Here is a 144179-nt window from a genome sequence, read left to right on the forward strand (position 1 = left end):
GCTTCGATACCAATTGACGGATCGAGTTTAACACAAGAGGGGGGGTGAATTGTGTCCCCAAATTCCAATTGGAATCCCTTTTTCAATTTAAACAAATTAATGGCAATTAACAAGTAGCACACAAATTTGGACTCTAATGATTTTCCTAATCAATATTCAATCCAATGCAAGATGTGATACAATATAGTGAATGACCAAATATCAAATAATCAAGAATTGCACAAAACAGATTTTCAAGCAACACACTGCACACAGATTTTTCAACTCAGATTTTACCTATCAAATGATGTCAAAATGCAACGAAATTTTATATGCAATGTCACAACACCTTAATAAACACTATATCAAAATTTCAGATCAAAATTCAAAGTTTAAGGCAGTCTGCTAATCTCGGACAGATTAGGGTTTTGAAAATCCTGCAGTTTGAAACAAGTAGTAAATATAAACAAATAAACAAAGAAATCAACACAGCTATTTATAGTAGTTTGGAGACCCTTCTCCTACGTCTACTACCTAGATTCACCAACCTAGGATTTTCCCAACTCCACTAAGGTGTGGTTTTAAGAGACCCACAAAACTCCTTACACCAAGGGTTTCTAAGAACTCCCTCAAACTTCAATGTTTACAATTTCCCCTAACAAAGGGAATTTCTCAATGGGATTTTCAGCCAAGGTTCTCACAGGTTACCTCAAAGGTATTTGGTATGGAACTCTCAAGATTACAGCAACACTCTCAAAGATAGGATTTTAAGAACAAGAGAGGTTTAGATTGTAAGTAAACAAAGCCTAAAGGATATAGGAACTTCCCTTTTGCAAAAGCAAGAGTAGTGAGAAGTCCTTGATTGTAGAGGCTTGTATTGGAGAAGATTGTTGTAGCAAATAGCAAGAATGCTTGATGATTGATGAACTTGATAGCAAGAGGTTTCTCTCAAGGATAATTTTTCAATTTGCTTCTCCAAGTTGTATGAAAGGGAAGATCTTCTTTTAAAGGCAATTCTCTCCTATGCTTGCAGCCATTGGATCAAATTTCAAGAGTTGATCTCTACCATCCATTGCAGCTCCTAATCTTGGTCATTGATGATTTGAGCAAACAAATCTCCACCATAGAGCATATAGACGTTGCACATGCTCCTTTTTTTAAGTCAAAAATTGCAAGCAAGAAAGTTGTCTTATGCACAACCATTTGATCAATGTATGTCTTCAAATCTTGACCATTCAAACTCTCTTTAATTCTCAGCCATGGATGTAGATTGTACTATGCCATCTTGTCCCTTCATTTTGAATCAAAGACTTCAAAAGTGATCCCATAGTCAAGGATCTTGTTTGATTGCACCAACATAACTTTCTTGGTAGCACATGTCTTGAGTGAAAATGTCAAGGATCTTGTTTGATTGCACCAACCTAACTTTCTTGGTAGCACATGTCTTGAGTGAAAATGTCAAACAAGAATATATCACTAATGATAGAGAGGACAAGGTTTGTCCCACATGTTTGAAAAGAGTTGTATCTCCATGAAGACCACAACCAATAGCCTCAATGTTTGATTCATTCAACTTGATAAAGTGCCTTAGTGGAAAGTTGGCAAATATAGGATTTTTCATAGTTTCCTAGAGCTCCAAGCTCATTCTTAGAAACTGGACTTCGACCACTCTTGAACATACTGAATTCTGAGCCATATGAGACCACAATGATGATTAACCTACAAGGAAATAGGAGGTAGAACTCCCCAATTGCATGTAAGCTCAAAGAGCTTCATATAGAGCGCATAGGTTAATTACATTAGAAAAACAACCCAAAAAATTCATATTACTGCATGATAAATCATTTTATATGTAGTATAATGTCCATGTAAAATTTCATAACAATCGGAAATCGTTTGGTCACTCAACCAAGCAATTTGATCACTAATAGTAAAACCGATAAATTCTAAGTGTAAATTCAAAGTCATTTTGCAAACTCAGTGTAAATGACCTTTTCTCTTGAACTTTACTAAATAAAATATGTTCATAGTGATGAAACTAAGATGCACACGAAATTTCATTTAAATCGGAGTTCATTTGGTTCACCACGTTCACAAAGAACACATATGCACAAAATTAGGTAAAACCTAGTTTTGGCGGAATTTAAGCATATGACCAAATATATATGTGATGCACTTAATTTCTCATGATTATAGTCCTAGAACATATATTAAGCCTTCATGTGCATGTGGTTCAAGTTTCAAGTCATTTCGACCTAAGTTGGTTAAGATATGATAATTGGAAAATTAATGCTCTAACTTAGTTCATGTATGTTTGTTTTCAAAACTTAATTTCCAGCACTATCTCAAAAATATATAGTCATTTAAATTCAATTCATATAAATCAAATATTGCTTTAATGTTTCATTATCATTTATAAATGATTTAATATCATCAAAATTAGACATATAGGACCATAGGTCCAACACCATTCACTATCGAGTGCGATGCTTTCGGCGTTGGCATTGGGGCTGTTCTTACACAACATGGAAGGCCTATCTCCTTTCTTAGCACTGCTTTGTCCGGTAGTAAACTGTCATTATCTACCTATGACAAAGAGTTCTTGGCGCTGGTGATAGCAGTGCAAAAATGGATACCTTATTTGTTGGGCAGCAAGTTCACGATACGTACAGACCATCAAAGTCTTAAGTATCTTCTAGAACAACGCATCGGCACTCCATTCCAGCAAAGGTGGATAACAAAATTGATTGGCTATGACTTTCAGGTTGAATATCGAAGTGGTTCCTCCAATCAAGCTGCAGATGCTTTATCTCGCCTCCCGGAATGTCTCTCTCTCAGCTCAGTCATTCCAACATGGATAGATTCGATCCGAGATAAATATCCTTCTTCTCCAGAAATTCAACAGAAATTGGCTTCCCTTAGTGCTGGTAAACTTTCTCATGCTCAGTATGCCATCAAGAATGGTTTGCTATTTTATAAAGGTCGCATATGTCTTGATCGGACCTCTCCTACTCGCCAATCTATTTTACATGAGCTACATGCAGGGCCTAGTGGAGGCCACTCTGGTTTTCACCAAACCTTGAGACGGATCACTCGAGATTTTTATTGGACCGGTATGACTTCTCAAATTAAGCAATTTGTGCGAGAATGTGATGTTTGTAGTAAGGTGAAGCCCCAAAATTCAGCGCCAAGTGGCCTCTTGCAACCACTTCCAATTCCATCCCAAATTTGGACAGAGATTGCTATGGACTTCATTGAAGGTTTGCCTAAATCTTTGGGTAAAGATGTTATCTTGGTTGTTGTGGGTCGTCTCTCTAAATATGCCCATTTTTTTGCATTATCTCATCCCTATAGTGCAGTTACTGTGGCTCGACTATTTTTTGACAATATTTTTAAGCTTCATGGTTTGCCTAAAACCATTGTCAGTGACAGAGATAAAATATTCTTGAGTGACTTTTGGCGTGAATTGTTTCGTCTTCATGGTACGAACTTGCATTATAGCTCTTCCTACCATCCGCAAACTGACGGGCAATCTGAAGTTACTAACCGGTGTCTTGAGAATTACTTGAGATGTTTTGCTGGGAATAGACCTCAAGATTGGGTTCGTTGGCTTACTTTGGCTGAATGGTGGCATAACACAAATTTTCACACTGCTATTGGAATGTCCCCATTTGAGGCAGTCTATAAGTACCAAGCTCCACGACTTGTTTCTTATGCTGCTGGAACATCCCTAATGGATGAGATTGATCAACCATTGCAACAAAGAGAACAGATTTTGTCGCTCATCAAGGAAAACCTTGCCAATGCCCAACAACGTATGAAACATATGGCTGATCGTCGTAGTACGGAACGCGAATTTCAACCTGGAGAGTAGGTTTATCTTCTGCTGCAGCCTTATCGTTAAACTTCAATAGCCTTTCGCAGATCACTTAAGTTGTCTCCACGATTTTATAGTCCCTACCAAATTCTACAACAGGTTGGTGCAGTTGCATACAAGTTAGACTTACCGTCCTCTTCTCGTATTCATCCAGTCATTCATGCTTCCCAGCTCAAGAAGAAAGTCGGAAATCAAGTAGTTCCCCAAACGATTCTCCCTACCATGTCCAATGCATCAATACCAGACCCTATTCCTCAAGAAGTATTGGATCACCGTATCAGTCGTGTCGGGAGCCGCAAAATTCAAGAAGTTCTAACTCGTTGGGAGGGGCAATCGGTTACTGAAGCTACATGGGAACGTCTCCTTGATATGAAGAGAAGGTATCCTAACCTTGTGGGCAAGGTTTAAGGGAGGGGGATTTGTTATGGGTGCCCTTCGTGAGAGAAGCTGAGAATAAGTCTTTTAGAAGAACCTAGTCTTTAGGAATCATTTGTTATTTCCTATTTTGTTGCTTTCCAATATTTGCAGTTGTAACCAAATCACGTCACCTGATTTGGTGGAAGTAGTTTGTGCTTTCTTGTATTTAAGCTCATGCATTATCAATAAAAGGTTAGCGGATAAAAAAACCTTTATTCAATTATTGCTTTTGGAGTCCCGGTTAAACTCGAATTAACCATTTCCTTATTTTGTCCCTTCCAAATCTTATATCTGGTATCAAAATTCTATCTTGAAAGTGTAGGTTCGTGACAGGGTGTCCGGACAGCTTCAGAAGGTGTATGGACACTTGGTCTTCATCAAGTTCTCTTTGAAGGCTCTATTTCATTGTTCAAAATGAAGAATCCAGAGACCCAAGTTCTCTTTGAAGGCTCTATTTCATTGTTCAAAATGAAGAATCCAGAGACCCCTTAGGTGTCCAAACAGTATCTGTCTGAACACCTTGGGAGGTGTCCAGACACCTCACAGCAAAAATGCCCAAAAAGTGCTTTAACTTGCCTGAACAAGGTCTAATTTATACAAAACCAATGGAAAACACTTGTAAGTGAATAATTAAACTAAAACACACATAATAACATTAACTAAATATTAGAACACCCCAATTAGAGGACATTGGAACCTCAATTTAGAGGTCTAATCACCCATACATTTACATCAATCAAGAGACAAGATTCAAAACTGGGATGACTATGATCTCATTTATAGAGATCCTAGCATTTTTGCGTAAACTTGACTCCATATTCATAGACTAATGGCAGTCTAGTCTTCCTCATACATATCATGCTATTGCTCGACTGGGTCAAACATTATCTCAGTCAAAATAGCACTTGGACCATTGACTTACACTGGAGAAAATTCTACGACTGCTTCTTCCTTATATATCTCTAGGGGATACTAACCAATAGAATTGCAGACTGTAAATACTCATTGTCATTTCTTTCTATTTTTTTTAATAAAAAGATATTCAAGTCCACGTTTTTGAGGGTAACCTTGACTTGAAATCTCTAGGTTGGGGGTAACCTAGAAGCCCTTGTGTAAGTTTGTGTGGCAAGTTTGGTAAAACCACACCTTTAGTGGATTTAAAGTCCTAAGCTAGTGAGCGAGTCACTATAAATCGTTGTTTGCTTTTTCTTCCCCACACTTTTACAGCTTTTATTATTGTTTTGCTTATTTGTTTATCTTGTAAAATTTATCTCGTGTGTTTTGTGTTTTGTGTGACGAATTTATTAAAGAGGTTCCTAATAGGAATTTATGAACACAATTCACCCTCTTCTTGTATGACCTAGTTCCTTCACAAAGGACATCCGCAACCTCATCAAGCACATTTGAGATTGTTGTAATAACTTGTTCCTCTAGTGGTTGAATTTCCATTCCATTCTCATTGATTAATTACATGCAACACTTACTTCAAAGTCCAAAAATTAATGTCATATTCATAGTCAAGTGGCAAGCTTAATACATACGACACCACTTAATTATTAAGTGGGTCAAGCATTACTATCCTACAAAAAATAAAAATAAAAAGACTTACCTCTTGAAGAGTTGCTATAAATACGCACTGATATCCTTGAACAATACTCACAAAAACAGTTTCTATATATCTCTAGATCAATTTCATGGATTGGTAATTAATTCTCTTTATTTTCCTTTTCCCCTTATTTTGGATTGAAGAATTACTCAAAAATAATTTTAGTTTTAAATAAAAGTATTGCAATAATTTTTGAACATTTGTTTTCTTAACAGTTCAACAAGGAAGAAGTGGTTAGTCATGGTGACTGTTTACGGATCAATAATATTTTTTTCTTAGCTCCTTATGGGAATTTATGGAAGTCGAATTTCTGGTTTAGAAGCTCCATACCATGAGAAGAATACACGTCATCGCTACATAGATGCCGTACGTAGCCATAGTCCGCACGCCCCAGGTCATAATTGAAGGTGTAAATGATGCAGATATATGATGCCACCCTCGCAAGAAAAGTGAGATGAGACTTTCTTCATCAAATTTGTTCTTTTTGAGGTTTTTTTTTTTTTTTTTTTATGGACTATCTTTTCTTGTTCCTATTGCTTGTGTTGCTGGTTTGTATGTAGACTCGGGATATTAACTAGAGCGAGAACTTTATATATCCCTAACAATTTCTTCCATAACTAGCCATAACAGTAATACGTATTCTAATTACATTGAATTTCTTTATTACGTTGTCTAATTACATTGAATTTCGTTATTACGTTGTCTAATTGCATGTTATGGTTGATTGTGGCTAAATTTGTTAGGGATGCGTAACGCTCCCATAACTAGAGTTTTTGATTTTGTTTCGTGTGTTTACTTGATCGTCCCCTATACGAGGTGGTATTATCTAATCCGACCCAATTTTGTTTGTATTGGTTCTCAGTTGGTTGAATTCTATCCAACTAGCATCTGTAAGCCTGAAATAATAGTTTCTTAGGAGGGTTTGTTGTATTGTAATTTTACTTAGTTAGAAATTGCCTTAAAGAAAGTGATTTATGCTAAGTACACTATAGGTTTATAACAAATTGATCGTTGGCCCCCAATCAAAAAAAATAAAGATAATTTAATTATAATCATCTTTATTTTTTCCGACTGAATCTATGATTAATAACTTTGATTCCATGATGTGTAGAAAACAAAATAAGAACAAAAAATTAAGAAAAAGTAGAAAACAAAATAAAATAGGCAAAATAAAAAAAAATTGAATAAGGAGTGACTTTTGTTAATCAAAATAGGCAAAATAAAATAGACAAAACTAAGAAACAAAGAATTACGTAAAAATAGAAAACCAAATAAAATAGGCAAAATAAATAACAAAACATGAAGAACAAAAATAATAAGAAAAGTAATATCCTAAAATTTATACTAAAAATGAATTTTAGCCCTGATTTTAGCCTTTCAAACATATTCCTTCAAACATCCCTGATTTCCACCAACTAACTCCTAGATTTCAACTCATATAATGTCAGATTTTCGACAAAATGAACAAACGTTAATTTGAAATATTTTTGCCCTTGTCACGTATCCACTAATGATTGCTTGACCATGGCCAATTACAGACACCATGGTGTCATGTGTCAATAGTTGATTAGAGGTCACTTTTGATATAAATAATATTAAATGTCTTCAACCATAAGTGATAAGTGGATTCATAAATTATTACTAATTTTTTAAACTATAATTATTTAGAATCGCAATCAATGATACATCTCATTAATACACACACATATATATGTATTAAATAATAATGGTAATAATAATAATATCATTAATTTAAAACTTTAGATTAGATTTTACTCTTTTGTAGATTCAAAATTTAAATATGAGAGGTTTTTCTCTTACTCTTTAAGTCTTATCCCCTACCTAGTAATTGAATTGTATGGGCCAAATGAAAGGAGTGGATAATTACAAGATTCAAAAAACTCAAGGGCCTTATCAGACCGGAAGTCCAATAACAAAAAATCAATACAGCAACTGGACCCAATTTATTTTACTTTTTCATGGTGGCCGCCTGTTAACAAGTCACACGACCAAACCTCCTCTCAGTCCTCTCTTTCTGCCTTCCTCCTCACTCAATCCATGGTGTGTCAACTCCCAGCACGCTTTTTGGGCTATAATACTTTTTTCTAGGCAATCAAATTATCTAAATTTAGTCCCAATCGTTGAAGTCGTCGTGTGCTGGTTCTCCCTTTCTTTCGTTGTTGTTTCTATGTCTGTTACTACAATTGTTGAACTTTGATCATCATTGTCATTATCTTCTCATCAATTGCTGCATATACCATTTTGACCCTAAAAGACTGTGACTTGATCATTGGATACCATTACCAACCTTCTTTCTCCAAAAGAGAGTTATGTCTGAGCCCTGGTAATTTTGTGCATCCGAGAATTAATGTGGAATTTGGGATTAACCCATTTCACACATTCCGTTTTTTTTGTTGTGTGAATCTGAAATCGGGAAGACCCTGATTGTAAATCACTCACCCCCAAAAGCCCAAACCCAAATCTCTGAAGAACCCTAATTCTTGAAGCGCAAATCAAGGATTTGGGATCGAACCCTTTTATTGATTTGTTTGTAGTATACAAAAGCCAGTACCAGAGATCACCCAGGTATGTTCAATTCCGAGCTCTTGAATTTCCGGCAAGAGCAGAGGAAATCAGGAATCTGGGGGGCCAAACCCAGATGCGAGAAGACATTGGATTCCCTTTCTATACCCCCCTATTCGTATCGAACCACGGTTTTCATGGAATCACCATCAGCGACATTGTATCTTCTAATACTAGGGCTCGTATTCGTCATCTCTGCTCTTCCTGTTGATTCACAACCACAAAATGAAGCACCACAATCACCACCAAGCGTTACCACGCCACCGCCGTCATCTTCACCACCACCTCCTTTAACGCCGCCACCACCTCCACATCCTTCCATGCCGCCACAACCTTCACCTCCGCCCCCATCTCAGCCGCCGACTTCACCTCCACCACGGCCGCCGCTATCTCCTACTCCACCTCCTCCGCCATCAAAGCATTTGTCATCACCTCCTCCCCTTGGGTATGGGGAGAGAAACAGGAGGAGGAGGTCTCTGCGACCACCACCACCATCCAAAAGCAACAAGCTCAATACAGGGAAGAAAATTGGATTGTTGTTTGCTGGTCTTGCCGGAATCTTGCAGATTGGTGTTGTTGGGTTCTTGGTTTATAAGAGGAGGCAGCTTTTGAAGGTCAGAAATAGATACGAAACTTGCACATGAATATCCTATACCTGTGAGTATTATCATGGATTCTTTGGTCTCGACAGTGAGGATTTTTACTCGGTTAAGATTGGTCGACGGATGCATTAGGCTGGTGGATTTTATTGGTTGTGGAATTGTTTGGTGGAAGGATTGGATTTGGGTCCTGCAGTTCCTCTGTACATGGGAAATGGGTAATTATTGATTGGCATTGTCATATTCTTCTTTCACTGGTGCTTTTTTTTTTTTTTTTTTGTCTTTGATTTAGTTTATCTACACGGTTGATGTTGATAATGCAAATGAGAGCAAATCCTTAATTTTGTTGTGTTAGAGATTATTTAACAATTGAAAGCAATTTTTATGAAGCCTTGACGGATAAATATGGTTATGGTTGTTTTTGTGTCTCTCCGTAATTGTTAATAACTTAATATTTAGTTTGTGTTTGACTCATCAAGGTATAGCTCTGAGAGCTTATAAGATACTATGCTTGGGAAGTTGTATTTACTTTAGTTGGTAGATGTAATTTCTGTTATCTTTGTAGAGTTAGGTTGTAGATTAGATGCTTTGGTGGAGAAGATAAACTATGCTGCCAAGATTTTTTTGTATGATTTTGATTCAGTGGGAAACGATGATCTATTCCATCTTGAACCTCTTTTTCTAGTGTGTCTCATTCTTTGAATGGTAAAGAATTTTATTAGAGGGCTGAGGTGGTGCAAAGTTTACAGCGAAGCCTGGCTGATAGCCCCATAAGATTGGAAGAAAAGAGAGAGAAAGAGAGCGAGATTGGTATAGACGTAGCATCATGTGGCATTTTCTAATTCTCAACTTCTATTTTACATTCTCACAAATATTCATGGAGAATCACTTATGTTGCATTTATTTTATCCACGTATCTCATGCAGCGTGTTATTAGTCAGGAGAAGGTTCATTAGGCTAACAGCTCTGTTTCACATTGCTTATTCGTATAATTCTTCTACTGCAAAACAGCATCAAAATGCATCATTTTGACTTATTAAGGGAAGATTTAGACAGAGTGGCTAGTGTAATAGATCAGGTTGTCTGTAGGCTTATTACTTGTTGAGATGAGATGACTAAATGTTGCCGAATCCCTGTGATTGTTTGTGAATGCTTAGGACATACCAAATACTTCAGATGCTAATTGTCACGGCAGGTCACTTTAACCTGTCTGTGAATCCATATCTGAAGTGGGAGATAAGACATTTAAACTCCATGGGAATAGATTTTTTGATTTCTTTAGTTTCTTCGAATTTATTTTGGATCACTCATCCTAAACTAATTCTAATAAAGCAGTGATGCAAAAATGAGTCAGTCTCTGCTTTTTTTCAGTTCATTCAGTTGAAGTTTTTTCCTGCCTTTAAATGAAATTCTCATGGTGGATATAGCAAGTACCAGAATTTTTAGGCTACTTCAGTGTCTGCCAGTCATGCAGTGGAGAAATATATGTATGAACCATTTTTTTGGCTCATCTAAGCTGTGAATGAACCATTCTTTGTTTAGAGAGTAGGTGTTTCTACTTTTTAACAGATTGAGTTACACCCATCAATAGTGTTTCTGCTGAACTTTTGGATGCTGTTTGTGTGATAGGGGAAAGAATGCATCCACAGCCGAGTAGTGTATAGTTTCCTGCAATGGAGACAAAACAGAAAATAAGGTGACTGTGTTTATGTCGAGTGATGTTTGATAGGTGTTGGGTAAGAGGATGCAATGTTACAGGGAAGCAATACTCTTGTCGAGTGCTAAAACAGGTGACTCTGTGTCTTGACCAAGATCCTGCACTTAACCGCATATTAGTGATTGCTGATTGAGTACAATGGTGTTCGAAATTAATTCAATTCTTTGTTTGCCTAATTTCGGCTTTTAAGCTCATCATGTATGTAACACTTTCTGAGTGGGTTTTTAAATTTGGATTAATATAACTTGTATTCATTGAATAATTGTAGTCATCTAAACTAGTCATCGAATGTCTAAATGTTTCAAGTCGGTAATTTAAAATACAAATATGTTTTATTTTGGTAACTCGGACATATTTTTTTGTTTTCTGTAATAGAAAATAGTAAGACCAAGAGCCTATAGTGGGAAAGTAAAAACTGTGAGCAGGTTATGCCCAAAAACACATAAAGTTCCTTCTCGTCAGATAATCCAAGTCTCCAAATCACAAACATGTTTCCTTGGGAGGAAGAAAATAAAAATACTGCCCAGAAAAAAAACAACAAACAGAAGACAAAAGTCCTCTGGCTCACATTATAGAGTCCACACTTCTTTGACACAGAAAAAAGGTTCCCCCCATGTAAAAGACCAAAAGCTATTTGGTACGCTTTTTTAGCTTCAATGTAAAGGTTTCATTATTGAGGCTTCAACTGGTCTGCACATATAAGAAAACAAAAATGGGTTTAAAGATCTAGTAAGAAACAAAGGGTACCCAAGAACAAATTTGGAGTAGTAACAACAATAAATTACCATTTCCTAGTCTTGAAGAGGTGGATGCAAGATCAAGCCAAGAGTCTGTGCTCTTTGGTGGCCACTCTTCAAAGAAGTGGCGTAGTGGCTTCTGGGTTTCATTTTCTTTCTCGATTTTGATTGACCTGAAATCATTACCCAAAACAAAGAAATGCTGCTGCGGTTTTGTATTATTGTCATCAGTATTTTGAAGCTGTGGTTGACAGTAGTAGCGGCCATGGGAACTATTTGTACAATTGTAGTCTTGTGAGCTTCTTGTAGTCCCAGAAGTTTCAGGGAAGAAAACTCTCTCATCCACTCTCTGCCTAATACTCTGCAAGTACCTGTAACAATCCCACAAAGACAAAAAAATCACAAACCTGTAAACAAAGAAGAAACAGAGTGCTCTGTTTTCACTGAGATTCAAAAAGACTGCACCTTTTATCTGCAGAGGCCAAAAACATGTGATTAGTGGTAGTGTTCTGAGGAAACCATGAACCAGGAGGCCTTGGATTGAAATGGGTAGTGTTCTGGTCAGCTGGGTCGTGGATGGGTGGCGAGCGGGTTGTGAATGGTTTTGTTGTTGTTGTTGATGATGATGATGATGATGATGATGCGGAAGAGAGTTCCACAGGCTTTCTTGAACGGTTTCTGCCTCTGTGCATATGCCTTTCACAGTATTTAGAGTCGGGGTGTGCATCCTTTGAGCATCTCCATTTCTTACCATCTGTTCTTCTGCACCTACCTGGTTCTGGGTCTGTTTTTCTACCAAAACCCACCTGAAAACTGCCCCACCCAACTGGAACCCAAAAGTCACAAATACAAAACCATTAATTTCATTCACGAAAGCAAAAACAAAAGGTAGGAACTGAAGATGGCGTTTTTTAATTACATAGAAGAAAGCAAGCTTACTAGGTTGGTGGGGTAAGAATATGGAAGCCAATGAAGAGTCCAAGCTTCTTTTGACAGAGTAGATAAGCTCAGGTGGGATAGGGACACCTGAGACTATGTATTTGTAAATGAGAGCTTGGTGTTCAAGCTCTTGCCACTGTGTTGCAGTGAAAGGAAGTCTGTTTCTTGCACTTGAACTAGCACTCATCATCTTTAAAGAAAAGAAAAGGGAACAAGTTTGAGAAAAAGGGAGATAAGAGACACGGGGAAACAAGGTTCGTTGTTGTGGTGTTTTTGCAGAAGAGTCAATTTGTTGTTGCAGATTCTTCTCTGCATGGATGGATAAAAGCTAATGGCTATGATGATAATTCTGTCACATCATCCTTCTCTCTCCGTCTTTCTTTAATGAGTGAAGTCTGCTCTTATTATGACTGTACCTCTGTTTGCTCTGCTTTCTGCAGTCTGTTGTTACTGCTGTTCTTGTCTCTGACATCTTTACAGAAATTCATAAAGTAATTTCACAAGTTGAATTCCATAGAATACTGGCGTTATTTAGTTTCATCATATCCTAGAAATGAGTGCCATGTCATTGTTTGAGGCAACGAGATGAGGGGTGGAAAAAAATCGGTTTCGGATCGGATCGCTTCATGTGTTTTACAAAATATTTATATGTCAAGATTCTAATTCGGATTAGATTTTGGATATAAGTAATTTATCAAACAAGGATTGGTTTAAATTCAGATAAATAAATCTAACAATAATCTAATTTGGATTAGATATGTTTGGACCAAGATCCGAATCCGATTTTAAATCAAACAAAAAATATTTGTTTTGATCTAGATTTTAGACATATTAACTCATGTCCAAATTTAATTTAATCTGAATCGAATAAATTTGATTATCTGAATCGGATAGTGTTTTACCCCTAATGGTGCGTTTGGTAGAGGGGTAATGGGGTGTAATAGTTACAAAGGTAATTAAATTTGAACTTTACTTGTGTTTGTTATGTCAGTATAATTTTTACTCTTGTAATAAATTTTAGTAATTGAGCTTATTTTTTATACATAAAATTTATTGGTGGGAGGATCTAGGTAATAAAAAGTAATAGGGAATTTTACTCTAACCTATTACCCTCTTAATTAAATCCCCAAAAAACTCATCACACATGGTAATTGAAAATAAGCTCCAGCAAGGAGAATTTCACACTAGAAACTTATATATATAATATGTGTCTACTTGTGTGTGTATATATATATATGCATATGTATCTATATTTTTAAAATTTTGATACATGATAGTCGTAACAATTAAAAAAAAAACATGATCTTACTTTTTTCTAGTTTGGTTCATTACAATAATAACAAATAAGGATAATGGTATTACACCAGTAACATATACCTGTAACAAACAAGGGTAATGAATGCTTGGGTAAATTTTACCCTTCTTTACCAAACAATGGTAATAATTATTCTCCATAATTATTATTACCCTGTAACATTTATATGGATAACAAATTATACCCCTAAACTCTTACTCCATACCTAGGCTGAAGAGAATCAGAAGACAGTGATATTGTAAAGAAATTTGATCAATAATGCATGATCCCCTAGAAGGGTGCAATAGGGGAGTCTGAATGTTTTATTTCCTTTTGTATTGTGGTATGTTATGCCATGTGCTTGCTGGGGTAGCTGGAGTCAAAGTCGTGTTAATTACTGTTTTTGTTACGTGTCCTTTTATGAAAGTGTCCAGATTCTTCCAAAACCGTAGTATATAAAGTACTTTCCATGTGTGATGTACTGGTTAACTATGTAGAAAATTCAGGAAACAAAGTGTTGAAAATTCGTAAAGTAGAACCATAAAAGCACTCCTATGACGAGAGTTTGTGTTTTATTGGTGTGGTTGTGTTGATGGATGTGTTTTTTGTTTTTTGAGAGGAAAATAGGACATATTGAACAGAAAGTTCAGATATAGTAATATGCGAACAAGCGTTACGAACATGTCCTACACACATGGTTGAAGCACCAGAAATCATTCCTAAATGAGCTAGAGAATCGGTTAATTTGTTGTTAATCCCTGGAGTATGAACCACCTCATATACAGGGTCTTGGAGGAGATGAATTGCTGAATCCACACACATTCCATAAGGGGCCAAGGCAATCCTTTTGGCTTTCAAGTCTGAGACAATAATAAGAGCATCCCTTCGAGGATGAAGTCTTGAACTTGCATAGTAATAGCAAGTTCTATACCAAAAAGAAAAGCTGCAGCCTTTGCAAATGAGCTCCCTCCCGTCGACGAAATGTTCTTGTAACTTGAAGCGATAATTCTACCTTGGGAGTCCCTAATAACAGCCCCTACTCCAGCTCTTGGGATGGAAGGATCCCAGGCAGCATCCACATTGACCTTCAGTCTACCAAAAGGAGGATGGAGCCAATGTTGGATGGTATGAAGAGGAGCAACACCGAAAGCATTACTCGTGTAAAAATCAGAGCTGAGCATAGAAGCTTTAAAGAACGTATCTGAGATGGAAAATTTGAGATCATTAAACACCATCTTATTCCTGGCCAACCAAGTGAAATAGTAGAGCCCGAAACAATCTCTAAGAAATTCCTTCGGTAAAAATATGGCCATTTGAGCAATCCAAGATTGAGGGGAAAGAGTCGTACCAACCAGAGAGGAAATATAACGCAATCTTGTACTCCATATAGGCTGAGACCAAGCACACTTCCAAAATAAATGGAAACTAGACTCATCCACTGTGTTACAACAAGGACAAACACTAGCTATCTCAATACCCCTCTTGATTAAAGTGTCTCTAGTGGGGAGAGCATTGTGCCCCATACATCAAATAAAATTCAGAAGGCAAGGATAGTTGTGAAATTTTTTTCCAAGGAATTTCCAGAGCCAAGTTTTGAGTAGCAGGAGGCTCCATAGACAGGGCAAGTTTATAAGCTGAGTTCAATGAAAAGGAACCATCACGATTGTACAACCACATAAGAGCATCTCTATAATTCCTTGAGGAGAGAGGAATGGAGTTAATGGCATCCAAAGTAGCTGGGTCAAAGAGGGAGGGAAGAATGCTAACCTTCCAAGAAATTGAGTCTGAATTAATAATATCTGAGACTTTCAGCTCCTCATCAAAACTCAGACCCAAAGGAGTAGGAATTCCAAGAGGAAGATTGGGGACCCAAGAATCCTTCCAAACTTTGACTGACTCCCTATTCCCAATTCCCCATCTCACTCCTCTTTGTAAAAGGCCCCTTGCTGACAACAGACTACACCATATATAGGATGGATTTGAACCTATTTGGGCATTGAGGAAAGAACTGTGAGGATAATATTTAGCCTTCATAACCCGACTACAAAGAGACGAGATAGTGCTCATAAGGCGCCACTCTTGTTTTGCCAAAAGAGCGGAGTTGAAATGGTACATATCTCAAAGGCCTAGTCCACAGTTAGAAATAGGAGAGCACACTTTCTGCCAATTGATCCAATGTATTTTGCGATTATCAAAGTTCCCGCTCCAAAGGAATTCCCTCGACAACCGATTAATGTCCTCACAAAAATTTTTGGGAAATCTAAAAATACTCATTGCAAAGTAGGGATGGCTTGAATAATTGATTTAATCAACACAGTCCGCCCAGCTTGAGACAATAACTTCTCCTTCCACCCTTGCATTTTCCTCTAGACTCTCTCTTTAACAAAGCTGAAAAGTTCTCGTTTATTACGAGTGATTAAAGTAGGGAGACCAAGATACTTGGAGTCATCCCTATAATCTAGCATGCATAATAAAGTTTGTAGAGAGTTTCGACGGCCCTCTCCAACATTGTTACTGAAGAGAACTAATGATTTAATTTTTCCACATTCAAAGATTGCCCTGACATATCCTCATATTGATTGAGAATGTTCAATAAAGTGTAAGCTTCCACCAGATTAGCCCTACAAAAAAGTAGGTTGTCATCCACAAAAAGAAGGTGGGAGATAATTGGGCCCCTTTTACTAATTCTAATACCGTGGAGGGAGGAATATCGGATGCTCCGGTGAATAAGGTGAGACAAGCCTTCGATACAAAATAGAAAGAGAAAAGGCGAAAGTGGATCACCTTGCCGAATTCGAGAAAGAGACTGAAGTTACACAAGTATGAATTCGAGAGATCCATTGAGAATTAAAGCCCAGTCTCCTCATCATAAAAACCCCACTACGCAACAGATTAAGAAGCATAGTGAGATAAAAACCAAAGCATTTTAAATCCTAAAACATTTCTACATTCTGTTGTTCATGAATCTATTTTCCCAAGAATTGTTGGCTCAAAAACAACCAAGGCAACGTGCAGTGGTTGGCCGACTGAGATAGCGCATAAGACGTTTGAGATAGCGCATAAGACGTTTGAGAATAAGCCAACGTGCAGTGGTTGGCCGACTGAGATATTAAGCCAAGCGATTGACAGAAAAGCTAATATCCAGACGAGTCAGAGAGAGAGATTGTAATCCGCCAATGAGTTGTCAATATAGAGAGCCGTCAGATAGAACAGTACCATGAAACAGCAAGAGCTTGAAGTTTGATGAAAGAGGAGTCCGAACAGGCTTTGAGTCTAGCATTTTAGCACGACAGAGGAGATTGCAAAACAAGTAAATTCTGTCGCCATTCTGTTTAGCGATTGCAAAAAGTTTGCCGACGACTACTTTGCGACGGAATATGTTGTCCGAAATAAATAATAAAAAATAAATTAATTTCAAATTGACGACAGATATTCCAGTTGATATTTTAGTTTTTAAATTATTATTTATTTTGATATTTTGCTACAGAATTATTTTATATTACTGTCACTATTTACTCTTAACAATTATTTAATTTTGATTTTTAAATTTAAATTTTAGATTTTTATTTATGTATCATTATACTTTTAATGCAAAAATTAATAGAACAATTTGATTAATATCATTATATTTAACAAGTACTAAAAATATACCCCAAATTATTTACATAAAAGTTAATCCTAATATTGTCGTATTGTTAATATTAACAATACATTAGCCCTTGAAACAATAATACATAAAAATATTTTTTGTTTTAAAAATTAGACTGAAATTGAAATATGACTTCTAGTTATACATTTATGTATTATACATGGTCTTTAATTATTTTTCATCAATTTTAATATGTATTTAAGTTAACATTTTGGGTTTTTTTATGAGACCAAACATCAAGATAAATATTCATCTATAATAGGCATGGAAAAAAATTTCAAGGGCGCTGCCCCCGAAACCCAATACTATTGCTCTAATGTCAACCACCCCATTATCAATTCCTGACTCTGTCCCCAATTGAGTTGTGAGGGATCGTGCTTAACACAAAGGGGGTGTATTATATCCTCAAATTCCAATTGGAGTCCCTTTTTGATAATTTCAACAATTAATTACAAATAACAAGTAACATACAAACTTTGCCTCTAATAATTATCCTAATCAAGTTTCAATCCAATGCACTATGTGATACAATATATTGTATGACAAAGTATCAAATAATCAAGAATCACAAAAACAAATTTTATAATAATAATCTACGCACAAATTTAGTAACACCAATTTCACCTAGCAAATCAAGTCAAAATGCAACGAAATTTGGTATGCAATATCACCCCACCCTAATGAACACTATAGCAAAAATTGGGGTCAAAATTAAAATTCTAAGGCAGCCTGATAATCACAAACAGATTAGGGTTCAAAAAATTCCTGCAATCAAAACACTTGTTCTAATGGTTTAGAGAAACCTCCACTAATGCAATTAACAACCTCAAGAAAATGATTAACACACATGGGATAAAATTAATTTTAATGAAAGATCTTACAATGACCAAAATATTTTAGAAAGCAATTAAACAAATAGACAAGTAAGAGCAAGTAAGCAAGCAATTTATCAAGATAAGAATTTAGAGTGGTTCGGAGATCCTTCTCCTATATCCACTACCTAGGTTCACCAACCTAGAACTTTTCCCAACTCCACTAAGGTGTGGTTTTAAGAGTCCAACAAAACTCTCTACACAAGGGTTATTTGAATACCCCTAAACTCAACAGTACATTTTGCCCTTCACAATGGACTTTTGAAAGGTTTCAAGAATATAGTTCTCACAAGATACCACCAAGTTATTTGGTGTGGAACTCTCAAGAATACAATTATAATCTTAAAAGATGTTTTGATTTTAGGAGCAAGAGATGTTTTTGATGTAAGTGGGTATAGCCTAAAAGATGTACGAACTTCTCTTTTGCAAAAAACAAGAGTAGTGAGAAGTTCTTGAATGTAGAGGTTTGGATTGGAGAAGATCTTTCACTTTTGATGATGAAACTTGATGAGTAGTGTGATAGCTTGAAGCAACAATAGCACGATAGCTTGAAGATTGATGAGGGTTGTAGCAATTTTCTCTCAAAGATATTTCTCAATTTTCTTCTCCAAATGTTGAATGAGAGAACCCTAACTTTCATTTGTCTCTACACAATCTTCACCATTGGATCAATCTTCAATCTCTCAATCTCGGCCTTCCATTCATGACTTAATCTTGGCCCTTGAAGATTTGAACAAACCAAATCTCCACCACACATTTTCCAACCGTTTGACATGTAGAGAAAGGTGACAACTTTGCATCTTTGCATGATAACCATTTGATCAACTTGTACCTTCAAACTTGACCCTTTCTTTCCTCTTTAATTTCGAGCCATTGATGACTTGTACCATGCTTGATCTTTTCCATTGATTTTGGCTCCAATAAATTAAATAATATCTTCTACCATAAGCCTTGTTCGGAGACCCCAATAAATTCTCGATGTAACTCATGCCTTGAACATGTGTAGCCAAACATGTTTATATCATATGTAGAATGAATTACTAGACTTGTTCACATGTTGGGTCAAATATAGAAATCGATGATATGGCCACTTCTCCTCCAAGTATCGTTCCTCTCTCATTTTCCTCTTTGAATTCATGAATTTGGCCACTGCACATATTCTGTTCGATCGGAAATTATCAAGATCTATTGTCATTTGCTTCTGTTAAAAAAATGAAAGGTTGTCCATCACATCCTAATCAATCGGGGTCCAATGCCGATCGATCGACACTTGGCTCTGGTGATCCATTTCACACATTTCTCCATTTTATGCATTTTGACCCCAATGACTAGATGTATAGCTCCAATATGTCCCCAATGCATAGCACTAAGGCTTGTTTCAATCAACGCATCAAATCCTTAGTGGAAAGTTGGTTAACATAGGACTTTCTTGGTTTCCTAGAACTTCAAGCTCATTCTTAAAAATTGAACTTCAATTCACTCATCCAAAATGAATCTGGAGTGATATAAGACCATAATAATTATTAACCTACAAAGAAATATGAGATAGAAATCCCCGATTATATGTAAGTTCAAAGAACTTCATGTAAGACACATAGGTTAACCAAAATACAAACCAGCCCAAAAAACTATACTTCATGTATGATAAATCATATTTGGCATGTATGAATGTATGAATGTGTATATAAAGTTTTAAAAATTTGGATAAGATTTGATCACTCATTGAAGCAAGTAAGTCACTAACAGTAAAAAGTGATAAATTCTAAGTGTAAACCTACTACCATTTTACAAACTCAGTGTAAATGAAATTTTCTCTTGAACCATCCTAAGTCAAATATGTTCGTAATGATGAAATTAAGGTGCACACAAAATTTCATGTAAATCGGAGTTTATTTGGTTCACAAAGGAATATATATGCACAAAACTTAAGTTAAAACCTAGTTTTGGTGGAATTAAAGCATATGACGAAATTTGAGCGTAATGTGCTTAATTTCACTTTATTCTTGTCCTAGAACATATATTAAACCCTCATGGATATGTAGTTCAAGTTTCAAGTGATTTGAACCTAAGTTGATTAATTATAATATAATAATAGAAAGATTGATGCCCTAATTTAGTCCATACTTAATTCATTTCAATCACTGAATTTGCAGCACATATTCAAACATGTATATATGTCCAATTCACATAGAGATATGCATAAGTCTCACTTAGTACATATGATCATATAAGTCAAGTAGTGTGACATATTCATTTAAATTCAATTCTCATAAATCAAATACTACATAAAATGTTTCAATTTCATTTGCAAAGGTTTTAATATCATCAAAATCAAATATGTAGAACCACAGGTTCCAACAAGTAGGATAAACCCCCTAATATACGTTGAGACTTGAGAGTTAAAAGACGCGTAATTCCATAGCGATAGAGGGAAAGAAACGTAAGGATGTGAGACTTCAATCGACGTGGAATGGCTGGCTATAAGACCTTAGCTGTATGCAATTGTTATAGTCCACACAATATTTTCCACTTGCCAATGGCCTTACATCAAGATTTTAGCTGTCAATTTTGTCTTGTTAATTCTCTTCTCTTTCCATGTGCTGTATATTGGACCACTTTGTGAATGAACATCAAAATTTCTCATCATCCTACTTACTGGACTCTAGTAACATACTTTATTCCAAATTAATTAGAAGCTTCTTAATCCGGTTGTTATGTAGTTGTAGGGAACAACTAACTAGATATCAATAGCAACTAACACTACTCAATTGTTCAAGTGAAGGAATGTTCCAATTGTATTAGTATTTCTTTGCCATAGACCAATAGTGTTTTTTTTTTCTTTCTCATTCTTTCCGATAATCAAATAGATAACTGGGTGTCTTTAACTCTCTGCAAATCCTCGATTTAGCGGAATCTAAAATACTATCATTGCCCTATCATTGCCGTTTTCCAGCTAGTCATCATTGGATTCTTATTTACTTCAAAAAGAGACTTCTTGTTCTTTTGTCTATTCAATAAGGAGGGGCTCACCAAAATGTCCGAACATGCTTTACCTTACACCTTCTATGCAAGAGTTCTATATAAACCCAACATTATAACCAATTCAGTACAATACACACCACTCAAAAATGATTCACATCCTCTTCCTCATTGTTCTTCTCTCCACTTCTTCCACTAATGCAGCCGATTTCTGCGTTGCGAGGCTGAAAGGCCCTGTAACCCCGGCAGGGTACGCTTGCAAGACACCCGCCAAGGTCACAGCGAATGACTTTGTGTTTTCAGGGCTAGGCATTGCTGGTAACACCACAAACTTAATCAAAGCAGCTGTGTCACCAGCATTTGTGGGTCAATTCCCAGGCGTAAACGGGCTCGGATTATCCATTGCACGGCTAGACCTAGCCCCGGGCGGTGTTGTGCCCATGCACACACACCCTGGTGGGTCTGAAATCCTGTTCGTTGTGCAAGGTTCGATTGTGGCTGGATTCATTTCATCGTCCGCGAATACTGTCTATGTAAAGAAACTTAAAAAGGGTGATGTGATGGTATTTCCACAAGGGTTGTTGCATTTCCAAATTAATGCGGTTGGAATTAATTCTATTGCTATTGTTAGCTTTAGTAGTCCTGACCCTGGACTCCAAATCCTTGATTATGCTTTGTTTGCTAATGACTTGCCCTCTGAATTGGTGGAGAAGACCACTTTTCTTGATGTTGCCCTAGTTAAGAAACTCAAGGCCGTTCTTGGTGGTACCGGCTAAATAGCTTGATTAATCGAGACATTGTCTCTTGCTTAGATTATTTCCTCAATTTTATTATGATTTTGGAATATGTACGTTATTTGTTTCATGACTAATGAAATTTGTGCAATTTTCCAGAATCTGTTTTCAATTTAAAGTTGTTTTTAACATGTGTGAGTATTCGAACATTTAACCTGTTTGAAGGAGTGACTATCACCATGGCAAAGCAAATGTGTTATCTTGTGTTGCAAGTACCAAAACATGTTTTAACACATTAGCACAGCCAAATCAAAATGCATCCAATGCAAACATACCCTTCTTCTCAATGAGACTCAGTTCCACTTTTAATCGTTCAAATAATACAAAATTTTCTATATTGATTTATTTCCAAAGTAAGGAATTAAGATGGGGTTGATGTTAATCTTATCCATCGTATATGGTTGAAGGTTCTCTATCTTTCACTGAGCCCAAATCAAAGCATCCTGTTAGTTTTTTGAAAGAAAATAAAAGACATATACTGCTGGAACAAGTTTGACTATAAGACTGAAACAGCTTGAATTTTATTGAACATCAAAGCATCTCTTTTATACATCAGAATTTTAACAGAAAAACATAAAAATCTGCTGCAACTACTTCTTAAAAAATAGCAAGAGAATAGGTCATAATTAACAGTCACTTTGACTGTTTTATTTCAGCATGTGTGTGCTGACTTGCAACACATCTTTAGCTACACTTTAACTAATTTATTTCCAGCATCAGCAATCTACCCAGCAGCTTCTGGGACATGTCATTCAACACATCCCCTGTTGATGATTTTCTAGGACAATGACTACTCATTCATGCTTCAGCTATCTATGTCACGTATTTTGGGCCACTCGTTGAAGGCATTATATTAGTCTTGATTGTAGTGGAATTTCAAGTTGTATTTCATATATAACTTGTATTAAATTTGAGTGGATGATCAGGAGAGTTGGTCATTTTTTGTTGGAAGTGTATTTTTTATAGAATTATTAGAAGTTGTAGTGTTAATAGAAATTCTACTCAAAGGAGTATTTTTATTTAGTAGTTTTTGGTCATTTCATGTCTATTAGGGTTTATATTTGTAGAATTTATAGGACTGCAGCCATCTTTGGCAAAAAAAAAAAAAACAATGATGAATTAATATAATTTTTTTAAGGGTTGCTATAAGTTGGTAGCAAGCTAAAATTTTGCCAAACATTTGAGCATATGAGTTTAAATGAGAATACTGTTGAGGCATTCCCTACTTGCAAAGCGTTATATCAGAACCCAAATGCATCGAAAAATGACCGCAGATTTCTACAGGCGTGCCTCCATACTCCCACACCTCCCACACTACATTGGACTCTAGGTGTAGTGATAAATGAGCAAGGGCATGCTAGGGCATTCCCCATACACGACACGCTGCATCGGCGTCCGAATACGGTGAAAAATAGGCGAGGGTTCCCCTGCTTTGGATAGGCAAGGGTAAAGAAGGTAGTCCATAATTATATGATAATGATAGACACTTGGAATATAGGGTCACTTACTGGTATACTAACTGAACTAGTTGACATCATGATTAGACGTAAGCTTAGCATATTGTGTCTACAGGAGACTAAATGGGTTGAGGAAACATCTAGAGAGATTGAAAACACATGTTATAAACTATACTTATTGGAAAATCTTGTGCTAGGAGAGGAGATAATTAATGTCAATAGTGCTTATACCCCATAAATAGGATTAGATGAAAACATCAAGATATAATTTTTGGAGGACCTCAATGAGATTGTCTAGGTCATTCCAAGTAGAGAGAAAATATTTTTAGGAGTAGACCTAAATGGACATGTAGGGAGAGATAGTGAAAACTTTGATAGTGTACACGGCGGGTATGGGTTTGGGACAAAAATGAGGCTAGAGAAAATATTTTAGAGTTTGCCATGTTGTATGAATTGTGTGTAGTAAACACTTGGTTTAAGAAGAGAGAATCACATTTAATTAAATTTAAGAGTGTACATAATCTAGTCATATATATTTCATTCTCATGCCAAAAAATGCATAGGAAACTTTGTAAGGACGATAAACTGATTCTTGGGGAGAGTCTAACTTCATAGCATAGAATGGTAGTGGTTGACATTTGCTTTAAGAAATGGCCTAGAAGAAGTAAAGTAGCACGAGATTATAAAATTAAGTAGTGGAATATAAAAGGAGATAAGTATATATATAGCTTTTGAGGAAAAATTACTTAATAATGTAAAGTGGAGTTTAGTTGGGGAAACAAACTCCATGTGGGGAGAGATGACGGCTTGTATCAAACTAGTAGGAAAAGAGTTACTTGGTCTGTCAAAGGGCCTTATACCTAAAGGTAAAGAAAAATGGTGGTGGAATGAGGATGTTAAAAAAGCTATTAGGACTAAGACATAATGTTATAGGAAGTTACATAATGGTAGGAACGATAATAGTTATGAAATACACAAAGTATCAAAAAAGAAGTTAAGAAAATTATAGGAGAGGCACGTCACAAAAAATATATTGTTATATAACAAGTTACATACAAGAGATGGAGAGAGATATCTATAGGCCGGCTAAGTAATATTTGTACATCATCATATTGTCGCTATCTGTGGGAAGAACAATAAACTTCCCAACTCAAAATCATGGTTCAAACTAGGTCAACACTTGCGTGAGGAACTAGGGTCGAGGGTCGCCAGGAAGACAACCTGGAGGAACACCATGATCCGTTGGCTTCACTCAATCCACAAGTTGTAGGCGCACCAACAGCTAATCCGCAAACCACCAATCCAGCGTGTGGTTACATCCGAACAACTTGTTGTTCTTCTACAAATGATGCAGCAGCTCGAAAGTCCAGCAGCAAGTTCAAACCATATGCAAACTCTCTCATAGGCTAGACATGCTCCAACCACCACATTTGCAAGAGGCTACTTCACCACGAGTGAACAATAACCAAGAAGTCCCGCTAAAATCTGGTACTGATGAGAACAGACCTCGAAATAGAGAAAAGAGCCCTGTGAAGATCAGGTGAAAAAATTAATACGACTTCCATAGAAGAAGAATGCAAGCAAATATAAGATATGTTAGAACGAAAAATCGCTACAACGCAAAAGAAAGGGCCAGTCATGAACCCTACCTGGGTTAAAACCTTAATCTCCTTGACACTCGAAATTCAAAGCGCCAGGATGCAGAAGAATTTCAAAGTTTCGAGCATCAAAAAATATGAAAGAAAGGGATATCCAGTGACCATGTCCTCGGATTCAAAACCATAATGGATTTTCAGGATGCCTCTGAGGAAGCATGCTGCAAAATCTTTTCAGTTTCTCTCATAAGAATTGCAAGGAGATGGTTCCTAAGTCTTATTTGGGAGAGCATCTCTAGTTTTGGTGAGTTATCTCATAAGTTTACTATGCACTTCGCTAGTGTTAGGAAACTGACCAAAACCAATATCACCTTGATGAACATCAAGCAAAGGAAGGACGAATCACTTCAGACATTCATTAGTAGATTCAACCAAGAGTGCTTAGAAGTACTCGACTTATCTATCTCTATAGCGACAACGACCTCGTCCGAGCAATTAGACATCCAATCCTAAAATATTCACTATTCAAGAAACCACTGAAAGACATGGCATCTCTTTTGGAAAAGAGCCAACAAATACATCATAGCCGACGAGACAATGGGAGAAGCAAAGAATGACCCATATGCTTATTCATTTTCAAAAAAAAATTCAAACAAACGAGAGAAGAATAACATAAAAGTGTACCTTGAACAGTTATCGGAAAATAGATTCTACACTTCCTCCTCAATACAACTCTTATACTCCCCTAAATACTTCAATGAAAATAGTGTTGAGCGAAGTCCAAGATCGTGATCTCCTTAAATGGCTTCCGAGGGTGAAAGTGATTCCTGGTCTAAAAACAAATGACAAGTATTGTAAATTTCACAAAGGACTAGGTCATAACACCGATAAATATCAACATATCAAAGACAAGATAGAAAGCCTCATTCGACGAGGATAGCTCAAAATTTTACTAATACTACGGAGGAAAAGAGGAGATGAGACAATGATAGGGATGATGATCAATGATAAAGAAGAAGAAGAGATGTGATCATCAGCAGGTTAACATCAGGAGGAGAAAGCTCTTCAAAACGAAGAACACATGGTCGGACAATTAACAACGTTGACGACAAGAAGAAGAAACAAAAAAATGAAGAGGAACCAATTGCCTTCACGGAAAAGAATGCTAACGACATCAGCATCCCCCATGATGATGCACCAGTGGTCAAAGAAATTATTGCAGATTACATTGTGAAGAGGATACTGATCGATAATGGAAGTGCGGTTGACATCTGTTTTTTTATCATGCCTTCAAGGAGATGAATATCCCAAAAGAGATTTTGAAACCTTTCTCATCTCCACTGTATTGATTTGTCAGAGAGCAAGTTCTACCTCTCAGGGTAGTTACACTTATGGTCACTTTGGGAACACATCCCAAGTCAAGTTGTTTTCATCTGATTTCCTAGTAATTGATGTTAAAACTCCCTATAACGCACTTACCGTAAGACCATTGCTCAACCAGGTCAGGGTAGTGGTATCAACGTACCATTTGAAGGTGAAATTTCCAACTGATCATAGGATCGAAGAGATGAAGGGAGACCAAAAATTTGTCAGGCAAATGTACCTAATGATCTCAAAGAGAAGAAGAAATCTTCGATCTTAGTAGCTAGCTTGAATATTAGAAAATCATGAGTTCAACGCTTGCACATGACGAGAAATTAGTCCTAATAGTCATTGAGGAGGGGACCAAGAGGAAGCTCTATGTTAGATCCGAGCTAACTAAGAAATTTTTAGAAGAATTAAACAGTTTGCTCATGTCTAACATTAAAATATTTGCATAGAAAGAAAATACCCAGGATCAGCGCCAAAGTCACAACACATCACCTCAATATCAAAGCGGGAAGTAAACCGGTGAAGTAAAAGAAAATTTATTTCGCACGAATTCGTCAGTAGGCTATCAAGAAGGGAGTCAACAAACTCCTTGAAGCACGATTTATCTGAGAAGTGTAATATCCAGAATGGTTGCCAACATAGTTGTGGTCATTAAACCTAATGGCAAATGGAGAATGTGCGTCGACGCTTGTCTAGAAGACTACTGTCATTTGTCAAAAATTGATCAACTTGCAAATGCTACCTCGAGAAAAGGTCTCCTCAGTTTTTTGGACGTTTATTTGGGATATCATCATATCATAATGGATCATCCGATAAAGAGTGCACCGCATTTTTAAGTCCAAAAGGCATTACTTGGTAGCAGTAATGCCTTTTGGACTTAAAAACACGTAGGGGCTATGTAACGACCCATCCCACACACCCACCCCGCAGTAATGGGCTGTGCGTACAAGCCGGGCCCATGGGCCGCTACCCCGAACCCCTCTCCCCTCGCAAGGCAGGCAGGTTGTTGCTAGGTTTCGAACCCTCCACCTAGCCTTTAACATAGTGCCTTTGGCAACCTATGTCACCAACTAAGCGCCCATGGGCCCGGCTTGTACGCACAGCCCATTACTGCGGGGTGGGTGTGTGGGATGGGTCGTTACATAAAAACTACCTTTTTACAAGTTTCCCCACCCACCTCCCTGGACCTCAGCCCAGTAGGCATGCCGTAGGTACTTCCCTGGGCCATGGCCCAGACAGCCCAACCCCTCACCCCCTCGCAAGGCAGGTAGGTTGTTGAAGGTAGGAATCGAACTCCTCACCTCCCTTTAACATAGTGCCCAAGGCAACCTATGTCACCAACTAAGCCATGTTAAAGGGAGGTGACATAGGTTGCCAAAGGCACTATGTTAAAGGCTAGGTGGAGGGTTCGAAACCTAGCAACAACCTGCCTGCCTTGCGAGGGGGAGAGGGGTTGGGGGTAGCGGCCCGTGGGCCCGGCTTGTACGCACAGCCCATTACTACGGGGTGGGTGTGTGGGATGGGTCGTTACAGGCTACGTACCAGAGGTTAGTGAATAAATTTTTGCTAGTCTTCTTAGTATGGAGGCATATGTGGATAACAAAGTTGTAAAAAGCAAAAACGTAGAAGATCATGCACCAGACCTACAAGCTGTGTTTGACATCTTAAATAAATTCAAAATGAAATTGAACCCCGAAAAGTGTATCTTTGGGGTTTCTTCAGGTAAATTTCTTGGGTTTCTTGTCTCAAAGAGAGGAATTGAAGCTAACCCAGAAAAAGTGGAGGTGATTATCAGTATGCAAGATCTGCACAACAAGAAAAAAAGTGCAGCAACTTACTGGCCGAGCAGTAAGTTGAAAGTATGAGATAAATGTAGGCCATTCTTCAACGCTTTAAAGAATGATGAAGAATTCCATTAGAGTGAAGAATTCCAAAATGCCTTTGAAAAATTGAAAGAATACCTTGGAAATGCTCCTATCTTATCAGCTCCAAAGGAAGAAGAAGTGTTGTTTTCTTTATCTGGCAATTGTTGAGCAAGCTATTAGTGTAGTGTTGATCAGCAAGGAAGACAAAATTCAAAAATTTGTTTATTATGTGAGCAAAGTCTTGGCGGGAGCAGAACAAGGTATAGCTGAGCTGAGAAACTAGCATTATCCTTAGGTACTTCAGCCTGCAAATTACGCTATTACTTCAAATACCACTCAATCATTGTTTTAACATATCAACCATTGAAGAACATCTTGCAGAAGCCAAATACCTTGGGCAAACTAATTAAGTGGTCTACTGAAGTTAGTGAATTTGACATTCATTATCAATCGAGCCAAGCCAACAAAGCCCAAGCTTTGGCCAACTTCATCACAGAATGTCAATCATTCAGATGAGGAAGGAAAAATTGAAGAACTGTATGACCAAATGGAGCTCTATGTAGATGAGTCATCAAGTTTAGAAGGATGTGGGGGGCTGAAAGTCTTCTTCTCAGAATGGGGGTATACATACCAAACAACCTCTTCAATTCAATTTCAAAAGTCTCAAGTAATGACATTGAGTACGAAACTCTTCTCGCAGGGCTAAGGCTCGCCATTAAGTTAGAGGTAAACAAATCTAGTTATGAACAACGATTCACAGTTGGCCGCCAAATAAATGGTGAATATGAAGCAAAAGCGTCAAAAATGATCAAATATCTTGCAAAAATCCAAAAGTTAAAGGCAAAAAGCATGACTGAGCACCTTCCTTATTTGATGGCGAAAAGTATCTACTAGCAAGCTTCTACAAGCTACCCTCCATATTCACAATTGCTTTCCCGGCAATGGCGCCAAAAAGTTGACCGACACCAAAATGTGTGTGGTGAACTTACTCAAGTGCAAGGTAGTTGGCAGTTAATAATCCGGTGAGATCGGAGTCAAATCCACAAGGAAACCAATGTAAATTTTGATGGACGAATGCAAACAACTAATCAGTAAAGCTAAATGTAAAGAATCTATCTATAATTATAAAATGTAAGGCATGTATATGTATTTGAGAGAGAGTAGCTATTGATTTGTGTACTCTCAACATCTCTTGCTATCTCTTGCAAATTTGTGGGGCTCACAATAATAAATAATAAAAGACTACTAAAAATTTCCATATATTATATTGTCCATTTGAACTTCCATATACTGTCAGTTTAAATTGCATTAACCCATGAAATAATAATTTCATCAATAATAATTATAATCACTTACCAAAACAAATCAAAATTCCTTAGAATTTGCATTAGTCAAAATAGAAACTCCTTAATTAAAAAAAAAAACTCTTTAGAATTTGCATAAAACAAGAAATATTCATAAAAACAAGAAATATTTGCATACAAAACAAGAACCAAAAAAAACTCCTTAATATTTTAATATTCAAATATTAAGGAGCTTTTTTAGAAATATTCATTCATGGGGAAAAACAAGAAGAAATATTTCTTAGAAGAGCTTGAAATATTGATCACAGCTGACAAAGAACCATTGACTCAGTTAGAAACAGATATGCAAGTACATACACCGCAATTATTCACAAGAAACGTACTCAACATATAGTGCTTGAAGTTTTTGATGCATACGATTATGATGATCAACCAATATCTACTTTGCTTCAAAGATGTAAGAAACAAGAAAAAAGGTATGCAATATGTTCTCTAAATGAAACTTTGCACTAGAAAAATATTTACATGCTAAAACTTATAAATAAACTTATATATTTTTTTTACATAAGCAAGGGAACAATAAACATAGAGGAGCCACTACATGATATAAAAAAGAAGAAGACAATTGCTCACATCAAAAGAAAGGACAAAGGAAAATCTAAATATGAGATTGTAGACGACACAATTAAACATTAATCATTTCAAACAATTTATATTCCTCATTTTATGCCTACGGTGGTCTTTATCATAAGTCTATGACTCATTTAGTTCTTTGTTCGCTACACCTAAGGTTATTTATTTAGGAATTTCTTAAAATTAAGCTATGCAAAAAATTAATTATTTATCAGAATCTATTAAAGAGTATTGCTCTTGGTTGTTTTGTTGACTATTCTTTGGTATATCCTTTGTTATTACTTTACCAATCATTCTTTTGAGTCACACACATGTATGCTCCGTAAAGTGGTAGTTATTCACTATTTATTGGTTGAATAAATTTTTATGAGGCACTAGTTTCTAGGATTATCCGATGTACAGTGACTAATCTCATGTAGGACTTTCTTCAATGATTAAGTACCATTTCATTGTCATATCTATATTCTAATATTCGTTCAAATCAAGCACCTACTTAGACTCAAATTAACACCTAAAATGTAGTTAATGAGTTTATGGTTAGGCTTGGGGAAAACATGATATAAGTTTCAGATAATGAATATTTATAACAGTTCAAAGGGCTTTCTCTTTTGTGGATTATCACTCACTGCTTTATTTCCTTTTCTCTCTTGGTTTAATTCCATAAGTTTGTCCATATTTAGCTATTAGATCTATTTACGATTTTACTTCATGTGACCTAAAACCAAAACACATTGAGGCTAGAGGCTAACCCTATGAGCCAGTTAGAATCAAAGCTATAAAATAGTGAAATACAAGGGCTTGATGCATTGAAGCATCCATGAAAGTTTGTTAATATTGTCATATGTGTCTAATGTCTTTAATCAGTATAATATTTATATTTAATTAATTTGATCATATTTTTGTACTAGCAATACTGAACATCATTGTCTAACTTAGACTTTCCATTTACGTAAAAGCTGTTTCTTTTGATTTTTTTCAATAAGATTATTCCAGATGACAAAGTTGAGCATCGGATAAACTACCTGAAGTCAAAAACAGTCTACCACCTTATTAAGCTTATTATAAACTAATCTGTAATAACTAATGGTTAATAAATTGATAATGTATTAGACAAAGTAAAAATATAATAACTCGTAGCGTAGCGCGTGTTTATTGCTAGTAATGAATAAGATGTAAGAAAAGTAAAAGGGACTGAATGACTTGGTAAGCATACAATTTTTGTAACCAATTAAAGCAACAATAAAGAAAGCGATTAAGTAAAAACTCTAGCCTCTAATCCGTCCCGATAGATACTCATTTCTCATGCTCAAGGTACTATTGCAAACATACACAACCATGCATAATGAAATTGTGTGATACCATCAATCATGCACATGCAAGGGAAATTGGGCATAAAGACTTCCATTCCTACATGGAGGAATGGATGAACGACACAGCTTCATCTTGCACTGTTAAGCAACACTTGTGTCTACAGTAGTGTTTACATCTGTATTTACAATACCACATGACAGGCGGCAACAATAGCGATAAAACAATTCCTATCTATTAAAATGACTTGTTGTTAATGGTATTTGCAATATCAGATGCAATAGCTCTCTTCTCTTCATCTACTTCAGTACTGATGTTCTTGGGTATACTCACTTCGCGGTATGCAGAATAATATTTTCTCAAGTCCGTGCCAATGAGGTTAAGTATTGGCCTTATTAGCTGGTTTATCTCAATAACATCAATGCTCATCATTTTTAGTGCATCCCTGTACATAGATGTCGTACAATAGAGAAATTGAAATATAGAATACCAACAATTTCAACACAAGGATATACGTAGAAAACTCTAAAACCGGAGAAAAAATCACTGTTATTATCAAAAGACAACCAGAGAAAATTCACTAGGTAAAAAATTTGTACAACCACACAATTAATTTTCTCTTATCAAGAAACGCAAGCGAAACCCAAGAATAAAAGTCTCGTATTCTTTTTCACTACTCAAAACACTCAACCCTTTATTTCTCTACAATAACCCTCTTCAAACATATAGAAGAACAAAGTCTTTGAGTTTAAATCTACTTAGCTGTCAATCTACTTAGCAGTTCCTCCATAATATGTTTCTCGTTACAAATACAATAGCAATCACCTTCATGACTAGAGTTCAACTTGAAAAATGAGATTCGTCAAAACAAGGTCTCCTTGTAGCACAAAACTCTCATCCATGTACTGAAGTTGTCTGTCTACTGTTCGGACAGTAAACCTAGAGGTATTGACAGATGTTCCTCTGCCAGATTCCTGCACTCCGTCTTTAACAACCAATTTTTTGATCAAAATCCTAATGATCTCTACCTTGATTAGAAAATTTTATACCTTTCGCTATAACACTATCTTCACCAACATTTACAACTCTTCAACTTGAGAATTGTCTTTTGGCTCATGTCGAAAAACCCGTTGAAACAATTATGGTGCACTCCCGTGTTTGGCTTTCCTGAGAGTTCATCAGCCCTCAACATTATTTTTCACCAGACACCTTGGTAACTAGTGGCATGACATGAGGATGTACATCCCCTTAAGAGGACATCACTTGCATCTTCCTCTGAAAACGCACTTTAAGCTTCACCAGAGCTACTTGTCGAATCAACTCCGCCTTTTTCACAATCCCTCTTGAGGTGCCCAGATTTTCATACCTCCAGCACACTAACTTTTGCTTCATGGACTTCTTCTTCCTATTTTTCACTACTTCTGGTTAACCATTACTCCCACCACTCAGTCTTTTCTCTTTAGCGAAAAATTTCCTAGTAACTTCAAAAAAAAATTATTTTCTCCTTCCCACAAATCAATATACGCTTCATATGCTCATAGGAAGATAGAAGAGACCATATAAACCTCAAGGCAATATCTTCAATATCCATCCTAACTGCAGAAACCTCCAGTTCTGAGACAAGCCCATTGAGAACAATAAGATGATCTAAAATTTTTTTACCTTCACTTATACGCAGTGTATGGAATTGCTCCTTCAGGTACATACGACTTGAAATACCCTTTGACTGATGCAAATTCTTCAAACTTTTCCCAAAATGCCTTAACCACAGATATTCCATGCACATTCACTAAAATATTCTTGGTCAAACACAATCGAATTGCACTAACTTTTAAATCAAGTTCCTCTCAATCTTCATCGCTCTTACTAGACTGTCCTGAATCCATCGTGGAAACCATGAGTGCTTTTTCCTTCAAAGCCTTGTATATCCCAAATTGAATCAGCACATCCTTGACTTGCACTTGCCACAAGCCAAAATTGATTCTCCTATCAAACTTCTCGACGTCGATTTTAACACCTGACATATCTACTCCAAGGAACCAACTCCGATACCAATTGTTTGAAAATTTATCGGGATCCTCCTTCAAAAATATCAAACGACTAATAAAGAAATTGAAATAGAGAACAACAACAATCTCAGAGAAAAACCACAAATGTTGTCAAAAGACAATCAGAGAAAATTCACTATGTAAAAAAAATTGTATAACCACACACTCAATTTTTTCTCACCAAGAAACTCAAGAATAAACTCTCTTATTCTTTTCAATGCTCACAACACTCAGTCATTTGTTTCTCTGCAATAACACTCTTGAAACACTAGTATATATAGAAGAACAAAGTATTTGAGTTTAAATCTATTTAGAAATCCCTCCACAAGATGTTTCTGGTTACAAATACGATAACAATAACCTTTATAACTAGAGTTCAACTTGAAAAATGAGTTTCGTTAAAACGTAGACTCTTTGTAGCACAAAACTCCAGTCCACATACTGAAGTTGTCCGTCTACCGCCCAAATGACAAACGTAACTGTCCGGACAGATGCTTCTCTGGCAGATTCTTGCACTCTGTCTTTTAAAACCCAATTTTTTGATCAAAATCTTAACACTATTAGCAGCGGTTCCAGCAATCTTATTTGCTTGGTTGCATTTCCCTCTCCTGGTTGAAATAGTCCCTTCAACAATAATTGGTCCCAGTGTATTTGGGCAGCAAAGTAAGGAAATTATCTACTAGTCCTAGGACTTAGTACGGCAAATAAAATTTTCCACTTTAGGGTGTTTTGACTGTTTGATGTGGCTCTCTCTATGTCAATGACACATCGCTCTCAGGATGACCTCAATTTTGAGTTACTTTACAACAAAAAAAAAAGAAAGAAAGAAAAAAAAGACCAGATCATATCAACAACAATTCAAAAGTACAAGTTGGAGAGTATTATTGTTCATAATTTGAAAACTGAAATATGGTTTAGAATACTGAAAAACAAAACATATGGAGTTTCAACAACACAAGAGTCAGTAGCAAACAAAGACCGTTGTATTTTTTATCAAGTAAAACGAGAGTTTGCCGTCTCTTTACAATCCAAATTCAACCCATCATAATCCTAAACTTCCATAGAAAATCAGCTGTCCAAAAGTCTTTTATAGATCTCAACTACCATGACAATACAAGAGAATAAGTTAATAAAACCTAAACAATGCAGAAACAGAGTCCCCATCATCTTATTGGCTCAGAAAAAAAACATCACATACTCCAAAGCTTCACAGCACACCAACACTTAGAATATGCTCAATCCCGTCTCCTTCCAAAATATGTCACCGCCCCACTACATTATTTTAAGACTTTGAAAATCAAGTTTTACAGGCTCTTACCCTTTTCTTTGTTGTATGATCAAAGACCATATTTTTGGCCATTTCTCTCCCTTCCTCTGAAACACAGATTTTGAATGAGTTGCAATGACAATCGAAGAACCGGACCCGAATCCCTCAGCAGATCATGTTCTGGACTGGCTCGAGGACTCGGTGTCGTTTCTCTCATCATACTTGGATGATCCTTATTTAGGGGATATCAGTACGTGCTGGTGGGATCAAAGTCAAGATGCAGGGCAAGATTTCATCAATACTAATACAGCTTTCAGTAGCAGCACAAATAACATTACAACTAGTCCACCACCAATCGTCGCTAAACATTCCCCTCCATCGGGTTCTTCCAATAAACGGAAAGCCTCAGACGACCAAGTACTCAAAGCATCACAAAATCATCATCAGAGAAAGAGTAATGGTCGTCGGATAAACAAAGAGAGAGATGGTGACGGAGTAGTCCAAGAAGTTGTGGCGGCCAAAAAATCAGTGGGGAACAAGAAAAGTACAGGAAAGGTCATAGGAAACAACGGTAGTAACAGTAATAACAAGGAAGGGAGATGGGCAGAGCAGCTATTGAATCCTTGTGCTGCAGCCATCACCGCAGGCAACTTGTCGCGAGTCCAGCACCTTCTTTATGTTATCCATGAGCTTGCCTCTCCCACTGGAGATGCCAATCACAGGCTAGCAGCTCACGGACTCCGAGCCCTGACTCACCACTTATCCTCCTCCTCTCCCTCTGTTGGACCTACAACTTTTGCTTCTACAGAGCCAAGATTCTTTCAACGATCCTTGCTGAAATTCTATGAGGTTAGTCCATGGTTTTCCTTCCCAAACAACATTGCTAATGCTTCCATACTCCAGATCCTCAGTGGAGAAACTGATCAAACACGTAATCTGCACATTCTTGACATTGGTGTCTCTCATGGTGTACAATGGCCTACGCTTCTCGAGGCCTTAACTCGCCGATCTGGAGGACCACCCCCACTGGTACGTATCACAGTGGTGGCTGCCACCATTGAAGCTGATCAAAACACTGAGACCCCATTTTCAATAGGTCCACAAGGTGATAACTTCTCATCAAGGCTCCTTGCTTTTGCAAAGTCTATGGATATCAATTTGCAAATAGAAAGGCTTGATAACTATCCTCTGCATAAACTTGATGCACATATCATCAACGCATCAAGTGACGAGACCTTGATAGTTTGTGCACAATTTAGGCTCCATCATTTAAACCACAGCACACCTGATGAGAGGAGTGAGTTCTTCAAGGCCTTGAGAAGTTTGGAGCCGAAAGGAGTCATACTTAGTGAAAACAACATGGACTGTAGCTGCACTACTTGTGGAGATTTTGCAACTGGATTCTCACGGCGAGTGGAGTACTTATGGAGGTTCTTGGACTCGACAAGTTCAGCTTTCAAGGGCAGGGAGAGTGAAGAGAGGAGGGTAATGGAGGGAGAAGCAGCTAAGGCTATGACAAATCGAAGAGAGATGAATGAAGGGAAAGACAAATGGTGTGAGAGGATGAGAGGAGCAGGGTTTGTTGTGGAGGTATTCGGAGAGGATGCCATCGACGGAGCTCGAGCTATGTTGAGAAAGTATGACAGTAACTGGGAGATGAAGGTGGACGAGAAAGATGGGTGTGTTGGTTTATGGTGGAAAGGGCAGCCTGTTTCATTCTGTTCATTGTGGAAGTCGAATATGAAACTGGAGGATAGTTGAAACAGTTAATAGCATAGTGTTGGTTTCTCTTACTGTCTCTATGTAGATCCATTTTGGATCGAGTCATTATGTACAACGAATCATGTCCATTTCAAATCAAAACAAGAAATTGAAAAACCAGAACAGTAGAACACTGAGCTAAACTAATAGAATTGTGCATAAACTAGTCAGATCAGTAAGGACAGATTCCCACTTCAAGGAAACAGAATTAATTGCTTTCCTTCCAATTTAGAAATTCTGAGCTAATCAAAATGTCTTCTCCAAAATACAATTAGATGACAAAACCCTGAAGTTCAGTATCATATATATGTCCCAAGAGGAATGGGTGCCTGAAATCCAGGCAACTTTTCAACGTCAATCTACTAAACATATACAAAGGAACACGACTAGTTTGTTTGTATTTTTTTCAAGGCACAAATATCACCTGAGAACTGTGGATCGTCTGCCGACAAACAGGGCATTTAGGCGATACGTCACGTTCAATTGATAGGGCACAGCGATTGCAACAAGCTAGATGCCAACATGGAATAAATACAGATCGCCTTTTCCTAGTCAAGCAGATAACACACAATTGCCCTTCTGGAACATCCCCTTCCTCGTCTGTCATATCAGCACTGGCAATTGCACCACTGTTTGATTGCTGTGGCTGTCCCTGTTGCCTCCACTCTTTCCATTTATTCCAATTCCTGAACAAAAAAAGTGCATGTGGAAAATAAGATATCAGCCAGGATCAAACTTTTACAATGATGTTTCTCACACGCACCGCGCACGAACAGATAACCAGTCAGTTTGTTTTGTCGCAATGAATTATAATGTCATCTTCTTCACTAGTAATATTGTCATCAGACATTCAAATTTGAGTATAAATCAGCATTATCATCATCATTAACAAACACTTTATCAACTGCAAGAATCTATATGAGAAATTCTGGAAAACCCATCAAATGAATTCTCCTTAGCCATTAATTCTTATCAAAAGCTTCACTATTGACTAATTCTAAAGAGTCCATGTCCTTTTTAATCACTTCCATTCATGTCTTGGTTGGACTCCATCTTATTAACATCTCCTACTTCAATTTTCTTCAACCCTACACACTACAGCACTAATATTTCAACCACATCTGCAAACCAACTTAGTCAATTTTATTGCACTTATCTTTGATTGGTGCCCTTACCTGAGAATCAATAGTCGTGTTTCTTATCCAATCCATCTTTGTGTTGCCATGCATCCAATGAAATGTTCTTATTCATATCATACTCATTCTTTGAGCGTGTTCTCTCTCAAAAAGCAAAAAGTTCAGACTGCACATCAGTGCAAAGTGCATACCAGACCTACAGAAATTCCCTTTTAATTTCAAGGATACTCCAGTCACACAAACCTCAATGCACTGTTCCACTTCTTCCAAATAACTTCAATCATATTTCCAACATCCTCCTCAATACTTCAATCATTTTTAGTTATAGATCCAAGTTATTTAAATTTACACTTAAGTATTTAATTCTCTTTTATTTTAATTGCTTCCTTGTCATCTCTTGTACATTTGCTAAACTTATTTTCTATATTGTCTTAGTACTAACGCCTCTATGTTTTAAAACTTGTATCCATGTATCCGATATCAAGAAAACTCCAATGGGACAATTTCATCCACCATATATCCAATTGAACACAGTTTAATATCTATAGGACATATTTATAGCATATAAAGCTTTATCTTGTTAATTGTAAATCAACTGTTAGACCAATTCTCTGTTACATTCGCTTTTATTTCTCGAGGGCATCCCTTCCGGAAAAAAATTCTTGACAGCATCAAGATATCCCATGCAATCAGTTCGAGGCGATTGGGAACTATTATCATTTGGAATGAATTCACAAAAATCCTGGTAAGATCCTTCGGCCATTCAATCATTGAATATTGAAATTTTAGCAATTAGAATAAATACTAGCAATAAATAGGTTTAAGAAGAAATAGGTATCCTTTTATTTGGTATAGGAAGAGTCTGTACCGTTGGCACCTTCTTAGTGCCTGTGCAATAAATTTCTTTCCCATTAGGGAAAAGAAAAAAAAAAGGTTTAAGTATGGACACTCCGGGAGGAAAGTGGGAGGGTTTGCTAAGGCAAAGGTAATTAATATATACATCCACAATTCTTAACTACTATACCTGATAATAGCATAACCAAGGACAACCACCGACAATGAACCAAGAGCAATACCACTCCACAGCAACACTTTTGTCTTGAATGCAAGATCTAATATCATCTGATCCTTAGTCAAGTCGGACCTACAACAAGCACCATCTCACCAGTTATTCCACTATGTACAAGGCCTCAAGAAAGAGAAGGTACAATAATCATAAAAGATATAACCATTCATGTTATACAACATAGAAAATAATCTTTAAATGAACACCACCACATGATTACTAAGACCAGCATCTACTTCCAAGATTAATAAATACGACTTCAATCCTCACAAAGAAGAAAGCATCAGGTGACACACACATGAAAATAATGTCCAACTAATCTTCTGCCATAAAACCAAAGTCTATAGCCACCACTCAATTAGTCACCTGGCTTGTTTATTGAGGATAAGATTAGTACAAGCAATCCCATCCCAACTCCCAAGTCCTAGATGCAGCAGAAAGTCAAAAAAGTTTTGACAAAATAAGTACATATTAATATATTTTGGAACTTCTAACACCCAAATCTCATCGAAAGTGTACCAGAACCACCACACATACAGAAAATAGGGAAGCTCTTTGCACGACTTGATTTCAGGAATTCCATTTCTGAAACTACAAATGCCAACAGCAGTGATTTCCTTGCCAAGTGGAAGAATTTTCTCCTCATCAAGCAGCCCAACCTTCAGAAAACAAAGAACAATTATGACATTGGGCATTCATACCAGAAATAAGCATATGCCAAAAGATCATAATAAATGCTACTGCAAACCTATAAAAAAAAAAGATTTAGTTTAAAAGTGCAACAGAATACTTCTATGACTTATATAAATTAATGCATTTAGTATATGATTCTTCCCAACTCACAGGGTATTCATGACCAAAAAGTGCTTGAAGGAATGTGTAAGGCGAAGCATCAATAGGCTGCAATTGATGATAGACTGTTGTAAGAGGCATAGGGTGTCTTGAGCCATCCATACTGACACAGACATAATCTGTTTGTGGCCATTGCCCGCCATCAACAAGAACAAAAGGAACCTGCCAAAAGATTGTAAATAAGAAAAGTCATTGATGTACCAAAAACACCATAGGAGATGCATAAAGTTCCATAGAAGAACAGTCCATGTGGCTTGGAATAATTTAAGCAATTGATACGCAATGTTAATACCAGGAAATAATTGGCATTAGATCTACAAAAGTTTTTACTAAAATTCAGAATTCTTCCATATGTTAATGACAATGGCAAAAATCCTGCTTCAGGAGTCACTTGGAGCTGGAGCATGATTCATAGGAACTCTTTTCTCCTTTGCAACATGATACATGAGCAAATCGAAAATGCAAAAATGAAGAACCAAATAAAAAACAGATGACACAACTTTGAGACATGAAAATGAATTGGAAAGTCTACAAATATAATCCATACTTGTTATTAGCTATAACCAGTGTTGTTAGAATCGCATGAATCGCAATTCGATTCATGCGATTCAGTTCGACTTTCACAGCTCACGATACAAATCATGATGTGGATCGCCGGAAAGCATGAATTGTGTGAATCGGCGGAATCAACGATACCTACGATCCAAAAACTGTGTTCTTTTTAAAGAAATCCATTAAAAAAAAGGTCATTTGGTGAATTTTTTTTAAAACAAAAAATTAATCCAAAACGGCGTCGTTTAGATGAATTTCCTTATTCAAAAAGTCAAGACGTCTGCGCTGCATTGAAACTTGAAATCATTAAATAAATACCAACTTTACTTTCTTTCCTCAACAGTCAACAACCTCACGCCACTTTCTTTCTTCTACTGTGCACAATGCCACGAACTATTGACATGTTTGTCTTCTTTCACTTTTAAATTTTTATTTTTTTTATATATGACAGCTTTTCTTTGCAAACCTAGGCTACACATATATTCATGGATCAACATAAAATATTTTTAAATTGTTATAAATATGTTTTTAGTACTATATATCTATTTTATATGAATATGTATATATATTATAATATATTATTAAAAATTAAGTGAATCTTATTCCCGATTCAAAATTTTGCTCAATCGATTCGTACGATTTGATTCGACAACCTTAGCTATAACCTGAAGTAGAGCTATTAGACATGTACCTAAAGTAAGCATGTAAAGCAAAGAAGATTTGCAATGCAGTTGTTCTTTTAGTCAAATATTTAGATTCCAAAAACTGAGAAATATACACAGGAAACTTCCATACATATCTCTATATATCTTAAGGTTAGAGCAGAATATCTACTCTTTCAAGAATTTTATCTCAAATAATCATGCTTTCTAAAAAACATAAAGCAGAGCAAACAACGCTAATAAGGAGACCAGTAAGCAGCTCCCCTTCGAGCCCCTGGGTTTTCCTATGAAACCAGAATCAATGGCACTTCAACCTCTACATACGCCAGTTTAAGAATATATTTTTTTTTAAAATTATGGCACAGACAAGTTCTATGTTCTATGTAATCAAAATTGACAAAAAGGAAAGGAAGTTTACTATAGCCATCTTGCAAGAAGTAGATCTTTCAACTGAAACAAGAACTTAATGCAAGTAAAAGTCCACCATGCAAACCAACGATCATCAAATCAAAATTTTAATGCCACCTTAAAAGAAAGTTCTAAACTGCAAATCGAAGATATGTCAAATTTTTATATTCTATGAGGAAATGAGGAAAGTCAAGTCAAAAAGATCTCCAGCTATATATGTTCTGAAAAAAGAAAATTGAAAGAGCAACTACACCCATTATGTTCAATCTTCAATACAAAAATAAACAAAACAAGTGAGTCATGAATTTTACCGTTCTTAATGAGGTTGATTCTTTTTCCCTCCAAGATCTTCCAAAGATGCCACGTATATCAGATGTCCATCCAAAAAAGCCCTTCCATTCGTTGTATAGACACTTCATAACATAAGAACGCCACATAATCAATTTTTCAAGGGTTTTACAACCTCACTAATTCAAGAGTAAGCTACATTAAAGAAACAAACAGATTCTACCATCCATCATTTATTAACGAATCCTGGTGTATTAACATAACTACAGCTGTCCAGCTTAAACTTTTGCAGTGGCCTTTCTAAGAGAAGCAACCTTTCGGTCATATATACCCAACAATCAAGTATGTTCCATGTAACCAGAACAATTTAGAACAGGCCAGCAAAGTTCCAAATACAGATAGAAAAGTAAGGAACCATAACACCACTATGCTCTAATTAAGTTAGATCTAGTTATCTTTTCCTTTCCATATTTTCATCAAGACCGTAATACAATAGCTCAGCTCGGGTCGGGTCATCTTGCATGTCAAGATGGGGCACTACGTTTGCACTAAAAAAGAGAGAGTAATATAATAGCAAAAGATTGTGTTTTATGTCACTTTTTACAGGAAATTTAGCAGTGAAGTGACCACATATATATGTGCCTCCTATAATACAATAATTGAAAACAGAAATTCTAAAAAAAACAACAATCACAACAGGAGCAAAGAAAATTAAAATATCGTGCCACTATCTTCTTTCTCTCCCTTTGTTAATATATTACAAATAGAGGGCAGTTACATCATGTCATATCCCATATGAATGCTTTAAGAAAATCAGACAGGCTAGTCTGAGTGTCTGACCACTTAAACCTAAATCAAGATGAATTCATGTCAGGTTAAGCTCCTAAACCAATTTGTTAGACACTTGGACAAAAGCCTGATAGTAAGATATTGACATAGAATTGAAAACTCAAACCTCGGATGCTCGCAACACTTCATTAGCAAGCTAATGCTAATGTCCCCTAGTCTCACTAAGCAAAGATGCAGAATGCTTTTAAATTCGAAATGCCTTTTTTTAGACCTCTGCATTCAAAATCATTAAGAAATATGTACATGTGTAAGCAGACATAGGAACACCATTTCATGCATTAAAGGAACCTGACTCGTTTAAAAAGTATTTACACTAAAGCATTATTCCATGTATAACAACAATTAAGAAAACATTTTTTCCTACAAATTTTATCTAGGAATGATACGGGATATAAGATATGCACTTACCCATATTATATTATCGTCTAAGGCATACATTAAAGCATCTTATTAATTCATTGCTGTCAATGGAGATAATGTTGACATTTACCATCAAAACATTTTCATATTGCTTGTTAAGATTTCACTGTATTGCCTGAATCTTAAACAGTGTATCTCTGCAATACTCATGTGAAAACAAAACCAGTGACTCTGTTTATTCTATCTAATGAAAAAAAATACATTCAATGCAAGAAACTTTTTCATGCTCAGAAAGCATGTGCAAGAATGAAAAAAAAAATACATTCAATCCAACAAACTTTTTCTTGCTCAGAAAGCAAAAACAAGAATTTTTTTCAGAACCATTTTGTCATCAAGGGGATGAGACAAAATTAACCCCAGCAAAATGGTAATAAAGAGTTCAACAGTGATAATCAGTGGTGGACGAACAATAGTAGCAACCAGCAGGAGAATAATCATCATTAGTTGTTGCAAGTGAGTAGTGACCAACTCACAGTGAGTTGTTGCAGGAACCCTATTTGTTACATAGCCTTTGAAGACGCAAAGACGATTGAGGAATATTCCTCCTTAGTTGGCTTCAAACTATAAGCTTCTGATTCATCAGAAATCAGAATCACTATGCTGATCTTGAATCTCTCATAAAAAAACATGGATATTTTCCACTTGACTGTATTTTCCCGCACCTTCTTGGTGCATATTAAAAATTATTATTTTCTTCTTATAGCAAGAGGCAATAGTGATCAATTCTCAACAGTAATCAGTAAGTAATGGCTAATGATGCCTAAAACTAACAGATATTGATACAAAACTTGAGCTCAATGGGGAAAAAATACTTGAGCTCTGAAACAGGATGTTCATTTTCCAATTCTTCTGATCGTCAGCTAGCTTTCTCAAATAAATCACACCAAACATTAGGAAACACAGAAAGAATATTTCATCATGTGAAATATTAAAAAAAAAATGTCGAGCTTGTTCATATATAAAAACCATAAGCTCGCATACAAATCAAAATTAACAATGTCGTGAAATACACGTCAAATCAGAGATATAGCAGAAAATACACAAGCTTCAATTCTAAGGCCTTTCCTACTCTGACATTTTTTCAGCAAGCAATCACAGCACAAACATGGTTCACCAAACAGAAATAAACATATATTCCAGTATATCTGCAAGGTAATACTTAGGTTATTTGTATATATGACTAAACAAATTATGGGAAATTCTGTGCACCGTATAATTGTATATTCATACCGTTTGTGTTCTTTGGATGACAACTGCCTTGTCGCCTGATTCCTGAGACACAAGGATAAGAGGTCTGCCAAGGCTCTTCCAGTTACCTTGGACCACTGATTTGGCCTCAACAATTCCGCTCACGATCACGAGGTTTTGATCGGACGACTGAGACTGGTCATCAGAGGACGGTAACAGAGCACGAAGATCGGGGACGCTGGCGGAAGGAGCATGACGGATTCTGCGAAGTGCGGAGGAGTGGGCCGTGAACTTGAAGAGCGAGCGCACGGCCGCGTAGGCGAGGACTACTCCGAGAACAGCACCGTCGAAGGAGAGAGCCAACTGAGAGAGGACCGAAGCTAGGGCTTGCTCGTGCGAGGACATCTCGGAGTTCAAAAAACATCACGCAAGAGATACGTCCGACGGAGAGGATGGGAGAGAAAAACCGTTCACTGTTTCGACTTTCGAAAATCTTGTAGTTGGATAGACAATAGGAAGATCAAGTGATGAATACCTTGATCTAAGAAAAAGATTCAAAGAAAAAGATTGAGTTGGGAGAAAACACTAGAATTAGAGCGTGTTGGATGGAAGGGTTTGGAGGGGAGGGGAGCGCATGGGAGGGAAGGGAGAGAATGGGAGGAATAATAGTTTCTCCCCTCTCATGTAGGACTCATCATTTGATCCGCATGTCAAAGCCCGGTTCAATCTGAAATTATATTTGGCCTGACCAATCTGGCCCAATGTATCGGGTGGATATAAGCTTCATTTCTAAGGTCAGGTCCGGCCGGACCCCAAATCCGATATAATTTATATATATGTGTGCGCAACGGTGCATGCACTGTCTGCATATATGTGTGTATATATAATATATAGTGTGTGTATCCATATGTGTATATATATATACACACATATACGTGCATATAAATATACATGATATATATATATATACATATCCATATATATAATATATAATATATAATACATATATATATATATATTTGCAGTCTCTGTGTGTGTATATATGTATATATATAAATGCGTAAACATATATATAATTGATATATAAATATTAAATAGCTAAAAGTATAGTAAAAAATCGGGTCTGGCCCGAGGTCCGACCCAAAGGCCCGAGCCTTAGGGCCTCATGCCGGGCTTGAGCCTCATTTTGAGGGCATAGCTAGGCCCAAAGCCCAATTCTCAAAATCGGGCCCGAGCTTGGGCCAGGCTCGGGTTTGAAAAAATCGGACTGGCCTGGCCCAATGCCGATCTCTACTCTCATGTTTGGATGTATAAAAAAGAAAAGAAAAAAAATGAGTTTAATTTACTAATTTATCCTTATTTTTTTATGTTAGCGTGTTATATACAAGGATAAAATAATTTTTTAACATATAAATAACTTAATAAATCATCCCTTCCTTCCAAATGACTCCATTTTGGGGAAGAAAATTTTTGACAAAAATTAAATGAAATCTTCCCTTCAATTCCTTCCAAATCACTTCCTTTAATTTTTTTATAAACTATCCAAACAAGAGAATTGGAAAGAAGTTCTCTTTCCCTTCCCTTCCCTTCCCTCCCCTCCAAATCTCTCAATCCAAACACACTCTAAGTCTCATTTTTTTTATTTTCTTTTGTACCAATACGATAAATCAGTTAAGCCTTTGTGCCAAGGACTTATCATCGTTAGAGGTCGCTCTCCTAACACTTAATTTCTCTTGAACATGGGGCGGCGGGTACACATTTTCTAGGGTTTCGAAAGCTTGTGAGGGAGAGAGTTGTCTTAGCCTGGCAAGTGTTGGTCTCCTCTAGAGCTCTTATCTAGGTGGGGTTTTTCTTCTTTCATCCTTCTTTTTCTCTGATAGTGGTGTGTAGTTAGTGGCGATGGAGGAAAATTTTGAAAAACTGGTTTTAACCGAAGAAGAAGTGGATGGTGTGGTGATTGGTGAGGATCATGTTGCAACGAAGCGGGCTAAGGTGGATAGATGCTTGATTGGGCAAGTTTTCAACACTAGGGCTTACAACACTGAAGCATTGAAGAATACGTCAAGTCTGTGGAAGAAAGATGTCCGGGAGTTCAAAAACCTTAAGGAGAACAAATTCTTTCTGGAATTCGAGTCTGTTTCTGCAAAAAATTGAATTCTCAACAGGTAATCGTGGAGCTTTGACAATCTCCTCTTTGGTCTGACAGCATTTGACCCCTTTGATCCAAGTTAAGCACATGGAGGTGAGATTTGTGTCTTTGTGGGTAAGGATGTATGATTTATCACTGAGGGGTTTCACAGAGGATGTTGGGCGAATCGTTGGAGCAAAGATAGGAGAGGTTTTGGCGGTGGATATTGGAGAATCTGGTTTTGGTGAAGGCAAATTTTTATGAGTTTGTGTTCGGTCGGATATCGCGAGGCCTCTGAAGAGAGGAATGATGTTGTCTCTAGCGGGCTCAACGGTTTTGGTTGTGGTTCACATACAAGAGGTTTCACAAAATATCAGTACGGAGTATTGCTTAGGGCTGATACTGCATCTAGACGAACTTCTGGGGGTTGAAGGAACATATGCATCCGAAGGATCAGTCATCATGCAACAGTAACCAACAACCAACACATAAAGAGGATTCAAAATCCTTGGGCAATGAAGATGCTTCACAAATTCCAAAGGTTGCTTTGGAGTCCTTGCAGGGAGAAATAACCAAAATAGATCGTGAGCACTCACTGGTGTTTCCAAATGATTCACTCAATCCTATTGGGTAGACTTTGCCTTTGGCTAATAGGCAAAAGTCCGTTAGTTCAAAAGGATTTGGTAGCCAACAATCCCCAATAATCCGGTTTAATATGGGTTCTTAGGAGGGGTTCCCATCAAGTCCAACTGGACACTGACATGGTCTCAAAAAAATGGAAGAGGAGAGCAAGATCAAAGGACATAGTTTCATAACTTAGTCCCACTCTGGTAAAACGGAGATATGTAGGAGAGGAGATGAAGGGAACAGTAGAGGATAAGGAGTTCAGCAAGAAAAGGAAAGTTGGTATGAATGAGGATATCATTGTTGATGATATTGAGGCGAAGGCAGTTGGCCTGCCCCGCCCAGCATTATGAAACTCTTAGTTTGGAATTGTAAGGGGCTTGGGAACAGACCTACAATCTGGGAATTACACCATTTGGTGAAATCTAAGCTCCCCAGTGTTTGTTTTATAATTGAAACAAAGTACTATTCGGTTCGAGCTCAGCGTCTTCGAATTTCTCTTGGTTTTGATTATGTGTTTTTGGTGGATCCTATTGGGAAGCATGGGGGCTTGCTCCTTTTCTGGGATTCTGAGGTTAATGTATCATTGAAAAATTATTCTCAGAATCATATTTCAGTGTCCATATCTCTGCCTGATGATGGTTTACCTTGGATTTTCTCTGGTTTTTATGGTCACCCCAATGCTTCTATGCGTTCTCATTCGTGGGAGTTGTTACTTAAAATTTGCCCATCGAATCAACCTTGGTTATGTGCAGGGGATTTTAATGCTATATCTAATTTGGGGGGAAAAGTGGGAGGGAGTTCTAAATTGGGGAAGTCGATGCAGGAGGTCAACCAAGCCTCTCATGATGTCGGCCTCTATGAATTGGGCTTTTGGGGTCCAAAATTTACTTGGAGTAATCGACGGGAGCTTGTTTCTAATTTTATCAAGGAGCGGCTTGATAGAGCCATGGCAAATGCTGCATGGATGAATCGGTTTCATCGCTTCGAAGTGTTGACTAGTTGTACCTCTTCGCTATGTCAATTGGTGGGTTTCCAATGCTGACTGTAAAAGATCTGTCCAGCAATAGTGGACTCAAAATAGGTTTGCTCTTCAAGAGAGACCTAATATGCAGCGATTTAATAGATCCCTGGCTCGATGTAGGAGAAGTATTCAAGTTTGGGTTGTGAAGAACAAAAGATCTGAGAATGAGCAAATGTCTCAACTCCAACTCCGACTGTCAATCAATGTAGCTGTGGAGGATGCCCATAACCAGTCGGAGTTGAGAGAAATCAGATCGGCTGTCGACGCTCTTCATGAGAATGAATAATCCCTTCTAAAACAACAATCTAAAGTTAGGTGGCTGCATGAAGGTGATCGTAACTCCAAATTTTTTCACAATTGTATCAGAAAGAGGAGACAGTCTTCTTTAATAGGGAGTATTCAAGATTCTAATGGGATTTAATTTCTTCAGAGCCGGCTCTGTGTGCAGCTTTCCATTCATATTTTTCTTCTCTTTTCCAATCCTCTGGGGAAGGTTCTCAGCCAATTATTTTTTAATATCTATGCCCCGAGTTGTTTCAAAAAATATGAACTCTTTCTTGTGCAGGATGTGTTCAAAAGAGAGTTTTTGATGCGGTTTCATAGATAGACCCCAACAAGTCTCCTGGTCCAAATGGCTTCTCTTCGTCTTTTTACAAGCAGCATTGGGAGATCTTGGGGGACGACCTATTCAAGGCAATCCTTGATTTTATGTAGCTTGGCGTCCTTTCTCCTGATATTAATCACATAGTAATTGCTTTAATTCCCAAACTGTAGAATCCTAGGAAAGTTACGGATTTTCGTGCGATAAGCCTTTGTGTACAAAATTATAGCTAAAGTGTTGGCTAATAGGCTGAAAGTTATTCTCCCTAGGGTAATTCAAAACAATCAGTCAACTTTTATCACAGGAAGGTTATTACCAATAATATAATTGTGGCTTATGAAGCTTTGCATTCAATGGTGATAAAACATCAGAGTAAGATAGATTATATGGCTGTCGAATTGGACATGAGCAAGTCGTATGATAGAATTGAATGGCAACTCCTGGAAGATGTTATGGAGAGAATGGGGTTCCACTCTATTTGGATTCAATGGATCTCTCAATGTATTCGAACTGTTTCTTACTCGATTTCAGTAAATGGCGACCTCAGTGAAACTGTTATTCCTAAAAAAGGGCTCAGGCAAGGAGACCCCCTTTCTCCTATGTTGTTTGTCTTGTGCACTGAGGCTCTCAGTTTTCTATTTTCACTTCTTGAGTCACAAGGTAATATGGAGGCAATTCCTTTTGGTGGCGGCCAAATTCGGGTTTCCCACTTATTCTTTGCAGATGATTGTCTTCTCTTTTGTCAGGCCTCTTTAGCTACGTGGGACTGTGTCCGAGCTGTGTTGGCTAGTTATGAGACTACCTCGGGTCAGAAATTGAATTTGGAAAAAACTTCATTATTTTTCAGCAAACATACGACGGTGGAAGTGAAGGATTCTTTGAAGAGGGCAATTGGAGTTCAAGAGATAAAAGTTTTTGAATTGTATATGGGTCTTCCTGCCATGATTGGCAAATCAAAAATTGTCTCCCTACAGTATGTTGTGGACAAGGTTCGGAGGAAAACCCAAGACTGGACAAATAGATTCCTCTCCCATACAGGCCGTGGGACACTCATAAAATCAGTTCTTCAAGCGATCCCCACGTCTAGTATGCAAGTGTTTTGATTCCCAAACGGGCTTTGTAATGATCTTAATTCTATCATTCTTCAATTCTGGTGGAGGGGAGGTAAAGGAAGTAGAGAGGGATTTCTTAGCTTCCTTGGGAGACGTTGTGTAAGGCTAAGGATAAGGGAAGCCTTGGTTTTTGTGAATTTGGGGCTTTCAACGAAGCTTTGCTTGCTAAACAGGGTTGGCGAATTATCTAGCATCCGGCCTCCCTGGTTGCCAGAGTGCTCTTTCCTGAAGGCTGATTCCCTTTCTAACTCTTCTTTCATTTGGAAAAGCCTGTGTTCTACAAGGGGCCTTCTCCAGGATGGACTCGAATGGAGAGTTGGTCAAGTTTTTAATATCCATAAATGGAAAGACAAGTGGACTTATAGGGCTCTAAGTTTTAAAGAAGATTTTGGAGCCATGGGACTCTCTAGAAATTCTATAGTTAGTTTGCTTACTGACTCTCGATTGGGGTGGTGGAATCATCGGTTCATTAAAGAATTGTTTAACGAAGAGGAGTCCAACTTGATTCTTCAGCAGCCAATTTGTTTTAGAGGGGGAGAGGATAAGCTATTTTGGAATGGGACAAAGAAGGGTTCTTATTCATTTAGAAGTGGTTATCACCGTGCACTGGAAATTTACTCTAGAAGCAAAACGAGCTCCTCTTCTTGCACTCCTTCGATTGACTTCTGGGCAAAGATTTGGAAACTCCAAGTTCTCCCTCCACAAAATCCTTCTTATGGAGAGCCTAGCATGATATTCTCCTTACATACGCGAACTTGCATCATAGAAGGATTTTATCTTCAATGAGTTGCCCCTTGTGCCATCAATGTTCTAAAACAGTATTGCATGCCTTGTTTCTTTGCCCCAATGCGGTTGAGGCTTTTGTTGCTAGTTCTAAAAGCTTTCATAAACTTCCTTTGATAGGGAATTCTTTTTCGAAAGTGTGGGGAGTTTTCTCAGTAAAGCTTGACCAAGCTGGTTTGGGTGTGTTGGCAGTGTTACTTCGTTTGATTTGGCATCGGCGCAATGCTCTTATTCGTGAAGGTAAGTCTCTTCCTCCTTCCCAACTTTTCAATGCAGCCAATAATTCCATTCAGGCTTTTAGGCCTGTTCATTCCCCTAAGGTGCTTCAGTTGAGTTCCTGTTGGTGCTTCCCTAGTGAGGGATTTGTGAAGATTAATTTTGATGCCGCTATTTGTGTGGAGCGCAATGTCTCAAGTTTTGGAAGTGTTTTTCGAAATGATCAAGGCTTGCCTTTGGCAGCCCCTGTTGACTGGCTTTCGATGGCTCTTTCTCCTAATTATATGGCTAAAGCTTACTCTGCGTTATCAGCTTTTCATTTGGCCAAATATCTAGATTTGCAAGCTATTCATTTGGAAGGTGATCCTTTGAATGTTATTAATGCTATTGTGAATGGATAAGGGGATGAAAACTTCTCAGATTGGGGTGGTATTGTTTCGGAGATAAAGTTAGTTCTGCAGAGTTTCTCTTCTTGGGAAGCTTCTTTTATTCGTCTGGATTTAAATGGAGTGACTCACTGTCTTGCGAAGAGGGGAGTTAATTCTTGTTATACTTATGTGTGGCATGGCGAGGTTCCCCCATAATTGGTTTGCATGATGGAGAGAGATTGTACTACGGGAGACAGGGGAAACTCCTTTTTTTCTTGATTAGGATAGTGTTGTTCGTTGTATAGTTTTGTGCTTTTGCTTCTTTTCTTGGCCTGGCTTCTGTGTTTCGTCTTCCTACGGGAAGAGAAGTTGTTCTTGTATTGTGGTTCGACTATTGATGCTCTCAAGTCTTTGACCTTTCAAAAAAAAACCAAAGACTTACTAGTCATAATACAATATTATCTTCTAGTCCTAATAAAATCCTATTTAGGAATATAATTCTAATTACAAAAAATCAACGCTATTATTATTTAAAACTAATTCTAAACTAATAACTCACAGCTTGACTTTTTAGCCTTTAATTCATGGTGATATGAACTCTTCGATTGACAAATTAGATTCTCTATAGCATTTTTCAGCTTGCATGATGTGATCTTCATCATTTTTCCCCTCCAAGACTACCCTTCTCCTCAAGAGTAAATGTTGATTTGCACCATAGTTGTCTTGATTTGCACCATAGTTGACTTTGATGGTATTGCCTCCAACCCATTTTGTCGGTCCTTGACGTGCATGGTTTCTGAACCCACTTTCATGCAAGTATTAGTCGGTGAGCTTGGTGTTCTGAGCTATTGAGGCAGAAGTTGTGTCGCTGTGAACTATGAACGACTTAGTTTAGCTGAGCCTTAGTTTATTGATATGTGTTAGTGTTAGTTGGGCCTTAGTTTTAAAGACAATGAAAAACTTTAGTCACACATCGATGATTTATAAACACACCCGACTTATGTTTACTTCACTTTAGGGAAGAGAGTTGGGTTCCAAGAGAGAGAATAAGGGTTATTTATTGTTTTGGCAGGTTGATTTTTTTTGGATTCTAGTTTCAGAACATAATTGATCTATCTTATTTGTTCGGGGCATTGGTGTCCCTCAGGTCTTCCACTTCGTTTTCTTGTGCTCAACTTGCCATTCAGACTTCAGAGCACCAACAATCATACCATGCCGTTGTACAATTATCTCTCCTTGCTTGCAACCTCTCCACTACCCCTGTTTTTTTTTCTTTGTTTTATGCCTGGGGTGCATTTGTAAAATATCTCAGATTTTATGTACTTTTGGTGTATTTATAAAAATAAAAAGTTTTCAGGGGTACACTTAACAAGGGTGTGTTTAGTAAATATAGGCGTGTGACTAAAGTTTTCCAAAGACAATTCATAAATGTATTACCTGGGCCTATATCTTTTAGGCTTTATTGTGTACATATGCATGATGTATATATATATATATATATATATATATATTTGCATAAGTATAAAAAAAAAAAAATTGGAATTCTGCTCTGAGCTAACCAACCATTCTTTGTCTTGAACAAGCCTCAACTAACCAACCATTACCCAATATATTCCAAATCGACCCTTCCTTATCTCTCCATATGATTGGCGTCCAATATGCTTGCTCTGATCATGTGAGGGAACACCTTATTTCTCCAAGTAATCTCCTTATCTCTTCATAACATCTTCTCACTTGCCCTGATTATGTGAGGGAACACCTTATCTCTCCATGTAATCTCCTCATCTCTCCAATAGCATGTTCTCACACGAATGTTATTGGAATTGATCATCTGATATGTCGTCTTTTAGAATGAGGTAGATGCTGGTGATGAAAATAGTGTATGGAGTCGGCATGGGTGGATCATATTTGAGATTTGGAGAGGGTAATATCGTCTAGGTTTATAGAATTGAGACAATATCAATTTTCTTTTAATTCATGTCAAACTAGACAGCGTTGCTATCTACACCACCCTATATTACTTCATACACCCCCTATCAAATCATTTCACGTACTTCTTTGCAATTGTCTTGCAAATTTTTTTTTTGGTTTCTGTTTGTCTACTTTCTTTCTCTTTTTTTTTCTCTTTTTGGTTTGTTGGGATGCGAGACTTGAATTTTTTAAAAACACATGTTTATTATTGAAGAAGTAGGAGCACTTACATTTATTTTTACATTGAATGGAACCTGGACACAATCTCTCTCTCATTCTTATTTGCTTCCCAAGAATAATAACATCACACGGTTGAAGTTGGTAAAAAATTAATTGAAATTTTTCATTAATATCAATTATTTTTTGTTAAAATATAAATGAAATAATAATAAAATTGACGGAGAAAGTGGTGGAGTGTTGTAAAGAGATGAACATAAAAAATTATTTTCATTTTCATTTTAAGATTTTTTATTTTTATTTATTTTTTATTTTTTATTTTTTATTTCTGGATTTTTTAATTCCCAAAAGTTTAATGAATTATAAATGGAATATGCCCGATCATAACCACCAAATAACATTTCGATACTCAAGCAATTGATGTAAATTACAACACTGCGATTTCTGGAGAAAATATAGAACGTCTACACTTAATTAATGCTTCTAGTTGTTCTGTGTACGGCGTAACCCATGCAGCTACGCAGTCGTACCTGTATCTAAACCATTGAACCATAATAGGAGGCATCGGGTAATCGTTTGTTAAGGCAATTTGGACAAAATGATTATTGTTAACGAACCCGATAGTGATAATAACGTGTTCATGCGGCGGTGGAGGCATTGATCGTAATGGCAAAAATGTCAAACACTGTTCAGAACTAAGAAGATGTAATATAACATTGTACCTTGAAGCAATTAAGTGACCCATGTCTGGCATTTAACGTGTATAAGATGTTTCGTGGCTTCACCAAATTCTTTGACATATCTACCAATATTTCATTTTCAGCCGTAGAAAGCTTACTGACATATGAATGGCCCTCCATATATAATGCCACGAAATGGTTATGCACTCCACATACTATTCTTACCATCCAATCATCATTTGTCTTCAATTTCATCCCTTTCACTCTGAATGGACAATCTCGTTTTTTTGTGCCAATTAACTTTGTGGAGTTTTTTTTACTTTTGTAAGTGCCACCACGATCACATTGTACCAATAATTTGTGTCTCCTCCCGAACCCACCAATCTCTGACCTTTTCGTAACAATAACAAAACCCAAATTACGTCCAGTATTCTGCACCCATTCAATTAACGATTGACGCAAATTGAATACTTGAGAATGTATTAATTTTGTTAGAAATTAACAAAATATAGCATATATTAATTTAGTTATTTAGCAAACAGTTAAATGTTTATATATATATAGACTCTTTTACATGATAATAATGATAATAATAAATGGTAGATAAATTTTTAACAGTTACAATAACAATAACAAATTGCATGCATAAACAGTATCATGCATATACAAAGCAAAGTCACTAAAACGAATAAGACGAAGGGGACCATGGGGCATGATGATCAAAGTAAAATCATCATTGTGGGGGTAGTGGGTAGTGTCAAAGCAAAGTCTCCTTATCACACGTCATTATTTTCAAATCACAATGACATATCACTCAATCTCTACCATCCATATTTCTTTTTGAAATATATATATATATATATATATATATTCCTTTCAGATTAGATGGTGTACTTGTCAGACAGGCTTTTGTAGAACATAACTTTCCTGCTTTCAAAACAATTAATCCAATTTCCAAGATACTTGTCTTTTCAATAGGGGGTGTATATAGTAAAAATAGGGGGTTTAAATAGCAACACCCCAAACTAGATTATTGAAGTTTAGGGATACCTATCACTTTTGATGACCAATTTGGTCGTCGTAGTTCTTAGGGCAAATGCAATGGTAAAGTATTATTGGGCCAACAAAGATATTGTCTTTTACTGATGTGGTTGTATTGTAAAATGTGTTTTGTTTATGTGGCTATAATGGGATAAGTGTTTTGCTGATGTGGATGCATTGATATTTGATGTTTTTGTGTAGTTTTGTTGTGAATAATATGGAGGAATAATTTGTGTTTTGTTGATGTGGTTGTATTGGAAGATGTGTTTTGCTGATGTAGTTGTATTAAAATACGTGTTTGACTTGACTTCTTGTGTAATAAAGGTGGGATCGGGTCAACATTTTTGTTGACCCAGCAAATAACAAACCATTGCATTTGTCCTTACGTGAAGGAAACGCTGATGAACAAGTCAACAAGGTATACAATATAATAATAAATAATTACGGTTGCTTGCTTGTGCTGCTTATAAAATAAAAAATTATGCTGGTTGAATAATCAATCGAACTAGACAAGTCCTTATTTACAGTTTAATTAGAGTTGGCATACACGTCCACAAATTTGGCAGCCTATGAAATAAGTTGTGCCTTCCATGAAGGTTTGTAATATTGAAAGCAAATAACACAGTTAATAGAAAGTAGAGAGGAAGAAGAAGTGTGTAATGAATATTATCATTGCAGTGACGAGCCAACGGCTCCATTGCCACTTATATATGAAATACAAATGTGAACGGTCATTGTGATATGACCATTAAAGAAAAGGAAAAATAATAAGTTAATAAGCTTGAATACAAATGAATAGAAATGGTGCAAAGTGCACCGTTTAACTAAAGACATGAAAGGCCCATTGTAAGGCCGAACTACCCAAGGCAAGTAAGCCCAAGAGAAGTGAAAACCCAATAGATAGGGCTTCGCCTTTGCTTCGTCTTTGTAGAGATGACCCGCGAACAGAGGATAAGCTCAGAGAAGGAGCTCAGTCTATCATCCCCCCTCAAGTTGAACGCCATCTTGAAGGAGATTCAACTTGCCAACAAGATTCTGTAATCGGAGTGCGGAAACTGGCTTGGTGAGAAAGTCAGCAGGTTGATCTTCAGATTTGAGGTAAGTCAATCGAATCAAACCATCTCTTATTTTGTCCCTGGTGAAATGGAGATCCAGCTCAATATGTTTAGTCCGTTCGTGGAACACAGGGTTATTAGCTATGTAGATAGCTGCTTGGTTATCGCAGTGAAGAATCATAGGTGATCTTTTATAAATCTTCAATTCTTTGAAGAAATTGGATAACCAGGTGAGTTCACATGTTGTGGACGCAATAGCCCTGTACTCTGCTTCAGCAGATGATCTAGAGATGGTATTTTGTTTCTTGGATTTCCAAGAGATTAGTGATTCTCCAATTTTGACACAATATCCTGTTACTGAACGTCTTGTATCAATGCAAGATGCCCAGTCAGCATCGCAGAATGCTTGTATCTGCAAGTTGTTAGTAGCAGGATAATGCAAAACATGATGCATGGTGCCTTTAAGATATTTGAGAATGCGATGAGCAACATGCATGTGTCCTTCCATTGGGGTTTGCATGAATTGACTTAATGTATTAACAGCATAACTTATATCTGGTCTTGTAATGGTTAAATACATTAGTCTACCTATCAATCTCCTATATTGCAGAGGTTCTTCAAGTTTGTTTCCCATGTCATGAGAAATCTTGTTGTTAGTATCTATAGGTAAGGTACTAATTTTAGTATTGATGAACCCTGCATCAGTAAGAAGATCCTTAGTGTATTTCTTTTGACACAAAGTTAAACCTGTCCTGGTTTGGTTAATTTCTAAACCTAAGAAGAATTTTAGTGTACCTAAATCTTTGATCTTAAAACAATGTCCTATATAGGTTTTGATTTCCTGAATCAAGTTTAAATCATTGCCTCCTAATGCCATATCATCAACATATAGGAGAAGCAAGACAATTTTGTCATTTTTGTGATAAAAGAACAAAGAGTAGTCAGATTTACTCTGTGTAAAACCATACTGCAGTAAAGCTCCTTTACATTTTTCATTCCATTGGCGTGAAGCTTGTTTTAATCCATATATGGATTTATTTAGTTTACAGACTAAGTTCTTATCACCTATATTATAACCAGGAGCAATTTTCATATAAACTTCTTCCTGTAAATCACCATTTAGGAAGGCATTATGCACATCTAAATGGTGTATACGCCATCTATAAGTACTGGCTAGGGCAAGAAATAGTCTAACAGTGGTGATTTTCACCACTGGTGCAAAAGTTTCTTTGTAGTCAAAGCCTTCACTTTGACTGAAACCTTGTGCAACTGGTCTAGCCTTATATCTTTCTAAGCTCCCATCTGAATTATACTTTATTTTATAAATCCATTTACAGCCTATTGCTTTTCTTCCTTGAGGAAGAGTAGTCAATGTCCAAGTATTATTTTGTATTAAAGCCTGAAGCTCTAAATTCATGGCATTGCGCCAGTTTTTGTCCTTTAATGCTTCTTTATATGATTTTGGTTCAGTGTACTTGGAAATGGATGCTATGAAGTGCTGATGTGAAGGAGAGGCAGCAGAGAAAGAAGCATAATTGCAATCATACTCTGCTAGGTAAGAGGGAATTTTTCTTATTCTCTTATCTGTTTTGATTCCTTGTCTATTAGTATGATTCATATTATCTGTCAATTCTAAGACTCTGGAATGATCATCATTAGTATGAGATTGTTGACCTATATCTTTATCTTTGAGAGGAAATTCATTTTCATAGAATGTAACATCCCTAGAAATGAAAATCTCATTGTTTTCTAAGTCTAACATTCTGTACCCTTTTACCCTTAAAGGATAACCAAGAAAGATACAAGACCTAGCTTTTGGTTCAAATTTTGAAATCTGAGGTTTGTTTATTTTAGCTAAACATAAACATCCAAAGGTTCTAAGCCCCGTATAATTAACTTCCTTTTGGTATAGAATTTCATAAGGTGATTTATTATCAAGGACCCTACTTGGGAGCCTGTTAATTAGGAAGGTTGCTCTCTGGACACAAAAAGACCAGAGATTTTCTGAAATTCCACTCTGAATTTTCAGAGTTCTAGCAACATTTAATAAATGTTGGTGTTTTCTTTCAACTACTCCATTTTGTTGTGGAGTATAGATGCATGTTTTTTGATGTTGAATACCTTCATTAATAAATAATTCTTTCATATCAAACTCTAATCCGTTGTCTGTCCTTATAGTTTTAATTTTCTTATGAAATTGTGTCTTAACAAAGTTAATAAAAGCTAAGATATACATTCTGGTTTGTGATTTAGATGTCATTAAATACAACCAGGTCATTCTAGAAAAATCATCTACAATGGTAAGAAAGTATTTGTATCCTTCTATTGATTGTGTGTGATTAGGTCCCCAGATATCCATGTGTATCAAATCAAAGCATGAATCTGTGTATGTAGAACTAGTGACAAAAGATTTTCTCTTCATTTTACCAAGAACACATTCTTTACAATCAAAGTCTTTATGGCTTGGAACTACCCTAACAAATCTGGACACAGTCTCAGATGGATGTCCCAGCCTTCTATGCCAAGTGGCATGGCTAACATTGTTAACAAAATGCCCTAGATTTCCATTAGCTTGACTGTTGAGTAGATACAAATTGTTATGCATCATTCCCATGCCAGTCTTGCTCAAAGTGTCCATATCATACACATCACATTTATTTTTCGTAAATATGATTGCACAGTCATGATCTTTAGTGAGTTTGCTAACAGAAATCAAGTTAAAAGTGAAATTAGGAACACACAAAACATTTCTCAGGATAATGTATGGTGTCAATTTCACTGTTCCTATATGTGTAATGTCATGTTTTAAACCATTAGGCAGGCATACTTGTGAATGCATGTTATGATAAGTATCAAAGAGGGACATATGACAAATTATGTGATCACTAGCACCATTATCAATCAACCATTTATGTAAATCTTGCTTATGATTAATGTTACCTTGAACAACTGCAGCTGTCCCAACTTGAAATTGATTTTGATTTCCTGTATTATCTCCTCTTGTCTTCAGAAGTGATATGAGTTGCTGGTACTGTTCCACTGTCAGCTCCATCTTTGTGCTTTGTTTTTGAACATTAGCATTTCCACCATCTACTTGATTTACTACTGCATTCTTGTTGTTGTAATTGTTTGTGGAATTCTGTCTTGGCCTCTTATTGTTGGGATATCCATGCACCTTGTAGCATTTTTCTGCAATGTGATTGGTCATTTTACACACTGTGCAAAAAATCCCTTCTTTGTTAGGCAGATAGTACTTGGAATTATCATATTCTTTCTTTGGTTGAGAAGCTTTAAATTGTGATCTTTGCCCACCATTATTGTTGGATTGCTTCTTTACTGCCATAGCTGAGGCCTCTTGAGTGATGTTATCCAATGGTTGATTCATCCCTTGCTTTCTTTCTTCTTGCCTAACCATATTAAAAGTCTTCCCACATCTGGGAAGGGTTCTTTGAGTAGGATCTGACTGCTAACATTACTGTAACTGTCATTGAGGCCCATTAGAAATTGCATGACCTTATCCTTCTCCCTGTCAATTAGGAAAGGCTTGTGAACATCACATATGCATTTACCACATTTGCACCTAGGCAATACCTTGTTTCGTTCCAATTCATCCCACAAGCTCTTAATTTTTGAATAGTAATCTGTGACATTCATGGCTCCTTGCCTGATATTAGATATTTCCCTGACAACCTCAAAGACTCTAGTAGCATTAGCGACTGAGTATATGCTTTTGAGGTCCAACCATATTTCTCTTGCTGATTTCCAAGTAGAAACACTCTGCAGGATGCTAGGGGAGATGGAATTGGTCAGCCAAGTTTTGATGAGGCTGTTAGATTGCCTCCAAAAGGGAAAGATGGGATCAGACTCATCTGGTACTTTTAGAGTGCCATCTACAAAACCAGACTTGTTTCTAGCTTCTAAGGCATTCAAAAAAGTAGAGCTCCGTAGATGATAGTTTGAGTTGTTTAACTCCAAAGTAATCAATTTGCTAATAGAAAAATCATTAGGAAATAGATGGTAGGGGTTTTGAAAAGAATTTTGGCTAATGTTTGAGTTTGAATATGGATTTTGCAGGTTGTAGGATGGTTGTTGTGATGCCACTGTGAAAGGTTGTGACATACTGTAGATGGGATTGGGTAAGAAGGTTGAATGGTGAGCATTATTTCCCATTGTAGGGATGCTAAGGCTTGAAGGCAAGTAACCTTGATTTATCGAAGGAACTGCCATAACTACCGTAGTAGCAGTGAAGTTGCTGGACAGTGTCTGTGCACTTCTCAGCATTGTAGAAGCATCAGTCATCATACCTGAAGCATCAAAATCTGTAATAGGAGGTAGGGGAGGATCAATGTATGGCTCCACCGGAGTGTGAGGAGCATCCACATGACCTTGCTCCGATACCATGAAATAAGTTTTGCCTTCCATGAAGGTTTGTAATATTGAAAGCAAATAACACAGTTAATAGAAAGTAGAGAGGAAGAAGAAGTGTGTAATGAATATTATCATTGCAGTGACGAGCCAACGGCTCCATTGCCACTTATATATGAAATACAAATGTGAACGGTCATTGTGATATGACCATTAAAAAAAAGGAAAAATAATAAGTTAATAAGTTTGAATACAAATGAATAGAAATGGTGCAAAGTGCACCGTTTAACTAAAGACATGAAAGGCCCATTGTAAGGCCAAACAACCCAAGGCAAGTAAGCCCAAGAGAAGTGAAAACCCAATAGATAGGGCTTCGCCTTTGCTTCGTCTTTGTAGAGATGACGCGCGAACAGAGGATAAGCTCAGAGAAGGAGCTTAGTCTATCAGCCTACTCAAACTTGCTGAATCAAGTGTACATTGGTCAAATTAAAGATAAGATGCAACATTCACTGAAGAACTAATTGAGACTTGATGCTGCTGGTCAATGTCAATGGCGATATCTGTCATTATTCTTCTGCTGCTTAATGCTAGCCTTTGGCCGTTGCAAGTCAACTTCATAACACAAATTCCCTGTCAAAGTACAACCACAAATTCCCTGTCAAAGTTTGGTCTGATCTCTTAGGGGTCCATAAATGCCATAAAAAAATGAATGGGCATTTATCAGATTGGATTTGGGGTTCTGAAATTCTTTAATGTTTACAATTCGCATCTAACAGTGGAGAAGAAGTTAGACAAGGTTTAAAAATGACAAAAAAAAATGTGGTGTGATGTGATACACGGATATAAATTGTAGACTATACGATTTTAGATGAATTGCGGAGCGCCCAGATCCAGTAAAATTCACACACTCAGATCTCTTTAAGCTGCAATTAAGCTGGATTTACCTTCATATACCATTCTGAGATTGACCTAAAACAAACGACTTAATCAACCTATTCAGGGTCCCGGCAGATTCGATATTCGAAGCATGGCCTGTGTCCTTGATGATCTCTAATCTTGATTTTGATCCCAACCGCCTGTACATTAGCAGTAAAGTAATGTTAAATGCAGAACAATAGATTATTCTGATGATGATTAGTGGTTTACTAATATAATTAATTTACCTCTGCAACTGATAACCCATGTATAATGGGAACACTTGATCCTTGTCACCCCATATCAGCAGTGTTTCCTTCCTTCCACGAAAAACCAACATGTCAAGTAGCAGAATATGATAACAATCAAGAACCCAAAAGAAAGACGAAAAGAGCAAGCTACTACTTGTGTTAGAATACAAGGTCTTGAATCTTCAGTCCTTTCCATCAAGTCCTCCAGTAGCTCTAACTTCTCCTTCCTGTGCGTTCTATATATCCCCTAAAACAGAGCACAAAATAGGGCCTTAATTATACCAAATTATACAATTGGGCTTCAAATGAAGCCGTAAAAGCACATATTCTTTAACGAAAAATGATAAAGATTCCAGAGTAGGAATCTCAGTTATCCTAATTGATTCTCAAGAGTTGGACGTTGACAAAATCCAAGTGGCGCATATTAAATCTTGGACGTACAACTCAACAGTAGTTGGGATAATTAAGATACCAAAAATCGTAGAAATATTAACTCACTCACATCAACGAAACGACTAACGAAAAAATTGGGGGTCCATTTGAGAGGATTAAACTTGAAAGTCGAGAATTTAACCAACAAACGCAGATCATCCGGATTATCAGGCACAAGAATATCCAATACATTTCTTCCAAATTTGTTCAGCTCCTTCATTTTTTGATCATCAGAACAACCGACTCCGGTACTCGCTAACACAACCTTATCGACGACCTCCGGATGTTTCTCCGCCATCTGGTACGCCACGTATCCGCCGTAGCTGATCCCGTACACCGCGAACCGGTCCAACCCTAACTTCTTCAGCCCTTCCATTATACACTCGGCTTGAAACTTATCACTCCGATCCGATTTAGCGGTGTGGGATTTACCGAAGAATAACAGATCTGGCACGTAGAGGTTGAAATGCTGAGACAGGGAAGCCACTTGAGTAGAAAATTGCCAGCGCGAAGTGCCTCCAAAGCCGTGAATCATGACCAGATCTGGTTTATCCAAGCGTCTATGCCTGGGCGTCCAAAAATGGATGGTGGTGTGGTCATCTAGATCGACGGTGCATGGACAGAGACCGCAGAACCAGAAGTAGAGAGACAAGATACAATCTAGGTAGACTGTGAGTGGAATCCGGTTGAAGGAAGATAAGACGGATCTGAAGATGTGAAAAAAGGAAAGAGTGATGGAGATATAGGAGGATAAGCCGCACCAAACCAGCTTAGAATACTCCATTTTTGAGCGAAGATGCAAGAACGGACAACTTGCCCTTAGATAAATAGCCGCCTGTGGAGTACCCGGCCGGGTTAGGGTGTTCAAAAAATATTTGAAAATATTTGTAAAATTATATTTGTATCTTGATCAATTTTACCCATTCAAGGGTTATAATTTTTGATCATTAAAAAATATGACTCAATTCAACTTGATCGGCCATTGAATTTTTAAACGTTTCAACTTGGGAACTTAATGTTGAAAAATGTTACAATGTGCACACATAGATAAATTTCTCATTGTTTGTTCAGATTTCTTAGTTTAATTTGTTAAATGCCAAATCAACGAGTTTATTGTCCTAACAATGAAAAATCTGTCAATTTGTGTAAATTGAAACAATGTCCTACTTTCGATTCACAAGTTGAAACATTTGAAAATATGGTGACTAAGTTGATCTAGATCATATTTTTCAATAACCAAAAGTTACATTATCTTATGAATTCAATGATATATTTTTTATTCAAAAAAAGAATTAAGTTAAAGTGTATGGCAATTCTAAACCGTTAAATATAAACATAAAAAATATCCGATGCATCTTTTTTTTGATATGTATTCGATTTTTGTTTGAGACAAAAAAATATATATATCATTGATATGGTAATCCCATCAAAATACAATCATAATTTTCAAACAAATAATAAAAATTATTTAGTAGTGTAAAACGTGCTTTATTGTTTTGGATGATTTGAATAACTGACCATAGACACGTGTCATCAATTGAGTGGTTTAACTTGTGAAACAAAACTGACTCAGTCAGAGTCCAACTATATCTAATTAAAATTGAAAGCAACGGCTAACTACAACAAATGAGTTACACGAAATTGACCACGCTGTCGTGTTAAGAAAGTCAACGTGTAACATGAAATGATGCTGAGCAAAAGTAGGATGAATTGATTACTTCATAAATAAGCTCACAAACACATGGGATACACAAAGAACAATTAATAAATTTCCAAAAATATTACATTACCAAAAAGGTTATAATTTCATAAATACGATACCCAGCAAATGAGCAACTGGTTGAGTGGCAATGACTTTGCATGTCCCTGACTGAGGTCATGGGTTCTAGTCTCACCTCCTCCGAATATTTACAAGGAGGTGTATGGGCTTAGTCTGCCCCTGCGTGGGCTTGATTTGTGCCTCCTGCTTGGGGCCTGTTGACACCTGTACTTTCATAGGCTTGATCTGGTGGTGTGTCTTGATTTGTGCCTCCTACGTGGGGCCTGTTGACACCTGTATTTTCGTAGACTTGATCTAGTGGTGTGCGAAACAAGGAGTACGCCCTTGTTAGAAAACAATATATCAAGCGTCCAATCAATTTTTTTTGAGTACAAGTAGAAATACAATATATGACACATCATCAGTTCAAGCCTATGAAAGTACATGTATCAACAAACCCCACGCAGGAGGCACAAATCAAGCCCACACAAGGGTAGACTAAGCCCATACACCTCCTTATAAATATTCGGAGGAGGTGAAACTAGAACTCATGCTCTCAAGTTAGAGACATGCAAAATCATTGTCACTCAACCAATCTTAAGAGTATAAATCTCATAAAAAAGTCAAATCAAATTGTTATTCACAAAGTGAAGATTAAAATAAAACTTAGTAAGAACTAATTTTTTGCAAAATGACATTTTGAGTACAATTTATTAGCAAATATAACGTTGACTTGAAATTATCTAGGAAAATAACATTTAGCGTCATCGGTATATGATTTTTAAAAAGACGCTATTCGGATTAGCGTCATCAATAATGATGTTAGTCAAAATAGTGAAATCATAGTGTTAATCTATTGAATCTCGTACATATAAAATAAACATAGTTTTTTTTTTATTGATAAACTATAATATAAACATAGTATCTTACTGAGAATATCTACATTTACATTAAAACAAAATTAGGCAAGTCCTTTATCGGCATCCTTATCTTCATGCTTGGCTACCTTAAAAAATATATAATTCAACATTTCAACTTGTCTGAAAATCCGTAGCAGAAGGATTAATTAAATTTTTGTGGCGGGTAAATTCGTTGACAATTTTGTGTATTCAATGAAGAACTGCCACAGTGCCACTCATTGTAAGCCATTGCAGGTTAATATCAAAAATTGGCTCTCTCAAGTTTTGGCATTTGTTGGCTCTAAAACAAATGAGTTTAGTCTTTAGGAGCCTATTCAGAGTGGCGTAGGATTCCCATACTTTTGCGCATTGATTAATCATAGAGAAATTATAATCGAAAAATCCAATATTGGTTCCACCCCTGAGTATTTCAATCACCAATCAGATCAGAGACAGCCACCTATGTCTCTACTGTTTGTCTTCCTCGTTTCTTAGCAAACTGCACTTCCATCATCAGCACTCCTTCCCCTCTCTAGATTGACCCTTGCTCTTCCAGAATTTCCCTCACTGTGACGCTTCGGTAACATCCTCGTCGACATTATATTCTAGTCACCAATTATAAATTCGAGCCATGCACCACGGTCGCTCTGTTTGCACCCAACTTCATCCCATTGGACTATCTTCTTGAGAACCCTCCATTTGGAACTCCTCACTTATAAGAGCATCCACAATGGGATGATTTTGAAGTACTTGATATGATACTTTCTTGATAAGTTAAGTGCTAGATGTTCACAATGGATATAATGGAGTGTATTTTAAGTACTTGAAATGTTACTTTTTTGATAAGTATAGCGCTACATGCACACAATGGGTGAAAAATGACGCTTGAAAATTTAGTTGTGGAAAAATGATACTTGAGAGTTGGAGTATGTATATAGTTGATGAATAGTGAAGAGAGAGATGATAAAAAGGAAGAAAAAGATATGAAAAAGAAGAAAGAGATGATAAAAAGGAAGAGAGAGAAAATAGAGAAAGTGAGTATGGAGTGTTGGAATGTATGAAGTGTTGATGAATAGTGTATATTGTGAGATTTAATCATCCAATTAAATTGTGCCACGTAGGATAAAGGAGGAGAGAGAGAATAATTTTGAAGTACTTGATATTTCAAGCATCACTGTGGATGCTCTAACCCATTGAACGCCGAACAGTATTACTTCTGAAATCCTCGGAAGAAGAACCCTATATCAATCCAAGGTACTTAGTGCCAGAGGCGGACACACGCCTATGCAACTGGGGGCACAGCCCTCAATGGCCCAATAAAATTCCCACTAACTACATCATCGGTGAATGATAACTTGATGCATAGGTTATATATTTACAGGTCATTTGGTTGATAATTGTTTGTGATGAGGGTGAGATGAGGGTGAGATGAGGGCGAGATGAGTATGGGATAAACATGGTCATGTTTGGTATAAAATGAAGAGTGAGCATGATTATGAGAATATTAATATTACAATTTCCATATTACCCTTTTTTTTTTCTTTTTACAAAATAAAATAATATTTTATAACAAGGGTAAAAGAGTCTTTTAAACATAAAACTCATTATCTCTTATAGAGAATAATCATTCGCACAATTTTAATGAGCTTGACTATTCTCCACAAATGGAGAATAAATGAATGAATTTGAGATTCCACTCTTCAAAAGTCAATCAAATAAGAGAATATCTAATATCATCCTCATTTCTCACAAAACACCGGCCAAAGTCTTGTGGAGTGGGGTGTGTGGGATTCGTGCAGTGTAGACATGTAGTAGTGGTGTATGCGCATGTGAGACTCATATGGTCACATGGCCATGTCTTGGGTGTATTATTTTTTCTTAAAATTGCTTCCGTTTAAAAAAAAAAAAAATAGTTTGGTGGGGCTATTTTTTTCAATTCTTTTAATTAATTTTTCCTTCTCGGGTGTTGATTCATTTTATTTCTTGATGGTGTCCGGTTTGGATTATCTTAATTGATTTTCATTTCAATTAGAAAAAGTGCTCAAAGAACAATTATTTTAAATGTAGTGAATTGACTGATGAATCGCCACTACTTAAAGCAATGACACTTTGTAAACCATTATTTGAGGGATCATTTGATGACACGTCCTTTTACACTACTAATGAATTTCGTTGTTGTACAGAGCAACAATTGCTGAGAGCACTATTCAATTTTTGAAGAACCACCAAGACCAAAAGGGACCAGAAGCTCATCTAGGGGTTGGTGATGAATAAATGATTTTTTTTAGTGTAATAAATTAACGAAAGCATTATATATCCATAATTAGGGGACATATTAATTAGATATTTTAATATGAAAATTTTAAAAGATTTTAAAATCAAAATTTTCAAAAAGATTTGTTCTCTCTCTTTTATCTCTCAAATATTCTCTCTCTCCACTCATCCATAATATATCATCTCCCTACTCCCTCCTCCCTCCTCCCTCCTCCCTTCCCTCTCCACAAGATGCTCCTCCATGGGTCAAAATAGGGTTTTTGTCCTCCGATGATCATTTTCGTCGGAGCTTGGCTAGAAATGGTAGTCCTCTGTTCGGTGACTTGTTTGGTACCAACGGTGTGATGAACCATCGTCGAAAATGGTTGGATTGAGCTAATTTTTTTAGTGATACCCAAAACTTCATGACGTGATTCCAGTTGACTGAGCGGTCGTTGGAGGCTGAGATCGATTGAGTTCCACTCCTTGTCAACTGGGGGTTCTTTTGGAGGTGGTGGTGGCTGAAAAGTTGGTCGGATGACAAAATTATCATCTTTGGCCATGGTAGAGCTGTTGATGATGATATGGCAGAGTAGATTCTGCAACAAATTTCTTCTTTTGTTGTTCCACACATGTTTCAATATGGCAGAGTAGATTCTGCAATAAATTTCTTATGGCAATGCCTCATTAAAATCACCAGTGATTTATTACATTGACATTGCAATTAATTACATTGACAGTGTAATAAACCACTGGTGATTAAACTTGGCATTGCTTGTTAATTAAGCTTGGCAATAGCTAATTACCCATTGAATGTGACTAGTATGAAGCCAGAAAAACCAAAGAGAATCACTGGATTTTGGAATGCTCTTGTTAGGTTTTCGAATTGGAAGAGACGAAATGAAAAGGCTTTCGTGAATATGTACACATGAAGATATTCCGTGAACCACATTTTTTAATTTTTCAATTTTATCTAATCATCAGCGGAGTCAACCTACCTACCACATAGATTTGGTATGACTAGAGCTACAAATAGTTGGGCTCCCTACCACCTCCAACATTTCAATACGGTTCGATTTGGGACTTTTCTGGAACCAAAAATTTTCGATTCTGCTTATTTCGAATCTAATCCAAATCGAAAAGTGGAATTTCTACCCTAACTTGATGGACATTCAGGGGCAAACAGCCGTCCACTCATTAAAAGCGTGTAAAGATAAAGCTGAAAATCACAAAACAAATCATGAAGAAGGTAAAATCTCTTTTCTCCAATTATGATTTCGCACTTACTAGTCCGAAATTTAAACATAATGAACAAAAATACTATGGAAATCAAAAGAAAAACATTTCAAATCTTCATTAAAACCCCTTGTTTTCAAATGCCGCACTTAGAATAGGGTGATCTTACTTGCCACAGCTAAAAAGAAGTCCTAGACAGCCGTCCAAAAAGCTAAAATTGAAGGAAAAAGGACTTGAATTGTATGTGAATTATATTATTCAATGATAACTTGAGAGAAAAAGATACCCTAAGCTCATTAAGTTTAGTATGAATATGAGGCTTTCCATGTCACTACTTTTATCAGAACAGTTCCTAATAATTATGTTGGCCATTTCACAAGGTACTGTAAATGGTGGGTTTAAGCATAAAAATTCAAATGTTAATGGATTATTCAATTTTTTTTCAAAAAAATTCAATCTATGTAAAAGCGCAACGTTTAGAGCTTATACGTCGCGTCATGAATTTTTTGTTTAAAATCTATGTAATTTATATCACAATTGTAATTTTTTGTTAAAAAATAAAAAAAATTTTATGTAATTTGTATCACAATTGTAATTTTGACTTTAATTTTATAAATTACATAGATTCTAATTTTATTATTATATCCAGGGGCGGAGGAAGGGGGGACTACACTAGGCTATAGTCCCCCCAACCCCCACACCCTAATACTGTGTGTGTGTGTGTGTATATATATATAGCATATATATGTACACACAGATATACTATATATATATACACTACATATATATCCTACAACATATATATACATGTATATACTACATATATACATTACTATATATATGCACATATATACTTATATATACGCTATATATATATGTTTGTATATATCTTTTATATGTATTTTTTGTAAGTGTATATATATATATATATATATATATACATGCTTGTATCTTTAGACTATGATGTTTTATTACCTAATAGTAATGAATGATACATAACAATAGTAACTTTCATTCTATTATTATTTATATTAAACAATAATACAAAACAATACTTACGTGTTCTAGTTACGTGTTCTAGTTGTATCTTACAAGGTTTTTAATTAATTTTCATCAATTTTAATATGTATTTATGTTAAACTATTGGGTTACTTTATGATACCAAACATCAAGATGAATTTTCATCCATAATATCATTTTAATAAGTTGTATTGTTATAAAATTGTCCTAAAAAAATTTTTTGGGGGCAACCCCCTGTAAAAATTTTCTGAACAAACTAAAATGCATCAGCCCACCCCATGATTAATTCTTGGCTCCACCCCTGATTGTAACATATATATATATATATATATAGTTTTATTTAAAATTTAAATTTTTGTTGGTTTCCCGCTCGTTACATTGATTATTGACCTTAGTTTTTAAAATCATATCGTACCTTCTGTGCGACTACGACAATTTATTTGTCACAAAATATCATTTAAGCAGTCAAATTTTCATTAACAGGATTGGTCCATCGTCTTCACTCTGCCACCGTCTTCACTCTGCCGTCATGACGGCGATGCAGATACGGACACCCCCTCTCTATGTACATCATTATGCATGTCCATTATAATCTAATGCTTTCATTTGGTAGTTCAATCTTCTCTGCAACTTGATTGAGGACTAAGAAATGCAAAGGGAATTGAAGCCATGACTTGCTGATGTTGACTTTGGTCTCTGGTTTCTTCTGTCAAAACAGAGAATGGAGTGGCAGCTCCAACTACCCTTCATGTGCGTGAGCGATGAAGAGTTGATCACAGATTTCTACCAAACTCCTTTTTTTTTTCTTTTCTTTTTTATTCCGGATTTTCTTTTCTTTTTGATAGCTAACAGTCGTTCTTTGTGAAGGAGTCCATCCTCTATTTGCTTTGTTGTTTCTCGTATTCGCGGGTGGAACTGATCGTGGGGTGGGCTATTGGATATTGATTCGTTTGAAAAAAAATTTGAGCCATTGTTTAGGGTGCATAAGTATTGTTGTTTAATATTAATAGGTTCAGGTTATTTTTTTAGAACACATAAGTACTTTTCCTTATTATTAAGTCATAAGTGAAAGGAAATTGTTCAAAATCATAGTCTAAATAACAAACCTATATATACACAAGCTAAAAATACAAATAAAAGATAATCAAGATATTTACATAAAATATATGTATAAGTACTATTTTTATTAAAAAAAAATTGTGAGGCTCCAACCTAACGTAGCTCCCCTCCCGCCACTCCTACTGTCCCCCATAAAATCCACGAGTTTCTATTGGTCTCTGGCTCTCTGCTATGCAAAAAAAGCAGATTTTGGCTGTCCCATGAAGCCCATCTTCAAGACTTAAAATGGTAACTTGAGTCACACCCCGGTTTTTTCTAAAGGCATCCAATATAAGTTAACCATCCCTTATAAAAATCAATTAACGGGGTGTCTTTAGAAAAAAACAGGATGTGACTAAAGCTACTTAACCCAAAATCATTCAATAAAGTTGAGCCCATTGGACTAGACAATAAAGTTGAGATCGTGAAGGAATGAGTTTCTTTTTTAATCTAACAATAAAAGTACACACACGAACCATATATGTATCCTTTTAACTCACACAGACATGCAAATGCTATAGTATTGTCAATACTGTAGCATTTGTTTTCCCTATGATGTCACTCCGACAGTCCCATGTAAATTAGCCTATCTATCTCTTGGTGAGGGGTTTGGTGCTGGCATTTTATAAAATGGTACTAGAAAAATGACATTTTGATTGAAGAAAATATTCAAAGAAATCCGCCAGTACCCATTCTCAAGTTATCTCTCCCACATTTACATATTAAAATCTAGTCTTGCTCATTATAAAGAACAAAACTGAATCCCAGGGGGGCTAGAACCAAACAAATACTCTTCCAATAGGAGTTCTTCACCATTTCCAACTATGGAAGAAGTATGAGCAAAATGCTGCCTAATATTTTTCCAAATGCAATCTTCATAAGCCTCTCTTTTCTCCTTATATCCAAGCTAATATTAATTCCTCCAGATTCTTTCATTTCCATGTAAAGATCACTCCCACCTGAAAAAGGATACATTGATCAGCCCAAACTATCAACTTGCTATCCCAAAGAGGGAATTGAACCAGGCAGCAGAAGAAATAGATCGAGGATAAGGAAAGTGCTGATCCTAACCCCCATCCAATAACAGAATACAGACATGCCTAAACAGAGAGTATCATTTCCCCTTGCAAAATATCCAAAGTGATGGTGCTTTTTACCTACTTTTTTTTGCGATCAATTGTGAATAGGAAGTGTATCAATGGAGGAAGAAGTTCTGGGCTGGGAGGGGGTGGGCGAGGAGCTGACTGCTGAAGGATCATGTTGAGGCATTTCCATTTATTGCAAAAATTCCAGACTGCCAAGACACTCTGGAAGTAATTAGGGCATAGCCTGCATATAAAAAAAATCAATAGCTTGGCCCTTCGTGAATTCCATTTAATCACTGCGTCTGAAGAACATCCATACAGTTGCACTGTACAAATACTAATAGCTTATGTACAAGAACTTCTTACAATTAAATGGTGTATACTATAAAAGGGTGATCCACCGGTGGTCAACTTCTCCAACCAACCCTATTACTTGCAGCAGGACCTCTGGTAGTCAAGCCCCGGTCATACATTCGCTGGATTTCTTCTCTGTATTCCGTCAATGACTTGTCGGGTAAAGACGGAGTTAGCTCCACGACGTCCCCCATCTTCAGCCTGCAAGTTATATCACTCACGGGTTCATGGTTAAGCCTTGGCCTTAATTCTTCCTTGACAGGGAACCCATATGAAGACCACCTTGAACTTCCCCGCCTAGCTCGTTCCATCAGATCCATCATTGTTGAGTTTGCAGGGAACTCTTGCACTGACATCTGCAAGTTCCAGGCACTCAAATGTTTAGAAACATCATCTCAAACGTGGATCAGAATTAAATTTCATCCCAAAAAATGCACCAATAATCCTAGGCAATGGAAATAATGGCAACATAGCAGTAAGAAAGTTGATGCAATGTTTATTTGTCCCAACAGGATGGCACAAAACATCTATTCGCGAAACAACAACCAAGTCTGGCATGGGCATGTTCAGTGTCACTTGATAGACATCGGAATATCCGTTCAGTCATCAGACAAGTTATCAGTACTCTAGCTACTCCCAACTATTCAGCACAAAGAGTGACCATAAAATTAAAACCAACCTTGTCATTCTCGATCAGGATAACAAAGACAGGTCCATCCTGGCCGCATTGGGGCTTATAAGAAAATGGGCAATCATCTGAGTGAAAAGGGAATGTGCAGGGAGGCTTGATTGAATCATCATAACCAATAGAACAGTGGTCTTTGCTCATGGCTTCACAGTGCCAAGTCACCACCCATCGTGCCCACTCGACCATCTGAAGAACAAATGACGAGTGCTGACAATCACCTTCCTTGTATCTCCAGTGAGCTGCAAATCCAATCTCGGCTTGCAAATGCATCTCTCTGGTTCGAATTTGAACTTCAAGAGGAACCATGTCTTCGCCCATCACTACTGTGTGAAGAGACTGATACCTGCAAAATAAAACCAGTTAGAGAGAAAGGGGTAATCCTTAAAAAAAGAAGTTGCTTTCCATCAATTATATACATACCCGTTGAACTTTGGTTCTGTTATATAATCCTTGAATTTTTCAGGTACTTCAGACCATAACTGATGAACAACATTCAATGCTTTGTAGCAGTCTTCCTTATCATTAACAATCAATCGTAACCCATGGATATCATGAATTTCATCCATGGTCAGCTTCTTTCTGCAAAAAAATTAAAATAAAGTTTTGCCACATCAAATATATTTCACCACGCCAATAATATTCCATATGTAAGAATGATCATTGATCCAAAAGATTTACTTAATCCATCTCGAAATCCAGGAAGGTATATATTTCAAGAACTAGAAGACAGGCTATTATGTTACCAAAGTATGAAATGTTAACCTAGATTAGCTCTAAGACTCATGCCAGCATAAATATGATTACATTGTTGGCGCAATGGAACCACTCAAAAGGCCCACATTCAAGAAAACTATAGTATTTACACAAAATATCTGTAACTTCGATCCACGATCCAAGTTCAAGCTCATAATAAAGAAAATACATTTCCCCAAGGAAATAGGAGGCCATTTGTGGCTGGATCTAGTCAAGCAACCTGCCAGTGACACCAAAGTAATTGCCTAAGACTAATATAAGCTTGTATACACAAAGGTTTCTCCTAATAAAAGTTTAGATGAGTGCTGATCAAAAGTATGGGACTGAGTGCTTGCCAGTGTCTGGATCCACATGCATGAAGTCATGTCTACAAAAAAAATGCACATCAGAGACAGAAGGGGGGAGGAGAGAGCCAGGGAGGGGGAGGGGGAGGGGGAGAGGGAGGGGGAGAGAGAGAGAGAACGTACTTCAACATTTTCCGGTAAATGCTATACAAGCTTTTATGCCGCCCTGACAACACATGGAACGAAATGGCTTTATCCTTGAGAGCCTGCTCTAATTTTTCTATTGCAGAAGTAATCATAGCTTCATCACAGGTGTCCACAAGCCTAGATGACAATTCTTTGTGCTCTTCTGGGTTGAGATGCTTAAAGCATAAATTTTCTAGCTGTACCTTCCATGTATAGATTCCCAAACGACTCGCCAATGGTGCAAATATCTCCAAAGTCTCTTTAGCAAACCTTTGCTGTTTGACCAATGGCAACGCATCTAGAGTCATCATATTATGCAGTCGATCAGCCAATTTAATGAGGACAGCCCTAGCATCTGCCATTGCAAGGAACATGGTGTGCAAGCGATCTGCCTCAACAGTTTTGGATGCTGTATTATTCTCCCTTGCAAGCTTACTCAATTGACTAAGTTTAGAAACCTGAGAAAGCAATTAAAACACCATTAGAAACTCTTAAAAGATCAAATTTTACAAAACTAAAAAAAGTTTCAAATGCTTATTTTTAAAAAATTATCACAGTAACATTACTGAAATCTTATTCATGGAAAAGATCTTTCAATAACGGACGGATGCTAAAACAAAACAAGAAAGACATGTCAATTAGTTAGTAAACATAAAAGGAAAAAAAGTAAAAAAAAAAGAAAAAAGAAATGGAAGGGCAGTGGTGCAAGTTGGGATGGAAGAGAATACGAGCACATGAAATGTCATCATCAAAGGAAAACAGATGGGGATATAGAACGATGAATAAACAGAATAAATGCAACTGGTGAGCTAGCAATGAGCAATATGTTTCACAAAGAATTCACAATAGTCACATGGTTGGAAAATATATTATTCTCTCAAAACTCAACATCAAGTCTGCAAAACTGCAGCTTATGCCAAATGATTTACAAAGCAAGCAATCCAGACATGATTTTATTTGAAGCATAAGACAGAGAATGGCTACGACCCATGAGCTAAAGATATCACTCCACATACGACCCTTTCATGACATAGCATTAAAATGATAGCTACAGTCAGACCACAATTACACACCATTCACACATCCAGTATTCATCAAGTATGCAGCACATGTGCACTGCAACATCATAATGCTAATTTGACAAGCAATGCTACTTTCAAACATACCTGTTTTACATGGGTCCAATCTATAAATACACTTTAAACCATAAAAATCACGTCTTACCCCTTCTACCAAGTCAGCAACCCCAGCTCCAAATGTCTTGAAAATGCAGTCGTAGCTCAAAAAACAGTCATCAAGAGTGTCATGCAAAAGCCCTGCCGCAACTACTGTAGAGTTGGCACCAATCAATGCAAGCAACACAGCTGTTTCCACACAATGCTGCAAATATGGACCTCCACTAGCACGCATCTTCAAAACAAACAACCAATCAATCCAAAAATTGCTAACCCATGTCACCAAATTTCCAAACAACATAAAATCAGAATTCTATTACAATTCACATCCAATATTACCTGTCCTCTATGTGCCTTTTCAGCTTCATAGAATGCCTTGACAACAAGATCCTCGCAAAAGATTTTGTGCTTCAATTGCGCACCAAGTAGCAAATCCTTAGCATAGGGCTCTAAGTCATCCTCCATCAAACTATCCTCCATATTAAATGTCAATTCATCTACGGCAACAACTCCCACATCTAGGCCAGCACCACCGTTCACCTCAAAACTAGGGGAATCATAATCCACACACGACCCTAATGCATTCCTAACAAACCCATTGAACAATCCGCAATTCCCGGCCCCCCGAATTCGTACTGGAGGACTCCTCGCAACAGCAACCCCACTGCTACTACACGAAACCGGGCCTTGCAGCACCGAAACAGGGCTATTATCCCTTTTTAGAGAACCAGCACCAAAATTACTGGACGAATAGCAAAATGAGCTACTAAATTCTTTCAATTCATCACCTCTACATGACCCCAATTCTTCCCCAGAGCCAGAAAAAGTCGACGGCAGCGCGTGTTTCACCGTGGTCGAAGAGAAGAGGCACGAGAGGCCACCCATCGTTGGGGGTTTCTGCGAAGAGGATGCCGTGGATGATGCAGATGATGAAGATCTCGAACTCAAGTCGAAATCATAACTCGCGTGTGAATTAATCTGGCAAGGGTGCGGTGCTGCGCAGATGCTGCTTGGTGGACTCGCATACACCGCAATTGTAGGGACCGCAATTGTAGGGACCCCAGATCAACCGAAATTTCTGGGATTAATCAAATACTGCAAAAGGCACCTACTTTCTGCAAACCCAAAAAATTCCTTCGAAACCCAAAAAATTTACCAGAAATTTGTACGATTAATCAAGCAATCAATTTGACTTCAGATCAAGGCGGGCTTAGAAGGGGAAGAGAGTTGAACTGTACGCAAGAGAGTCGAACTGGCCCTAATTTTTCTTTTAAAATCTAAACAACGAAAGTGGAAGACGTATCGAATTAAGAGGCGACAGAGAAACCGAGAGGAACAGAGCTTTCTTCCTCTTTTCCTTGATACCATGAGAATTCTTTTCTGCTCTGTAATTTATTAGATTGCTTTTGCTGCCAGGAAAAGGAGGGAGCTGAATTTACATTTCTGACCTCGAATAGTAACAGAAACAACTGTAAAATATCTAGAACTGGATTTACTGTTACGAGTGTCTGGTGCTGCGGTGCATGCACATTTCCCGTGTCTTGTAAGATTCTATCGTATACAGCCAAGCCAGCCGTTGTTGAACGGTAAGATGTTTAGCATGTATAGGACGGTCCACTCACTAAGGTGCCGGTTTGAGTCCTCACCTTCAAAAATCCCTTTGTATCAAAAAAAATTCTATAATATACAGGTGGTCCAGTTTGGAAACCCATGAATCTCTCTTCAATAGTTATTTGGAAATGAGTAGTGCTAGGTAACACTAAGAGTCCAAGTCTCTTAAATTAAAATTTAAATCATTTTAACTCTCAAAATACATGTTAGATTTTTTGAAAACATTATATATTCAAAATAAACACATAAAACTCTTTCTAACAAGATTTATTGTCGACGAGTTTTATCGAGTAAATCTTAATTCCATTGATTTTTTCAATGAAATTTTAAAAACAAATGAATTCAGAACTAAAACAATAAATTATTGATTGTGCTTTAAAAAACAATACAATTTATATGAAAAGAACGAATTTTAAATAATGAATTATGGAATAAAAGAGTGAAAAATAAAACTATGGAATAAACATGTTAGGCTCCTATGAGTTACCAAAGTGATGGACTACATGTCATTTTGCTTTGAAAATTGGAATATCAGGATGGTTCACGCGGAAGTTGTTGATCATGCTAATTAGATTATATATAGTTGCTTTAAAAAATAAAATTGTTGCACATCCCAGTATTTATCATCTCAAAAATATTTCACCACTTTTTCATTGAGTGTGACGATATGATAACAAGGGTTATATTAAAAATCACACTCAATCAATGAGTGTCACATACTGTTGGGATGCTTTTGGTAGGATAAATGATGAAATTATTTTTTTTTTAAATTTTAATCTTAAATTATAAATTCGAAACCCTGTCCTAAACCTTAAACCTAAATACTAAATCCTACCTCCTAAATCCTAATATTTTATTTTCCATTAAAAAACTTGTCCTAAACCTTAAACCTAAATAGATCCATAGAAACACAATCAAATTTTCAATGTACTTTGATTTAATTTATGACTTGGAATTATATTGGCTTGGATTCTTCCATGCACCATTTTGGTGCACTTGACAATCATCAAAAATTTTTTTATAAATTTAAAGATACTATGCATTATCATATCGATTAAGATAATAATGTAATTTTTTTTGGAAAAATCTAAATTTATTAAAGGAATTTGGTAATAAATATGAGTTGTCTATAACAAATCTTGTTAATTTTTTCAGATTTAAAATTCAATACACCATACGATGCACCAATCCTCCCCGAATCCTATATACTTTGATTCATATGAACAAATTATGCTTGAATCCTCCTACCATCAAACAATTTAATCAAAGGTTTGTTATAAATTTTTTAGTTTAATTATGCTTAGGTTTTTGTTTTATGATTTACTTTTATGTTTTACTTTTTTAAAAGAATTAGGCAGTTTAGTGATTTTTCTTCTAAAAGCATATTGAAAACGAAATAATCATGAACACAAACACACATATATATATTCTTCAACAAATATTTAACTTGATGTATGTAACATTTATTTGTGGCCTAATTAGGGTCACAACCATTTTGGGGTGTGTTGGGTCTAATTTAACCTTACTAGCAAGTGTACTAGTCGGCGACTACAGTACAATGATAAGCAATGGTCGAATCCATAGGGACGGAGTTATGTCTAATCCAAAAGTATACTTGTATGTATGTATGGACAGTGCAAACAAAGTAAAGATCAACTCAAGTTTGTTTGGTTCAGTAATTAACTAAGGACAAGCAAACAGTAAAGTATTTTTGGTGTTTTCTTGGAATAAGGATGCAAATCGAGCTAATGCAATTTATAACTAAACGAGCTAAAAGAAATGGAATACGATTCAAGATGAGAAAGAAGCACCAAGGCTTCGGAATCAACCAAGGGTCACTGATTTGCAACAAAACCAATTCACACACATCAATAGCAATCCCGGAATAACGAACCCGTACCTAGATCGGTACTAGCGCGCCTAGGTCAAATCTCCCTAAAATCAATTACTAGCCATCTCATTGGTCTAGGTTGGATGTTACTACACATTTTAGCCATCCTATTGGTCTAAACATGCATAAGAATTAATGAAGTTCCATGGAGATAAGGGTTCATACAAATCGTCACCTAATTAAAGGGAGACACATTCATAATCATGAGTTTCATGAAGCATAACCTACTTGACATTTTACCATCTAAGTAGATTCAACAAACAATTTCATTCAAACCCTAAGTGGTGATCAAACACAAGGAGTATGAAGAATTTGCAATCCAACACAAAAACACAAGATTTATACCCATTAATCGACTACTATATATGTGAATCAAAGTAAAATACAAATCATTCAACCCAAGGCTTCATCCTAGCCTTGGTACAAGTATTTTAGTTACACATCGGGAGAGAAAAACAAAAGAAGATAGATGAGAAAAGCATGAATAAACCCAATGAGTTGAGAAGATCCAAGTTGGGCTGAAGAATCTCTCCTCCTAGCTCCAAGAATCACCTTTCCCCTCTGTTTTCGCTCTCCAGAAAATCAGTTTGAAGTGTCAAAAGTCCTTTGCGGCTAGGGCAAATCGCGAATTAAAGCTGGCCCAAAAGCTGCTTTTTGCGCCTAGGCGTGTTGAATTCACGCCTAGGCATGAGCCTCTTAAGTTATGTTCCCTTCAAATCATTGCTTCCTGGACTGGGCGAATGAAATTATCCTGGGCGTGCACAAATCATGCGCCTAGGCGCACCTCGCCTAGGCGTAAGCCTAGGCATACTTCTTCACCCACAAAATCTCTTCCTCCTGGACTGGGCGCAAATGATGAAGCCTAGGCGTGACTAAAATTCGCCCAGAACAGCTTGAAGACTTGTTCTTTCTCCAGTCGTGGCTATTTCAGCCCCTTTTTCCACTTTTTGATACAATCCGCAATTAATCAACACATAAACATACTCATTATTTATCAAAAGGAAGCTTAAGAGGGGGAGATTTCTACCAAAAATAATAGGTATTATCATACCTATTAGTGTGCACTTGGTAATCCATGTATTTGCATAATAGCTTACAAATTACGCGTATCATGTAAATATATAATAATTAACAGATTTCATAAAAATAGAAGTCATAACCTCCAAACAGAGAAGACGATCTCCTTACCAATGAGACTATAATTTAATTCCTTATTCGTATAAGATCGTATTTACAAATTGAATCTCTCCAAAATGTTTGTCAAACGTTATACAATAGAAAGGATTCCATTTGTTTTTCATGATGATGTATATTTGTTTATATCCATATTATAAATACAAACATTTCTTTACTTGAATATATATTTGGATTAATGGATATCTAAAATCTATGTTCTAATCTAAAAACTTGTTGATAGTCGAACTTAATTGGATTCCCTAATTTGGATTTGGATTATTGAATTGTAATTTTCTAGCAACTCGACAAAACTAAATTTTTTTTTCTCCAAATTATCATGATCCCAATAGGCAAATACCAACATTAATTAATCCTAAATAGAAATACTTAATTGTTAAAAATAAGGTTAAGTTCAAATAGGTCATTGAAAGATATTTCATTTTGTAATTAGGTCATTCAAATAAAAAAATTTCAAATTGGGTCACTTAATATTTCAATTTGGGTTAATACAACTTTTGGCCACTGAAAGATGGTCTATGTTCCAAACTGGTCACTGACTCTCAAATTGCCCAATTTCGGTCAATCAATCTGCCTGCGTGGCAGGTTGATCGTTAACCATTGATGTCACATGGTTTATAATATAGGTGGATATTATTTTTTTAAAATTATAAAATTTCACTAGTGTGCCAATGTCCATCATCCCCCTCTTCAGAACCAGGATGTTCATCAGCACCATCTACCTCAACACCCCCTGATCATCACCACCTTAACCACAGCTTTGTTAGGGACCATATTGCTATCAGTTTTCTCCAACATAGACATGTATGAATCCAACACCTCATCATATTCATCATCTAAAGTCACAACACCACTAAAACCATCACTGCGGCCTACCCTTTTCAATCTATTACTTGACCTAGTCAAGGGTCTCCTTGGTACATATTTTGGCTTGTCCATAATATGTATTGGAAAAAGGAATGAACAACACCAATGAAAATCGACAGATTGAACAACTTGTTAAGAAGAAAAACAAGCAAACTCAACAGATTGACAACAAAACAGAATTTAGGGTTTTGAAGGTATTTCAGTGAACACATAATCTTCTCATTCACAACGAATCACACACAAAATAGATGAAGAATTCTCATTCATCACACGAACCACCAAAGGGAAGGAAAATGAACAGGAATGAAAAGTTAACGACAAAATGAAACTTACCCAAAATCTGAATCGAATCGCGTAGTTGATCCCAGTTCATGGCTGGAATCGCAGAGAATAGAAGCTATTGAAACTTGAGAGAGTAACTAGGGTTTGTATTCGTGAAGTTGGAGGCAAATGGGCAAGATTTTTTTTGGGCTTTTTATTCTTTGTTACACATCAGCAACGCTAAACACTGTTATAGTTCCGTTTGCCATGTGGGCAATTTGGAACACGGGTCATCTTTCAGTGGCCAAAAATTATATTAACCCATTTCAATTTTAAATAATTAGGTCATGAGGTTTAATTCTGATCAATTGGTCGCTAGTAATTGCTGACATGTCCATAACTGGATCCGGGGGCTCTCAAATTCGAGAGTAATTTGAGAGTCTAAAATCCTTAAATACTGACCACTTAATAAATCCGACGGCACACACACGGTCATGTGTCCATCCAACTTTTGGGTTCTCTATCGCGACTACGTTCCTTTTAGTCGCTTATGCATTCTTGACTTCTTTCTTCAAATGAGACAGGACTTGGATTAGATCATTAGTTCATCAATGTCGAAAGAATATGCAAAAGAAAAACAATCTAATAAAGGCTAGATGCGTCCTTTACTTCTGGGTTTACAATCATTAAATCTCGACAAAGATCACCATTTACAAAATCTACGCTCAAAATGGAACAATTCGTTATTATGTGTATTGTCTTTGTAATTTTTGGGGACTGATTTGATTTCTTTTAGCCTGAGAGCTGGAGAGTTGGAAAGTTTTTGTTGAAATACCTTAAGGATTTTGTAGATTTGCACAGAGGAGTGGAGAATTGGAAAGTTATCGTTGAAGTACTGTAAGGATTATGTAGATTTGCACAGAGAGAGGAGTGGAGGGAGGGGGAGATCTAAGGGAAATCAGATTGTGTTAGAGCATCTCCAACGAATCCCTCAAAATAGAGAAAAAGATATTTTGAGGGACCACTATCTGAAACGCCTGCTCCAACGAGAACAAACAAGTCAAAATGACTAAAAATATAATATGATATGCGATGGAAACAAGTGACAGTTTTTTTGACCATTGGATACTAATTTGTGACTCTGGAATTCTCAAGGAATTCTAGAGCCCCGTATACGTAAACCCCAATGGTGGGTCTTTTTTGATGACGTTTATTTTTTATAAAGAAAATGCAAATGATTGGTCCTTTAATTTTAACATATTTACAGGCATAGTTGGCGCATAAAAAAATATTTTAATCTTTCGAACTTTTCATCTTATCCCAATCATGAATACTTTAATCCTTTTGTTGGAACTAGAGTGCATTTGCTTTTAGAAACAAACATCTGCCTCTCTTTCGTCATGAAACTTGCATGTGGGGTCCACTTGTGAATAATGAATAATATTTGCGTTATTATATGTAAATAATATTTTAGGGGTATATTTGAGAATTTGATAGGGCACTATTCGTTTTCCCATTCCAAGAAGCTTTAGAACTTGGGGAGTCCATGATAAGGACTCACCCTTCATTGTATGGTTACCAACTTTGATTCATTCCTTGTCTCTTTGTATGTATGAATCAACATTCAAGTTTCGTGGCGTGCTTTTGTTGATGCTATTTTTGCATCTACTTAATTGTTTTCTGTATATGATATTTATATGAACATTCATATTCTCCCACTCATGAATTTATCTCAAGAAAATATGATATATTTCACTGAGATGAGGTATACACTCTAAATTGTAACATTTGATACTTGATTTGATTGTTGAGAAAAATACTTATTTGAGCGTTGAAGTGTCCAAAGGTCACGAAGTGTCGTGCTCTTTTGTAAGAGATTTGTCGTATACGTTACAACTTGGACTCCAACTGCTGACGTGTGAACGAACTACATCATGTTCTAGACGAACTACAGCTCAGCAGTCGTTTTCAGCCATTTTCGTGCGGGGTTATGTCCAACACGTGCGTTTGGCCAGCAGCCTCGTAGACACGTGGTCAACTGTTCCACTTACACATGCCGTAGCTGGGTTAGTGGGCGGGTACGGTCATGGTCACATAAGCTTTCACGCTCCCTGCACGTGCCCTTATATAAATTATAAAGCCTTATATAAATTACCGTCGGCTGGGAGTCTTAGGTTGTGTTACAAAGAATATAAATAAATATAATAATACAAGGTCAACAGAGATATTTTATAATAGTTCAGTTTCATAAGAAACATATATATATAGATGAATATTATTTATACCCTATTTTTTACTAAATACACCCCATTAATTCTTTAAAAACACACTAGAATGGGGTGTTCTTAGTAAAAAATGAGTTGCAAATAATATTTATCATATATATAAAGTGTTAAAATGAGATTCTAACTTTTAGGGTTCAAAATTTGTTTTAAAAAATTTGTAAAAAAATATATTTGTATCTTGATCGGTCTTACGAACTCAATGATATTTTTTTGATCGAAATAAAATTCAAATTTAATATGAAAAGTGCATGATAATTTTGGATTGTTATATATAAAATAAAAAAAACATTTCCTACAGTTTTTAGCTGCATTTGATTTTTGTTTCGAACAAAAGCATATCGTTGGGTTCGTAAGACCGATCAAGATACAAATATTTTTTTTTCCAAATTTTTAAAAAATATTTGAATCATAAAAGTTAGGACCCCATTTTAAAATTCCATATATATATATATATATAGTGAAAGTCTTTTAATTACATTTATTATTTAAAGAATTGTAGATTACTATTAGAAATCCACACCTCAAATAACCAATTATATTACCCGTCTTGAAGTTTTGGTTCCTATGAATACATCGAATTACCCTTCAAGATTTATTTTTCTCAAGCACCAACTCATTAAATTAAGCAAAATGTCTAATTATTTGTTAAGGGTAGACTTAAGTTTATAAACCATACTCGATTAGGTCTTCTAGTGGATATGAGATTCTCAACAATTACAATACTAATTACTTTTTCTGATTTTATAGAAGAAAAAAAAGAGAACATAATGAATTTTCTGATTGTACCAAATATGAGTTGTCGAGAAAGAGGAAAGGAGAAAGAAGATAAGCAAAGACGAAGAAAAGACAGATAGAAATAGAGAATGACATGAAATACTAAAGTTGATTGCTATCTTAACTCTTACAACATTAATCATGCATAATTTGATAAATGTTAATGAAGATATAATTAATAATAATTATGGAGTAAATAATTACACTTCGTATGTACGTCAAAGATTGACAGTTCCTAGACAAAAGAGCCTTATCCAGAAGTAGTTTATCCGACAGTTCAAGCAATTCCAAGACAGATCAGTTAATAGAAGCAGTTAAATTTTCTCAGGAACTGGCATAATTGCATCAACTGACAAATTCCCAAGACCTATAAAAGATCAGACTCCATGGAGTAGGCAAGTTGTCGAACCACATAAATTTTGTGTCGTTATTTTCTTAAAAACATTTTTAACTTTATACGTATTTTATACTTCGATGCAAATCCAACATTAACGATAATAAACTTTGCAATGGCCGCATGACTTAAAAGAAGTTGATTGGGTGGAATGTGGATGAAGCAAAGTCACATGTGGATGATTGCATGTGGCGTGTAAAAGTGTGTTCACAAATCGTGCAAGCAAATGGCAAATGGCAAATGGCAAATGGCAATCACGAGGCCCAAACGTGATGGTTACTGCCAGCCTGCCACTGAATTGACACGCATACATACACACACACACGATGATACATACATGTATATCAACTCTCAGTCTCAGATGCGGATCCATCGGGATATTTTTTTGTCTTGCAACTCTCCATTTGTATAATAATTGCACGCAAGTGCGTCGATGGGCCGGGCCGGCTAAACCTTATCAGTGGACTGACTTTGATAAGGAAATTTCGGATATAGGGACTCAAAATAATATATTTGTGTTTAAGGTCCTTAAGTTAAGGAGTATTAGGTTTTTTTAAAATGATTTTTCACGTGACATACACTGAGTTTTGAAGCCCATATACTTTCAATCTCAGTTCAGATAAGTCTGTTTTTAAAAATTGGATCAATTGACCCCCATATTTGAATAAGTTTCAGTAAGACATGTTGTACCAACGAGTCTTATTAATTGGTTTCCGGTGAGAGTAGGGTGACATATTAAGAATTTGATGATACACAAATACCAAAGACAAATGGAGAACTTGAAAGTAAAACACCATTAAAGTTGCCCTAACATAACATGTAAGGGCTTGCCCGCCCGCTGGCTGATCCCTTCTATATATGCACCAGATAAACAATCTAATGACGTGATCAAACATAAAAAATTATAGTTGAAACCTCTTTGGTTACAAAAATTGAACCCCAATGACAAATTACTCTTTGGTAACCACTTGAAAATATCACAGCTACTGTTAACTGAAGCAAGATTCAAACTTTTTTGTTTTTTTTTTCAATACATACATACATATGAATTACACTAATCAATTGGGTGTTTTTCAGTCTGGCGTGATGTATAATGTGCTGAAAGTAGAAGCAGAGACAGGAAAGCACTTGCAACAAAAATTGCATCAAACCATCGGTGATAGAAGTCGAACTGAATGTCTCCACCCAGTACATCTGTTATGATCTTCCTGCAAAGAGAAACCAGAATCACGTTGAGAGCAATTTAATCGAATGACTGCCAGGTTCCCCTAATACGAATACACATGCTGTCCCTAAGCAATCACTTGGAAAAAGGTGGCTCAAGATCCTAATTGTTCAAGGAAAACATATAAATTTTGCGCTTATTTTCAGCCATCAAAAAGAACTTTCTGGGCATGTTCTCTCTGTTGGATAACATTAGGTGGTTTTGAAATTATGAGGATCATCAGGTCAACTAGGCATTTTTTTTTCCCAACTTCAGCAACCACTATGTTGTTTTGTAACTAATAAGCAACATCACCCCTAGCTTCGGTCACCTGCTGAGTATGGAGTTTGAAATTCGAAATCAAGGATAACGACAAATCGACAATAATTTCCCTAGAGCACAATAAGTGAGAATTTTGTTACAGGAAAAACAATTGGTCCTATATCTTGATCATCCATACCTTACAAACATCACGAGAAGCTAACTCAAGCTTGAATAAGAAAAGCAAGAATTATTTTTTTGGAACCGTTCATCCTATTAATTTCAAAGCCTTAATCTGAAACAATTTTGGAATCCACTAACATGAATTCTTATTTTTCTAAAACTGATAGAAAGTTTAATATGTTTAGAAGATTCTAAGAACATGACTTTGTTTCCTCGATAAAAATGTCTACATCAAACATAGGAAAAGAGACAACAACTAAAACTGTCTTTTTCAACAGCGATTCTAGGCAGTAGAGGCACATGAAAGAGAGTAAAATAAAAGATATGCAATAATATGGAGATGATATTGGATCACTAATGAGCATACCCGTAATTCGTTGCTAAGCTTTTTCTTATCAAAAGAATAGAAGACACAAAGTACATTCCCATGATTTCAGATAAAAAGAGTACAACATTGCTTGAAGATCCACTTCCAACTCTTGAAACTGCAAAGAAGAACTGCAATAGCCAAAAACTGCTAGTTATACTGCATGATACAAGAGACCACAACTTCCAGTACTTTCAACTTTTTTTAAAGAAAACCCCCATGCTAAGGCAAGTTTCATTCTTAATACTTTCAATTAATTTCATCAGAAAGACTATTTTAACAGCACCAGTGTATTGTATAAAAAGTTGACAACAAATGCCCAATATGCATGTTTGATAGGTAGCTAATATGCATCAAGAATCAGTGCATTTATTTTCTTTTGCATAAATGATTCAATAAGTAGAACTCTTTAGGACTTGAATGAAACACCATAGGTGATTTCCCACTACTCAGTAGATATTCATCATTCATTAGTGAAGTGTCTTACTAGCTAAGTCTAGTGATGTATGATATAAAGTTACCCAACAATAGATTGGCAATTCAACGTCCCATTTAATTTGATGTAAGAGAATAAGGCTGCGTTGACATAAGTTTGGCTAAAATCCCTCAGGCAAAGGGCAAAAAAAATTTTATACTCCTAAAGAAACAAAAGAAAAAGAAAAAGAAAAATAGATAACATTATAATGAAATGGTGGGAATCAGAAAATCAATATCGAGACATATTACCGAAATAAAATTGTGTTAGTAGTAAGAAAGCACATTTACCTTCATTAAGTTTGTTAAGAATCCCCGTACTGATATGACAATCAACATTCCAATAAACAACAGGGAAATATACTGCAACACAACGAATAAAAAATCTTAGACCACATCAGTTTACATGCATCATTGCTTCAGAGACAAAACCAGCAGCAGCTTATGAAAACAGAAAGCAAAGGCACTGGGTAGTTCCATTAATATTTTCATTTGACCAATAATCGACAGCCATGTTACGAACCCAGCAAGCAAAGGCTTTGGCTGGAATTATACTGTGCAATAAAAAAACTCAGACCACCAGTTTACATGTAGCATTGCTTAGGAGTAGAATCAACAGCTGCTTATAAAAACATAAATGCTTTGCACTGGGGTGATTCAATTAATATTTGTCAGTTGACAATGACAACAACACCCAAGCAACAGCACCTACAATTCTTCTGCATACACTAAAAGAAACCTTCAAGGCCTGGTTCAGCTTTCCACTTTTATCAGACTACATATTCACCTTTATAACAATTGTTCCCTCTTACTGTGATGCCAGCAGCATCTCAATCAATTCATTTCAAGAGACGCAAAAATATTTCTAACTAAGTAAATCAAAATATATAATTTTAGACAAGAGGCGGAATATAAATGTACCACACACATATGCATAGTATCTGCAAATTGTCTAAACCCACATTGATTTTCTCATCTAGCAAGCCTATTTTATGATAATAAAGGTCCCCGTATATGTCACATCCTAAAATAAAAATAAACGCAACCATTTTCAAGTTTTTAGTAGGAGTAGTTGGCCACCACACATTGTAAAGTCAACTATTCTCCCATTGATCCCAATATTAACAACCAAAGAATAGAACCGAGAGCAATAGACACCATGGGATTTATCAAACAAGGAACAACATAATCGAAATAATGTCGTTGCAGAAGGTAAATCAATCAAAATCAGAAATTCAAATGCCTTATAATTTAAAATAGGTTGAGATGCAGATAATCCATTCATTCACAAGATCAGATTTTGATGGCATTGACAACTGACCTGTGATAGCAATGCAGCATTGATCCCTATATCAAAGAATTGCAAAAATATGCTAATAGTCATTGTCACAGGGTCAACTGAACCAGCCTGTCACATATAGATCATCACTTAAGCAATGTGATGGCAAGACACTCAAAAAGGTTTTAGTGATGCATAATATCATATGTATACAAAAATTGAGTATGTTAATGAAAGGAACTACAAAGGATGAGAAATAATACCGATTTGAAAACCACGCTTTGTAGAGACTGCAGAGCAAATTAAATCAATCAGTCACCTTACCTTCCATATTATGGGCAGAAAATCAGATAAAAGGAAAATAATTAAGAGGTCTACGAACAAAATCTTCTTTGCAATAAAAACAAGAAAAAGTATAGCATTTTATAACAGAAATACAATTAGTTTCCCACTATTTTCTTTTTTAGAAAAATATTGTGATAAAGAAATATAGCACTAATGGATATTTGAACTGAAAGGTCTACAAGGAAGAAAAGTGCCCCATGCATGAATAAGCAGCGTAGGGGCACCGATTTCTCTATTGTGAGAAGTTTTCTCTATTGTGAGCAGAAAGATAACAACTATGCCAGAGATGAAGAGAAATGAAGGTATATCCGGAGGAAAAGGGGTCAAGAAGGCCCTAAATGCCATTAAGACCGTCTCCTTGAAAGCTCAAAAAAGCATTAATTCCGAGCCACAGCACTTGACTACTTATCCTCTGCTCCATTCTAAACAATGGCTAGATTTTCTTTCATAACGTCAGTGTTCAATGATTCAAAAGGCACTAAAATCTGATGTAGAAAGCTAAAAAAAAATAATACCCCGTGCCGTATAGTGAATGTGAAGATGGAGGGACCAATCACTTTCAAGAACGTATCCCAGTGCCAAAACACTTATCCAAACAACAACAGGATTTACGAGCCAAATAAAAATCCTACCTCTTATACGCTAACTGAGCAGAAAACCATCAAAAATATCACGATCAATTTAAAGTTCATTTTTTTTCAATAACAAAGAACCATAAATTTTCATGGGTCGGGCAACAAAGTAAACCAGAGTACTTTACATCTAAAGCATAGTTATTTTATTTTCCTTTTTAATGGGTGAATCCCACAACCTGGAAAATGTATCTATTTGAGCTATCGATCAAGCAAAACACACTTACCACCAGGCACCAGGGCTTGGAGCTGGTAAGTGGTAACACCAAAGAGATCATGGCTGTACCTTAATCATCTTATACACACAATAGACTGAACATGCATAGCCAAGTAGATTCTGTAAGTGACCCTTCCATGTTCTAGAATATGCAGCTGCCTCCTGCGAAGCCAGAACAAATGTGAGAACATATGCTCCAAAAAAAGAAGTTTGTTAGGGACTTTTTTTCCTCTTAGAGAGAGGGGAGGGAGGGACCTATAGATTAAGAAAATTAAAATTTTAGCACATATAGGAACAGACAGATTTCACATTCCACTCTTGTTTTGAAGAGAGAATTTTAATATTGCACAATCCACATAGGTAAAACCATAAAAGGCTAAAAGCAAATAAAAACTCTAAGTACGAAAAAGAAGGCCACCCAGGCTATATAAAAGAGATGTATCACCAGTGTTGTAATACATATTGCCTATGCTGTACGAATGAAAAATGTACACAGGTTGGACAAATAAAATATCTTATGTGTGTCATAATGAACATTTGCTTGCATAGTGACAATCATATTGCAAAAGTTATTCTGTTGAATTGCGGGCAAAGCAAACAAAAAACAAGAAGAAAAAATAACCTCATCAGAATAATATCAATGGATCTCCACAGTAATGCTTTGATTTATCACTCTTATAAGTTCTCTCTCCTCTCAAATTACTGGTCAATTCTTTATATATTTTGCAAATAAAACAACTCTCAGTTTTACCATCTTTTGATTCTAAAAAACACATTTTCGAAAATAACAGCATTATATCCAGTACCTCCAGATTTTTTTCTTCTAATCCAATGACATATTAACCCAACCTTAGCATGTCAAACTTACAAAAAGGCTACCCTCAATGCTCCATCTAAGCCGTCAATTAAGTACCCATTTATGCCAACTGAATAAAGTTACAGGGCTGGAAATGAAGAATCATTTTAGTTAATAAGCCAAGGTGTGAAAACAGTTCGAGGCTTCCAGCACGTACATCAATATGACAGACATCTCATTCCACAGATCTATGGGTCCTTAAACTTTCCATAATATCTTGATAAAAGGAATATATACTATGAAGATGATATTTTTGATGTTATTGAATTGAGTATAACATAAATTTAAAGGACAGCAAGATAAGAAAATTCAGCTCTCTGCCTAAGGAACTGCACACCCAAGCACAAATACCTCTAAAAAGCAAGAGTTCTAGAAACTTCAAAGGACAGCACCAGGTTGACAGGAAGAAAAGGTGGCAGGGGGCAAACCTTAGCTTGACGAAGTTCATAGATTTCGAGGAATAACTGCTTGGAAAGCTCTTCTAAAGCTTGTACCTCTGCTTCCATGCCCTTAATATCTTAAAAAGAGAACCAAAAAAAAAAATCAATAGCCTGATTTTAGAGGGAGGTTTCTGAAACAAAAATATTTCATCAAACATCAATGAAATATAATCCAAATGTATGTATGGAGCAAGCCAACAAAAAAAAAAAAGATCATTACAACTAGATAACAAGAACCCAAAAAACAAGACAGAAAATCGGTACTAAGATTAAAAACATGCAAAAAGCATCACAATTTTCAAACCAGAAACATTTGAGGATTAGTGAACATTACGAAGGCATCAAAATGTACGTTGACATTTGTTAAGATTAGTTACTTTGCTATTCAACCCAAGTTAACTTATTGGTTTGGGGCGTTTCACATCATTTATATCATATTCTAACACTCCCCCTCACGTGTGGGTTAGAAAACTTTGACGGCCCAACGCGTGCACAACAAACAAGGCCCACCCAACACTAGGGGATCTCACAAAGATCCACACTTGGGGAAACAATAAATGGGAGTTTAAATTGCGGAGGCCAAGGATTGAACCCAAGACCTCCTGCTCTGATACCATGTTAAGATTAGTTACTTTGCCATTCAACCCAATGAGTTAACTTGTTGGTTTGAGGCATTTTACATCATTTATATCATATTCTAACAACATTCAAGAAAACTGCCAATGACCAAAGCCATCAGTTACCTAAAGCCTAAGTGCAAAAGATTCTGAATATGGTTTTGGATTTTCAATAGCAAGCAAATGGTACATAAGGCATTCAAATATTTCCCTTGACTAATCACGGCCACCAAATTCCTTGTCAAAAGCCAAACAGCCCCAATGTTTCAAATCATTGGAAACATGTCTCACGGCAATAGATAACCTTAAACGAGAGAAAAGAAGTGATAACCCATGTACAGGCATTCATTATGCCATCCACGAATTTTACATTGGTTCAACTGGAATCACGAATCTTAGAAACACATTTACTAATAGTTTGAAACAAGAAACAGAAAAATCATCCAAGGGGCTCGCTCTATGGAAGTGTAAGGGTCAATGCTCAATTTCTCTTGGAAGAGATTAAGTTACTCCATATAGAGTAGAGGCAATTTCTACTAAACATAAATGAGAGAAAATTATGTAAGGCAAACAAGTTTTCAACAACTACAAAGGAAGAAAGAATAAAGAAAACTGCCAGAAAATTATCAACCTCTTTTTTTCCCAAGATTAAGCTACCAATTTAATTTCCTGACAATGACAAGGGCAAGATTGATTTTTTACAATGGAATGAACACTTACCACTGTTAGAAAATATAAGGAAAAAAACACTAACCTTGCTCATTTTGGTCATCTTGCACAGATCGCACAACTGTTCCAACAATTCGTTTAAAGAAAGATCTTGCCTTTAATTTCTGCAGGTACAACTTCTAGTTGTAGTGAGCAAAATTCAAAATGGTACTTAAAGCACTGCTAGTAATTGAAAGTGGATAAGTTTTAGATTTTAATGATATTGCTAATTGAAAAAGATACTAACATTACTTCATTAGTATGCATATAAAGTACAGGCAGATAAGATGTTAAATGCTTATATACATGCATTTGTCCATGCAGAAATGCAAAACCATGACAGTGTAATAGCATTGTCAAAGGCACCCCTTGGTGCTCTGACAAGGTGACATGCACCCGAGTTTGCAAACTCTGGGCAAGTCGCCACCAAGGTTCATGCCTCAACCCCTTGCGCCTCAGCTTTGGGTGTGCATCTGGGTGTTTTTTGGACTCTTAAAGCTCAGCTATATTGGACATTAGGCCTTTTTTTAAAAGACCTGCAGCGGCACTTGGCCCAGGTAATAAATTCAAAAAAAGTAATTAGTTGCACTGGTCCCACATGGAAGAGGCTCAACCAAATCTTGCCAACAGAAGAAACAACACCCTAGAGCTTTGCTGTTTTGCTAGGGAATCGTTGGGACAATTGTGACGGTATAAGGAACCTTTAACTGCCAATTAAGGGCCATCTCTAAAATCAGTCTATTTGCACAATTTCTTTGCATTTTCATTTTAATAAGCGTCTTCCTTTACTCAGCGAAGCACCTTAAATGCACCTTGCACCTTGGGGAATTTGGGTCTTGGCACCTTTTCATGCCTTTGCCAACATTGGTATACACTGAGTATCATAAGAGTGTCTGTCTATTGATATGTGTTAACAATTGTTGAAATGACACAACCAGGAGAAATTATTGCTGTAAACTTATGTGTAACAGCATCATAATTGACTGCCTGGGTTCAACATCTTGAGTAAAAGAGTGACCAAACTATTGGAACTCAATATGTTAGAAGTTCTCACATGAATCAATCATTACAGAAAGATTATCAAAGTTAGGATGTTGCTTCAAATTTATCATACACATTCAATACAAAGATTTCTTAATACTGGTTTTCTTTAATTTGCAGATTTCCTCAATGTGATGAAATCATACAGCTTCTGATTGCACCGCACAAAAGAAAAACCGAAATTAAATGAGTTTTACATAACCTCGTCCAGTAAATGAACATTGCTTCATATCTGTTCAATTTCTTCTTCTTTTTCCCGGTAAAAATTTACCAACAATGTGTATCTTATGAACACAATACAGCTCATAATACCTTGTTTTACAACCACACTTTCTATCAGAGCCAATAACATGAACAAAATTAATAAATTAGCTGATGAAAGATACAATCATGCAAAGAAAACAAGCACGATCAACTAAAACAATAACAAAGATAGCAAGACACCAAACCTCCTCAGATCCTTGAATTCGCTCCATCTCCCTTTGAGAAAGCACAATTCTCTTTTTCTTTGTAATGCAAGTTTCAATTGATTGCATTAATTGTCTTTCCAAGGCCTTGATCTCTGACTCCTCAATCTCTCTGTCATTTTAAATATAAACACGCAAAAAATGAGAAATTGGTAACTGCTCAAGGAGACACTAAATTAAAAAATTAGTATCTTAGCTAATCTAGCTTCAAGTTATTTGTGCTAACCAAAGCCATGAAGATATCAAACTTTCGGTAATTAAAACTCTTACAACCAAGTAATGATTCTTTGGCATTATCGCTATTCAAATTATAAAAAAAATAAAAATAAAAAACCATTTTGGCCTTATACTTATCAATAACCCCTCATTTCTTCGGTATCATCAATTTAATTTCCATTTGTTATGTTTTAATCATAATTCCACTTTCTGACTTTTAATCCGCACTTCCAGTCAATGACCACACGATGGGAAAATTATTCCTTTTTATGATTGTTCCTCAAATTGATAGTTCGTCAAGCAATTCTGTAGCAAAACGCATTTAAGTTCAAAGAGGCACTAGCTTCAGCCTTCAAGTGACTTTTCTCATTGAGGCATTTGCGTTTGGTCCCATGGGGACAGTTGGCCCACAATTGGTCATATCAGCATTTGACTCAGCAATGATACACTACTTTTTTTTTCAGAATATTGTCATTCCTATTCTACTGCATCTATCCAACTGCATGAGGGAACACAAAAATTTTTGTGCCATCAAAGTATTGAAAAGTCATTAGAAAAAACAATTGAGCTAGAGTACTTCACAAGCAACCATGAAAGCTGAGCATAGAATGCGTCAGACAATATGGTACAAAAGCTAGAATATCATTCAATCTATGATACCTGGACTCGGGTACGGGTGTCGGGTATGGGTACATATATGTGTGTCCGGTTCTTTAAATTGAAAGATGCCATTGAGGGAGGCAAGGTAAAGTGAAGAGTCCAGATATTGTACCAATACCCATGTCTTGCATACCCGACACTGGTACAGTAGGGTAAGTGAAGAGTCTGGGTATCATAGCATTTAGTCGCTTGAGATTTATGGAGATAATCAAAAACTAAAATCTTATCACACACATATGAAGAAAAAGCAGCCCATTACCGAATAAAGAGGGATAAATAACTGAAAGGCAAATTCACGACACCAAAACCAGAAAGAACAGCCATCACAGTAACACCAATGACCCCAATTCTGCTGACGAGTTGGGGCATGGTAAAGAAACCTGCAACCATAAGCACACAGACAATGAGCCTTAGGGTAACAACTAACAACATTAACCAGTTTAAAGGTGATGAACATTTGCAACGGGAAAGATGAACAGAAAAAAAGGAAGGCAGGAAAAGATAACGAAATTGATGCAAAGGAACATAAATTTATCTTCACCATACAATCTGTAGTTCACAATGATTTCACGGCAACTAGAAGTGGACCACTATACAAAATACTAGTATGGGCCTACTCTAACATGTTTATAAATTCAAATGTACAACAAGTCCATGCCTTATCCCCCGCATATAATTAGGAATTGACTACAATGTTCTTTTTTTTCTTCCCACGCAGAATCGACATGGAAGAGACAGGGGAAGATAGAAGATATTGAGGTTTCTACTCTTGACAAGCTTCAGTAAATGGAATAAACTTTAAGTGCATTTTCACTTTTATATTAGGCCTACAAGGTTAATCCAGCTTGACTACCACATGTTTTCGTTTTATGGATACCCATCTACCCGATTTTTAAATGCCTGCCAGATCAGTTGACTCTCCAGAAATATCTACGGCTATTCATTTTGGTTGGGGGAGGGAGGAGCGAATGGATGGGACTGGAGGTTAGAAGAAATTCATTAAAAAGCCTAGCACACCAGGAATCATAATAGAAACATCTTGAAAAAAAGAAGATATAAAATTAACAATGAAATGTTAATCCTGATACCTTTATCAGGTGAAGGCATAGGGAAGTGAACACCCATGCGCCAAAACGCATAGAGAAATGCCAGCAAAAATAAGATGGCACCAGTGGCAGCCCGCTCCTTCCGCACGCCTGAGGAGAATAGATAGTTGCATAAGATAAAAATTGTACAAGTAAATGAATTATGATGGCCAGCTTAACTTATAAAAGAAGCCATATATTAAATCTGTGACATTATTCTTAAATTTCGATCCCAAATGCATATCAATGAAAATTGGCATTAGTCAACTGACTAAATACAAAAATTATTCCCTGACCAATATAATTTTTTATATATTAAAACATATATTCGCAAAAAAGTAATCAGGGCTACTGGCAGAGAATAACATCTTCTTCAAAATGTCTGCTTTTCCGATCATAGTGAAGATAAAAAAAATCTAAAGCAAAGAGTATCAGGAAATATGAAAAGAATAAAACTGCACTCAAATTCACAGAGGCATAGAAGATATTATGAGCAATTTAACTTAAATATGAAAAGAAGACCACCGAATACTAACTACCCAGCAGTCAACCACTCGCTGTGATTCAAATTACAAGAACATGCAAAATCGTGTGTATAGCCTACCCCCAACTTATTCAGGAGTAAGCCTTCAGCAATAATAATGACAATGATTATGATTGCATGCAAACGTCAATGAAGTATCAATCACTTCCCTCTCTTATCAGTTCAAAAGAGCAAAGCACAAAAAGAAAAGCAATGATAAAAAAAAAAGGAAGAGCAAGAGTACCGCTGTTGCAAAGCATCAAGTAACAATGATAATAAGGTAACATGAAGACGAGCAACAATATCAAGCAAAATAGATCCACCTTCCAGTTCATCCATCTTGCCCTGCAGAGATGAAAGTATTCTTGATATAAGAACAAAGTTAAAATCCATATATCCAATTAAACAACAGACATTCTACAGAAATTTAAATACCAGCCTATGTAAACCGTGCTAAGGCATAGGCACGCTTGCAAATCATTCAAATCATTGGCTGTAACCCCAATAGATGAACAATCAGTACGCAAAGGAAATGAATGTGGAGGGTAGTCACTATCACAAGTACCAGCTTCAGAGCATAATTTTACTAATTAACCGCATTTCCACGAGAATCACACACAGATACCAAATGAATGAATGAAGTATAAAAGTACATACTCTTTGGAAAGTAGAGGGATGATCTCGAAGAGGACGAGCTGGAGGAGATTGCAAGAGAAAGCGAAGACGACACTGAAGATGATCTGGACTAACACTCTCTTCTCTTCATACTCTTTGTAGAGCCTCCGGTTGAGGAACCAAAGACCCGCCCATCCAAGCAGACACAGCGACCCCACCGCCACTACCCCCTCGTAGATCGCCCAACCCCATCCCATCACCGCTCTATCGGTTCACAATTACATGGAAAAGAAAACCTAACACAGGCTTTACGAGCACTACTCGAGATTGGTAATTGCTTTGTAATAAGCAACCAGATCAAGTAATTTTTGAAAACCGAAAATGGCCGCCGAGCAAGTAGGTTCTTTCTGTACGTGCATACCCTAATAAACTCAAAATGGCCACAGATCAAGTAGTTTTTAAAATCAATTGCAGTTTTACTAATGAGATAACCATGATGGGATAACAGACACTCAAATCCAGTAGGAGATTACAGAAAACAAAAATCGAATTCGACCGAAGAAAAGATAAGCGGGACGCTGACCTTACTCGCTAACAGGAAAGAAACCACACGTTCAGAACAGGAAACCGAAATCGAAATCAAGGAAGAAGCTCGATTGAAGCAGTGTTGGGAAGATGGAGATCGGGGAAGAGAGAAGAGCGTGTAAAAATGCGTCAGATAATTTTTTTTTTATTAACGCCTTTAACGAAGGCGTTGGCGTCAAATAAGCCCCTATGTGGAGTTTATTTGATGTCATATGGCAACGGATCCGCTATGTGTTGTTTGGCAGAGTGTCAGACGACAGCGTCCCGCTAAGTGAGATCTCTAGACTCATGTATCGTACTCTCGGGAGTTTTCTATTATGGATATGTTATTGTTATTTTACTGTATCATCAGAAGTTTGTAAGTTTGTATAGATATGTTGTAGAGCATCCACAATGGTGTAATATTTAGCATTGTTAACAATATTTTTTGGATAAATATAGTGTTATACCATCACAATGGGTATAATGGAATGTATTTTAATTATTTAAAATGTTACTTTTTTGATAAGTATAGCGCTACATGCACACAATGGGGGAAAAATGACACTTGAAAATTTAGTTGTGGAAAAAATATACTTGAGAGTTGGAGTATATATATAGTTGATGAATAGTGAAGAGAGATGATGAAAAGAAATAGAGAGGTGATGAAAAAGAAGAGAGAGAAGATTAAAATGAAGAGAGAGGTGGTGAAAAAGAAGAGAGAGAAGATAAAAAGGAAGAGAGATATGATGAAAATGAAGAAAGAGAAAATGAGAATAAAGTGTTGGAATTTATGAAGTGTTGATGAATAGTATTTATTGTGGGTCACTCATCCAATTGAATTGTGCCACATAGGAGAGAGGATAAGAGAGCATGATTTTGAAGTGCTGTATTATATGGTTATCATTGTGGATACTCTTAATATTTTACTGTATCCTCAGAAGTTTGTATTGTACTCTTAGAAGTTTTTTACTCTCAAATGTTTTTTTTATTTTAAGTTTTTGTCGTACAAATGTCTCATTGGTATTTTTGTCGTACATGCCTGAAAGATAGTAAACTGCCAACCAAAAGCTTAAGTTTTATGTGAGTACAAAATGTTTGAAATTCCCATAAAGAATCATATCACTTGGCAAGAACATGATAGAAGAACTCACAAATTTAGTTTCTTCAATTACTCAGTAAACAAAAGGTAAAAATCTTAACATATAAAATTTTATTTCTTCTTTTCCCAACCCTTTACTCTTGGGAACTCTGACTAATAACAGACAATGAAGAAATAAAATCACAAAAAGGAAAGAAAAGGTACAGTGTACAATGAGAGCATTGATTGGTTATAAAACCAACAACGAATCTCCTGCTACATTGTTTCACACTGAATACACCATGTTTCAAGGAAAAATCATATAGAATTTTAAACACAGAGAAAAAGAAAAGGAAGGATTCTGAAATATATTGAAGATCATGATGGTTTAGGTATGAAAATATAATTCAAAATTGAGACTTTTTTTTAAGCAAGTGCGAGAAAAAGGCACACAAAATGATGGTTTTCTGACTGCAAGAATAGCAACGAAAATGAGTCGCTTGATGGCGGTTAATCTCACCCACTACTTGCTAAACAAGTCATTTGCAATACACTATAAATGAACAAATCAACAAAAGATGACGATGATGGTATTTCAACATAGTCTAAATCCTCAAACGGAAAATTCAAAACTTAACTCCATTAAAAAAAGCTACAAGTAGAGAAAAAAATTACCTCAAACCAATACCAATGCAACAGTTGTGTGGCCCATGAGTGAAGCAATAGAGTAGCGGGTAGGACAGACGAGTATGGATTGGGTTTCACCCGCGGTCAATAACAGTATTGCTACGATCCCATTTCACGTGCGCCAGTGGTGCTTGTACCGCACAACCTCTCATCAGGCAATCCAATTTGTTTTGGCACGTGAGGGCGCGTGTGCTGTCCGATTTTAATTCTATTTTTGTCAGATTAATTAAAATAATATTTTCTATTTTTCTAGAATTTTTTTGGTAATCGAAAAATCATTACATATGATAATTAAATAGTTAAAAGTTTAATTGTTAATGTGATTTAATTATTTGTGTTTGTAGTGGCTACAAGAGCACAAATAATACGCTTATTGCGATATCGAAAGAATCTTAGTCACACCATGCATCTACACATATATTATATGTATAAATGGATGAAAAATTTATGGATTCGGGATGTTCATGAGTTCTACATCGAGCAACAAATTCAAATTGTTCTTGATTCTCTATTGAAAGAGTGGAACATGGTTTGAAACTCATTGAAGTAAAGGTTGAGCATGTTGCGTTTCGAAATTCTCGCGGATGAGTTGCTGCTAGAGAGGGAACGTCTGTATGCTAATATGATTATATGACGCACTGGTAGTAGCGCAAATCATTTAGATTCTGATGCTAAATTTATTCCATAGTATGAGGTGTACGAATTTGGTGGACATAACGAAGAAGATGAAGATGACATGATAAAAGATCATAATTATGTTCCTCACATATGATTTATGTTGTATTTATTTTATTTGTACATCTTTCTCATGTATGTACATATTTATGTATTTGATGTACATATTGGATATTTTCATTAATGGCATGTTTATTTTATGTAAATTTTTTATTTAATTACAATAAATGTGCATGAATGGAAATGTCATCAAATAGTGAGAGTTATTAGATGAACTAATAATTAGAATATTTTACACTTGTTTGAATCAAAAATACTAATTGGACTATGCTAATGGGAATTGTTTGAATGTTTACATTGTTATTCGTTTATGTGGCATATGTTATATTAATATTATGGATTTGAAATGAAGTGACAAAATTATTTGAAAACTTAAATTGTACTCAATTCTAATGTTAGCAATTTTGTCTGTATAGTTGAAATAGCTACAACAGAAAGCATTGTCGTTGATTTGAACCGAGGAGACAAAATTAGTAGAGATGAATATTCCAGACACGTTAAAATGTCGCTCCCCTTAAGGGTAAATTAAGCCTAGCCAATTCGACAATAGAATGGGTTACCAACTAATTTTCTTGAAGATACAATAAATTTTCCTGACACTTGCGCTTGTACTGTTGAAAGTGAAACCCAAAAAAATTGGAAGAATTAGAGTGTGTTTGATAAGAGTTTCCAAAATGATTTTCAGTTTTCGAAAACAATTAATGAGGTAAAAATTCATTTGGTTGTCGTTTTTATTAAACAATTTTAAAAATGGGTTTTTGATTTGTTGTTTTTAAAAGCCAAAAAACGAAATCACCTTTTAGTTGTTTTTGCCTGTTTTTAATTAAAACACGTGAAACAGTTTTCAGTCTTCACGAGAACAGTTTTCCGTAAGTGTACCTCTTGACATCACTCATAACCCTAGTTGCAGCACCTCTTCTTTTCTACCTCTCCCCTTGGAAGATCCAGGTATGCAATTTCTTGAACTCTCTCTAACTCGATTACCATTCGTTTATATCTATGCATCATAGTCTCTCTCCCAATCTCTTTGTTTATTTCTATGTGATGAAGAAGTTGCGAAATCTTCTATTATTTGTGTCCGTGTAGAGGTGTAGAGAACGATATGATGTTCGATGGTCTAATTTGCGAGACGTCTGAATTTGTTTCCCCAATTTTTTTTCCATATCCCCTGCTTGTTTGAGTTTTAAAACATTCCCATTCTCATCTATACATGTATTTTGTGATTCATTTGTTCAAATTCTCTAGGAACGGTAGTGTGCTGGACATGGTTGATGATGAATAATAATTTGTCTTAGATTCTGATATTTCTATCAAGAAAATGAGGAATATTTCTGTCTTAGATTCTGATATTTTTCTCAGTAGAATCCTTGGAAGTTTGTTAACTTTGCACTTTTGTGTTTGTAGAATTGTATTGGGGCCATTGATGGCACTCATATAAGTGCATGGGCTCCCGTAGAAAAACTAACTGCTTACAAAGGGAGAAAATTAGTGGTTACTTCAAACGTCATGTGTGTCTGCAACTTTAATATGATGTTTACCTTCGTATACGCCGGATGGGAAGACACAACAAATGACTCAAGGGTCTTTCTAGATGCGATAACAAGACCAGAAAATAATTTTCCACATCCAGTTGGAAGTATTTACATAACTTTTAATATAAATTCAGCTTTATTTTTTATATCTATGTCAACTAATGCAAACAATTTAAACCATATAAACCAATATTATCATGTTGATTTCGGATACCCTAGCACCGTCGGCTTCTTACCACTTTATAGAGAAGGTCGATATCATATACAAGATTACCATGGTCGAAGTAGAGGACCACAGACACGCAATGAATTGTTCAACTATCGACACTCATAAATGTGGATGGTGATTGAAATATGTTTGGAGTTTTAAAAGCTCGCTTCCCAATTTTGAAATTGATGCCCCCTATTTGCCAACTCGACAAAGACTTATAGTAGTTGCTTGTTGTGCAATTCATAATTTCCTACGTATACAAACACAACAAGACCCACTTTTTCATACGTGGGAAAATATGGATCTTTCAATTATCCAACTATCAACTTCAATGGGGGCAACCTCAAGCAACAATAATAATATGTTTGATTTGACTGATCAAGGAGTTGTTGCCATGTCCGAATATCGTGACTATATGGCTAATTTGATGTGGTTCGATCATTGTAACACACAAAGTGTTTAATAAATCCTCATGTTGATGTTTCAATATATATTCAGGTTGTTCTTTAAGATATTTCAGGTTGTGTTTTAACAAATCATCTATCCAAGATTCTTTCATCCAAATTCATATCATTTTGCATTAGATGTTGCAAAATCCTTTGCATCTCATTAAATTGCTCAACAACATATCTACCATTGATCATTTGATAATTGAAAATTTTAGTGACAAGAAATTTCTTACTTGTAGCATCCTCAATAATGTATTTTTACTCTATTGCATCTCATACCTCCTTTGCAATTGTAAGATGTTTATACGAATTGAACTGATCATCGGACATGGAATTGAGAATATATGCCCACGACACATCAAACCATCATTCTTCCATTTTTGTCTATTTTAAATTGTATGCAAAGATTCTCCCTTAGTGTCATTGGATTCAAGAGGCTTTGGTGTAGACAACACATACACCACTTTCAAAGTTGCAAGCAATAGGTGCATCCTTTTTTTTGTCAATGTTTGAAATTTGTGCCATTGATATGCTCCAATTTGACTTGATTGCCCATTTCCTTTAATGTCGTTAAATCTGTCATAATTTACCCTTAAGATTATTGGCGAAGTTGGGGATGATATTGGTGGAAAATGGATTTAGTTGAGATGAAGATTCAAGGCACGTTAAAATGTTGCTCTCCTTAAGGGTAAATTAGCCCCCACCAATTCGATAGTATAATGGGTTGCCAGCTAATTTCCTTTAGGACACAACAAATCTTTCTTTCACTTACACTTGTCCTATCGAAAGTGAAACCTTAAAAGCTTAGAAGAACAAGAATGTGAATAGGAATTTTGATGCTTCTATGGTGCACCAAAATTTGTGATGTCTTTAGAAAAAAGTATAGAAAAAAAATAGTGAATGTTTGAGATGTTATGTACTTGGTTGGCAAATCCATAGGTCATATATAGCCAATGATGTACCCTTTCAAATGAGACACCCATTGCAAATGTGAGTTATGTCCATTAGTAAAGAGTCACAACCTATGAGACATGACTAATCATGACGAAGAGTCATGTCTATTCATATGGGTCACAACCCATTGCATCTCACAATCTTCTCTACACCTTTATTCATTTATTCAAAACAAAAACTATTTCAAAAACTCTACCTATTTTGAAAATATCCAACATAACCTGTGATAGACTTACAATTAATAGCGTTTTCAGCTCAATCGAAATCACTATAAGTAATGATATGGGAGTGACCATTCTTAGTCATGACAATTCCACACCCAATGGAACCTTTGAGATAGTGTAAGATTTGTTTGAAAATGCTCAAATGGAATACAGTAGGCACATGCATAAATTGGCTAACAAGACTAATAACGTAGGTGATGTCAGGACTAGTAATGGTAAGGTAATAAGTTTACCGACAAGATGTTGATAGTGACCAATAGACCGAAGAAAATTGATAGAAGAGATTGTTTTGTATTGTGTATTGACAACTAGTCCTATAATTTAAGTTTAGGCCTAACTTGTGGTAACACATAATCATATAGTTTAAGCATAATAATAGCTTTATTATATCTACAAGGAAATTATAAAGTAAACTAACCAAAACTAATTTACAGCAATTGATTGATACCAATTTAGGACTTTCCTTCAATACATTATGTAATTGTTCTTTCTTGGTTGTTTGCCATATTACCCTAGTCCCTATTCCAAACAATATTACCTAGGACTCAGAGGTAGGCTAGTTTACGAGGTTGGGCGGGCCTCGAAATTTTTTGACCCAAGGCCTTCAAAAATGTTTCGTGGGCTTGCCGGCCCAAGATTCATCTAATAAATAGTTAGAGATACGTTTGTAATTCATTAACGAGAAATTTTATTTGCACACACCAAAACTATTAGGTTTACACCACCAATTTCAACTATGTAAGTTTACACCAAAATTTTAATGAGTAACCCAAAATACCCATTACTTGTAAAATATGAAATACATAAAATTATGTTAATCTTTTCAGTGTGGACAATAATTTTTTCAGCAAAAACTACAAAAGTTCAATAATTTTTAAAATTCTAATCCAAAACTACAAAAGTTAAAAAAGAGTTGGGAATGAAATTTTAGAATTGGAGGCTGAGTTACTCTTTTAGTAATTTCTGACAAACAGAAAAAAAAAAAAAGGCATTTGACATGATGAAGGCTTAACTGAAATGCTTCTTAATAAGCCTTGAATGCTGCAAGGAAGAGAGACAAAAAACTTGAAGCATCTTTAAAGAATGCACTGAGGAGAAGTTAATAACTGCAATTGAAGTTACCTTGAGGAAAGAGTTGTTGAGGATAATAAAATAAATAGCCATCTTGCAGCAAGATTCAATGGCATACCTTTTTGAGAAACTTAAATCTTTTATCAGAAGCAACATTAGTCACAGATCTTTTCTATTAGAGAAATCGCAGCAATCCATGTCTTCGGAGCTTATGAATTCAGATGTTCATAATATTTCACACAGTTTTGTACTTTATTTGATTATCAAAAATAAATAAATTGGGTAGTTAGCTTAATCAATGAACCAAGTCCATTTTTTATTTTAAAAAAGGTACAATCATTAGTTTTTTTAACAAAAATTGGGATGGTCATGTTGATTATTGATAATAAAATGGGGAAGGTCGTGTTGATTATTGTGAATAAAATTGGGATGATTGTGTTGTTTTATTTTTCATTTAAAGGTATATTAGACATTTTATACAAGGATATAGATATAGATAAATAAAAAACCAAAAAAGGTTTAGACTTCAACAATTTTTTGATGTGTAAATAAAAATTTACCCTAATAAATACTTTTTTTTTTTTGAAAGATCCGTATGTCACACACACTAACCCTATCACAATGGATGAAATCTACTAAAATCTCAATCCTTTAATGAGAATGAAACCGTGAACCTCAAGGTCTTGGACAAATACTAAACAACCTGATCAACCAGACTAGCTCTCATTCTCTACCCTAATAAATACTTAGAGATACGATCGTTATTCATTAATCCGTATAAAATCTGCTCCTTCCTCTTCCTCGTAATTACTTTACTGTGTTCACACAATTCCCTCTGCGGAAGGAAAACTATTTCTTCTGAAGCACGCCGTAGGGTTCTGTTCTCTCTTTTGAGAGTCCTAGTCCTTGTAAACACAAAGCACATTGAACAAGCACATTATAAAGATCTCCCTTCTTGAATTGCGGAGGTAAGCTCTCTCATAAACCCACAATCTCTCATAGACCCTATTATTTGTTTGAACCAGAAAGATCAAAATTTTTCTGAAGAAACCAATTTGGGCAAGCAAAGGAAGTGAGAAGAAAAATGATTATTGGAAGAATCCATCTGGGCAAATGAGAACCGGTTCTGGGTATTGGGTTTTATGCTGTTTAGGTGATTATGGATGATCTTGAAAAGGCAATATTAATCAGTTTTGATGAATCGGGTGCTGTTAATTCGATGCTAAAGTCTCAAGCAGTTTCATTTTGTGGACAAATTAGAGAGACCTCCTCGATTTGTAGTATATGTATAGAGAAACTCTGCTTTTGTGAGCTGGTTCAGGTGCATTTTTGGTGTTTACAAACTCTTCACGAGGTTATTAGAGTAAGATATTCATCTATTAGTGTACAAGAGAATATTTTATAAGGAAATTCGTGTTCTCCATGGCTTGTTTTGAGCGTGTTGATGCTAAAAACCCTATTACGGTTTTAGAGGGTCCTGCATTTATGAAGAATAAACTTGCTCATGTCTTGGTTACACTAATTTATTTCGAGTACCCTTTAATTTGGTCGTCTGTGTTTATGGATTTCTTGCCTCACTTGAGCAAAGGGGCATTGGTGATGGATATGTTTTGTCGGTTTTTGAATGCATTGGATGATGAAGTGATTAGTTTTGATTACCCACGTACACCTGATGAGGTGGTAGTGGCAGGTCGGGTTAAGGATGCAATGAGGCAGCAGTGTGTGCCTGAGATAGTTAGAGCGTGGTACCACATTCTGACAATGTATATGACTTCTGATCCGGAGCTATGTGCAAGTGTCTTAGATTCTATGAAGAGATATATTTCTTGGATTGATATAAGGCTGATTGTAAATGATGCGTTCATTCCCTTATTGTTTGATTTGATTTTGGCTGATGGGTTACCAGAGCAAGTGCAGGGTGCAGCTGCAGGCTGTCTCTTGGCTGTGGTTTCTAAGCGGATGGACTCACAATCAAAATTACCACTCTTGCAAAATCTTCAGATTAGTCGGGTTTTTGGACTAATATCCACAGATGGTGATTCGGAGTTGGTTTCTAAATTAGCTGCGTTGCTCACTGGGTATGCAGTAGAAATTCTTGAGTGCTTCAAAAGGGTTAGTTCAGATGACGAAAGGGCTGTTTCAGTGGAGCTTTTGAATGAAGTTTTACCCTCAGTTTTTTATGTAATGAAGAGCTGTGAGATAGACTCAGCATTCAATGTTGTGCAATTTCTTTTGGGTTATGTTGGCACAATGAAGAGTCTCGCTCCACTGAAGGAGAAACAATTGCTTCAACTGGGTCAGATATTGGAAGTGATTCGTGCTCAGATTCTTTACGACCCAATATATCGTGATCATCTTGATGTACTGGATAAGATTGGAAGAGAGGAGCAAGATCGAATGGTGGAGTTTAGAATAGACTTATTTGTGTTGCTTCGTACTGTGGGTCATGTAGCACCTGAAGTTACTCATATGTTTATTAGAAACTCACTAGCTGCTGCTACTGTATCTACAACATAAAGAAATGTTGAAGAGGTGGAAGCTGCACTTTCCCTCTTGTATGCATTTGGAGAGTCAATGGGTGATGAGACAATGAGAACAAGGGGTGGGCTCTTGGGTGAATTGGTGGTGATGCTGTTGTCAACTAGCTTTTCCTGCCATCCTAAAGGGGTTGTTGCACTTATGTATTTGGAGATAATAACAAGATATATGAAGTTTGCCCAGGAGGATAACCAGTATATTCCTATGGTTCTGGCAGCCTTTCTTGACAAGAGAGGCATTCGCCATCCCAATATCCATGTGAGTCGCAGGGCATGTTATTTGTTCATGAGGGTTGTGAAAGTGCTGAAAGCAAAGCTTGTGCCTTTTGTAGAGACAATTGTTCAGGTATAGTACGTTTTCTATCTCTGTCTTTGCAGAGATAAGTTGTGGTCAAGTATTTCCGATTCACTGTTTTTACTATCCATATTCTGAGTTGATCAATATATCTTTTTTTCCAGAACCTGAAAGATACAACTGCTCGATTCACAAATTTGGATTATACGTTGAAAGAACTTTCAGGATCTGAAGATGGTAGTCACATTTTTGAGGTACTTGGGCTTCTTGGATACATAATACACATAGGGTCCTTGGTGTTTTCTCTTTAGAGGCCTGGGGGGACCTTTTATGGAGCTTTGACATTTCACTTATATATCTCACTAGTTGCTGATTGGCTAGGCAGCCGAGGCCTTTGCAGAGGTAGATGTGAGTCCCCACTATTTAGGTAGTTTTGGGATAGGGGAGTAAGGGGAGCAATTACTAGTGGACTAACTTGTTGCCAGTCCTAGGGGTATTCATATTGCAAAATCACTTCTTCCTCTATTTCATGTTGACGAGAACGCTACGGTAGATGGCATTTAATGTTTTGGGTTGGTTGGGGTAGCAAGTGGCATGGTAAGCCTAGAAATATAGTCTTGAATTAATTCAGGATGGAAGGGCTTGGAATGGTGGCATATCTTCTCTGTCTTTTGATTTTTGTTGATGTGCTTGGAAGGAGAGAAACAAGGGTCTGAGGTTGCGCTGTTGAAGGAGTTGAATTGTCCCGTCCTCTTTTTTTTTTTTAAAAACCTTGGCTAAATCTTTTATATAAGTGGCTGGGAAACAAGCTTTAGTTGATTTTAGTGGTATATTGTATTTAAGTGACTCAATGTGTAGGAGTAGAGCCTGGTAATGTCTGGCTTTGAATATAGGCAGCACCAGCTTGGTGCTTTTTTAATACTGATCCTTGTATGTATGGCAGCGCTTTAAAATGTCTAGCTTTTGCATTGCGCGATCTTTTAATTTATACCTTATCAATATACTTCCGTTGCAATTTTAATGAACTTAGTTGTGTTGTGTTTTTTCAGTTTTTTGTTGCTCCAGGATTATTCGATCCTGTCATACTATATTGCCAATATACACATGAGCTCTATAATTGAGGAAATTTTTTTTTTCCATGTTGAACTGCTAGTCTACAAATGCATATATTTTTTTTATCATGATATTAGTGCTTGTACATAGTCAGTTAAATTCTGATACATAATTTTTCTTTTCTTAGCAGCCAAGGGAAATGGTCAGCTTTCTTGTATTACTTAATCAACTTATATGCAAATTCCGCAAATTATTTCATGATATATTGGAGGAAGTATACCCCACAATCGTTGGCAGGATATTCTCCATCATCCCAAGGGATACGTTTCCCTCGGGGCCTGGAACAAACACTGAGGTATAGAACAGCTAGTCCACTTGATCCAGTCAACCTTTGTGCTTGGTGAACGCTTGCAAATCTTTTGCATGGATGGCTCTATACCCATTCATTTGTTAAGTACTTAGGTTCCTGAAATTATAATATTTTATATGACAATATGCCTTGCTATGACTTGAGTAGCATTGTTATATGTAAATGCTTTTTTTTTCTGACATGGACTCGGCAACTTGTGATTTAACTGTATGATTAGTCAAGATCTTATTTTGATACAAAGCAGTTTTACTTAGTGCTGTTACATGATGTTTTGCAATTGCCTTTTCCTTGCTTCTAAGTTTTCAAGAGTTAAGCACCCTTTCCCAAGCTGTTTCCTCGCAAAGATGGTCACCCATCTTCGTATTTCCTAAAATGTTCTGATGGTAGTGCTTTCGCGCAAAGACCCCCACTATTGAACTTTTCCCAATAACGACTTCCTCCCTACTTTTTAAAATTTTAATTAGGTTTAAACTTATCAAAAAGAGAGAAACTAGGTTTTGACTTTTAGTCTTTGACTAATCTATGTTACAGGTGATATATGAGCTACTAAATGTGTTACTTGCATAACTCTTATCCTTGTAGGAAATCCGTGAATTGCAAGAGCTGCAGAGGATATTATACACATTTCTTCATGTGATAGCTACCCATGACCTGTCCTCGATCTTCCTTTCCCCAAAAAGTAGGGGATACTTGGATCCAATGTTGCAATTGCTACTGTGCAGTGCATGTGATCACAAGGACATTCTTGTAAGAAAGGTGCGTATAGTACTTGTTTGTAGCTTCTGATCTCCTTGAGCTATGCTTCTTTCTGATTTAATGGTTCTTATAGGAGTTGTCAGGGGCTGCCTTTAACTTATCTTTTTTTTTTAAATTTATTGTGTGTTCAGGCATCTGTGCAGATATTTAATAGATTGATGAAAGATTGGTGTGTCAAACCACATGATGAGGACAAGGTAAGTCTGCATTCCAAATTTCTGTGTTGTTGCTATCCTGATTTTTAAGGCTCATGGTGTTGGTGTATGTTTTAGGTGCCTGGATTCCGAAGTTTCATGATAGAAGCTTTTGCAATAAACTGCTGTTTGTACAGCGTCCTTGACAAATCTTTTGAGTTCCGTGATGCAAATGCTGTAAGAAGTCTACCATCTTCACATGTGCATTTTCCACTCGTGTATGCTTTAAGAAGATGCATACAGAAGTTGCTTGTGGTCCATGCTACATTTTATATTTTTGGTTGTTCGTCAAGATATCCCTCTCTTCCTTGCAAACATATGTTATACGGCACTTGTAGTGCTTGCTATACTTTTGAGAAGGTCCTTGAAAGTTAATACCCGGCACACGGTTTTAGTCATATGATTAAATAGTTGTTTGACATGCTTATGTGTGGGCCATATTCTCATTTTTTGTTCGATTCCCCGTTGTTTGTTCCCCTGATGTTTTAAGGGGCCGTGGTACCACTGCATAATAGAATCGACATATATGTCACCGGATCTATAAATTTCATATAATCGAAAAAGAAATTTGTTCATGGCATGCACAAATAGGATGACAGATGTACGAACACTAAACCATGAACTTAATAAGAGAGGACCCTCTGTTCAGAATTACTTAGTTTTTTGGGAGTGTAGATATTTATAGAGATAAATATTATCATGAGGGTTGTGATTCACTTGACAATTAGACACTTGTAGAATCCCTGCTAGGTGCTGCATGGTTAGGGTTGTGATTCACTTGGCAAATACTTTTTCTATTTAAATTTGTAGTATATAATATTGTTGAATATACAATCTGATGCTTCTTGGGAACTCTTTTCACTTTATTTATTTATTGAAAGTGGTTGTTCGGATGTGTCACACAGCTTGCTTTGTTTGGAGAAATTGTGATGGCTCAGAAGGTCATGTTTGAGAAGTTTGGTGATGATTTCCTAGCTCATTTTGTATCAAAGGGCTTTCCAACCGCACATTGCCCGCAAGATTTGGTAGAGCTGTACTGTCAGAAGCTGCAGGTAAAGCAAAGCATTCTTTTGTTGTTTCATCTTAAGAAGTTGATCGTTGGAGTGGACTGGACAAATGTGTTTTACGATTTGGCCATTCTAAATTCACAGCTATGTACTCATTTGTCCATCCAATTACTATCGAGCCCTGTTATTTTTTTGAGCTCGTGATTTATGTTTCAAGTTACTTTGATGGTGGTACTATGATAGGAAGGGAACATTTATAGCTTTTCTATTAGTGCATTCTGTTACGCTATTAGTTACTACAGCTGTAGCTTAAGAGGGACGTAGGAAGAGAGAGGAGATGGACTTTTGGTGAGGAAAATATTGGAGGTCATGTGCTCCTCGAAAGCTAGGAGGCTTCGTTACTATCCTCCATTTTCATTCACTGTATTTCCAGTTTTTCACACTACCAATATTAATTACACAGCATTTTCCTCATTTTGGAGTCTAGAATCTGTTGATACTTATCATATTATAAGAAAAAAAATGATGGATGAATATGTAAAATATAATTCTAGGCACACTTGTGCTGACACGCTAAGAATCTTCAGTTCACACTGATTTTGTGCCGTGGCCTTTGCTGGATTGCGAGCGAAGCTAGATCTGTCCCGAGTACAGTTTAGGGTCCTATTTCATAGCCATTTCCTTGAGGCATAGATGTTTAATTACTAAGATTGATCTGGGCAGGGATATGTCTCTTCAGAGTACGTGGTGTTGAATAATCCCACTCCCACCCACACCTCACCATTGCACCTCCTCCACCACCAAAGAAAAGAAAGGGTGATGCCTCCACATTTGACTGTAAATGTTTGTAGGATACTTGTTAGGTTGGAAATTTACCGATGTTTTTATAACTTGTTCTATTTCGGTATTACCCCTCATCGTTTGTTGTGTGCTTCTGATATACCTGCAGGGAAGTGATATTAAGGCATTGAGATCATTCTACCAGTCACTGATTGAAAATTTGAGACTCCAACCAAATGGAAGCGTTGTTTTCAGATGGCAGTGTAGGCATAGATGAATGATGTTGTAATTCATAAATGTTCTATGGAGTTCTTTTTTTTGGGCAATCTAGTTCTCGTTTGCCAAAGGTGTGTACATTCTTGGTTTCAAATTTGTCTGATTCTTTCACTTAAATTCTTAGATTCGATGTTTATTGTGTTACACACTTATGCTGGTGTACCTGCAGGATTTCTTTCTGTAAATAGCTTTTTGTACGCCTACTCCATGGACGGACGAGGTAATAATAATCAATTCCTACCGCTTACCTGGATTTGATGCATTTGTGATTCTTTGATAGGTTTTGTACAAATGACTGATTTGTTTCTCTCCTTTGAAATTGCACAGTTGTACATTTGTGGAAGAGTTTTTGGTCACGATCGGGTAGGTTGTTTACGGCCTTGAGCTTCAAGGCCCCGATCGGAATCAAAGTTTTTGAGAGAGAGAGAGAGGGAGAGGGTGTTCAATGGTCATAGTTTTTCCAGCTGAATGGACGTTGTGTGATTGGAGGGTTACATACATTTACATCTCATAGTCTTATTGGCCCATGTAATTTATGAAGCAAATGCAAGGTTTTGCCTTTCCAAATAAAAGTAGTGAATCTTATCGGTGTCTTTAGAATCTTTGTTGATACATGATGTCTGAATTTCTTTTGTCAATTTGGTGTTACTGTCTCCAACTGATAATGTGAACTTATGACATCAAATCAAATTATTTTTCAAGGAGAAAAAGTAAATTAAAATTAAATAAAACTTTGCACAAAAGTATAAAGTACTAAGTAGCAATGTATTGGTATAACTGTGATGAGTGCTACTTGCTTCTTATTCGTAAATTATCAAAAACCAATCATTGAAACAAGCAGATGATTAATGTTGTTCTTTTGGTGCTGGCAGGATTGTTTTTCACTAATGGCTAAGAAATTGTAATTAAAGAAGAAATATTAGTTCCTTTTTGTGGGCTGGAAAAGTCTGCTGCTTGGGTGCCTTGTTGGTTCAAGTTTGTGGAGGCTATAATTTCTCGGGTTATTGGTTCGGTCATCTCTCTTTTTTAGCTGGGATTTAGGTAAAGGGTAGTTTGGTTAGTGCAGAGTGAGTGGAGTTAAGGGGTTTTGTCTGTTCAGTCTCTTCATGCTGTAAGGAGAGGGAGTTTATCTTAGTTGAGTATATTACAGCTTCTTTCTTTCCTTTGTTTTTCAGGTTTGTTGTTTTTGTTTTAGTTCTGTTTTCTTCTGGGCTCTAGACCTAAACCTTCTCTGGACCTATTATTGAAAATATTGTTTTGGGTTTTCTTTTATTTATTTATTTATTTTTATCTTCCTCTAGGGTGGGTTGTCATGTAATGAGTTTATCTATTTTATTCTTTCCATTTTTCCTCTCAATTAGGTTTAGTTTTCTGGGTCTTTTTCTCTTCTACACAGTTGATATGAACATGGCTTTTTTTTTTTTTTTTGTGTTAACCTGTGGCTGACCCTCTTTTAGAGGCCGGGTTGATTCCTTCGTCTTCCTTCTCCTCTCTTTCTCAAGTCTCTGTCTTTTCTCTCCATATCACGTTGGTGTAATGGTGCCACCCTTGGGATCTGTCTTCTTATGTTCGGCTTCTGATTTCTCGTTTTGTAGTTTTAAGCTCGATCTCGATTTAGTATTTCAAAATTTGTCAACTGCTGCTCTTTGGTTACAATTTTTGCTTAGATGGAGATTTGAGTTCTGAAGTTCTCTGGTTTATCGCTGTTCTAGTTCTGCTGCCTCTCTCTATTGCTGTTTCTGTTGAGGAGTAAAAATATCAACTTGGATGTTCTCTGGGGGTTGTTGGGGCAGAGTTATGTGGTTTGGCTCGTTCTAAGAGCCGCTGTCACTCGGTCTCTATTTCAGTTTCATTTTGTTTTATTTTGGAGATCAGTTGGGGAAAGGTTTTCTTATCTGATTGGGGCTAAACTTTCTTCCCAAGCTTGGGGTTTTTTTTTTTTTTTTTTTATTTCTTATATTTCAGCTGGGTGTTTCTTATGGTGGCTCTGGGTGTTTAGAGGACTCACAATGGGGGGCTTTTGCTTGACAAAAAGTGAATTTTGCTGGGTCAGTATACAACTCTTCATGCTCCAATGGTATAATTGTGTTGGTCTTTTTTTGTTGTCCCATGGATGTGGGCATGAAAAATTCAATACCTATATGTTTGCTCATGGATGGGCCCTACAGCGCACACTCACACATTTTACACCAAAATCAATATTGGGTCTTACTTCTAATACACAAAAAGTAATGCCAATAAATTTTGTATCAATACATTTTGTTGACCTAATCACATCAGTAAAATACATCTTTCAATATAACCACATCAACAAAATACAAATCTCCATACATTATCCATGCCCAAGTAAAAAATAACCATTGTGATTACTCTTATGATCTCATCATCTCTAGAGTTCTTTATGTTGGTTGTGGGAAGTTATTTTCTGATGAGGCAGTTTTCACTTAGTTTTAGTTCTAAACCTTTGGGCACTGGTTTTGTTTTGGCTTTTATGGATGACTTTCTTTTTGCTATGGCTGTTGTTTGGGATTCATTAGCATGTTTTTTGGTTTTGGGTTTAGGGTGCCTTGGGGTTTATCAGCATGTTTTTTTAGTTTTGGGTGTTTGGTGCCTTCTCTGGTTTGCTGTGGGACAGAGAGCTGCACATGCGTTGGTTCTTTGTAGCTTCTCATCTTGAGAACAGTTTTTGTTTGGGTCTTTGTAGCTTCTCCTTTGTAGTTGGTGTTTGTATTTTTTTCATGATTAATTAAATTGGCTCTAACTTAACAAAAAAAAAGATTTCTACTCCAATTCAAAGAATAAGGACAAATGTCTAATAGAAGACAGGACTCCGACTCCCTCACATTCATCATTATATAAGGACACGCCGATCAGGTAAATTGATTCATTCATAGTTTTTTGCACTTTCTTGTTAAGAGCTTTGGTCTCTTAAGTTCTTCTTAACCTTACTCTTTTTGTTTTTTGACTTAAGTATCAAAGTGTATTTCTCAAAGAAAACACCTTGAGTTGGACTCCATAACTTACATTTGTTCATCTTCCAGTTCAAATATCTTCACCAACAACATCACCGCCAGCTTAGTTTGGATCCACTTGAGACGACAGCAAGCCAAGCTAGATTTCCACGTCATCACTATCCAACAATAGATAGCATGAATGAGGAAGTAATAAGATAAAAGTTTGACAAACCTCATACCATCTTGTTCGGAGGATACATATGAATGATAGCCACATCAACATCTAAAAATCGAATGAATGGCTCCACCTAAACATGATGGTCTGATAACTCAGTGAGAACGGGGTGTAAACTTTCACATCTTCATTTTGGGAGAAGAAAAATATCAGCTGCACGTCCTTCTCATCAAGGACCCAAATCACATGGTACTTGTCGTCTTATTGGGACCACATCCGCATCAATGAATGGTTCTACAAGCGTAAGTATAATGAAAATTTGTCGTATTCTAAAGGAAATTAGTCGGTAATCTGTTGTACTGCTGAATTGGTGGAGCCTAATTTACCTTTAAGGAGAACGACATTGTAACGTGTCTTGAATCTTCATCTCTACTAAATCTATTTTCCATCAATATCATCCCCAATTTCTCCAACACTTCGTGGAAACAGAGTATGTTGATTTCTCAGCTTCCTCTTCACTGCATAGACCACAAAGAAGAACCAATACAAATACGAATGCAGTATCTATACACATATTGATACAGAAAATACAAAAACTAGCTCCTAAATTACACACTAAAATACAAACATGTACATCAAGATAGAGAGACGGAGAGGATTAGAGGAAAACTTTTGTTCAATCTTTAACAAAACTAGCCCTACTGATTGGGATTACAGACATTCCATCACCATAAAAAAGTACAAAGAGAAGTGTACAAGCACATCAATCCATCACTATTACACGCCAAACTTCAATCCGCACACAAACTATGGAAAGACACAAAACAAAACCAAAAAAGAAGAAAAAAACCAAGACCTAATTGATTCAAAGAGAGTAAAGATGTGCAGGCAACCGAGGCTCAGCAACAGCAACAAGTGGAAATTTTTTGGGGGTTGAAAGTCCAAATATTTCCTCCATTTCCAACTCCTCTTTCTTCATGTTGTTAGGCAATCCCCAGTTAAACCCATGTAACAAATTAGCCAAACTTGATTGAATCACTTTAAGTCCAAGACTATATGCAGGGCACATTCTTCTTCCAGCACCAAATGGTAGAAGTTCAAAGTCAGTTCCTTTGACATCTATTGCCTTCCCAATAAATCTCTCTGGGTTAAATTCATTTGGGTCCCCCCATAAAGCAGGATCTCTCCCTATAGTCCACATACTCACTAGCACTCTTGTGTTCTTGGGGATGTCATACCCACCAACTTTTAGGTCTTCACGAGCAAGTCTAGGCACCAACATTGGTGCTACAGGGTGCAACCTCATTGTTTCCTTCACAATTGCATCTATAAATGGGAGTTTCACAATGTCCTTCTCTTCAACCCATCTTTCTCTTCCAATTACTCTGTCTAGCTCCTCTGTTGCCTTGTCGATGATCTCGGGCTTCTTGAGAAGCTCTGAAATTGCCCATTCAACTGTCACTGCTGAACTCTCTGTTCCGCCAGCGATTAGGTCCTGAGGATCAATTCTATATCAGTATCTACGTTATATTGTTGAGTTCATATTTCACAAAATTTTAATGTAAAGTCTGTGATTCATTCCTTAAAAGGGTGAAAAACAGAGTTTTAAGTCAATATCCAGACAAACTCAATAATGAAAGTTACCAGTGAAAATGCCTTGACGCTAACTCTTCCAATCTTGACTTCAAGATTTGGATCGTTGGCAAATTGAAGCAGAACATCCACCATATCTTTTGCCACAAAATCTCTGTTTTCCTTCCTATTCTTCTCGTGCTCATCAATCACATGCTCCAGAAACCTGTCGAATTTCTTGCTTAAGACCTTCATTCTCTTAATATTGCCTTGTATATCCAGGAAACGAAGCCAAGGAATCGAGTCACCGATATCCAACACCCCATTAAGCAAGAAAAGCTCGTCGATCATTTCTTTGAACTCCTCTGGCATCACAATCTCGTTTTTCAACGATTTGTCCGCGTACCTCTTCCCCAAAACCATCCGAGAAATCACGTTAAGACTGACAGTCGAAAGATGGTCTTTCAATTGAACTTGTTCACCGCAAGCCTTGTACAAGTTTCTAATAAGCTCTTTCATTTCTTCAATTCTTATGTACTCGTATGACTCGAGGCGTTTTGCGCTGAAGAGCTCCATTAGGCACATCTTACGGGCCTGGCGCCAATACGGCCCGTATTGGGACCAAGTAATGTCTTGGTAATTGTAGGTGGTGTATTTTCCGGCGGCCATTTTGGGACGGTCGGAGATCACAGCATCTTGGGTTTTGAGGAAAGTTTTGGCTATTTCGACAGAGGACCCGACAACTACCGGGTTTGACCCGAACTTAAGTTGCATAATGGGCCCGTATTTTTGGGTGAGGCCGTGGATGGACCGGTGTGGGAGTGAGCCTATGAGATTGAGATTACCCACTATGGGCCATGGTTTTGGGCCTGGTGGTAGGTTGAGTTTGGGCTGACAGAAGTGGCGGGCAAGGTGGATTAGGGCGGCGGTGGCAAGGGCAAGGGCAAGGGCACTATTGTGCACTATTGTTTGGACCAGAAATAATCCCTAGTAATCTGTTGACACGTGGCAAGGGCAAGGAGATTTTAGGTTACCATTTGTTCATTCAACAATGTTAAGTAGCTCATGGGAGTCCAAGTCTTTTAAACGAAATTTTAATACGTTTTAACTCTCAAAATACATGTTAGATTTTAAAAAAAAAATTACATATTCGGAGTCAACGCATAAAACTCTTTCTAACAAGATTTATTGTCGATGAGTTTTATTTGGTGGATCTTAATTCCGTTGTTTTTTTCAATGGAATTTTAAAAACAATGGATTCAAAACTAAAACAATGAATTCTAGAATGTGTTTTAAAAAACAATGAAATCTATATTAAAACAATAAATTTTGGACAATAAATTCTGGGATATAGGTTTTGTTTCAGTTGGTTCGTGATTGTACACTTTGTTAGCAAGGGCGGAACTGGGGGCACTGCACTGGGCTACAGCCCAGTGCAGATTTAAAAAAAATAAAATATACTTATACATACATATACACACACACACATATATATATATACACATAAATAGAGGCCGGCCCATTAATCATTCTCTTTCGGGATTTTTGTAAGCCGGTACACTAGATTGTATTTAATTGTAAAATGGTACAACCACTAAAACATCATTTTAAAAAAGTACATTGGGACCAGCTTTTACCAAAATAACCTCAAATTTGATTTTCTCTCTCCACGAACTGCGATACAATAGTGATACTTTTAAATAGAAAGTCCTATATAGTGTTCAATTTATATATTTTCCTCATAAAAATATGATACAAATGTTGGAATGTAAATTTGATTGCATTACATGTCTTTTTGGTTCAATTAAATCATTTTACTGAATTTTTAATGACCTCAAATTTGATTTTCTCTCTCCACGAATTGCGATACAATAGTGATACTTTTAATCAAAAGGTCTAATTTAGTGTTCAATTTATAATTTTTCCTCATAAAATGATGATAGAAATGTTGGAATGTAAATTTGATTGCATTACATGTATTTCTGGATCAATTGTATCATTTTAGTGGATTTTTAATAACCTCAAATTTGATTTTCTCTCTCCACGAACTGCGATACAATAGTGATACTTTTAATCAGAAGGTCCAATTTAGTATTCAATTTATATCTTTTCCTCATAAAATGATGATACAAATGTTGGAATGTAAATTTGATTGCATTACATGTTTTTCTAGTTCAATTGTATCATTTTAGTGGATTTTTGGTGTTAGTGATACTATAGTGATACATCTCTACAGATGTAAATGTTTTTTCAGAACAAGTAAGATAAGTACAAACCAAGAAAAGAAAATCAAGAAAGGAAAAATAATTAGGAAGATGAAGTATGCATAATGGTTCAATTATATATTTTTAGTGGATTTTTGGTGTTGGTGATACTATAGTGATACATCTCTGCAGCTGTACAGTATCAATTTCCCTAAATTTTCTTCTGCTTATTATACGAGAAGAATAAAATACAAAAAATATAAAACAAGACCAAACAAGAGTCATTGCGATCAATTTGATGAGGATCACCTCATCAGTTCTCACTCTTTGTATTTTATAGTGCTGAGAAAATTTCCTATGAATCATACCGTAATATTTATTGACATGCTCCTCATACTTGTTGTACAAAGCAGGAATTGTGATGGATAAGATGGTTCCTGTGATAGTATCAATGACAAAGATTCATAAAAAGCCAAATGGAATTTGAGAGGAGAGAAGAAGAAGAAGAAGAGAGGAGAGAAGAGGAGGAGGAGGAGAAGAAGAAGGGTATTGTAGGTATAATTCAAAAAATGTCTTAAGCGAGATGACAAAATTACCTTTAGATTGTACTTTTTTACAATTTTAAAAAGGCCCATGATCTTGTTACAATTAAGTTGTCCAAAGTGCTCTTAGTGGCAATTGTCCGTTCTCTTTCTTATTATACAAGTTAGAGAAATTTTATCTACACACTATCAATATATTAAGTCTACACCAATTTTTCAATATGATAAGTTTACACCAAAAAATTACAAGTTTATACACAAATGTATAGTAAAAATACCAAATTACCCTTTTTATACACAATACCTTGAGAGTGTTGTAGCATGTAGAAGAAACTGATGGAAGCCGCTCCACATCTTGTCCTACAAGTGCTGCCCAGAGAGGTGTATCACAAGTGACCAAAATAAGATCAAAGTCCTGACCCAATTATCCTCAGTAAGTAGGGTAAGATATTCCTCCCCCAAATCTCATTATCTTAAAAGGCATAAATAACATAAGCATATTGGAGAAGAAATGGTTGTTGTTCGCTATAAGGCCAGAGGGGCAACAAGTGTAGTAGAAAGGGGCCAAAGGATCTATCAAATGATATTACTGGAGATATCACAGACACATTGATTGAGCTTGAAAAGGCATAGGGATTTGATCATGATGAAGGCAAGTTGTACCCAAGAACACTAGGTACCGAGCAGTATCCATCTTCTTGAAAGATGAAATTTACATTGATCAACTTATTTAAAAGTCAGGAAACCCTTCATAAAATTGAAAATGCACAAGTCAGGGCAAAGGAAAGAAAGACATATATGATCGATTAAATCCGCAGAAGAAAACACTTTGTAGGCTCAAGGATTTATATGTCATTGCATATTAGGATATTTTTGGAACATATAAAATTTGAAAAAGTGGTGTAGACTTAGTATATTGATGATGTGTAGATAAAATTTCCCTACAAGTTATGAGTTAATAAACTAAGGCCCACTATCAATTTCTCTCCCAATTCTTAATAAACTAAGGGCCATGAATGATAATCCATGACCATCTAAGAAGGCCTTCAGCCCTTCACAATAACCTGATTCACCTCTTCCAAAGAGGCTCTTGAGTCTTCGAGAATTCGACTCTTTCCACAATAGCTTGCTTGTGCCGTGCGAGATTAAACTCTTTCCACTTCCACCCTCTAGTGCGGCTCTGCTCATCCTAATTCCTATGCTCCTGCTTATATAAGGTTGGTATAACTTATAAGGGTTTGAATGGTAGTATTTCACCTGTAACCCACTAGCCCCTAATTGTATTTTTTTATGCTCAATCGTGACAATTTTTTATTGTAATGGCTGCAGTCTGCAGCGTCCTTTATTGCTCATATTTGCTCACAGTGAAGTGGCCGACAAAGATATCATCCCCTTGTAAAAGGGTTAGAGTTCTTGTTAATCCCAAGCATGTGGGTGACATGCCATTTGTTTTAATTTGGAATAGAGTTTTTCTTTAATCACAGGCATGTGGGTGACATGCCATTTGTTTTAATTTTCCTTAGATTCTGTAATAGATGATTTTTATTCCTTGAAGTCTCGTCAGGCACAACTTCAATAGATATTATCTCATCTTGTGTAAGGTATTTTGTTCATCAACTTTAATAATGTATTTATGCTAATGTTTTACGGTTATTTTATGCGTTAAATAGGTGTAATATCATAAATAGCTCTAAAAAATTTCCGGGGGGCAGGACCCCCATCAACTTCTAGTAGCCCCCAACTCCAATTCCTGGTTCCGCCCTTGTTTGTTAGTGGACTTGCAGTTGAGAGGTTGTAACTGTAAGTACCACTATATTACATGTGGTTGTGAAACGCAGGACATTCATCAAGCCAAGATACTTTCCCCTCCATCTCTCTGTCAAACCTCCCTCTCTGTTCTTTTTGGTATCAGCCATATGGGCAAAATAAAAAGTAAATCATTTTGTATTAGTACATCTAAATCCAATGAAGCTTTTGACTTACTACATATGGATATTTGGGATCCTAATTCAACGACATCCTTAGATGGCTATAAATATTTATTAACTTTAGTGGATGATTACTTGAGGATGATATGGGTGTTTATGATGCAAACAAAGGAAGAAACCATGTCTTATATTAAAAAGAATTTCACATATATTAAAACACAGTTTAGTCAAAACTTTCAAAACAATAAGGTTTGATAATGGTAAGGAATTCATCTTGCCAGGCTTCTACATTCTACAAGGAATTTTACACCAAAAAACTTATCCTTACATACCCCAACAAAATGAATCATTGCCAAGACTCTCAGAATCCAAAGTTGATTAGATGAGAGTTTCTGAGCTTATTGTAATAGAATTGCTGTGCACCTTGTTGGCTTGAGTTATGCATGACTGGAGTAAGTTATGCTATACAATAGATAATTATGAGAGATGATTGTATTTACCCAAATCTATTCCAAGAATAGCTCAATAGCTGTAGATGAAAGTTGACCTCCGTAATTAGCTCAATTAGTTTGATTTGATTACATCAATTAGTCTATAAACATATCTATATATACTGAGTCCTACACAGAGATGAATATACTGAAACACGTTTACCACTTTGTCTATCTCTCTTCACTTTCTGTCACACCTAATAAACACGATGCCCATTAGAATATATTAGACAAAAAGTTCCATGCCAAATACTATATAATAAACCAATTGATTACAATCTTCGGACAGGCCTGAACTTATAGCTCATAGCTTTTGGACATCAATCTTCGGGCAGGCTTTATTTTCAGCAATTGCATCCTAGATTTCACGCCAGCTACCACCAGATTTACGTGCAAAATGAACAAATATTAATCCAAAATCTTCTTGCCCTTACCAAACTTCAATTTGTAGACTAATTATTGAAAGACACAAAACAAAAGAAAAGAAAAAAAGAAAAAAAACCAAGACCTAATTGATTCAAAGAGAGTAAAGATGTGCAGGCAACCGAGGCTCAGCAACAGCAACAAGTGGGAATTTTTTGGGTGTTGAAAGTCCAAATATTTCTTCCATTTCCAACTCCTCTTTCTTCATGTTCTTAGGCAATCCCCAGTTAAACCCATGTAATAGATTAGCCAAACTTGATTGAATCACTTTAAGTCCAAGACTATATCCAGGGCACATTCTTCTTCCAGCACCAAACGGTAGAAGTTCAAAGTCAGATCCTTTGATATCTATTGCCTTCCCAATAAACCTCTCTGGGTTGAACTCATTTGGTTCCTCTCACAAAGCAGGGTCTCTCCCTATTGTCCACACACTCACTAGCACTCTTGTGTTCTTGGGGATGTCATACCTACCAACATTTAGGTCTTCACGAGCAAGTCTAGGCACCAACAACCGTGAGAGCCAAGAATTGATCGAAAAGGAACTATGTAATTCCTATTGTCTGAGTTTGCACAAAAGGCTGAACAGTTCAAGACATCATGTTCACTGGTTAGCCGAGTGAAACCGATGGGTCTCACTAGGGAAGGTTCAAACCCAAAAGCTACTGTAGTAACCGGTTTCTGTCCGGTCAAAAAATACAAAAAAAAATAGAAAAACATCAAAATAAAAATAATGATAATAATTTAAAAGCTCGTTCTTGAGACCGTAAGCTCACAAAAATTCAAAACGCCACTTTTGGACCCAAAAGCCTACAAAAACTCATTTCCTTGACTCACAAGCCCACATATATTCAAAAGTCCGTTTCTTTTATCCTTAAACCCACAAATACCCAAATATTAGCCCAATAAAACCAAACCCTAGAAAATATCTAAAAAATAAGAAAATTTAAAAATAAAATCTTAAAAGAGAAGATGTAGCACCTTTTTAGGGTTTTGGAAGAAGAATTGAAAAGACGAAAAAGTTAGGTTGTGTTTGGTATCACTTCCAAAAATTTTGAAAACAAAAATAAAAAGTAAAAACATAAAACATAAAACATAAAATGAAAACATAAAATTGAAACTTGTTTGGTTGAGCACTTAAAACTGAAAGCATAAAACTGAAAAAAAATGTGTGTTTATGCTTTTATTTTCATAATAATGGAGTATATCCACATCACTATATTTTTTATAACTGCAGCATTTGTCGTGTTTCACCATTGAAAACATCAGAAGAAAGAAAAAAAGATAAGAAATAAAACAATAACCCAAAGTATATTTGATCATTATCTTCATATCTCTATGCAATTTGCAATCTGAAATCTTAAAGAAAGTGCAATCTATAATAAGTGTAACTAGTTCTGTTTCCAAAACTTTTAAAAACCTTTTTTTTTTTCTTGTTTTCAAAAATTTTGAAAACCTGTTTTTGGTTTTCATAAAAACCAAAACAGAAAATACAAACAAACAATATTTTTTGTTTTTATTTTCTATTTTTTGAAAACTAAAACAAAAAACAAGAAACAAAAGTGATACCAAACAGACCCTTAGTTTCTTAGGGTTTCTAAAGAGAGAAGAAATAGGGTTTGGGGGGTATTTTGGTAAAAAGAGAAAATAGGTTTTATGTGTGTGTGTATATATATATATGGTGTGTGTATGTATATATGGTGTATGAGCGTGTGTGTGTATATATATATATATAATCTGTGTTTGTATAGGTATATGTACCATATTATATATGTGTTTGTATATGTATATACTCCCTTTTTGTATATATGTATATGTGTATATGTGTATTTGAATATTTGTGTTTGTATATGTGTGTTTATAATGTATATGGACTTGATTTGAATTGAGTTTCTATGGCATTTGAGCACAATTTTGACCCCATTATCTTGTTTGCTTTTTGGATGAGGACCGGGTTGGACTTTACTTGGGTTGGAGTGTGCATTTGGAGATTGGATCGGGTTTGAGCAATTAACGGGCTTCATGGACTATATTTGTATTGTATATATAATATTTGTATTTAAGTTTTCCTTGTATATGTTTCTTAGATTTTTATTCTTTTTGACATGTATATATCTATGTAAATGTAAGCTATGTAATAGAGTAGTGAAAATAATGAAAAGTAATGTAGAGTAGTGTAGTTTAGTTTTATGCATGTTTAATGGATTAGTATGCATGTTTAAGGGTTTGATAAATTTAGAATATTATAGATGCATGAGTAGCAGTAGTTGATAAATTATTTAGAACTCAAAATTATATGTTAGGTTGTATGTTTAGTTTTGTAAATTTGTCAATTCAACAACAACATCTTCACTAAATTTCCATTTAGACAAAATAACGAGAAAACAATAGATATCCAAATTAAAGTCAATTAGGAGGAGGACTTGATGACATTCAGCTCATGCCTAGACTTTAATTGTGTTATCTTCATTTAAACGAAAAAGAAATGATAAATTAATTTACTACATACCTAAATTAAAGTTCATTATGAAGATGACTTGATGACATTTAGCTCCTACCTAAGCTTTAATTATGTTATCTCTTCGAATTAAAGTATCATTTGAATTTGTAAACACAATGGTAATTTAATTTATTAGATACCTAAATTAAAGTTAATTAGGAGGAGGACTTGATAACATTCAGCTCCCGCGTAGGCTTTAATTATGTTATCTCTTTAAATTAAAGTATCACTTGTATTCATAAAAACAATGGTAATTTAATTTATTAGATACCCAAATTAAAGTTAATTAGGAGGAGAACTTGATGACATTTAGCTACTGCATAGACTTTAATTATGTTATCTTTTCAAATCAAAGTATCATTTGTATTCATCAAATAAAGTTAGACCACTTCTATTTTGTGATTGTGAAAGTCCCCTTAGTATAAAATCCAATGTCCTTCTGCAAATTCCATCAAATTCTTTCCAAATCAAAACAACATTTTTTGACCAAGTCGGGAATAACCATAGTGATCTCATGCACCCTTTTTAAATTTTCAAAACCCATTTCAAGTAAGATTTTTCATCAATTTTCAATAAAACCCATCAAAATGGGATTTTCAATAAAGTCTTGGTCTAACATTAATGGAAAACATTCCACCCATTTGATCATCATGGTTTTTCGGACATATGAAAAATTCATTAAAACAAATTGGGACAAACAAATTTTTAGGAAAAAACACATAGATCAATCTAGGTAACCTTTTTGGAAGTTGTGGGGTGTCTAACACCTTTCCCACACTCAATAGACCCCCTTACCCATTTTCTGGTTCGTAGACCACATTTTTAGTGTCCAATTGTACTCATATCAATTGGTGGTGACTCTAAACATTTTTCATCCTTTTATTGTCTGTCCGTGTGGTGACCTCGATTGCGACAACTACCTATCCTGATGTAGTAACTTTTCAAAGTTACTCTCTCTTTGTGTCGTTTGTGTCTACTCCTAATTTTGATTTGGACAATTTTTATTCATGTGTAGGGGCGGATCAACCCCAAGACGGCTAAGGCTGTCGCCTAGGGCCTGATTTTTTTTATATACTTGATAATTATGAGTTTATGACCTGTGGGCCCAAAAAATGATAAAAAAAATGCCAATTATTTAACCTAAGTTGTCTTTTATTTAACTAGACTCATCGCTCCTTCACAAGTCACAACCAACTACACAGTACACATGCAATTGTCAACCTTTAATTCGTTGCAAGTCACAACCTTTGCATTTATAATGATAGTTTTAACTGCAAAGCTGCTACTTTGACAACAAAATTTACTAGACAAAGTTTTCAAACTTCACATATGGAGTTCTTGACCATTTCTCTTCTCATCTTCTAACTTCTTACTCTTCTTCACTTATTCTTCTCCACAACGACTTGGCGATTGGCATCTTCAGATAATCTCAACTCCTCTAAACACTACACCAAAATACCCTTTTAGCAACAATTATATACCAGCGTTTTGTGCATTCGCCACTAAATCCTTCCTAGACTTCATGTTCTGATGGTTAATAATGGCAATATCAATTGCCATTATAAACTTGTATGACACGTATGAATCTTTTTCGTCCAGCATATGGCGCACACTTCATATTTCGCTCCCTCTTCTTTTTTTGATATTTTTATTTAAAAAATAATTTTTGGTGTTAAAAATTATATTTGGTTTTGTTCCTTAGTTTGCTTCCGCATGATCCAACCCTAACTCAGGAATCAATGACATCTCCCTCAACCCAATTTTCCTCTCCCATTGCAGTGAACAAAATCAATGGCATCTTGTATCTTCTTGAATTCTCCTCTCCCTGATTGATCGACTCAAACGAGGATCGCATTGGACGGCGACGACAATCGTATATACTTACCAGTTTCGATGGAGAGAAGGCGAAAAAAGGGGTACACACTCTTTCTCTCTGCTTCTCTGCCTTTTCTTTGTTGTTTGTGTCTCTCTTGTTTTTTCTACTTAAGTTTCCTTTATCTTTTTTACTTCATTGTGCAAAAAATTGACGTAGTGGAACATCGATGTAGGGGTTTCATCATGTGATTTGTTAAAAACCTGATAATAGTGTGATTAAATTAAACAAGCAATAATTGGGAATTTTTTAAAGGTACATATTCAACTCTTGTTGTGATTTGTCAAAGAAAAATAGAGAGTGTACATATTCAACTCTTGTTGGATTGCTCAATCAATTTTCATGTGCATTCAATTGCAAAAGAGTGTACTGATTACTTAAACTAAAATATATAATAGATAGTCAATATATTTGCGTTATGAAGTATTCTAACTCTAACCAATTGTTCAATTGCATAACCTTGTCGTCATCGTCTATCTGAGATTGTGCGCTTCACACCTCCTTTGAATATCTGGTAAGACAGCAACTAGTTTAATTTTTTTAATTTAACTTTGCAGATTTTGGTATATTTTGTTCATGGTTTTAGTTGAATTGGAGGATAATTTGAGCATTGACAACCTATTCAAGCCTTCTAGGTTTTAAATGATTTCTAGTGTTCTCTACATGACAGTAAGTGGTTATGCCGAATGAACTATTAGATTGACTTAATTTTTTGTTCATTGGAACTTTTCAAAGCTTAATCTGTGTTGATTTCTCTGTGATGTTCTGAATGAAGTTATGATATTGGAAGTTTAAAGTATAAAATGTACTTTGTTTCCCTTATTATGTATCTGATTTGTAAAGTTAAGGGATAAAAATGTGATATGTTTTCTTTGTTATTCCTTCACTAGTGTAGCATGTCAGGGAATTACAACAATAAAGCGTGGATGGACTATAGTCGGCTAAGTAGAGTTTATACTGATGGGGTGGAGAGCTTTCTTAATTTTGCACTTAGGAGTGAGCCAGAAGTAGGAAAAATCCCATGTCCATGTCAGCAATGTGTGCTTTACAAGTATGGAAATAGAGCAGAGGACTTGAAAGGAATATTCAATAGAAGATAATTTCGTATATTGATTGATTACAAAGTATACAGAGGTAGTAGTCATTTATACATAAGTGAGGAGCTATTCTAGGTAATTGAATCACTAATTGAATCAGTGATTAATTATCCTACAATCACTCTTATACAATTGATTATCCTACAATTACTCCTACACAAATCATTGATTTTGTAACACTTCCCCTCAAGTTGGTGAATAGATGTCATGCATTCCGAACTTGCCCAAAAACCTTGAGAACACTTGATTTGAAACAACCTTCGTGAGAATATCGGCCAGCTGATCTTCGGATCGTATCTCAGGTACCTTTGTAATTTTCTCATCTAACTTCTCCTTGATAAAGAATATGTCTATCTCCACGTGCTTGGTACGATCATGTTGAACCAGATTATGAGCATTATCACGTGCGGCTTTATTGTCGCAATACAACTGAATTGGTTGGCTAGGTGGATATCCCAAATCACTCAGGAGAAATCGTAACCATAATGCTTCACATATTTCGAGTGTCATGCCTCTATATTCAGCTTCCCCACTTGAACGTGCAACAACATTCTGTTTCTTGCTTCTCTATGTAACAAGATTACCCCCAACGAAGGTGAAGTAACCCGAAGTGGAGCGTCTGTCATCTACTCCTCCAGCCCAATCAACGTCAATATATGCATCTATGCTTTGATGGTCTTCATTTTTAGTGAATAAAATACCCTTTCTAGGAGCAGCCTTTAAGTACCTTAACAAACGCATCACTGCATTCATATGTTGCTCTAGGGTTATGCATAAATTGACTGATAATGCTTAATGCATATGCAAGATCCGGTCTTGTATGTGCCAAGTACATCAATCTTCCCACAAGTCTTTGATATCTCATTTTGTCAACAGGTACTTGATTAGGCTCAATGCATAACTTTAATCCTTCTTCCACCGGTATATTAGCCGGCTGGCATGCTGACATACCAGTTTTCTGTATTAGATCTAAGGCATATTTTCTTTGTGACAGAAAAATTTCTTTGTTAGATCGAGACACTTCAATCCCCAGAAAATATTTCAAGGGACCAAGGTCTTTCATTTCAAACTTCTTGGACAGGTAACATTGGAGATCCTTTCTTTCCTCAGGATCATTCCCTGTAACTACCATACATCCACATATACGATTAGTGCAGTAATCTTACCTTGTCGTCTCTTTAAGAATAGTGTGATCTGAATTGCTCTGTCGATACCCAAACTTCCCATAGACTTGGTGAACCTTCCAAACCATGCTCTTGGAGATTACTTCAACCCATATAATGATTTCTTTAATCGGCACACCTTTTGACTATGTTCTTTTGTATCATGTATCCTGGTGCGAAGTCCATATAGACTTCTTCAGTCAACTCTCCATGGAGAAAGGCGTTCTTCACATCAAACTGTTGTAATGGCCAATCCAAATTTGTAGCGAGAGATAATAGGACTCTGACTGTATTGATTTTGGCTACTGCTGCAAATGTTTCTGGATAATCAATCCCATAGGTTTGAGTATATCCCTTTGCCACTAATCTTGCCTTAAAATGTTCAATCGTACCATCTGCTTTATACTTCACAGTATAAATCCATCGACATCCAACCAATTTTTTCCTTGGGGACGATCAATAAGTTCCCAAGTTTTATTTTTCTATAATGATTTCATCTCCTCATTCATCGTGAATTTCCAGCTCGGGTCAGCTAAGGCTTCTTGCACACTGTTAGGAATAGATACAGTAGATAATTAATTTACAAATGACTGATTTGATTCTGACAGACGATGAATAGACACATAATGACTCATGAGATATTTAACTCGACTAGAAAGTTCAGGTTCATATGTGGGTTTAGAAATACCTCTTGTGTGACGGAGTTTAGGGTTTAGTCCAAAACCCTATCACCACTTTCACTTGTACCACTAATATCCAAGTCACCCGTAGTACCACTAATATCCAAGTCACCCATAAGAGCATTATCACTTGTATCAGTGATAAATATATTTTTCCCGACAATTTAAATAGTCGGTAAAACTCAATTCATACGAAAAGCAGTTAGAATATTTGGTGGCTAAAACAAATGCTAGGAAATGGTTCCATCTATACCGGAAATCTTGAAGGCATTTACCAGTAATCCTCTTATTTGTCGATAAAGCTTTTAACGACGAAGCTTTCAACGACGAAAGCTTTTTCGTCGGTAAAACCTATTGTGACTATTGAAAGCGCCGCTATAGATCAAAATAAATGCCACAAAATAGGTTTTCTGGTGTAGTGAAATTTTTTGCAAGAAATTTTCACAACAAACTCAACCATTTATTCTTCTCTCGGTTTAAATTCCAAGGCGCAAGCTTCAAGGCTCTAACAAATAACATCAACCAGGTTTTATTGTTCCATTTTATTAATTTTATTTATATTTTTCCCTATTATTTGTTATTTTTGTATTAGTTAATTTTTTATTTTAATTATGTCAACAAGAAAATATGAATCTGGATATGAAAAACGTAAAAAAAGGAAATGGTTATAATAATGTTTGATTAAGGTCTCTAATTATGTTGAGCCGCCCACGTTCATGTGAAGGATTATTAGAAAGATTGAGGGGAGGTTCAGTGTTGGAAAACATTGGACCCAACCAATGAACATTACTTAGCCATCAGATTAATATGATGGTTAAGAAAATAACTTCTGTTTTTTTTTCAACATTTACTACAATCAAAAAAATTCACCATCTTCTCTCTCCATCCTTTTTCTCTCCCTCACTTTGTCTTTTCCTTCTTCAAATCTGATTCTCACTGCACATTTTGATGCTATAAGGGCAGCTCCTTACTAGTGGACCTCTTTATGAGGGTACTTTGTGAAAATTGATAACCCACAAGAGGCTTTTACTGGTTTTGGCATCACAACCAAATCCGGATTGGCAGCAGATTGCATGACTTTGCTTGGTCTAATATCTGCTTGCGCTAAACTATCTGCACGGAATCAAGAGAATTCTGGTAAAGAAATCTTCGGGGAAGGTTAGTGAAATAAGATTTGAGGAAGAATATAAAATGATAGAGAAGAGAGAGAAAGCGATAGAGAGAGAGATAAAGTGGGATACTTTCTAAGCCGTCAGATGAATTTGACGCCTTAGTAATGTCCACTAGATCTCCCCTCAATCCATTATTGGATATTTTGTGAATAAAAATTATTGGTGGTTAACAGATTATTTGAATAAAAAATTATTATGTGAATAAAAATATTAGTGGCTAACTGATTCTCTCTCCCACTATTGGTCAACTACAAAATACGTAGTGGACCGGGTCTTTATGTTGTGGTTTTAATCTCCCATGATTTTTCTGATCTTAGTCAAAAAAGATTTTGACTATGTAAAAGGAAAGATACTCTATTTTTAGTTAACTACCCTGGAACAAACGACGTCAATTTTTAAACCAAAATGATGTGTGTTCATAATTTTGGTGTCCATAATTTAGGTGGCATGAGAAGAAGTGTGGGAGACCAATTTGCATTAAATGGTACTCACACTTTTCCTTATGCCACCTAGATTATGGACAATTATGGACACCAAAATTATGGACATGTAGTGATTCCGATTTTCAAAAGCGTCTATTTTCTTCCTCCTTTGTTTTCTCTATCATTGGTTCTTCTTCTCGAGAGTTTCTTCGATTTTTAGTTTGTCGTTAACTTACGTTAATGTGTTACCAAAGAGGCGTAGGTGGTGAAATTGTTGAGACTGCAAACACAGAGACAGGACAATTAATCACTTTAAGGTCAAAGGAGAATACCTTGACTTGGTTTGTTTTTCGTTATTGGTTCTTGTCTTTGATTATTAATTCTTTTCTTCGATTCATACGTATATTTATTGTGTGAATGTTGCTAATATGTATATTTTCTTAAGCAGAGAAAACAAGGTTATTTGGTAATCCAACATTTAAATATTATATCTCATAGTCTCATCTCCATAATTCAATTAAAGAGATGAACCTCAAAGTTTTTCCATCTTGCTCTCTCTCTCACTAGGTCTGATCGCACCCATGTTTAGAGGAAACAAAATAATATGAACTTAAATTACAACCCTAGAAAAATACACCATACATGTCGATCGGTTTATCAGTGTCCAACTTACACCAATTTTCCATTGCCTCAAACGTGCACAACTCTACTTACATTACATATAGTGTTCTATTTTATGCCAACCTCCACTAGCCACTTAGCTCAAGGACTTTCATCCACTCACAACCCCACCTGGACCCACACGAATTAACAGAAAACTCTAAATATCCCAGGAACTTTAGATCTCAGTAGCTTCCAAGTCTATGTGGCAAACTTATGTAGGCATGTCAACATGGCATGAATTAGAAGAAAAACAACCCCTCTTATGAAAGGACAAGATTACCCTCCCTTCTCACATAAATCAAAAACCCCATTGACAATGCTTCTGCGCCTCCACTCCCCTCCTCTCACTTTAAACCCTTTGTTGCCCATCCCCATAAGGTCGCAACAATCACCAGCAAATACTCCATCTTCGGTAGGACTTGGAGTCCCATAGCTTCTTCTTTTGCCGTTGGTCGAAGCAAGCCAAGCTCATCATTGGTAGCTTCTAGAAGGTACCCAAGATCCGGTTGAGACTCGCCAAAATATGAAATCAGATGAATGACGGGCACCGACGGTGATGACGAAGCGAATATATCTTGCTTTGCGCGATGAGGTAGCGTTGTTGAAGAAGATAAAGAGGAGAGTGCTGGTCGAGGACAAAGTGGTGGTGGGCTCCACTCACTGGGTGGAACAAAGAGTGGCGATCGAGAATGTGTTTCAAAGGAGTTCCAAGATTTTATACCATCCCGTCGCCAATGTGGACCACTTATGCCTTGGAACAACCTAAAATTGTAGCCTTTTTTTTTTATGTTGATGTATGATTTTAATAGATCTGAGGACTCCATGTACCCTGCTTTGTATAAATTTGATCTTGTTGATGAAGAGGTTAGCATTTAATGGTCATTTTTTTACGCTAATCTATGTTTTATTAAGACTTGTATTACACATTATTATTTACATTGTTTTTAAGTGTTCCTTGTCATTATTACATTGTTTTAAAAATAATGTGATTATATCAACAATAATTCTATTTATTTTTGTATTTAATTTCAATCCAATATTTTTTTAAAGTTCCAGATAATAAGTCCATTGATTCCATTATTATGAAGTTCCATTATTTTTTTTAATGTTTTTAAAATAAACAATGGGATTTCATGTAATTACATTATTTTGAAAAAACAATGTAATATGCAATTTCATGAAGAATGTTGAAAAAAAAATATTTATGTTTTTCTAACGTCAATTTCTGCTAAATTTCACCTTTAAGGTTTAATTATAATATTTTAATAAATTTCAATGTAATCTCATTTTCTTAGTTTTATTACATCATTTTTGAGTTCTCCAGATTATTATTACATTGTTTTTCAACATTCCAATTATTATTACATTGTTGTAAAAAACAATGTAATTAAGCATGATTCGATAAAACATATCGGCAATGGATCTTGTTTTAAAAAGGTTACATGCTGATTCCGAATATATAATTTTTTTCAAAATCTAACATGTATTTTGAGAGATAAATAGTTTTGAATTTTTGTTTAAAAAAAAAACTCAGTGATGTCAATAGATGATGTCTGCATTTGTAGAAAAAGAAATTAGACCAAGAAAAAGGGATATTTTTTGTCCAAAAAAAATAATAAGTCATCTAACTTTTCATGTCACATAGTAATGTGTTAATATCACATAGACTGAGAAGCTTTTGGGATAATATTTGGATATGTAGTGTTACCGCAAGTTAACGCACTTTCAAATGTGTTCACGGCACATATTCAATCTATACTCTGTTTGTTTTTTTTACCAATAGTAACAGTAGTCCATACCATTTGGACTCAGAGGCCCATTAATTGAATGATCTGGCTGGATTCCTTGGCTCACGAGACATGAAGTCCAATTAGGTCCACTCAACCATCACATGAAGGCCAGGCCAAGATGATTACATTCTGTTGTTGTTACCACTATTTTGATCACAGGCAAATAAAAAATATGCAGTTTAGTATCATGAGGAATACTTTGTGCAGAGAAATTAAGAACCTTTTTCTCTGCAAACTATAGAGACGGAGAGGATTAGAGGAAAACTTAATGTTTTATCTTTAAGAAAACTAGCACTACTGATTGGGATTACAGTTGCAGACAGATTCCTTCACCATAAAAAAGTACAAAGAGATGTGTACAAGCACATCAATCCATCAACTATTACATGCCAAACTTCTATCCGCACACTAATTATTGAAAGACACAAAACAAAACAAAAAAAAAAAAAAAAAAACCAAGACCTAATTGATTTAAAGAGAGTAAAGATGTGCAGGCAACCGAGGCTCAGCAACAGCAACAAGTGGGAATTTTTTGGGTGTTGAAAGTCCAAATATTTCCTCCATTTCCAACTCCTCTTTCTTCATGTTCTTAGGCAATCCCCAATTAAACCCATGTAATAGATTAGCCAAACTTGATTGAATCACTTTAAGACCAAGACTATATCCAGGGCACATTCTTCTTCCAGCACCAAATGGTAGAAGTTCGAAGTCAGTTCCTTTGACATCTATTGCCTTCCCAATAAACCTCTCTGGGTTAAACTCATTTGGGTCCTCCCATAAAGCAGGGTCTCTCCCTATAGTCCACACACTCACCAGTACTCTTGTGTTCTTGGGGATGTCATACCCACCAACTTTTATATCTTCACGAGCAAGTCTGGGCACCAACAATGGTGCTACAGGGTGTAACCTCATTGTTTCCTTCACAATTGCATCTATAAATGGGAGTTTCACTATGTCCTTCTCTTCAACCCATCTTTCTCTTCCAATTACTCTGTCTAGCTCCTCTGTTGCCTTGTCGAAGATCTCGGGTTTCTTGAGAAGCTCTGAAATTGCCCATTCAACTGTCACTGCTGAACTCTCCGTTCCACCGGCGATTAGGTCCTGAGGATCAATTCTATATCAGTATCTACATATATAATTGAGTTCACATTTCATAGTTTTTGAAGTCAAGTCTCTAATAGGGAGAAAAACAGAGTTTTAAGTCAATATCCAGACAAACTCAATAATGAAAGTTACCTGTGAAAATGCCTTGACGCTAACTCTTCCAAGCTTGACTTCAAGATTAGGATCGTCGGCCAGTTGAAGCAGAACATCCACCATATCTTTAGCCACAAAATCTTTGTTTTCCTTCCTATTCTTCTCGTGCTCATCAATCACATGCTCCATGAACCTGTCGAATTTCTTGCTTAAGGCCTTCATTCTCTTAATATAGCCTTGTATATCCAGGAAACGAAGCCAAGGAATCGAGTCACCAATATCCAACACCCCATTAAGTAGGAAAAGCTCGTCGAGCATTTCTTTAAACTCCTCCGGCTCCACAATCTCGTTTTTCAACGATTTGTCGGCGTACTTCTTCCCCAAAACCATCCGAGAAATCACGTTGAGACTCACAGTCGAAAGATAGTCTTTCAATTGAATTTGTTCGCCGCAAGACTTGTACAAATCTCTAATAAGCTCTTTCATTTCTTCAATTCTTATGTACTCGTATGACTCGAGGCGTTTTGCGCTGAAGAGCTCCATCAGGCACATCTTACGGGCCTGGCGCCAATACGGCCCGTATTGGGACCAAGTGATGTCTTGGTAATTGTAGGTGGTGTATTTTCCGGCGGCGGTTTTGGGGCGATCGGAGATCATAGCATCATGGGTTTTGAGGAAAGTTTTGGCCATGTCAACGGAGGACCCGACAACTACCGGGTGTGACCCGAACTTGAGTTGCATAATGGGCCCGTATTTTTGGGTGAGGCCGTGGATGGAGCGGTGTGGGAGTGAGCCTATGAGGTTGAGATTACCCACTATGGGCCATGGTTTTGGGCCTGGTGGTAGGTTTAGTTTGGGCTGGCGGAGGCGGCGGGCAAGGCTGATTAGGGCGACTGTGGCAAGCCATACGGCGGCGTAGGAGAGCCAAGAAGGGAATTCCATTGGCGATATTGGAGATGTGGTTAGTGAATATGGTAATGGAAAGTGAAGTGATGGTGGAGTTTATTTATAGATGGAAAGTGTGACAGTACAAATCTTCAAAGTCCTGATTTTAGTGACAGGATAAATTAATAATTGTACACTGATGTTTTGAAAGTATATGGCGTTATTGATGGTGTGGGGTCGTGCATGTACAGAAATTGCAATGTATTTTAATAAGAACAAAAAGGCTAGTTTGGTGGTGGGATTTCTGTCGCATTATAGTGTTCTTTCCAGGAAGCTACTTGACCCAATCATATTGTTTTGACTACGTTATGGTAGGTATCAACTACTGTCTACTGAGAAGTTTTGCGTTTTATTTTTTTGGAGTGTTATCAACAAAACCTATTTCGTCTTTTTATTCTTTTTTGCACATAAACTTTATGGGTTAAACCATACTTTTTATGCTCAAAGTTGTATACTTTTTTCGTTTTCGTCCTTAAAATTTAAAATTTATCCTAAATATCCTTAATGTTTCAAAAAAAAGTCGTGTTAACGGTTAATACTGCTCTTGTAAAAAAAATAGCTCTCTCTCCACTTTTTGAAACATAATAAATAGAAAGTATGTAAGATTTTGATCGTTAGATCATATATACAACTCTTCTTGGATCATTATAAAAGATATTATGTTGCACACAACACACTTTACATCCAACTTAGCACCTCCCAAATTTTTCATGTATTTTTTAATTAATACAACATTTTGCATCCAACTGCTCCTCGTTTTTTTACAAGAGTAGAGTAACCCAATCCGAGGATAACTTTATGCCGCTAAGGATTAGATTGAAATTTTACATATTCACTTGGGGTCAAAAGTGATAAATTTTGGTAATGAGATGCCAATTCCTATAGCTATTTTTCTTTGAAAGGGACAACAACAGACACAGAGACAAAGAAGCTTGTAACGTTTACATTGAAGTCAAAACAAAAATCAAGGTCATGGGACAATCGATCGTGTTTTGGTTGGTGAGTAAATTAATGGACGGGAAATGGGAACATGGATTGGTTGGTAGTGAGACAGAGATTTTGATTAAGACTTTAATAACAGTGATCAGAGACCTAATATTGAAGGGTATTCAAAATATTTTTTTTAAAAAAAATTTGAGAAACAAATATATGTATTTTGATCCATCATACAAACCCAATGATATGTTTTTTGTTCGAAACAAAAGTCAAATTTAAAATGAAAAAGTGTATGATAATTCTGAATAGTTGGATATTAAACAGAAGATATTTCATACACTCTTCGGTTGCATTTGATTTTTGTTTCGAAAAAAAAATATCATTGGGTTCACTAAACCGATTGAAGTACAAAGATAATTTTCTTCAAATTTTTAAAAAATACTTGAACCCTAACAATAAATCCTACAAAATAGGACCTCATTTTAGAACTGGATAGTATTGTTAATTGGCATGAACTTTCTTGTAAGAGGGTTGGTGAAACTTGAAAGTACATTAATGGGAAAACAATGACTTGACCGTTGACTAAATAGCATGGAGAATCCCTCTTGGAATTTTCCTTCCTTTACCACTTGGACTCCTTTTTTTAAAATTTTAACTTCTTGAAAAGGAAAAAGTCTGACCGTTGACTTGAGTCAACGCAGCCGATGGCCCACAGCCAGAGGAAATCTTCTTTATGTTGATGATAATAATATAAATAATCATATCTTCCACTACCACTAGAAAAAATATAATTAGTGAATCCAAGTGTTAATTAGTTTAACACAAAATTTCAGAATAGTACTCTATATGGATCACATGTGACTCTTAGGTTCCGTTTGGAGGAGAGGATAAGACTCCGTATAATATAAAATTATCTTTTAATGAAGTTATCGGGTGTTTGGACGATTTTAATTTAAAATACTCGAAATATTATGACTTTATATAAAAGTGATTCTTATATAATATTGACCGTATAATATTGTTAAATAATCCTAGTGGCAATGAAGTTGAACGTTTGATCATTAAATAAAAATTAAATCCATCGATATTCGACTTCAGAGCTCTTGAACAGAGTTCAATTATATTTTTATTAATTATATTTACTTAATTTAAATCATATATATTTACATTTACTAGAAATTCTTCAAAGGAGACGTAATATTATATGCTGAGGAATTCTCCAATGAACTCTTAATTTTTAGAGTTCAAAATATTTTTTTAAAATTTATATAAATATATATTTGTATTTTGATCAATTTTATGAACTCAAACTTATAGTCAAGCTTATCGGAGCTGAACTCAACTCAATTTGATTGTAATTTAAAAATTGAGTTGATCGAACTAGAAATAATGCTCGAGCCACACAAAATTGAGCTTAAACTTGAGCTTAGAAAGTCAAGCCGAGCCCAAAATACCAAAACTCGGTTTGAAGACATCATGACAAAACAGGGTTGTTATTTAGTTCTGTTACTCATCCCAGCGATCCCAGTGGCTGCAGTGTATGGACCAAATTTAAAGAGCATGTGATGGGCTCCACATGTACTTTAAATCTGGTCAGACACCTCAGCAACTAGGATGATTGAGACAAATATCATTTTCAGTTGTTAGTAGGGAAAATCTTGATCTCTAAAAACTCTTAAGTTTGTTGATTGTTGTTCTCAGCGAACAGACACCATCAATCCACTGCAACATGTGATGTGAAACAAGAAAATTTTCGTTGTGCCAACAAAATGACGTATTGACTTCATTTCGCAAGTTTTAAGTCTCTCTCATGTTAATAATTATAAGAATAATAACATAATTCTTACAAAAAAAAAGTGTGAACAGAGTGAAGAGAGAGTTGGGTGATAGCCTAATGGTGAATCTATCTTGGACAAAACGGCATAAATTCGAAAGGTTTTGAGTTCAATTCCCACGAGGAGCAATATCCTTATAGTCACAGGCAGATATTTGGCCTATAATTTACCTTGTCGTCATGTGAGAAATTTATGTGCACGAGGACCTAATGACCTGCGTTTAGGCCTATATCGAACGTCCAAAGGACAAATTTGTATGATATCATTCTATGTTAACAAAAAAATGAAAAGAGAGAATTTAGTATTAGACTGTGCATACAAGAATACATAGCTAGATCGACATCCTTCATGCAACAAGTCGTACTCACACATGTATATGAAGATAGTGATGCTTAGAGCATTTGTATCAGTTTTTCTTAACCGATTCTCTACTTTATCTACTCAAATATTATTTTGTTCACAATTTACAACATCTCTACTCAACAAGATGTCAAGAACTGTATTATTAGTCTCTATTCTAATCTCTACAAACTTAAATATTATAAAAAAATAATTCAATTAAATAAAAATAAAAATAATTAATACAAATATACTACATCATGTGAATGCTCTTCATTTGGGGGCTCAATTAATCGGTCCAAATAAAGATATGTAAACCATGTCAGTGATTAATTACAACAACTTGTCTAATGTGGATGCTTACTTTTGTGTATGAAAGACTTGACAGTTGAGAACATATAAATTAAATAATTATTATCCACCTCCATATATATAATTATCTAGAAATCATATCTAGGTGTAAACATTTGTGTGCATTAATATTCACTTGCTCCATACATAAGTACATGTATGTAGATACATACATATAGTATATTTGAATACGATAATATTGCATAACATTATATTCTCTGGTGGGTTGTCCCTATATAGTATCTAGCTTTATCTTACATAAAAATACAACATGTTACATGCATTGCTCCCCACATGACACAAAAGATTCCTCAATACATATAAAATAATTATGAAAGTATCAGTCCAAGTTGGAATAAGATAAAAATATTTGTATCAGATGTAAATCAGTCTTACACGTGAAACCTCACAGAGATTTGAACCCAATGTCCACTAATCACGAATATTATTATATATGATGACGTCTACTTATCTCATTTTGATTAGATCGTCGGTTTAGACTGACAATTTTGTGAGTAACATATATGTTTGTAAAAAATAGTGGCATATATATTGTATAAAATGTTGATAACATTTGGTTCAATTTATTATGGTAACATTTATGTTATAACAAATTACGTATAGAGATATTATGCATTTTACCTTAGATAAAAATAATTAAAGAATTTTTAACGAAATTTATTTAAAAATAATTAAAATATTATTTAAAGAATATTTTAATTATTTTTACAAGCATATATGGTCCTCCCAACCACCATTTTGGAATTGTTCCAAAATTGTGCCTTTATTGCACTCGAAATGCTACAAAAAAAAATGATTATTTGGTATACAAATAGCATATATGCTATTAAGTATTACTTAGCAAATGAACCCTATATATAATAATATGTATTGCTCTTGACTTACTTCCTATATCATTTTTTTATTATACATTACTTCATACTTACATCTTAATAGTTAGGGTGATTTGATAAACAATTTTAAAAGTAAAACAACATATATGTTAATTTAAATGTTAACATATATTCTGTCTGAAATGTTAGCCCTTAATATTACCGGTTTAAATGAAGAAAAAAAAAATGGTTGTGTATTGTGTCTAATCGTTCCTCCCTCATCATCAATAGGGGCGTTATTTATGCTGAGAGTTATAATAGACCTCGAGTGTTCACTGAGTTCTAAAAATTTAATGTATTTGTCTTTGTTCGTTAAGAAACTCCTCAAATTTGAGTGTGTTTGTGAACTCTTTGATGATTTGTTTATGGATTTTCAATAATTTTCCATGCCAAATTTATTTACAAAAAAGAAAAGAAGGAAAACTTTATCATATGCTACACGAGTACATAGCTTTAAAGTACTTGTCAAAACCCCATTATACTTTTTTTTGTCTTCTCTTCTTGTTTTTGGTGGTGTCGTTCACACATGACACAAGCACAAGAAGACATTCAAAACCTACCATCTTATAATATTGTCAATTAGTTTTTCTTTCCACTGGCCTGAGTGGTAAGGGGCTCTGATCGCTTAAGTAAGGTCTTGTGTTCGAGTATTTGTGGATGCAGAAAACCTTCTTGGGAGAGGTTCTCGCCTTTGACTCCCGACCGTACCTTGGAGGATTGGTTGTGGGCTTGCCTGGGGATACCTTGGGAAAAAAAATAATGGGGCAATTAAATTACTATCAACTTTCGAAGAAATTTGTCGAGACTAATTCTTTACGACCACTTGCAAGGAAGAAATTTGTTGAGACTAATTCTTTATGACTTCACTCTTAAGGATTTACATATTAGTATTTCTATGGGGACAAATCGTATGAACTCTAGAGATCCTGAATTCGATTATCATGGATAGCAATATCTTTGTGGCCACGCACTGTGTTTTAGCTCAACTTACCTTATCGTCAGGTGATAAACTTTTGTGCGTGAAGGCCTGATGGCCCGAGTTTAGACCCATATCGGATGTGCAAATAACAAACTTGTATTGCATTGTTTTCGGTTTACCAAAATAAAATTTACATATTACCCACATCATAAAATTTCATTTTGTTTTAAATAATAATAATTAATATTAGTAATAAAAGAGCAATACATCTCTTGTTTACAAAGTCTAATACTACAACCATATACAAACCTAAGTAGATGGATGATCCCCAGTCGTGTACTTTGAAATGACGAGACCAACAAAACTGTTTTCATACGTAAACTATACATATCTAAATTGATACACTATTAGGAACTCCTCGGCATGTCACTCCAGGTTCTGAGGTAGGAGCCAGTAACTCGTATGGTAATACCCCTGCACCGCAACGGTTTCTAAGCCTAGGATCATTGTTCCTTTGCTCAATTTGTTTCTCTATCCGTCTAATCTCCGCAGAGAAACCATAAAATGCATCAATAATTTCAGCATCACCCGACCAAATCGAAGGTTGTTGTCTCTCCCCTATGTACTCCTCGTCCGGTGAATGCGTCGAGAGTGTATCGACCACAGCCATCAATTTTGTTGCTTGTAACAAACTTGGCAATGCTAGTAAGAAATATTTTTGTGGGTCAGCGAGGAGACTAGCATACTCAGGATCATTTTCTTCAGGGATTAGCCTTCTCATTAGTGGCGGCCTATTTGGGACGTACCCATTGTAAGGGTATTGTCCAAAATTTAGGGCAGCGTGTTGTGCGGATGCCAACCAAATGATGGTGGTCAGGATGGAGACTAGATCGTCCGCGGTGGCCAGTTTTGGCCACCATTCTGCGTGGCGGTGATCGGCATGGCCTACATTGATGGACTCAGAGTACCATGCTTGGAGCTCTTTGTCATTGCAAATTTGGCTTGAATTGGTGTAGTAACGATTGACGTAAGTCCGGACCCAATTCTCAATTGCTGACCAAATTAGAAGCCCATCACTTGCATAAGGGTAGTCTTCAATCAAAAGCTTTAGCCCATGAGGTTGTGTTGGGTCAGGTACAGCCACGCCCCTGTATTAGGACCATTATTAGATACCATTCTCGCACCAATTACAAAGCAAACACAAACTTCACAACCCGGATAGAGAAATCCGGTGCCTTTGTGATAAATCACTTGAATGAACACAAACTGTTCGATAAAAGTTCAAGATGAGTGTTGTACCTGCGAATAAGATCAGCGGGAAGCCCCTCCAAGTCAAACCGCCAATCGCGGTAAGCTGCTGCGCTAATCTCCATACAATATCGGCCAGGAGTGAAGCAAGCCTCGATGACACCATCACCATTGATCAGATTTTGTCGTGCCAGAGCATTAATCTCGAGAGTGTATCTCATGTGTGGATCCAAAAGCTTGAATATGGGGTGCATTGCACTCAATTGCCTATGTGCTGCTAGTATAAATGGCTCCATGGCAGCATGTGTGCGCAACCTGTAATCACAATAACATCAAAAGCAGTTAGGTAGCTGATTCAGAGACAAAATGAAACATAGTGATTTTAGTATAAAAATTGGATTGTATGTATTGCTTACCAATGATTGGCAAGTTGGTGAACACCCGCATCGTTGGAGCAGACATGAGCCTTGGCTAATTGCCAAATCCAATTGGAAGTTGCATCAACTGGAGGTGTAACCACACGCTTTGATCTGGACGACGGCCCTGATTGAGGGAGGCTAAGTTCTATGGCAATGGGCTTTAGAGTGCCTAAAGGGGTTAAGAAAAATACTGTACGTGTTGCATAAGATTTTCGTCCCTCTAGTGCATTGATCCGGTCCAGAAATGGTAAATACATGTCATGGTAATCAATTATAAACAGCTTGTTTTCATCCAATGCTTGTTGAACTGTCATGCCATTGATATGTCCCAGTATGTGCTCTTCTTTGAGTTCAGACTCTTGCGGACCGTAGATTTCAGGGTCAAGTTTACTCACTGGAGGAAATTCCTTAAGTCTCTCAATGTTAACTGGGTTAACTCCTGCGATTGCTTGACGTCCGAATTCATCGTCCCTTAGCCAGGCAAACTTGTCCTCTGCATATGTGTGATTCATATGTTAGTGTCATCAGTTTTGGCAATAATTGGAAAAAATATTTTCATAACCCACATTTGAAATGTGTTCAAATTAAGAAAGGACTGGACAACTCTTTGTGGAATGGACCACAGGGGACAATAAAGTTCTTGCTGCTACTATTAGAATATATGGCTTGTGACTCCTCCCCCACTAAATGATTCTTGGACAAAAAAAAAAGACATATACTAGTAGTTAATGTTAATCATAGCAGACAGTATTTAATTATAGGACTTGTTTTATAGCCAAATCTGCATACTATTGAGAAATCAAAGTTGAGTACTCACTGGACACTATCTTTGGTGTGTCATACTTGAGAAGTCCCTGGCTAGATTCCTTGATTGTGCTAACAAGTTTTGGCAATGGTAGCTTTTTTAACAGCTCATGTTGCAGAATTGGTACTTTCAGGAGAAGCCCTTCGCTGTAAAGGCTGTCGATGTCCGAGAATCCTTTGAAGTCATGGTTATGAGCCGAAATGCTGGCTTTTAAGGATGGTAACAAATTGTGAAGCACTGCTTTAAGCCTTCCAGCTGAGAATGAATCTTGTTTAGACTCCTCAAATTGTTCGTCTCTAGGCACGTACATTGGCAATGGCTTCTCTACCCGGCCCTCCGCGTGCATATCTGTTGAAGATGTACACAACAAGAGTTAACATTTTAGTACAATACATCAAGGATAATAAATTAGACAGATGAATGATGGGAGCAGCTTAGTTAGTTACCTGTATCAGCTGGAGGGCGTCCGGTCCGACAACGTCTAGGGTAGGGAATTTCTTTACCTCCGAGAGTTGGCCTAGCAAATTCGATACCCTTGTCTGGATTTCCGAGATCATTATAGACATCGAAATCGTATATCCTATCGGATAATTTTCTTTCTCCTCTGCCATCACCCCTGATGTTTGTTAGCTCAGTTTCTCTCAATGATGCAAGTCCCGCTGGAGTTTCACTCGGTAAATATGGCTGCTCAGAAAGTCAAAGCAATTAACATCATTAGAACAAAACATTTGTGAAGAAAAATTAACCTTACATTAAAGATTTGACCTTAACTTAAAGTCATATTGAAGAAAAGATCACAAAATAAATCAAAGTTCCAACTGGCAGAGTCTAAAAGTCCAAATGAAGGCTTGACAAATATCAAAAAATATAGACAAATGGTTTTGGTTACCTTATTAGAGAAGAAAATTCTTTTTCCAGGAAGAGATTTCTTGGCCTGAACCCAAGAGTTGCAAGGGAAATGGACTGGACCACAAGCAAATCCTTCAATGGTGATACTCTCCAAGAAAAACTCTTGTTGGTGCTTGTTGCTTACTGTGATTGCACCTGGAACCCCAAAATTTGAGTCCACAATGAACTCTGCAGTGTAATGAACCCTTTCCGCTACAACATTCGATTTCTTCGACCAGTCCTTCAACACAGCTTCATTGCTCCTCTTTGGTGCCTTTGTTTCTACAGCAAAAAAAAATTTCAATCAGTATTGATTCAAAGGAAATCTGAATAACAAACCCAGAAAGTAAAATTGAAAAATTGAGCTTACTTGGATCAATTTCAGTACTAAAAAGAATCAAAGCAACATGCCTCCCAATTTTGTCAGTGAAAGCATCCAAATGCTTCACAATTGTCTCCTTCAAATCCTCTTTGCTTTTCTGCTTCACAGTAACCACTGCCCTCACCTTGAACTTCACTGGCTTCTCTTCTTGATCACCTCCGGGCACAGCCTTTATAAACAAATCTTCACGAATTGCAGCCATAGCTGGAACAACCTTCAAATTCATTCTCCTCTGCAAAAACACTGGCTTGCTTTTAACCAAAACCAGAGTGTTCTGTTTCAATAAATCTTTCGAGGAGGTCAAAAATGGAGATGTTCTCTCAATTGCAGAACAACCCATGATTTCTCTAGTCAGCGCCATCTCTGATTGGTATGATATCCCTCTTTATCTGCACAAGAATGTATACACACTACTACTCTCTGTAAGAGTTGGTCTATTGTGCTCTGAAGAAGGAATCTGCAGAGATAGATCTTTGGTGTTGGTGTCTTATGATTTTGGTTGGGGTTCTATATATATATATATATATA

At 36.2% G+C, this 144179-nt stretch overlaps 12 protein-coding genes and 1 pseudogene across 16 annotated transcripts; 4 read left to right on the top strand and 9 right to left on the bottom strand.

Annotated features, from left to right (window-relative positions):
• The first annotated feature begins 7810 nt into the window (after positions 1–7810).
• Positions 7811–9489, top strand: LOC120001339 (proline-rich receptor-like protein kinase PERK2). The gene has a single exon (XM_038849609.1). It carries the CDS (start codon positions 8468–8470, stop codon positions 9104–9106), a length of 639 nt encoding a protein of 212 aa, XP_038705537.1. The 5' UTR covers positions 7811–8467; the 3' UTR covers positions 9107–9489.
• Positions 9490–11304: 1815 nt separating this feature from the next.
• LOC120001230 lies at positions 11305–12775 on the bottom strand. Its single transcript, XM_038849451.1, has 2 exons — positions 11564–12775; positions 11305–11468 (listed from the first exon to the last, which is right to left on the bottom strand). Exons 1-2 carry the CDS (start codon positions 12642–12644, stop codon positions 11449–11451), a joined length of 1101 nt encoding a protein of 366 aa, XP_038705379.1. The 5' UTR covers positions 12645–12775; the 3' UTR covers positions 11305–11448.
• An 8586-nt stretch (positions 12776–21361) lies between these two features.
• LOC120001852 (auxin-binding protein ABP19a-like) lies at positions 21362–22139 on the top strand. The gene has a single exon (XM_038850352.1). It carries the CDS (start codon positions 21398–21400, stop codon positions 22022–22024), a length of 627 nt encoding a protein of 208 aa, XP_038706280.1. The 5' UTR covers positions 21362–21397; the 3' UTR covers positions 22025–22139.
• Positions 22140–34615: 12476 nt separating this feature from the next.
• LOC120002356 (protein NODULATION SIGNALING PATHWAY 1-like) lies at positions 34616–37020 on the top strand. The gene has a single exon (XM_038851083.1). It carries the CDS (start codon positions 35026–35028, stop codon positions 36649–36651), a length of 1626 nt encoding a protein of 541 aa, XP_038707011.1. The 5' UTR covers positions 34616–35025; the 3' UTR covers positions 36652–37020.
• Positions 36857–44745, bottom strand: LOC120002357 (E3 ubiquitin-protein ligase SPL2-like). Its single transcript, XM_038851084.1, has 6 exons — positions 44115–44745; positions 41639–41740; positions 39697–39867; positions 39391–39512; positions 38812–38931; positions 36857–37337 (listed from the first exon to the last, which is right to left on the bottom strand). The coding sequence occupies exons 1-6, from the start codon at positions 44475–44477 to the stop codon at positions 37058–37060; spliced, it is 1158 nt and encodes a 385-aa protein (XP_038707012.1). The 5' UTR covers positions 44478–44745; the 3' UTR covers positions 36857–37057.
• A 14488-nt stretch (positions 44746–59233) lies between these two features.
• LOC120002627 lies at positions 59234–60253 on the bottom strand. Its single transcript, XM_038851388.1, has one exon. The coding sequence runs from the start codon at positions 60251–60253 to the stop codon at positions 59234–59236; it is 1020 nt and encodes a 339-aa protein (XP_038707316.1).
• Positions 60254–60324: 71 nt separating this feature from the next.
• Positions 60325–62663, bottom strand: LOC120001211 (lipase 1-like). Its single transcript, XM_038849431.1, has 5 exons — positions 61886–62663; positions 61538–61630; positions 61381–61448; positions 61162–61293; positions 60325–60847 (listed from the first exon to the last, which is right to left on the bottom strand). The coding sequence occupies exons 1-4, from the start codon at positions 62597–62599 to the stop codon at positions 61164–61166; spliced, it is 1005 nt and encodes a 334-aa protein (XP_038705359.1). The 5' UTR covers positions 62600–62663; the 3' UTR covers positions 60325–60847; positions 61162–61163.
• An 8012-nt stretch (positions 62664–70675) lies between these two features.
• LOC120002274 (probable GTP diphosphokinase RSH2, chloroplastic) lies at positions 70676–75971 on the bottom strand. Of its 3 annotated transcripts, none has more exons than XR_005469142.1 (8): positions 74945–75971; positions 74655–74840; positions 73428–73888; positions 72628–72786; positions 72199–72550; positions 71532–71875; positions 71242–71409; positions 70676–71039 (listed from the first exon to the last, which is right to left on the bottom strand). XR_005469142.1 is itself a non-coding variant. In XM_038850965.1 (6 exons), exons 1-6 carry the CDS (start codon positions 75488–75490, stop codon positions 71573–71575), a joined length of 2007 nt encoding a protein of 668 aa, XP_038706893.1. In that variant the 5' UTR covers positions 75491–75971; the 3' UTR covers positions 71417–71572. The 3 variants fall into 3 exon arrangements, 1 of the variants encoding a protein (XP_038706893.1); XR_005469143.1 differs by having other exon boundaries at positions 71238–71409; XM_038850965.1 differs by lacking the exons at positions 70676–71039; positions 71242–71409 and having other exon boundaries at positions 71417–71875.
• Positions 75972–84750: 8779 nt separating this feature from the next.
• LOC120002285 (GPCR-type G protein 1) lies at positions 84751–96963 on the bottom strand. 3 transcript variants are annotated; one of them, XM_038850980.1, is made up of 14 exons: positions 96656–96958; positions 96115–96494; positions 95702–95802; positions 94938–95045; positions 94109–94229; positions 92956–93085; positions 91512–91590; positions 90129–90217; positions 88914–89006; positions 87914–87940; positions 87693–87779; positions 86663–86734; positions 85898–86028; positions 84937–85090 (listed from the first exon to the last, which is right to left on the bottom strand). In XM_038850980.1, exons 2-14 carry the CDS (start codon positions 96327–96329, stop codon positions 84937–84939), a joined length of 1407 nt encoding a protein of 468 aa, XP_038706908.1. In that variant the 5' UTR covers positions 96330–96494; positions 96656–96958. The 3 variants fall into 3 exon arrangements, with proteins under 3 accessions (XP_038706907.1, XP_038706908.1, XP_038706909.1); XM_038850979.1 differs by having other exon boundaries at positions 84751–85090; positions 96115–96959; XM_038850981.1 differs by lacking the exon at positions 84937–85090 and having other exon boundaries at positions 85926–86015; positions 96115–96963.
• A 7407-nt stretch (positions 96964–104370) lies between these two features.
• On the top strand, positions 104371–111486 carry LOC120001347 (annotated as a pseudogene).
• A 3149-nt stretch (positions 111487–114635) lies between these two features.
• Positions 114636–119483, bottom strand: LOC120002628 (dimethylnonatriene synthase-like). Its single transcript, XM_038851389.1, has 4 exons — positions 119360–119483; positions 118063–118190; positions 115622–116536; positions 114636–115472 (listed from the first exon to the last, which is right to left on the bottom strand). Exons 1-4 carry the CDS (start codon positions 119481–119483, stop codon positions 114843–114845), a joined length of 1797 nt encoding a protein of 598 aa, XP_038707317.1. The 3' UTR covers positions 114636–114842.
• Positions 119484–132747: 13264 nt separating this feature from the next.
• LOC120002722 (trimethyltridecatetraene synthase-like) lies at positions 132748–134725 on the bottom strand. The gene is made up of 2 exons (XM_038851504.1): positions 133731–134725; positions 132748–133595 (listed from the first exon to the last, which is right to left on the bottom strand). Exons 1-2 carry the CDS (start codon positions 134631–134633, stop codon positions 132966–132968), a joined length of 1533 nt encoding a protein of 510 aa, XP_038707432.1. The 5' UTR covers positions 134634–134725; the 3' UTR covers positions 132748–132965.
• A 5389-nt stretch (positions 134726–140114) lies between these two features.
• On the bottom strand, positions 140115–144145 carry LOC120002373 (linoleate 13S-lipoxygenase 3-1, chloroplastic-like). Its single transcript, XM_038851108.1, has 7 exons — positions 143640–144145; positions 143271–143551; positions 142828–143065; positions 142394–142729; positions 141574–142069; positions 141209–141472; positions 140115–141057 (listed from the first exon to the last, which is right to left on the bottom strand). Exons 1-7 carry the CDS (start codon positions 144010–144012, stop codon positions 140301–140303), a joined length of 2745 nt encoding a protein of 914 aa, XP_038707036.1. The 5' UTR covers positions 144013–144145; the 3' UTR covers positions 140115–140300.
• Positions 144146–144179: the final 34 nt, after the last annotated feature.

The sequence above is a fragment of the Tripterygium wilfordii genome, chromosome 7 (genome assembly GCF_013401445.1).
Source record: "Tripterygium wilfordii isolate XIE 37 chromosome 7, ASM1340144v1, whole genome shotgun sequence".
NCBI lineage: Eukaryota > Viridiplantae > Streptophyta > Magnoliopsida > Celastrales > Celastraceae > Tripterygium > Tripterygium wilfordii.

What these genes read in the sequence shown, in the direction of transcription:
- LOC120001230 (XM_038849451.1), bottom strand. Translation starts at nt 12,644, where the DNA reads ATGATGAGTGCTAGTTCAAGTGCAAGAAACAGACTTCCTTTCACTGCA. An exon ending in CTCTTCAAGACTAGGAAATG is followed by an intron (nt 11,469 to 11,563) that starts GTAATTTATTGT and finishes TTATATGTGCAG; the next exon opens with ACCAGTTGAAGCCTCAATAA.
- LOC120002274 (XM_038850965.1), bottom strand. Translation starts at nt 75,490, where the DNA reads ATGGGTGGCCTCTCGTGCCTCTTCTCTTCGACCACGGTGAAACACGCG. An exon ending in TTGCTGACTTGGTAGAAGGG is followed by an intron (nt 73,889 to 74,654) that starts GTAAGACGTGAT and finishes TTGCTTTCTCAG; the next exon opens with GTTTCTAAACTTAGTCAATT. An exon ending in ACAGAACCAAAGTTCAACGG is followed by an intron (nt 72,551 to 72,627) that starts GTATGTATATAA and finishes TTTATTTTGCAG; the next exon opens with GTATCAGTCTCTTCACACAG.
- LOC120001852 (XM_038850352.1), top strand. Translation starts at nt 21,398, where the DNA reads ATGATTCACATCCTCTTCCTCATTGTTCTTCTCTCCACTTCTTCCACT.
- LOC120002627 (XM_038851388.1), bottom strand. Translation starts at nt 60,253, where the DNA reads ATGGTATCGGAGCAAGGTCATGTGGATGCTCCTCACACTCCGGTGGAG.
- LOC120002373 (XM_038851108.1), bottom strand. Translation starts at nt 144,012, where the DNA reads ATGGCGCTGACTAGAGAAATCATGGGTTGTTCTGCAATTGAGAGAACA. An exon ending in GAATTTTCTTCTCTAATAAG is followed by an intron (nt 143,066 to 143,270) that starts GTAACCAAAACC and finishes CTTTCTGAGCAG; the next exon opens with CCATATTTACCGAGTGAAAC. An exon ending in ACGCCCTCCAGCTGATACAG is followed by an intron (nt 142,730 to 142,827) that starts GTAACTAACTAA and finishes CATCTTCAACAG; the next exon opens with ATATGCACGCGGAGGGCCGG.
- LOC120001211 (XM_038849431.1), bottom strand. Translation starts at nt 62,599, where the DNA reads ATGGAGTATTCTAAGCTGGTTTGGTGCGGCTTATCCTCCTATATCTCC. An exon ending in TCGTTAGTCGTTTCGTTGAT is followed by an intron (nt 61,631 to 61,885) that starts GTGAGTGAGTTA and finishes GCTCTGTTTTAG; the next exon opens with GGGATATATAGAACGCACAG. An exon ending in ATGGGTTATCAGTTGCAGAG is followed by an intron (nt 61,294 to 61,380) that starts GTAAATTAATTA and finishes GCTAATGTACAG; the next exon opens with GCGGTTGGGATCAAAATCAA.
- LOC120002285 (XM_038850979.1), bottom strand. Translation starts at nt 96,329, where the DNA reads ATGGGATGGGGTTGGGCGATCTACGAGGGGGTAGTGGCGGTGGGGTCG. An exon ending in AGATGACCAAAATGAGCAAG is followed by an intron (nt 90,218 to 91,511) that starts GTTAGTGTTTTT and finishes TCTCTTTTTAAG; the next exon opens with ATATTAAGGGCATGGAAGCA. An exon ending in AAAGCGTGGTTTTCAAATCG is followed by an intron (nt 87,780 to 87,913) that starts GTATTATTTCTC and finishes TATATGTGACAG; the next exon opens with GCTGGTTCAGTTGACCCTGT.
- LOC120002357 (XM_038851084.1), bottom strand. Translation starts at nt 44,477, where the DNA reads ATGTCCTCGCACGAGCAAGCCCTAGCTTCGGTCCTCTCTCAGTTGGCT. An exon ending in AATCAACCTCATTAAGAACG is followed by an intron (nt 39,868 to 41,638) that starts GTAAAATTCATG and finishes ATCTTTTGGCAG; the next exon opens with GTTCCTTTTGTTCTTGTTGA. An exon ending in CTTGGTTATGCTATTATCAG is followed by an intron (nt 37,338 to 38,811) that starts GTATAGTAGTTA and finishes TTTTTTGTTCAG; the next exon opens with GAATTGGAATAAATGGAAAG.
- LOC120002356 (XM_038851083.1), top strand. Translation starts at nt 35,026, where the DNA reads ATGACAATCGAAGAACCGGACCCGAATCCCTCAGCAGATCATGTTCTG.
- LOC120001339 (XM_038849609.1), top strand. Translation starts at nt 8,468, where the DNA reads ATGTTCAATTCCGAGCTCTTGAATTTCCGGCAAGAGCAGAGGAAATCA.
- LOC120002722 (XM_038851504.1), bottom strand. Translation starts at nt 134,633, where the DNA reads ATGGAATTCCCTTCTTGGCTCTCCTACGCCGCCGTATGGCTTGCCACA. An exon ending in GCGTCAAGGCATTTTCACAG is followed by an intron (nt 133,596 to 133,730) that starts GTAACTTTCATT and finishes ATTGATCCTCAG; the next exon opens with GACCTAATCGCCGGTGGAAC.
- LOC120002628 (XM_038851389.1), bottom strand. Translation starts at nt 119,483, where the DNA reads ATGAGCAGAGCCGCACTAGAGGGTGGAAGTGGAAAGAGTTTAATCTCG. An exon ending in AAAGAGTGAGAACTGATGAG is followed by an intron (nt 116,537 to 118,062) that starts GTGATCCTCATC and finishes ACAGATTACTAG; the next exon opens with GGATTATTTCTGGTCCAAAC. An exon ending in GCGTCAAGGCATTTTCACTG is followed by an intron (nt 115,473 to 115,621) that starts GTAACTTTCATT and finishes ATTGATCCTCAG; the next exon opens with GACCTAATCGCTGGCGGAAC.